The sequence below is a fragment of the Lolium rigidum genome, chromosome 6 (genome assembly GCF_022539505.1).
Source record: "Lolium rigidum isolate FL_2022 chromosome 6, APGP_CSIRO_Lrig_0.1, whole genome shotgun sequence".
Classification (NCBI taxonomy): Eukaryota; Viridiplantae; Streptophyta; class Magnoliopsida; order Poales; family Poaceae; genus Lolium; species Lolium rigidum.
In genome coordinates, this window is record NC_061513.1 from 153274298 (window position 1) to 153400364 (window position 126067).

At 43.6% G+C, this 126067-nt stretch overlaps 1 protein-coding gene and 1 pseudogene across 1 annotated transcript; both read right to left on the bottom strand.

Annotated features, from left to right (window-relative positions):
• Positions 1 to 16108: 16108 nt before the first annotated feature.
• On the bottom strand, positions 16109 to 75550 carry LOC124667386 (annotated as a pseudogene).
• Positions 75551 to 111261: 35711 nt separating this feature from the next.
• On the bottom strand, positions 111262 to 114014 carry LOC124660732 (sinapine esterase-like). The gene is made up of 5 exons (XM_047198548.1): positions 113726 to 114014; positions 113428 to 113652; positions 112561 to 112709; positions 112181 to 112457; positions 111262 to 111698 (listed from the first exon to the last, which is right to left on the bottom strand). Exons 1-5 carry the CDS (start codon positions 113979 to 113981, stop codon positions 111424 to 111426), a joined length of 1182 nt encoding a protein of 393 aa, XP_047054504.1. The 5' UTR covers positions 113982 to 114014; the 3' UTR covers positions 111262 to 111423.
• Positions 114015 to 126067: the final 12053 nt, after the last annotated feature.

Genomic DNA, 126067 nt, shown 5'->3' on the forward strand with positions numbered 1-126067 from the left:
TTGTGATTGTTTACATGTGTTCACTGGTTGTATACGGGTCCCATCGGTCAGCAACTTACTCAACGTTTCCAAGGCGGCAGGGGATCAAAAGAAAATGGAAATAGCTAAAGATCATAGGGTGAAAAAAATCCAAGAAAAGAAACTTTTATAGTACATAGAGGATGACATGCGGGTCCCATGAGCCAGCAGGTTCCGCAACATTTTCAAAGGCGGCATGAGATCGAAAGAAAAAGGCAAGTGACCAAAAATCAGAGGGTGAAAAATAATCGAAGAAAAGAAACTTTTATTGTACATAGAGGATGACATGCTGTCCCATTTTGCAGGAGAGGTCCCAACGTTTCAAATGCGGCTTGAGATCAAAAGAAAAAGAAAGTAGCCAGCAGCTTACTAAACGTTTCAAAGGCGGCGGGGGATCAAAAGAAAAAGGAAATAGCCAAAAATCGGAGGGTGAAAAAAAATCCAAGAAATCAAACTTTTATTGTACATAGAGGATGACATGCGGGTCCCATGAGCCAGCAGATTCCTCAACGTTTCAAACGTGGCATGAGATCGAAAGATAAAGGCAAGTGACCAAATATCAGGAGCCAAAAATAATCCAAGAAAGGAAACTTTATTGTACATAGAGGATGACATGCGGGTCCCATTTGCAGCAGCGGTCTCAACGTTTCCAAGGTGGCTGATACGTCTCCGACGTATCGATAATTTCTTATGTTCTATGCCATATTATTGATGATACCTACATGTTTTATGCACACTTTATGTCATATTCGTGCATTTTCTGGAACTAACCTATTAACAAGATGCCGAAGTGCCGGTTCTCGTTTTCTGCTGTTTTTGGTTTCAGAAATCCTAGTAACGAAATATTCTCGGAATTGGACGAAACAAAGACCCGGGGCCTATTTTTCCACGGAGCTTCCGGAAGACCGAAGAACATACGAAGTGGGGCCACGAGGTGGCCAAACCACATGGCGGCGCGGCCCGGGGGGCCCGCGCCGCCTGTGGTGTGGGCCCCTCGTCTGGCCCCCGACTCTGCCCTTCCGCCTACTTAAAGCCTCCGTCGCGAAACCCCTGATGCGAAAAACCACGATACGGAAAACCTTACTGAGACGCCGCCGCCACCATCCCATCTCGGGGGATTCTAGAGATCTCCTCCGGCACCCTGCCGGAGAGGGGATTCATCTCCCGGAGGACTCTACACCGCCATGGTCGCCTCCGGAGTGATGAGTGAGTAGTTCACCCCTGGACTATGGGTCCATAGCAGTAGCTAGATGGTTGTCTTCTCCTCATTGTGCTTCATTGTTGGATCTTGTGAGCTGCCTAACATGATCAAGATCATCTATCTGTAATTCTATATGTTGTGTTTGTCGGGATCCGATGGATAGAGAATACCATGTCATGTTAATTATCAAGTTATTATACATGTGTTGTTTATGATCTTGCATGCTCTCCGTTTCTAGTAGAGGCTCTGGCCAAGTTTTTACTTTTAACTCCAAGAGGGAGTACTTATGCTCGATAGTGGGTTCATGCCTGCATTGACACCGGGACGAGTGACGGAAAGTTCTAAGGTTGTGTTGTCTTGTTGCCACTAGGGATAAAACATTGGCGCTATGTCCAGAGGATGTAGTTGTTGATTACATTACGCACCATACTTAATGCAATTGTCCGTTGCTTTGCAACTTAATGCTGGAAGGGGTTCGGACGATAACCTGAAGGTGGACTTTTTAGGCATAGATGCGGTTGGATGGCGGTCTATGTACTTTGTCGTAATGCCCAATTAAATCTCACTATACTTATCATGTCATGTATGTGCATTGTTATGCCCTCTCTATTTGTCAATTGCCCGACTGTAATTTGTTCACCCAACATGCTTTTATCTTATGGGAGAGACACCTCTAGTGAACTGTGGACCCCGGTCCATTCTTTTAATACTTGAAATACAAATCTGCTGCAATACTTGTTTTACTTGTTTTCTCTGCAAACAATCATCTTCCACACAATACGGTTAACCCTTTGTTACAGCAAGCCGGTGAGATTGACAACCTCACTTGTTTCGTTGGGGCAAAGTACTTTGGTTGTGTTGTGCGGGTTCCACGTTGGCGCCGGAATCTCCGGTGTTGCGCCGCACTACATCCCGCCGCCATCAACCTTCAACGTGCTTCTTGACTCCTACTGGTTCGATTAAACCTTGGTTTCTTACTGAGGGAAACTTGCCGCTGTGCGCATCACACCTTCCTCTTGGGGTTCCCAACGGACGTGTCAACTACACGCATCAAGCAAATTTATGGCGCCGTTGCCGGGGAGATCAAGACACGCTGCAAGGGGAGTCTCCACTTCTCAATCTTTTTACTTTGTTTTTGTCTTGCCTTATTTTATTTACTACTTTGTTTGCTGCACTTATATCAAAACACAAAAAAATTAGCTGCTAGCTTTACTTTATTTACTGTCTTGTTTGCCATATCAAAAACACAAAAAAAATTAGTTTACTTGCATTTACTTTATCTAGTTTGGTTTATTTACTACTGCTAAAATGAGTAATCCTGAAATTGAAGTTCGTTCATTTAAGCAACAAGGAGGAGAATGTTTAAAAGATGCTTGGTATAGAATTAGTGATGCCCATAATAGGTGCACTAAGAAACACTCCACCACTATCCTACTCAGGAATTTTTATGTTGGTATCTCTAGCTGGAATAGATATGTTCTTGATTGTCTCGCGGGAGGTAACTTCCTAGGTGCTCCCGTTTTAGAAGCTAGTTGCATTATTGAGAGTTTATTTGGAACACCACCTGTAAATGAAATTAAAATTGAAACCTCCCTTGAGGATGTTATGAAAAAATTGGAAACCATAGAGAAAAATTTTAGTGTTGAAACTAAGTTGGAGATGTTACTTGTTAAAACTGATAAACTTGATAAATCCTTAGGAGGAATTAATGAAAGAATTAGTGTCCTAGGAACTTGTGTTGACCATGATAATCAAATTAATAGGATTGGCGAACTTGAAAAAGCTATGGGAACCTTGGGTTCAACCTTTTCATCTATACAGCTTAGAGAGAAAGCTTATGTGGGAAATGAGCAAAAGTTTATGTATGCCTCTAAAGTGCCTAAACCCAAGAAATATTATTATAGGCCTAAAATTGACAAAGGCCCTAGTACCACTGCAAATGGGGGAGCTTATGATATCAATGCTCCATCTCGCGATAATACTTGAGTTACACTTTCTGCGCCTAGCTGAAAGGCGTTAAAGAAAAGCGCTTATGGGAGACAACCCATGTTTTTACTACAGTATTTTTGTTTTATATTTGTGTCTTGGAAGTTGTTTACTACTTTAGCAACCTCTCCTTATCTTAGTTTTATGTTTTGTTGTGCCAAGTAAAGTCTTTGATAGAAAAGTAAGTACTAGATTTGGATTACTGCGCAGTTCCAGATTTCTTTGCTGTCACGAATCTGGGTCTATCTCCCTGTAGGTAGCTCAGAAAATTACGCCAATTTACGAGCATGATCCTCAGATATGTACGCAACTTTCATTCAATTTGAGCATTTTCGTTTGAGCAAGTCTGGTGGCCTAATAAAATCCATCTTTACGGACTGTTCTGTTTTGACAGATTCTGTCTTTTATTTCGCATTGCCTCTTTTGCTATGTTGGATGAATTTATTTGATCCACTAATGTCCAGTAGCTTTATGCAATGTCCAGAAGTGTTAAGAATGATTGTGTCACCTCTGAACATGTGAATTTTTATTATGCACTAACCCTCTAATGAGTTGTTTCGAGTTTGGTGTGGAGGAAGTTTTCAAGGATCAAGAGAGGAGTATGATGCAATATGATCAAGGAGAGTGAAAGCTCTAAGCTTGGGGATGCCCCGGTGGTTCACCCCTGCATATTATAAGAAGACTCAAGCGTCTAAGCTTGGGGATGCCCAAGGCATCCCCTTCTTCATCGACAACATTATCGAGTTCCTCCCCTGAAACTATATTTTTATTCCGTCACATCTTATGTACTTTGCTTGGAGCGTCGGTTTTTTTTTGTTTTTGTTTTGTTTGAATAAAATGGATCCTAGCATTCACTTTATGGGAGAGAGACACGCTCCGCTGTTGCATATGGACAAATATGTCCTTAGGCTCTACTCATAGTATTCATGGCGAAGTTTCATTTTCGTTAAATTGTTATATGGTTGGAATTGGAAAATGATACATGTAGTAACTCTAAAATGTCTTGGATAATTTGATACTTGGCAATTGTTGTGCTCATGTTTAAGCTCTTGCATCATATACTTTGCACCCATTAATGAAGAAACACTTAGAGCTTGCTAATTTGGTTTGCATATTTGGTTTCTCTAGAGTCTAGATAACATCTAGTATTGAGTTTTGAACAACAAGGAAGACGGTATGGAGTCTTATAATGTTTACCATATGTCTTTTATGTGAGTTTTGCTGTACCGTTCATCCTTGTGTTTGTTTCAAATAACCTTGCTAGCCTAAACCTTGTATCGAGAGGGATTACTTCTCATGCATCAAAAATCCTTGAGCCAACCACTATGCCATTTGTGTCCACCATACCTACCTACTACATGGTATTTATCCGCCATTCCAAAGTAAATTGCTTGAGTGCTACCTTTAAAATTCCATCATTCACCTTTGCAATATATAGCTCATGGGACAAATAGCTTAAAAACTATTGTAGTATTGAATATGTACTTATGCACTTTATCTCTTATTAAGTTGCTTGTTGTGCGATAACCATGCTTCGGGGACGCCATCAACTATTCTTTGTTGGATATCATGTGAGTTGCTATGCATGTCCGTCTTGTCTGAAGCAAGAGAGATCTACCACCGTCATGGTTGGAGCATGCATATTGTTAGAGAAGAACTTTGGGCCGCTAACTAAAGCCATGATTCATGGTGGAAGTTTCAGTTTGGACATAAATCCTCAATCTCATATGAGAATAATAATTGTTGCCACATGCTTATGCATTAAAGAGGAGTTCATTATCTGTTGTCCATGTTGTCCCGGTATGGATGTCTAAGTTGAGAATAATCAAAAGCGAGAAATCCATAATGCGAGCTTTCTCCTTAGACCTTTGTACAGGCGGCATGGAGGTACCCCATTGTGACACTTGGTCAAAACATGTGCATTGCAAAGATCCGGTAGTCCAAGCTAATTAGGACAAGGTGCGGGCACTATTAGTATACTATGCATGAGACTTGCAACTTGTAAGATATAACTTTCATAACTCATATGCTTTATTACTACCGTTGACAAAATTGTTTCATGTTTTCAAAATAAAAGCTCTAGCACAAATATAGCAATCGATGCTTTCCTCTTTGAAGGACCATTCTCTTTACTTTTATGTTGAGTCGGTTCACCTATTTCTCTCCACCTCAAGAAGCAAACACTTGTGTGAACTGTGCATTGATTCCTACATACTTGCATATTGTACTTGTTATATTACTCTATGTTGACAATTATCCATGAGATATACATGTTACAAGTTGAAAGCAACCGCTGAAACTTAATCTTCCTTTGTGTTGCTTCAATGCCTTTACTTTGATTTATTGCTTTATGAGTTAACTCTTATGCAAGACTTATTAATACTTGTCTTGAAGTACTATTCATGAAAAGTCTTTGCTTTATGATTCACTTGTTTACTCATGTCATTACCATTGTTTTGATCGCTGCAATCCACTACATATGTTTACAAATAGTATGATCAAGGTTATGATGGCATATCACTTCAGAAATTATCTTTGTTATCGTTTTACCTGCTCGGGACGAGCAGAACTAAGCTTGGGGATGCTTGATACGTCTCCGACGTATCGATAATTTCTTATGTTCTATGCCATATTATTGATGATACCTACATGTTTTATGCACACTTTATGTCATATTCGTGCATTTTACGGAACTAACCTATTAACAAGATGCCGAAGTGCCGGTTCTGTTTTCTAGCTGTTTTTGGTTTCGAAATCCTAGTAACGAAATATTCTCGGAATTGGACGAAACAAAGACCCGAGGGCCTATTTTTCCACGGAGCTTCCGGAAGACCGAAGAACATACGAAGTGGGGCCACGAGGTGGCCAAACCACATGGCGGCGCGGCCCGGGGGGCCCGCGCCGCCCGTGGTGTGGGCCCCTCGTCCGGCCCCCGACTCTGCCCTTCCGCCTACTTAAAGCCTCCGTCGCGAAACCCCTGATGCGAAAAACCACGATACGGAAAACCTTACTGAGACGCCGCCGCCGCCGATCCCATCTCGGGGGATTATGGAGATCTCCTCCGGCACCCTGCCGGAGAGGGGATTCATCTCCCGGAGGACTCTACACCGCCATGGTCGCCTCCGGAGTGATGAGTGAGTAGTTCACCCCTGGACTATGGGTCCATAGCAGTAGCTAGATGGTTGTCTTCTCCTCATTGTGCTTCATTGTTGGATCTTGTGAGCTGCCTAACATGATCAAGATCATCTATCCGTAATTCTATATGTTGTGTTTGTCGGGATCCGATGGATAGAGAATACCATGTCATGTTAATTATCAAGTTATTATACATGTGTTGTTTATGATCTTGCATGCTCTCCGTTTCTAGTAGAGGCTCGGCCAAGTTTTTACTTTTAACTCCAAGAGGGAGTACTTATGCTCGATAGTGGGTTCATGCCTGCATTGACACCGGGACGAGTGACGAGAAAGTTCTAAGGTTGTGTTGTGCTTGTTGCCACTAGGGATAAAACATTGGCGCTATGTCCGAGGATGTAGTTGTTGATTACATTATGCACCATACTTAATGCAATTGTCATGTTGCTTTGCAACTTAATACTGGAAGGGGTTCGGACGATAACTCTGAAGGTGGACTTTTTAGGCATAGATGCGGTTGGATGGCGGTCTATGTACTTTGTCGTAATGCCCAATTAAATCTCACTATACTTATCATGCCATGTATGTGCATTGTTATGCCCTCTCTATTTGTCAATTGCCCGATCGTAATTTGTTCACCCAACATGCTTTTATCTTATGGGAGAGACACCTCTAGTGAGCTGTGGACCCCGGTCCATTCTTTTAATACTGAAATACAAATCTGCTTGCAATACTTGTTTTACTTGTTTTCTCTGCAAACAATCATCTTCCACACAATACGGTTAACCCTTTGTTACAGCAAGCCGGTGAGATTGACAACCTCACTGTTTCGTTGGGGCAAAGTACTTTGGTTGTGTTGTGCGGGCTCCACGTTGGCGCCGGAATCTCGGTGTTGCGCCGCACTACATCCCGCCGCCATCAACCTTCAACGTGCTTCTTGACTCCTACTGGTTCGATTAAACCTTGGTTTCTTACTGAGGGAAACTTGTCGCTGTGCGCATCACACCTTCCTCTTGGGGTTCCCAACGGACGTGTCAACTACACGCATCAGTGGCACAGGACCAAAAGAAAAATGAAGTAGCCAGAAATCAGGGGGTGAAAAAAATCCAAGAAAAGAAAGATTTCAATTGGGCTGCATCTGGACATCTGGGCCTTCGAACTATCCTTCTGGGCCTTTTGATTCGTACAATTTCAGCCCACTCCAGAACATGGAAGTTCGGATTTTTCTCAAAAAAAAAAAACAGGAATGTCCTATGCTTCGCAAAAACAAAAAACAAGGAGATTCAAGATATAAGTTGTAAAAATAAAGATTTAAAGACGAACTTTTATTGTACATAGAGGATGACATGCTGTCCCATTTTGCAGCAGAGGTCCCAACGTTTCAAATGCGGCTTGAGATCAAAAGAAAAAGAAAGTAGCCAGAAATTAGGGGGTAAAAAAAACTCGAAGAAAAGAAAGTTGATTGTACATAGAGGATGACATGCGGGACCCACGAGTTAGCAGCTTACTCAACGTTTCCAAGGCGGCAGGGGATCAAAAGAAAAAGGAAATAGCCAAAAATCAGAGAGTGAAAAAAAACCCTAGAAAATAAACTTTTGTAGTACATAGAGGATGACATGCGGGTCCCATGAGCCAGCGGGTTCCTCAACGTTTCAAACGTGGCATGGGATCGAAAGAAAAAGGCAAGTGACCAAATATCAGGAGCCAAAAATAATCCAAGAAAAGAAACTTGATTGTACATAGAGGATGACATGCGGGTCCCATTTTGCGGCAGCGGTCCCAACGTTTCAAATGCGGCTTGAGATCAAAAGAAAAAGAAAGTAGCCAGAAATTAGGGGGTCAAAAAAAACTCCAAGAAAGGAAAGCTTTATCGTTCATACAAGCTGACATGTGGGACCTATGAGCCAGCAGCTTACTAAACGTTTCAAAGGCGGCAGGGGATCAAAAGAAAAAGGAAATAGCCAAAAATCAGAGGGTGAAAAAAAATCCAAGAAATCAAACTTTTATTGTACATAGAGGATGACATGGGGGTCCCATGAGCCAGCAGATTCCTCAACGTTTCAAACGTGGCATGAGATCGAAAGAAAAAGGCAAGTGACCAAATATCAGGAGCCAAAAATAATCCAAGAAACGAAACTTTATTGTACATAGAGGATGACATGCGGGTCCCATTTGCAGCAGCGGTCTCAACGTTTCCAAGGTGGCACAGGACCAAAAGATAAATGAAGTAGCCAGAAATCAGGGGGTGAAAAAAATCCAAGAAAAGATTGATTTCAATTGGGCTGCATCTGGACATCTGGGCCTTCGAACTATCCTTCTGGGCCTTTTGATTCGTACAATTTCAGCCCACTCCAGAACATGGAAGTTCGGATTTTTCTCAAAAAAAAAAACAGGAATGTCCTATGCTTCGCAAAAACAAAAAACAAGGAGATTCAAGATATAAGTTGTAAAAATAAAGATTTAATTTATCCGTTTGCAATAGCTCAGAGCGAAATACACTGTTTATTGTCTGCAAAATAATCAAGATATCACATGTTTCTTGTACGGGGAGGCTGACATCAGGGACCCATGAGCCAGCAGCGTCGTCAACGTTTCAAAGGCGGGGGGTCGAAAATAAAAAAAACAAAAAATCAGTTGGTAAAAAAATCCAAGAAAAGAAAACATTTATCGTTCTGAGAGGATGACATGCGGGACCGATGAGGCAGCAGCATCCTCAACGTTTCCAAGGCGGCGGGGATCAAAAGAAAAAAAGGAAATAGCCAGAAATTAATTAGGGGTCAAAAATAAATCCACCAACGGAAACTTTTATTGTTCATAGAGGATGACATGTGGGACCGACCTGCCAACAGCGTCCTCATCGTTTCAAAGGGGGCAGGGGATCGAAATAAAAAGGAAAATAGCCAGAAATTAGGGGTCAAAAATAACTCCAAGAAAGGAAACTTTTATTGTTCGTAGAGGATGACATGCGGGACGCATGAGCCAGCAGCTTACTCAACGTTTCAAAGGCGGCATGAGATCGAAAGAAAAAGGCAAGTGACCAAATATCGGGAGCCAAAAATAATCCAAGATTTATTGTACATAGAGGATGACATGTGGGTCCCATTTTGCAGCAGCGGTCTCAATGTTTGAAATGCGGCTTGAGATCAGAAGAAAAAGAAAGTAGCTAGTAATTAGGGGGTCAAAAAAATCCAAGAAAAGAAAGTTGATGGACATAGAGGATGACATGCGGGTCCCATGAGCCAGCAGGTTCCTCAACGTTTCAAACGTGGCATGAGATCGAAAGAAAAAGGCAAGTGACCAAATATCAGGAGCCAAAAATAATTCAAGAAAAGAAACATGATTTACATAGAGGATGACATGCGGGTCCCATTTAGCAGCAGCGGTATCACCGTTTGAGAGGCAGCAGGGGATCGAAAGAAAAAGGCAAGTGGCCAAATATGAGGTGTCAAAAAAATCCAAGAAAAGAAAGTTTTATAGTACATAGAGGATGACATGCGGGTCCCATTTAGCAGCAGCGTTATCACCGTTTGAGAGGCGGCAGGGGATCGAAAGAAAAAGGCAAGTGACCAAATATTAGGTGCCAAAAAAAATCCAAGAAAAGAAAGTTTTATAGTACATAGAGGATGACATGCGGGTCCCATGAGTAAGCAGCTTACTCAACGTTTCCAAGGAGGCGGGGCATCAAAAGAAAAAGGAAATAGACAAAAATCAGAGAGTGAAAAAAATCCCTAGAAAATAAACTTTTATAGCACATAGAGGATGACATGCAGGTCCCATGAGCCAGCAGGTTCCTCAACGTTTCAAACGTGGCATGAGATCGAAAGAAAAAGGTAAGTGACCAAATATGAGGTGCCAAAAATAATTCAAGAAAAGAAAGTTTTATAGTACATAGAGGATGACATGCGGGTCCCGAGTTAGCAGCAGCGGTATCACCGTTTGAGAGGCGGCAGGGGATCGAAAGAAAAAGGCAAGTGACCAAATTTGAGGTGCCAAAAAAAACTCCAAGAAAAGAAAGTTTTATAGTACATAGAGGATGACATGCGGGTCTCATTTAGCAGACAGCGGTATCACCTGTTTGAGAGGCGGCAGGGGATCGAAAGAAAAAGGTAAGTGACCAAATATGAGGTGCCAAAAATAATTCAAGAAAAGAAAGTTTTATAGTACATAGAGGATGACATGCGGGTCCCGAGTTAACAGCAGCGGTATCACCGTTTGAGAGGCGGCAGGGGATCGAAAGAAAAAGGCAAGTGACCAAATTTGAGGTGCCAAAAAAAACTCCAAGAAAAGAAAGTTTTATAGTACATAGAGGATGACATGCGGGTCCCATTTAGCAGCAGCGGTATCACCGTTTGAGAGGCGGCAGGGGATCGAAAGAAAAAGGTAAGTGACCAAATATGAGGTGCCAAAAATAATTCAAGAAAAGAAAGTTTTATAGTACATAGAGGATGACATGCGGGTCCCAGTTAGCAGCAGCGGTATCACCGTTTGAGAGGCGGCAGGGGATCGAAAGAAAAAGGCAAGTGACCAAATTTGAGGTGCCAAAAAAAAACTCCAAGAAAAGAAAGTTGATTGCACATAGAGGATGACATGCGGGTCCCATTTAGCAGCAGCGGTCTCAATGTTTCCAAGGCGGCAAGGGATCAAAAGAAAAAGGAAGTAGCCAGAAATCAGGGGGTCAAAAAAATCCAAGAATAGAAAGAATTTTGGTTCATAGAGGATGACATGTGGGACCCATGATCCTGCATCGTAAACGGCTCGATCGGAGAACGTTGAACGAGATGGCGCGATCGAGAAAAAAAACAATGCCAGAGAGGCTGCCATCTGGGCCCTACATCCCTCGGCGGTGCGGATTTGCGTTGACTCGGCCGGCGAACCCGAGATTTCGAGATGCACCACGTCCCGGGCCACCATACACGACGTTTTGGCCGCTTTCGTCGGGCTAGGTGGCCTCAAAAACGAGAAAAAAAAAGTTTTGACATGCACCACGGAGGGACCAAAAATCGTCGGCCATGGTACACCAGCAACCACGGCGCGACTTCAACTTCGTCGGCCATGGCAACTTTTCTTGTAGTGTGTGTGCACCGTGTGGTTCTTGTCGTAGGCTATGATCATGATCTCTTGTAGATTGTGGAGTTAATTATCATTATGATAGTATTGATGTGATCTATTCCTCCTTCATAGTGTAATGTGGACAGTGTGTGCGCTATGTTAGTTCTTGGTTTATTTTGCAATGATCTATTATGCTCTAAGGTTATTTAAATATGAACATCGAATGTTGTGGAGCTTGTTAACTCCGGCATTGAGGTGCTCTTGTAGCCCTACACAACGACCGGTGTTTGTCATCCAACAAAAGAGTGTATGTAGCACATATGAGAAAGAGTTATTTATTATGCGATCAATGTTGAGAGTGTCCACTAGTGAAAGTGTAATCCCTAGGCCTTGTTCCTAAATACTCGCTATCGCTGCTTGTTTACTTGTTTTACTTGCGTTACTACTGCTGCGTTACTACTGCTTGTTTACTCGTCCCGGGCAAAGCACTTTTCCGGTGCCGTTGCCACTGCTCATACTTATTTATACCACCTGTATTTCACTATCTCTTCGCCGAACTAGTGCACCTATTAGGTGTGTTGGGGACACAAGAGACTTCTTGCTTTGTGGTTGCGGGGTTGCATGAGAGGGATATCTTTGACCTCTTCCTCCCTGAGTTCGATAAACCTTGGGTGATCCACTTAAGGGAAACTTGCTGCTGTTCTACAAACCTCTGCTCTTGGAGGCCCAACACTGTCTACAAGAATAGAAGCTCCCGTAGACATCAGCGTGCGTGGTGAAGACTTGAGCGGGTACCCTTTGGTGAAGCACACTGTCAAGAAGGCCTACAAGCTTAAGCCTGTCTCTTCTGATGTACCTCCACCTGACTCCTACATGGGTGATGCCCGTTCTAGTGGATTTGCTCCTGCTCGCCATTCTGACCTCCCTGCTATGAAGAAACAAGTGAACAGGCTCAGTTGGTTTCAGCGTTACATCCTTTGCATGAACATTGAGATCCATAAGGAGAACTATGCGGCCAGCCGGGAGCGTTCTGAGATTAAGCATACTCGGGCGGTTATTCCGCAAAAGCTCGGTGGTGAGCAAGGACCCCCTCCTCAGCCTCCAGTTCACCCAGGTTACAGTGGGTGGCATTCTGCACAGGTTCCGTGGAGTGATCTTGATAGTTGCATTCAAAGGTCCAGCCTCACTCGCCGCTCTCCAGATGCACCTGACACTGATGAAGAAGAAGAAGAAGAAGAAGAAGAAGAAGAAGAAGAGGCGCAAGATTCCGATGATGATGATGCCTCCGAGTGATCCCCATGGGGCGAGTAGCATCGCGCTTGTCCCCTTTTTGGCGTCTCGATGCCAAAGGGGGAGAAGCGTTCTATTAGGAACTCTCTCGGGGATTTGCATGGTTTGGGCACAAGCATATGCGTTTATCATTCCTTTATTGCTTGTGTTCCCTTATTTGCACTATTTGCTTTGGTTGTGTTCCGTTTAAAACTATGTGCTATGTGGTGTGAGACATTGTTATGGGTTTCGGATTTCTATATGTTGAGATCAAGACTATTATATCATGTGTGATGCTATATCTCCGTATCATATATCTACACATGGGTATGACTTCTAGCTTCCTATCTCAACTTCATATATGTATATGTCTCTTGTTAGAGCTCATGATGGATACCTCTAGTGTTGAGGCACCTCAATCCTATGTGTTGTGTATTTGTATTCAAATGCAAATTACTTATATGCACACATGTAGGGGGAGTGCCTCTATGTTTTTGCCATCATGCTTGCCTCTATAGTTATTCTCTTGCAAATCCGTATATTGTCATCAAACACCAAAAAGGGGAGATTGAAAGAACATCTCTCATATTATGTTTTGTGTGTTTGATGTCAATGTATGTGATACAGTAATGGTTGTTTAAGTGGTACAGGGATTACATAGATACATTTGTATGTGTGTTGGATGTGGTCAGTGCTGTCAAAAAGTATCAGCAGAAATCTCACCAGGCCAGATAATCCGGGCCGGATATTTTCAAAATATCCGGCCCCCAGAATTTCGGCTAAGGACTTGAGGAAATGCAGCTCAGTATAGGGGCCGGACATTTGCCCGGATATTGTCCCGGTTTTGTCCCAGGGCCGGATTATCCGGGCCGGATATTTCAAGAATATCCGGGGCCCTCGAAAATGGCTAAGGACCTGAAGAATTGCTTCTCTGGATAGGGGCCGGACAATTGCCCGGACATTGTCATGGTTTTGTACCAGGAGGCCGGATTATCCGGGGGGGGGGGGCGGATTATCCGGCCCTAACTTAGGCCGGATTATCCGGCCCCCCGAAAAGCTCAACGGCTGGATTTTGGGGAGGGGTATTTATACCCCTCTTCTTCTTCCTTACCCCTTTGCTCAATCATTGCACAAGAAATCTGCCAAGCTTCACCTCCATTAGAGCCACCTCAAGAAACACAAGATTTGCAAGATCTCCTTCCTCCCCCAACCAAATCTCTTGATCTTTGGAGATTCGAAGGAGAAGCCACCGATCTACATCCTCACCGAAGCGTTTTTCATTTCCCCTCATTTGTTTGAGGGATCTCATGCTAGTGTTCCTAGTTGGTTCCCTAGTTGATTTGTGTTGATGTGTTGTTGTTGATTGTTGTGTTGTTACAGATTTGGGAGCCTCCAATTTGGTTGTGGATGTGTGCCCCAAGAACATTGTAAAGGCCCGGTTTCCGCCTCGAGGAAATCCCTTAGTGGAAGTGGGCTAGGCCTTCGTGGCGTTGCTCACAGGAGATCTGAGTGAAGCCTTCGTGGCTGTTGGTTTGGCTTGCATAGAAACCACACTCCTCCAAACGTAGACGTACCTTCTTGCAAAGGAAGGGAACTACGGGAATCATCTCCGTGTCATCGCGTGCTCCACTCTCGGTTACCTCTATCCCATTCTATCTCCTATATATTGCGTAGCTATATCTTGCTTAGTTGATAACCTTGTCATATAGGTAAATTCACTTAGTTGCATATCTAGAGAATTTACCTTTGTGTCAAGCCTAAATTGAAAAAGAACTAAAAATTGGTTAGCACCTATTCACCCCCCCCCCCTTCTAGGTGCGGCATACGATCCTTTCATATGCGCGTGGAGGAAACGAACTGAGGAGTTGTTTATGCGCCATAGTTCATCTTGGATGGCCTACTATGGTTGCCCCAAGGGAGTTGGGCATATGGTGGAATATATTTTTTCAAGGTGGCGACGTGGCTGCCTCGGTTTCTCCTAGAAGGCGAGTCAGAGGCTTCTAGGTTTTTCTACGGTCCCGTCAAATATGAACTTAATTGATAATGTGTTGCTAATATTACCCAATAAACTGAAAGAACCGTGCTACACGATTATTTTCACTTTCTCTCTATCATGCATGCATGTGTGATGACATCATCAAGATTCCATTTAAGTTTAAATTTTTAAAAACTATTAATTTTTTAATCAAAACGTTTATCTTGTTAAGGACTAATTTGACGTTCCATTTTCACCTCTTAGGTGGAATAATACCACCTCTTAGCTAATGAAAACACTAGAAATACCCACTCTCTACTTCTGCATAACATTACAATGCCTAACACATGTATAAAATTATCTAGCAACTACGCATTATTATGTTGGCAACTCTTTGTTATGAATTTAGCAACCATGGTATATCAAAACGGTAACCGGTGCGAGGGAAAATTTTCATCGAAACATGCAAACATGTGATCTTGGTTTTATCCACTCGTTGATATGAACTCAGTGGTGAAACCGAATTTCTAATCAAATCAGAGATAAATCATTTTAAATATTTGAATTTTGCAATTAAAATGATGATGTCAGCAATAAGGTGATATTATTCATGTGTTTTCCATAAATGAGGAGCTCCATTAGGAGGCAGCTGCACGAGATGACTAGCTAGAATAACCAAAACTAAAACTAAGCATGCTTCCCATATAATTCCTTCGACCACGCTGCTCCATGCAAGCACCAGCACCACGGGGTAGCTGAACTGTAATGAACTCCCCCACAACCTTCAGCAGTGAGGTACTCGCTCACAGTAGTTATGCCCTATGCTCATCTTGCTTTGTGCGGCATGGGGGTTAACACCCTGGCCATTGTAATGATTTTTGCCCAGCTTAGGTAAATCCCTTCTCCTTGATTAATTAATTATAGATAATGCAAATATGGTTACAAAAATCTCGAGGGCTCTCATGTCATAACATTTATCCTTTTTCGAATTTTGGGGTTTCGAAGAGTAAAAACACAAATAGGCCCACGTGGGCCAGGTTAGAACCATCAGCGTAATGGGAGAATGTGAAAGAGTGAAATCTCTCCCATCCCTTGGCTTCTTTCTTTTCCTCTAGGTTACCCCTCCCTCGTCCTTTTTCTAGGACAATCTTGTTGGGAGTAGCCCCTCACAGATATTGGAGTTCGTTTTTTCTTTAGAAATCCACTCTTTTTTTAGAAACACCCAGTAACAAGATCAGTAATTTGTCCCAAAGATTCGTAGATCAGCCTGATAGTCACAATATTCACGTTGAAACTTTGTAGAACGAAATCTTATGATTCCAGGTTGTGTGTAGACCACCCAAACTGAAACAGTTTGCCTTTTCAAACTTTCAGGCATGGGACAACTTAATGAAACTGAAGCTGGATGAACTTCATACAATTGGAATTTTCTTTGTATTGCAATGCACATGAACGTCATCCATATCCATCCACTAAATTAGAAAATAAAATCTACACTTGTTCTCTGGAAAATCATATAGTCGACAAATTTATCTCTGTATCCTGTCTTGTGTAAGTGAAGTGAATCCCTATACGTGCTCTAAGAAAGTTGACCTGTACCGTTTAGCATAATTACACAGCTGGTTCCAGTTGAGAATCCAGAAACTGCGGAACATGGCTATAATTAGGCAATTTTTAAGAATGAACAATAGTCTGCCATAGTTACAAAATTACAAGTCATAGAGGACCTTCTCTTCATCAGAAGAGCCGGTTTCAGGAAGTTGTAGACACGAATTGGTGCTATTGGCAATAGGAGGCTGCGTGTATGAACCCCTTAGCAGACCATTGGCAATGATTTTGTATACAGCTTCTGAGGGATGTAAGCCATCCCATGATCCGTACTTTCTTGGGTCATCACAGAGCATGTATTCTCCATTACCGCATCTTACGGTTACGGACACACCATAAATGCCTTCTCCACCACAGCAAGCCACCAAAGGAAAATCAATCCCCGAACAACAATTATTGCAAAGTGGAGCGGGGATCAGCCTGGAAAAAGTGTACCCTTTTATGATCCATAGGTGCGAGTTTTCCTTTTTTTAGCTGCTAAGGCCAACTTGTTAAATCTGAAGGCCAATCCAAGCAACTACTGATTTTGTTTTTGGCGAAAACTGCTGAAAATATTGATACGCATTGCACGGGAAAGAAAGCAACAACGGACTACTACATCACTAATACTATCTGTACTAGCACAATACCCGTGCGTTGCTACGGGTATATCACATGTTGAGCCACATGCGTGAGGTCTTGCCGTCGAGCTTCGCATCCCCTCGCCTAACTCCCCTCCTCTGATCCTCCCAATTATCCACCTGTCCCTTCTTGTGTCTACCCATAGGCCCATGTCTTATTCCGTCCCCAGGCTCCTCCACCCTCTCTCCTCCATTGTCGCTTTGTCCAGCTCCCCTCCTGATGGAAGCGCTTGTCCCGGTCGAGTCGATGCCTAGTGTCGACGTCGCCTTCCCTAACCGCCTTCTCTGCCTCGAGCCCACCGTATGTTGGCATCTTCCCTTTTGTTCCTCTGATATCGATAAAATACATTGCTAGCTCAATCTCATGCATACATGTTCCTAAAATTATTAACAATAGATACATCCATGAAGAGTTAATTTTTTTGGCTGGTTATTATTTCAAGGTACATTTACTCCACGATTTTCATAACACATGGTAGGAGTACCTAGGATCATAGGCTCAGGTCGAACATTTTCACCTTCCACGATGTTCATAACACATGAAGGCGTAAATAGTTCGCCGATATGTAGATACTAAACAACACATCATTCATGAACGTTGTTACTTGCTAAGCAAATATTGATGGATTTAAACAACACAGTATTCATGTTGATCGAAGATGCAACTTTAATGTTCAAAGAACATGGGAATTTTACTTCAAATTCAAAGTGCTACACGAACGTCCACTGTCAGATTAGTGCATGTGTAAACGCCAGTTGCAATAAACCAGGGTCACGGTTACCCTACTTTGTGAATTGGCCAAGGATCTTTATGCAAACCTCAAAGAGATAAGGCAATATCCCGTGCGGTTAGGAATTCTCGATGGGGAATTTTGCTCCCCGTCCGTCCCCAGTCCCGTAACTCTCCTCGGCTCGTCCCATGCCATGGCTGAACCTCGCGAGCCCACCTCCATGGCATCTGCTCCCAAGTCCCAACCTCCTTCGTCTCCACATGAAGCCCTGGTTGCATCCCTCGAATAGATCGACATTGGCCGCGCTCCAGCCTCCAAGCCAGAGTCAGTGTACAGATGTACCACCATCCGTTACGCTAGCTAGAAGGAGTTAGGATACGCCGCAGATGTGAGATGCAGTCGTGTCGATAGACGGGGGCGGCTGGGAACGAGCGCCGCAGCGAGGCGCGACCGGCAAGGCTCTTTCTCCGACGCGCGACGGAGGAGTTAGGATACGCCGCGCCGCAGATGTGAGTCGCGATCGCCTCGACTGACAGGGCGGCGGGCAACCAGCGCAGCGGCGAGTCTCGACCGGCAAGGCTCTTTCTCCATCGACGGCCTAGCGTCCGAGTGCGTCCGCGGGTCCTGTGGTTTTTTGGTAGCGATTTTATATCACGTGCGTGGGCGGGTCACGGGTCGCTGGTTTTTTTCCACGCATCGCTGGTCTTTTTTACGTACCAAACTGGTTTTCTACCGTACGACCACCACCGATCCGAATTTAATAGGTAAGATGTACAATATACAACCACTAGCTAACTAGACAATATTATATCTGAACCGATCTGTAGCATACTCTCTAGTCTGTCAGCAAGAGTAAATACTTGTCTTCTAAAACTTCAACTCAATCGTAGAAGTATGATGATCTTTGATCCCGGCAAGGGAAATTGGCACAGAAACTGGAATCAGATACGCATCAATGTTCGAGAAAGAAGACTAGAAATTCACATGCCAACATCATTTGGAGACTAACAACATTAGGTGGCCATTATTACCCTAAATAGTCAAGCTCATGTTGACACATGTAGCTTGACCGGATGAATATTAACGTAACCCATTATACAACGAATGGACCTCGATGACCACATATTCCAAGTTTCAACACCACACCCATATACGAACTTTATTAAAGGTTAGAATACTCACGGAGTGGCTGATGAATTGGAGAACTCCCAAACCCAAAATATACTTTATGTGAGGTGCTTCCATGCACATCCTTGAGTAAATTGCACAGATAGTAAAGAGCTTTCTACCATTATATGGTGTCTTAAGATTAGTGTATATAGGCTAGGATAACTATGGGGTACCAAATATTCATTTTGTTCTTTTGTCTAAGGTCTATTAGTTTTTTTAAAATTGAAAGTTCTCCATCTTTGCCCAAGTTTATAGAATCAACATTAATATTAAGTAAATAAAATGCAAATATATATTTGATGTTGGATTTAATCGTGGTGATTTGGTATTCATATGTTCATAATTTTTTCTATACATTTATCAAAGATAGACAAGTTTGACTCTCTTATAAAAATGATTGGACAAAGTAGTTTTAAGTACAAGACCAAATACTTGAATGATGATGACTGCTATCTTTTTTGGAAATAGGGATGATGATGACTACTATCGCACTCTCTTACCAAATGAAACCCAGTTGTATTTCAAATTACAATGAAAGTGCCATACCTATGAAACATATAGTTATGTCATGTGTAAATTTATAATGTCTTGTTGCTACAATTACAGTTAACATGATCCTCTAATGCACTCCATCCGTCCAATAATATAAGATGTTATTACAACTAATATAAATAACATTTTATATGTCAAGTGTAAATTGATAATGTCCTGTTGCTGGAATTACAGTTAACATGCTCCTCTAATGTACTCCATCCATCCCATAATATAACATGTTATTACAACTAATATAAATAACATCTTATATCATGGGACAAAGGGAGTAGCTATTTATTCTTTCCCCCATTCATGTTTCTGTATATACATGTATTTTTTCTAGGGCCAACACTGCAATGATTATTTCGTCTAGTTATTATGCTTTGCACTATGAAGTGGAAGTAAGAAAAGAGGAGAGACCTTGAATATTAACTTTACAAAAAAAATGTTATAACTATCAATGAGTTGATATAATACTCAAAGAACCAGTAAAAAGTCAGTTTTAAATTCAAGAGTTCAGAGCAAAAGCAGTATTAACCTTAGCCAAGACAACAAAAATGCATTGGGACTTGATTTGGGAACTCAGCCGGGACTGGCATAGGTTGGTTAATAGAAGGCTTTGAACTAACCGAATTTCTTAGGAGAAAGATAGACCTCCATAGCAGCTCCATAGTAATCGGCATATATTATTGACACGCCAGAATAAAGATTGCGCAACTTCTCCAACTCATCAGCTCTCCAATTCTGAGATGGAACAATAAGATGCGATCATTGCGCAAACATCTCTGTGGTTGGGCTGCCCATACGGCTGGTATTCTTAAAAAAGAGAAGGCTCGCTTATCAAAGGTCATTGATGAGCTTGGGGCTTTTGCGGAGGTTAGACCGCTGTCGACGCAGGAGATTGAACTCAAAAATCAATCAAATGCGCAGATGGCGAGTCTTCTTCGTGAGGAGGAACTCAAATGGTACCAGCGATCCAAAGCCCAGTTCATTTTAGAGGGAGATTCAAATACGCGATATTTCCATGCTTTAGCCAATGGGAGACATCGGAAAAAAGCGTATTCATTCTCTTACTCAAGATGAAGGGGTGATTGAAGGCCATGAGCAGCTCAAATCGTACATTACTAATTATTATAAAGGCTTGTTTGGTCCTTCGGAGGAAAGTACTTTCTCTCTTAATCTTTACTATTAGTTTCCGATTGGTGGTGTCCGTACGTGAAAAGAGCGCTTCGTACGTCAAAAGAACCAGGCAAAAAAACAACGAGCGTAGAATCCGTTGGTGATACGTACATTCGCCGAAGATTTTGGTTCATCCGCTTCGTACACGATCAGGGAAGTCTTGAACCCGCCATCAAAACACGATCTTATATTGCACAAACGTGCGAGGCCTCAAACCTATTGGCAGGTTCACTAATCCCAACCTGAGTCGCTTCGCCGCGGTTCGATCGCCATGGCCAGCGACCAAAAGTGGTAGAACAAAGTAAAACTACGAACAGGAGGGACTGGGATGCTGGACGAGGACATCGGGCTGCTCGAAGACGTCACAGGTCACACTGCCGGCGGCTCGCCATGGCTAGCGGCTACAAACATGCAACTACTACGACGAGGACGAGAGGATGTATCATGTATTGGAAAAAAACTGCCGGCGCGACCAATTCACACACGACTCGCTCCTTCCAAGTTCCAACACAATCGTGTTCATCCGCCACAGCCGCTCCGATCTGCGCGAGGAGCCAGCACTTTACACCGCCGAGGCCGGGTTCAGACAACGAGCCTCAGGGCGACGTGACGGGCAAACTGATCAGCTAGAGCGAAGCTGGCCCCGTCATCGACGACGACGCTGTTATCACTGTACACCGCCTAGGATCAGACTAGGAGGCCAACGCCTGATCGATCCATGCTTGTTTGATCAAACTAGCTCTAAATAGCCGTATGCATCAGAAGAAATTTTGAATACCTCTTGTAAACCCAGTGAGTTTTTCTTGCTTACATCCATATGGGATTCCGGATACCACACACCAGCTAGCTCCGCTGATGTGGGATTATATCAGACTATAGCGACTTCACGAGGTAAATGGGCCCAATAGATTAATTGGTATACATAATTTATTTTAACTTATTAAATTGGATATTCCTAATTGAGTGCTCTAGATAATTCGCAAAAAATAGCGGATAATATGTATCCACCGGGTAATAGCAATACCATATCTGCTACTATATTCGTCGGATAAACAAATATCCTTAAAAACGTATGTGGATTCGGATATGGGATGGAAAATATATGTACCGTTTACACCTGGCAACACCGGCATTGGTTCTTGCGCTCTATTTACATATGATGGTACTCTATAAGCGGTGCCGGTTTGTTGTTTAGTGATGCACATGAAATTTTAAAATAGATTGATTCGTTGCGTCTTGCCTGTAATGGATATATTGAGGCTTAGGTAAAACATCGAATCTCAAGAACAGTATTGCAGTAAGATTTGAACATCACAGAAAATGATATTCGTAGCTGAACATAAGAGGTCAAAGTGTTTCCGATGAAAATGGTCTTGCTACCACCCGTGTATTACTTTTCTTCCAAATATGTATCATATCAGTTTGAGATTTCGGTTAAAAATGAGCGTAACAAGTAATTTTACTTGCTGGAGTGACATAGTTTATTTTTCATGGGTAATGGATGGTGCTCACTAAATTTGGTCCGTAAAATGAATTGTACTGTTTTTGTTTACATTGAGAAGATCCAATGCCACAAGCAATCGAGGGCCCGTAGCAACGCACGGGCATTCAACTAGTGAGGATTTAACGGCCGATATACCCCAAGTTTCCGTTGAGGAAAATGGTCTACTAACCGCACCTTATACTGAGGAAGAGGTTCAGAAGGCAGTTTTCCAAATGGAATGCAACAAAGCACCGGGTCCTGATGGTTTCCCAGCTGAGTTTTATCAAACTTTCTGGGACACGATTAAATCGGACCTTCTAGATTTGTTCAGTGACCTACACTCTGGACAACTAGAATTATTTCGTCTAAATTTTGGTGAAGTAATCTTGTTACCGAAAGTTAATGAGGCAGAAAGGATTCAACAATATAGACCTATCTGCCTATTAAATGTAAGTTTCAAGATTTTCACGAAAGTGGCCACCATTAGACTTAATACGGTTGCGGATCATGTTGTCCAGCCATCACAGACGGCCTTTATGCAAGGAAGAAACATCCTTGATGGAGTGGCGGTTTTGCATGAGACGGTTGAAAGATCGAGATGTCGCCTAGAGGGGGGGGGTGAATAGGCAATTACAAACTCTTGCGGATTTGTCTTGTATGAATGCGGAATTAAACTATCGTTTAGTTTACAAGCACAAACCCTAAATATGCTAAGCTCAACTAAGTGTAACAATAGCAACTAGAGCTAAGCAAGATAGGCACAAGATATATGTAGCACAAGTGATAGCAAGATATATGTACTTCAAGCACGATGGCTATCACAAGGAAAGAGAGCTCGGGTATAGAAATAACCGAGGCACGCGGAGACGAGGATGTATTCCCGTGTTCCCTTGCTTTGCAACAAGGTACGTCACGTTTGGAGGAGTGGAGGTCCCACGAAGGATTCCCCGCGCCACGAAGGCTCACCCTATTCTCCGAACCACACCCACGAAGGATAATGGCCCTTTCCTTATGGTTAGCTTTTCCTCCGCTCCGGAGATGGCAAGCTCCACAACCACTTCACAAGCTCCACGAAGGAGAAGCCCGGGCCTCTTCACAATCTTCTTGAAGAGATCACCGGAGCACCAATCACCAAGCCAACTAGGAGGTCACCCTCCAAGAGTAACAAGCTCACGGTCTCTCACTCGAACAAATCGTGGTGGAGAGCTCAACACTATGCAATGATGCAAAGCAAGAACACCGGAGGTGTTCAAGTCCTTCACACTCAAATCCCACCAAAGCAACGAATGCTAGGATGAGATTGGAGAGGAAGAACAAGGGGGAAAGTCAACCAAAGACTCCAAGATCTAGATCCCGAGAGATTCCCTCACTTAGAGAAGAAACGGTTTGGTGGAAGTGTAGATCTAGATCTCCTCTCTCAAATCCTCAAATATGAGCAAGAATGGTTGGAGGAATCAAGTGGGAGAGCAAGTTCTTCAAATAGCAACAATGGAGGTGAGAGAATGGGAAGAACTACTTGGGCTCAAGGTGGAAGAAAGGTATTTATAGCCCAAGTGGAAAAATAACTGTTGGGGGAAAAAGACAGAAAAACGGGCAGAAAAAAAGCTCCAAAAAGTGGCCCAGCCGGCGGCCCAGCCGGCCGACCGGGCCAGGCGCTGAGGAGGCCGGTGGCCGGTCCGGTCAGGCCGGCCTGCCAGCCGGGCGGGGCGCGTGGGCCGCTCGGAGCAGCCAGGCCCAGGCGGGGCAAGCCGGGCGCCCCAGCCGCGCGTGGGCGGCGCGTAAGGGGGGCGACGCGCGGTCCGGAGGAGGCCCCGGTCGGGCCGGGTGAGCAGCTGGGCGGCCCGGTGCGGAGTCCGGTCAGGCCGGGGAGGTGGCCGGGCCAGGCCGGCGCGTGTGCCGGTGGCAGCCCGGTCGACCGGGTGGGCCGGCATGCGGCCCGGCAGGCCGGGCGGCAACCGGGCAGCCGTCCCTTTTTTTCTTTTCTATTTTTCTTTTTCTCCTTTACCTTTTATTTTATAACTATTGCTCCCGAACTCCGATTAACATGAAACCAATTTTGTTTGGAAGATAACAACGAATGCTATCTAATAGAAAGTGAAAACCCAAGAATCTGTAGGAGGGGATTTTATCATGAATATAAAAGGTAGAACCTTATATCATGAATAACCGGTAAAATCACCCAACATCGAAAACGCAATAGAAGATGCATGTAAACTCCGTTTCGATGAACTTGAGCTTGTTGTAAAGCTAGCAACAAGCTCAAGAACCTCACACCGAGAAATACCAAGAAGCAATAAGAATATGCAACGCATGCAAGGATTGAGCTCCCTAAGACGATGTGATCAAGTTACCTAACCGAAAGCCCCTCTTGATAGTGCGGCTATCTATCCTATAATCCGGTCTCCCAACATCCACCTTGAGACCGGTAAAAGGAAAACCTATCAAGGTTATACTTTTGCCTTGCGCATCCCATCACTTGATCATTGTCGCTTCGTGTATACTCACAAATGCTCCCCCATACACAATGATGGGAAAGCTTCATTGATGCACATCTTCACATGTCCACTAACACCAAATGGACGGCAAGCTTCAAGTATGTGATCCACTCAAGATGCTCAACTTGAACTTGCCCAACTCAACCTTGTATCTTCTCATACTCACTTAAGATAGAGCATGGCTAATATTGAGTTCCACATAAGAACTCCATCTTCATTTCTTCTTCTTGATCATATCACATATATATCTTCATACCGATGATCTTGATGCCAATACACAAGGTATATCTTTATCTTCATGGCATCCATACTTGAATCCAACACATGGAGAGCAAGTAGTACCTATGGAATATTCCTTCATATAAACTCAATGAAAACATTAGTCCATAGGGGTTGTCATTAATTACCAAAACCACACATAGGGGCAATGTACCCTTACAATCTCCCCCATTTTGGTAATTGATGACAACCACAATAAGAGGGTTTATATAATGAATATTAGTGACAAGTACGCAACTTATCCGAGAATAAGTTGTATACAAGAGGTTGTATTTGATATGGTCAAGTAACACAAAGCAACTAGTCCATATCAAAACCGACTCTACTCACACAACTACAACAAATGCAATGGATGTGAGTAGAACCAATATATATAGAGAAAACTCCCCCACAATGTATGCACGTGTGATGAACATGAATTCATTGCATACATTGTCAAGATTAACCTTTGGGATAGTTTCCACTATATATATACAACCATGCAAGACATATAAATATGGAATGCATGAGAGGCAAAACACTTAAGCACAAACCAAGCTTAAGTATAAAACCATTCCCTTAAACCCTCTAAACTTCTCCCCCATTGGCATCGATTGTCAAAATGGGTGAAAAATTTAGAAGGCCAATATAATGTGAGTTCCTCCCCAAAGTGTGCACTTCTCATAATTTGAGTGGAATCAAGTGCACATATCCAATGATGAATACTTGAAGGAAATCAAACTATATTGAGGATCAAAGATTGCATAAAAATAACATGGTGAAGTGAGCTTCAACAAATAAAGCAAGCAATCAAAGATCCAATTGGACAAACAAAGATATCATGATAAGAGAAATATAGTGCTCAAAAAATAAGAAAGCTCCCCAAGGTTCGTGCACAATTTATAATGTTTGCATTTGAATACAATATGCACAAACATGGAATCCTTACTCCCTATATATCATTTAGAACACAACAAAGATAAAGAGAATATGCTTATCAAGAACAACTTGAGTCCAACAATTACGAGATATGAGTGCATGAAGAGACACAAATAAACCAAGCACTCATAAGTCTTCTTTACCAATAACACTAAAATCAAAAGGATAAGAAGATAGTTGGCAAAGAACAAGGATATCAAGGTGATGGATTAACGCTCTTATGTATATGATTTTCTAAAGTGGACAAAGTGATCCATAAAGAAACATGCACACACAAGAGGTTAACAAAATAGATAAGACAAGATATCCAAGATGAAGTCATAAAATATACCAAAGGATGTTTGCTTAAGAAGCATATATAGCATATGGCTCCAATTTTCACTTATGGTATATATGAATGAACTTCAACCAAGTTAAACCTCAAAAACATCACAACTAACAATAAGGGAAGTAGAGCTAGTTGGAGTGTTTTGAGGAAGGCAACAAGTATCATAAATATGGATTTATTTCGTAATTTCATCAATATTGCACATAAGAGCTCTTTGAGGAATTGATATGCAATAAATTGCTAGAGGGCATATTTGGGTAGGTGAATCATAAACATGATGTATATATATATACCCAACATATGCGTCTTCTTAAATTACTCAAATGTACAATAAAAAGTTTTACTTTAAAAGGGTTTTTCAAGAACCGCAATATTTTCGAAATAAATAATTTCATGCCAATATACAACCTACAAGAGGTTGGATGCTATATGAGAGTGCATGAATAAGATACTTGTTACCGAGATAGCAATGACTTGATGTAGTAGATAAGAGTTCATTGATCATCCTAGCTTGACTCCAATTCTCATATGGTGATAACACCTTCCTTATAGATGAGACAAGCCTCCATTGCATCTCCAATGTACCTAAAACATTATTCAAGTACATCTTGGTCCCCAAACTTATTGGGTCCAACATGGTTAGACTAACCACAATATATAGGACACACTCCATATAAACATGTGCATATTTAGATGAAGTTTGAATTTCATGCACATCTTAGCCATTTAGGATTTGACGGAGTATATCCTACATAATGGATCGAAAGAAAGCAAGCATGCTACAAGTATAAAGATATTACATATAAGCATGCACCAAAACTTTTAAAGATCCAAGAAAGATATACTTTGGACAAAACACCAAAGGAATTAAATAAGGCAAAGAGGTGTCACAAAACAAATTTGTTGTCCAAATTATATCTAAGAAGCAAATCACAAAAGATTTGTTCAACAAAGTTCAACAAATGAACTAAGAAGAGACCATTGAGCATAAAGGATGAAATAAAGCAAACACGCTCAAAGATCTTATCTCATTCAACCTATAAAGCATAGAAGAATGAATGAGATAGCAAAACTCCCAAAGGACAAGGTTCGAACAAATAAACCAAACCCACTACACTTTTCACAATGGAACAATGTACCGTAAGGAAAAGGTATGTATTCCAAAACAAACACTTGATATGAATCAAGGGGATTTATCAAAAGATTTTTCAAAGGGACAAGGAAGACATATGGGAGTTATAAAGATTTCTTTGAATAAAATAAGGAAGTAAGAAACAATCCAAGGTGAAGATGATCCAAAAATTCAACCACATACAAGGTTATCAATTGTCAAAGACAATGAGTATATTGGAAATAATTTCCGGTGGAGTATTGACAATGATAGTAAGGATCAACTTCACAATAAAAGGCATAAGATAAGTATATAGAATTATGCACTATGCACGGATGAAGATTCTTGATAACTTCAACTAGTCACACAATCACGCACGGCAATGATTAGAATAACTTGAAGCAAACGGTGTCCCAAATTGTAAGATAACGTTGCATAGAAAACAAAAAATTTCCTACCGCGAACACGCAATCCAAGCCAAGATGCAATCTAGAAGATGGTAGCAACGAGGGGGTATCGAGTCTCACCCTTGAAGAGATTCCAAAGCCTACAAGATGAGGCTCTTGTTGCTGCGGTAGACGTTCACTTGCCGCTTGCAAAAGCGCGTAGAAGATCTTGATCACGATCGCTTTCGGCGCCACGAACAGGCAGCACCTCCGTACTCGGTCACACGTTCGGTTGTTGATGAAGACGACGTCCACCTCCCGTTCCAGCGGGCAGCGGAAGTAGTAGCTCCTCTTGAATCCGATAGCACGACGGCGTGGTGTCGGTGGTGGTGGAGAAATCCGGCGGAGCTTCGCTTAAGCGTGCGGGATATGGTGGAGGAGAGAGACCGCTAGGGTTTGGGGAGAGGAGCGCCGCTAGGGCACCCTTGAGGGGTGCGGCCATGGTGGTGGCTTGAGTGGCCGGCCAGCCCCTCTCTCCCCTCTTTATATAGGTGGAGGCCCCAAGGTTTAGATCAAAGAGTCCGAATAAGACCCCAACAAAACCTTCCAAGTGTCCAAACCTAGGGGGAGTGGGACTCCCCCTTTCCTTGGTGGGGTGGCCGGCCACCATGGTGGGGAGTCCACTTGGGACTCCTCCTCCCTTAGGTTGGCCGGCCAAGGTGGGTGGAGTCCCTCTGGGACTCCACCTTCCATCCTTATTTCTTCCGGACTTTTCTAGAACCTTCTAGAACCTTCCGTAGAACCTTCCAGATCATTTTAATTCACATAAAATGACATTCCGGAACTCCTCGTGATGTCCGGGATCTCATCCGGGACTCCGAACAAATATTCGAACTCCATTGCATATTCAAGTTCTACCATTTCAACATCCAACTTTAAGTGTGTCACCCTACGGTTCGTGAACTATGCGGACATGGTTGAGTATTCACTCCGACCAATAACCAATAGCGGGATCTGGAGATCCATAATGGCTCCCACATATTCAACGATGACTTTAGTGATCGAATGAACCATTCACATACGATACCAATTCCCTTTGTCACGCGATATTTTACTTGTCCGAGGTTTGATCTTTGGTATCACTCTATACCTTGTTCATCCTCGTCTCCTGACAAGTACTCTTTACTCGTACCGTGGTATGTGGTCTCTTATGAACTTATTCATATGCTTGCAAGACATTAGACGACATTCCACCGAGAGGGCCCAGAGTATATCTATCCGTCATCGGGATGGACAAATCCCACTGTTGATCCATATGCCTCAACTCATACTTTCCGGATACTTAATCCCACCTTTATAACCACCCATTTACGCAGTGGCGTTTGATGTAATCAAAGTACCTTTCCGGTATAAGTGATTTACATGATCTCATGGTCATAAGGACTAGGTAACTATGTATCGAAAGCTTATAGCAAATAACTTAATGACGAGATCTTATGCTACGCTTAATTGGGTGTGTCCATTACATCATTCGTACAATGATATAACCTTGTTATTAATAACATCCAATGTTCATGATTATGAAACTAATCATCCATTAATCAACAAGCTAGTTAAGAGGCATACTAGGGACTCTTTGTTTGTCTACATATCACACATGTACTAATGTTTCGGTTAATACAATTATAGCATGATATATAAACATTTATCATAAACATAAAGATATAAATAATAACCACTTTATTATTGCCTCTAGGGCATATCTCCTTCAGTCTCCCACTTGCACTAGAGTCAATAATCTAGTTTACATTTGTAAAGATACAACACCTTGGCCTTCTGGTGCTTTATCATGTATTGCTCACGGGAGAGGTTTTTTTTTTTTTTTTAGTCATCGGATCTGACACGCTCAGAAACGTATGTATTTTGTAATTCATTTGCGTCTCAACGCATCACTCATTTCCAAATGAGTTGGCATTAAATATGTTTGATCTTCTGGTGGAACCTTAATTCCGCTGTCTGAAATATGTCACTAATATTGTCACACACAATATAGCTTCAAAGTTCTGACTCTGTCGGAACTACACCAAGTTCTCAAAGAACCTCTTGACTTAACATCCTTTGTCATTGTCATAATAATGACATACTCTGCCTTCTTTTGTAGAATCCGTCACAATATTTAGAACTCTTCTAAATCTAGCATAGACAACTTCTAGCTCATTGTGCTACCTTTTAAGCAACACTTAGTCTAATTTGAGATTGAAATTATATTTTATATGTGACAAAACCAATATCGGTGTAATACCTTACAGCGATTTGTTTGTCATTTCTTCATACAAAAAAAAATATATATATCCTTAGTTCTTCTAAAGTACTCAAGGATATTCTTACTGTCGTCCAATGATCATCATATGAATCATTCTGGTATATGCTCATAACACTTTATAGCACATGATATCCGATTGTGTACATATTATTCGTGATCTATAATCACTCATGTGTTTTTACTCATTGAGTGTCGGATACACTCAAGTCTTGTTAAACCTTCACATGACAAGAACATTTTCTTAATATTTCTATATTGAACTACTTCAATATCCATCATATGTACTTTGACTTAAACTTATTTATGTGTTTCAATCTATCTTCATAGATCTTGACACTAAATTTGTTTCAGTCCATATCCTTTCATTGAAGTTAATTCTCAATGAAACCTTTTTAATCAAGTATATAATTACATCATTTATAACCAACTATATGTCACCTACATAAAGTATTATAAATGTGTCTTAGCGCTCCCACTTAATTTCTTGCAAATGCAAGCCTCTTCATCGTCTCCGATGAAATCAAAAACTCTTTGACTATTTCATCTCGGTGAAGATTCCAACTCCGCAATACTTACTTCATCCAATTGAAGTTTGTATACCTATCTAGTATTCTACGGACGAGCAAAACTCTTGGTTGTATTTTGTATACACCTTTAATACATACTTCGATAAGTAATGTATTTTGCCATCCTACTAGCATATCTCATAAAAGAAATATGTAGTGATTACTAGAATAATCCACATAGACTATAAGAATTGCTACGGAAGATCTAATCTTATCGTATTCAACTCTTTGAACTTTGTCGTAAACAATTTTTCGATAAGTCAAGCTTTCTTCAAGGATATTTCATCCAAGTCTATCAATTTCATAGATCCATTTACTTTCATAAAGTATTCATCTATCTTGGATTTCATGGCGCATGGCCATTTTAACGGAGTCATGGCCCATCATAACTTCTTTGTTTTGTAGTTGGTTTATCATTGTTCAAAATCAATCCTTTGTCCACAAATCATTTATTTGATCACAAAGTAAACCATACCTACAAGGTTCAATATGTACTTCGATCTCCATGGCTAAAACACTTTGTAGTCATGAGAGCCATGATCGTCGTGGCCGCTTCCGAAACCAATTCCGATGTTGCGCTACTCTGATCATTATGCTCAGGTTCATAAACCTTATCAAATTATATTGTCCTCCCACTCAAATACTTCACTCGAAACAATTTCTCGGAAATAAGAAACATTGACAAACAATTTTGTCTTTGTCTCGTGGGAAGAATTCCCAATTAAATCTCTCGGGATAACCAACAAAGACATTCATCCGATTTTGGTTGACTATTAGGGTTTATACCCATGCCATAACTTGTATGGTGTCATTTCAACGGATCATGATGATGCTCTATTCAGTGTAAAAGCGGTAGTCACTAAAGCATAATCCACAAAAATATAATGGCATCAATATTTTATCTCATCATTGATCCAACAAAGTTTGGATATATCTCTTGGATACTTCATCATCACTATGATACTCCAAGAAACGTAAGTTGTAGAACAATTTCATAACTCTCTTAGATGTTCGCTAAAACTCGTAATTCAAATATTTCCACCATGATCCAATCATAGGTATTTGATTTCTATTACGATGATTTCCACTTCATACTGAAATTTATTTGAATCCATTCAAATGTTTCAAACTTCTTCCTTATTGAATATATCCATATATATATACTCAATTCATTGTTGGAAGTTTTTATGAAGTATAAGAATCTCCCGCACACAACTATGCCCAGTGAACCACATACATCAGCATGTATGTTTCCACTAAGTTAGTTTCCCGTTCAACTCTTGGCCTATGAACGGTATCTTCAGTCATTCCTTTTAGAAGAGATTTGCAAGCGCCAAATGATTCATAAATCAAATGACTCCAATAATCCATTTGCATGGAGTTTCTTCATGCGTTCCTTTCCAACATGACCTAAATGGCGGTTCCACAAATAAGTGGAATTCAAATCATTTGCCTTATAGCATTTTAGCGTCAGTGTTATGTATGTGTATTTCACCATTAAGATTTATAATAACTTATCCATCGTACATGGAGTAATGTCATAATTTAAACAACTCATTGTTTTCATTTGACCAGAGCAAAATAACAATTATTAAGTTCTTTATTATAAATTCTAAGGGTTAGATAGAATGCCAACGATGAACATAATAACACTTTATTTTTGTTCCAGGCGTGCATTCCTATCATATTCCTTGTCGAGTCACTTAGGCCATTGTATTCTTGTATTGCGTTGTTTTGTATGACACTTCATACCAACCAATATAGTACTAATACCCAAGAATTTCTTAGTGTGACTTAACTAGGAATACAACCATAACATGTATATCATTTATATACACCTGAGCTTAGACTTTCTAGTCTTTTCTTTTCTTTTTGCCAAAATATCTTTTGCAGTTTCTCTTTTAGCTTTCCTCATTATTCGAAAAACACTTCAACATCAATAACTTCTAGGTTTGTTGGTCTAATACCAATAACCTTGAGGTTCTTATTTTGAAGTTAATCATCATATGACAAGTGTTCCGGATTTCACTATTAGTAACTTTGTAATACGATGAACAATTTCACTCATAATTTTATCCATTAATTCATGACAACTTTCTGAGACCATGTCTGTACATGCTAGGCTCATAAAGTTTAACCTTAGTATTCGCATGTGCAAATCTGGCTTGTACCCGTTGTATGCACACGTAGAATCTATCACACCCGATCATCACGTGATGCTTCGATACGACGAGTCTTAGCAACGGTGCATACTAAGGATGATAACTTCATGGATATGCGAATATCGTTAGTGCCCCAATAGTTGGAGGATTGTGACGCCTGGCGTCTTCAACCTTCATACATTCCCATAAAACTTATGAGTTTATGTAGTCTCACCATATAATATTCTATCATCTTGCAATAAGGTCTTAGATATCTCATATATCTCATACCTTGATTATTTCTGAAAACTAAATTTTCAGCTCCTTACTTTTCAAACAAATTTGAACTTCAAGTTTGACGGAGACAAGATAACTTTAGGTACTAATTGAAACCATAGCTCTTTGAATCAAAAATGTGAGGTTTACTAAAAGTTTGCAATAGGACTTAATCATTTCTTGATTCATTAACAATACGGTACCAATCCGTAAAGTTTCTTATCAGATTTTAACAGTATTTCTATCTCAATAACAAGACTAGCGCATAGTAGAAAAACGGATGCCAATACTACAAAAAATAATTCAAAATACTACTCAGACTATGTTTATGATAATTAGTTCATGTTCTAATCTTATTACTAATGAACTCCCACTTAATACAACATCCCTCATAGTTGTTAAGTGGTACACGATCCAAATCCACTACACCAAAACCGATCATCACGTGAGATGATGTAGCTTTAATGGTGAACATCAACATGTTGATCATATCATCCATATGACTCGAGTTCAACCTTTCGGTTTCCGTTGTCCCGAGGCCATGTCTGTACATGCTAGGCTCGTCAAGCAAACCCAAGTATTCCGCGTGTGCAACATGGCTTACACCCGTTGTATATGAACGTTGAATCTATCACATCCGATCATCACGAGATGCTTCGAAACGACGAACTTTAGCAACGGTGCATACGAGGGGAGAACACTTTATTATCTTGATATTAATGTGAGGGATCATCTTATAATGCTACCGTCGCGATCTAAGCAAAATAAGATGCATAAAAGGATTAACATCACATGCAGTTCATATGTGATATGATATGGCCCTTTTGTCTTTGCGCCTTCGATCTTCATCTCCAAAGCACGGACATGATCTCCATCATCAACGGGCATGATCTCCATCATCGTCGGCGTAGCGTCAAGGTCCATGGCGCCGTCTTCATGGTTGTTCACCTCATGTAGCAACTATTACAACTACTTTGAAATACTACTCAACATGAAATTTAAAGACAACCATAAGGCTCCTGCCGGTTGCCACAATACAATAATGATCATCTCATACATATTCATCATCACATTATGGCCATATCACATCACCAAACCCTGCAAAAACAAGTTAGACGTCTCTAAATTGGTTTGCATATTTTACGTGGTTTAGGGTTTTCGAGTAAGATCTAATCTACCTACGAACATGAACCACAACGGTGATACTAGTGTTGTCAATAGAAGAGTAAATTGAATCTTCACTATAGTAGGAGAGACAGACACCCGCAAAGCCTCTTATGCAATACAAGTTGCATGTCGAACGAGGAGCAAGTCTCATGAACGCGGTCATGTAAAGTTAGCCCGAGCCGCTTCATCCCACTATGCCACAAAGATGCAAAGTACTCAAACTAAAGACAACAAGAGCATCAACGCCCACAAAACCATCTATGCAAAGACACGGCTCTGATACCACTGTAAGATAACGTTGCATAGAAAACAAAAAATTTCCTACCGCGAACACGCAATCCAAGCCAAGATGCAATCTAGAAGATGGTAGCAACGAGGGGGTATCGAGTCTCACCCTTGAAGAGATTCCAAAGCCTACAAGATGAGGCTCTTGTTGCTGCGGTAGACGTTCACTTGCCGCTTGCAAAAGCGCGTAGAAGATCTTGATCACGATCGCTTCCGGCGCCACGAACGGGCAGCACCTCCGTACTCGGTCACACGTTCGGTTGTTGATGAAGACGACGTCCACCTCCCCGTTCCAGCGGGCAGCGGAAGTAGTAGCTCCTCTTGAATCCGACGGCACGACGGCGTGGTGTCGGTGGTGGTGGAGAAATCCGGCGGAGCTTCGCTTAAGCGTGCGGGATATGGTGGAGGAGAGAGACCGCTAGGGTTTGGGGAGAGGAGCGCCGGCTAGGGCACCCTTGAGGGGTGCGGCCATGGTGGTGGCTTGAGTGGCCGGCCAGCCCCTCTCTCCCCCTCTTTATATAGGTGGAGGCCCCAAGGTTTAGATCAAAGAGTCCGAATAAGACCCCAACAAAACCTTCCATAGTGTCCGAAACCTAGGGGGAGTGGGACTCCCCCTTTCCTTGGTGGGGTGGCCGGCCACCATGGTGGGGAGTCCACTTGGGACTCCTCCTCCCTTAGGTTGGCCGGCCATGGTGGGTGGAGTCCCTCTGGGACTCCACCTTCCATCCTTATTTCTTCCGGACTTTTCTAGAACCTTCTAGAACCTTCCGTAGAACCTTCCAGATCATTTTAATTCACATAAAATGACATTCCGGAACTCCTCGTGATGTCCGGGATCTCATCCGGGACTCCGAACAAATATTCGAACTCCATTCCATATTCAAGTTCTACCATTTCAACATCCAACTTTAAGTGTGTCACCCTACGGTTCGTGAACTATGCGGACATGGTTGAGTATTCACTCCGACCAATAACCAATAGCGGGATCTGGAGATCCATAATGGCTCCCACATATTCAACGATGACTTTAGTGATCGAATGAACCATTCACATACGATACCAATTCCTTTGTCACGCGATATTTTACTTGTCCGAGGTTTGATCTTTGGTATCACTCTATACCTTGTTCATCCTCATCTCCTGACAAGTACTCTTTACTCGTACCGTGGTATGTGGTCTCTTATGAACTTATTCATATGCTTGCAAGACATTAGACGACATTCCACCGAGAGGGCCCAGAGTATATCTATCAGTCATCGGGATGGACAAATCCCACTCGTTGATCCATATGCCTCAACTCATACTTTCCGGATACTTAATCCCACCTTTATAACCACCCATTTACGCAGTGGTCGTTTGATGTAATCAAAGTACCTTTCCGGTATAAGTGATTTACATGATCTCATGGTCATAAGGACTAGGTAACTATGTATCGAAAGCTTATAGCAAATAACTTAATGAAGAGATCTTATGCTACGCTTAATTGGGTGTGTCCATTACATCATTCATACAATGATATAACCTTGTTATTAATAACATCCAATGTTCATGATTATGAAACTAATCATCCATTAATCAACAAGCTAGTTAAGAGGCATACTATGGACTCTTTGTTTGTCTACATATCACACATGTACTAATGTTTCGGTTAATACAATTATAACATGATATATAAACATTTATCATAAACATAAAGATATAAATAATAACCACTTTATTATTGCCTCTAGGGCATATCTCCTTCACAAATAAGATATAGAGATATGTATTTGAGGAAAAACCGCACCAAGAATTTCATATTCAAACAAGAGCCCACAAGATGAGTAATAAAATATTTTTATTAGGAATGAAGCTTGTTTGAGCAAACATGCCACCTAGGAGCAAGATAATTAAGAGCATCAACTCTAAGTGGCATAACCTCATATGTTCACATTTTCTAGGCTTGTGATATGTACAAAACATATTACTCCCCCATAATGTGATAAAACATTTCTTCTAAATAAGAGGCAACTAAAATTCAACTAGAGATGATTAATGGATATTTAGAATTTGAATTTCTCATGAGTATGGCACACCACATAGTGACTAGATAATCTTGCAATATCAATACTAAGTGGTGGTACCCATGTACACACATTTTAAAGGAAGAGAGATGCACAAAGCATATCACTCCCCCAAAATGGGATGTTCCATTAATCACTTCAAAGAGAGCCAAATAAGATATCATCAAGATGCATTAGGCTCAAAACAATACACAAGTATATGTTGAGTCAAACAAACATACTTGAATACACAAGATCGGCAAGTAAGACACAACACATACATACACATATTTGGTACAAAACCAAACATGCAAAGGGGCAAGTAACTTACATTAAACATGAAGAGTTGAAGTATAAGTTACCGCAAAGAGGAACATTGGATATAAGATATAGATGATAATCCATACGACTTGGCTTGGTAAAAATATAATATATGAAGATCCCTTAATTCTTCATGAAGTAACCAAGTCTCCAATGACCTCCACTTGTACCTATTGATCAAGTTTGAGATTGTTGGTCCCCAACCAAGTTGGGTCCTAAGAGATTAGTCACAATAGGCTTGGCAACCCAAATGGTTCTTTTCTTGAAACCACTTTGAGTTCCAACAAACTTGGCAAACACATTGCCATCCTTATCCTTCCCTAGAGAATAATCATCATCAACAATTATAGGGTTAGATAAGGTACCACCTAAGCAAGAAGAAGCAAAGTGCCCCTTCTCACGGCATAAGTAGCAAGTGTTCCCCTTTCTCTTCTTTATTGATTTCCTCTCTTGGGGAACATTATCTTGATTCTTCTTGGGAAGTGGCCTATCTTCAACTTGAGGTCGAGCATGAGCTTGACCTTGACCTTGTGGCCGTTTCCATTGTTGTTTCTCACTCAAGTGCTTCTTGTTCAATGGGCATGATCTAACATGATGCCCTTCAACCTTGCACTTGAAGCAAACCAACTTGGCCGGATCCTTGACTTTGTCTTGGCCCTTCTTCTTGTTGCTCTTGCTCTTGGACTTGTTCTTGTTATTGGAGTTGAATCCAAGTCCACTTTTGTCATTGGGGGATTGTTGCACACTTAGCATCTTGTCAAGTGTGGATTTCCCTTCATGACGCTTTTCCAAGTCTTTCTTCAAAGAAAGGACTTGAGCCTCGAGCTCTTTTATTTCCTCTACATGGTTAGTAGAAATACAAGTACTAGAGGAAGTAGAAGTTTCATTGTTAGAGCAACAAGGCAAAGTGAGTAATCCAACACAAGGTGTATCACTAGTTTGACTAGATGGATTACAAGGACTAGCACATGGCAATGTAACATTTGTAGTATAGATTGTGCTAACATCCATATGAGGCTCACAAGATGTTACCTTAGTGATACTTGCCTCATGAGCTAACTTTAGCCCATCATAGGAAATTAGAAGATCATCATGAGAGCTTGAGAGCTTTTTATGACTTTCTTCAAATTCCCTATAATTGCTAGTTAGCAACTCAAGTTGAGCCCTTAGCTCAACATTCTCCTTTAAGGTCGATGCTTCACAAGAATTAGAGTTAGTAGCACAAGCATCAACAATAGTTTTCTCATTTTCATGCATATAGGATTCAATTTTTTGTGTAAGCATGAAATTAGCATGCTTCTCATCTTTTAGCTCATGCTTGAGGAGAGTGAATCTCATTTCCCCATTTTCAACATGGGACTCCAACTCCACTATGGTTTCCCTATATTTATTCAAGGTATCCATAGAATGTTCGAGATAAGCACGAGCTTCTTTATTACCACGAAGAGAAGCATATACCATTGCCATATCATGCACCAAGATATTATGTTCTTCATCATTATCATCATCATCACTCTCATCATTAGAGGATGTGTTAGGAGTCAAAGTAGGAGATACCTTTGGTCCATTTGCCATAAGGCACATGTGCATACCGGAGGATGAAGATGAAGATATTCTTGAATCCTCATTTGAAATCATGTCTTGATCCATAGAGTGTTCGGTTTCCTCTACAATGTTAGTCAACAAGCAACTAGAGGAAATAGAAACATTTTGATTATGGGAGCAAGACAAGGCAAGCATATCCTCATGAGATCTATGTAAGCAATTTACACATGATATGCAAGGACTATCAACACAAGCATGTAGATTATTTTCAATGCAAGATGTGTTTAAGTCCAAAGAGGAAACATTGCAATGAGATAGAGATGAAGAGTCATCACTATTGAGCACAATATCAACATTGCAATTTCCCTCACCACTCACCATATCATTACCTTGTGTCTTGCAACACGTTGGTGAAGTGGAAGAAGATGATGACTCATCACGGCCGGAGGTGGAAGCAACTTGGAGCTCTTCATGATGTGAAGAAGAAGAGAGCTCCTCGGAGTCACCACCGACCAAATGAGAAGTGGATCCATCAAACATTTCCTTAAGCTTGATCCACATCTCATGAGACGACTTTCGCTTTATATATATCAAGAACCTACGAAAATCGGGTCTCAAGGAGAATAAAAGCTCATTAGATACTTGAGCTTCAAGATGTAAGTTTTTCTCATCCTCTAAAGATAGATTTTGAGGATCCATCGGAGGAGAAAAACCTACATCTAGAAATTGCTCAATGTTTGGACACAAGGTCCGAAGTTTACAAAGCAAGCAATTTCGCCACAAATGATAATTTGTGCCAACAAAGATAATTGTGTCATTGTGCACTAAATTACTAGCCGACATCTTTACTCTCAAGGCGGTGAAGCCTAAAACAAGGAGAGACCTTGCTCTGATACCAATTGAAAGATCGAGATGTCGCCTAGAGGGGGGGTGAATAGGCAATTACAAACTCTTGCGGATTTGTCTTGTATGAATGCGGAATTAAACTATCGTTTAGTTTACAAGCACAAACCCTAAATATGCTAAGCTCAACTAAGTGTAACAATAGCAACTAGAGCTAAGCAAGATAGGCACAAGATATATGTAGCACAAGTGATAGCAAGATATATGTACTTCAAGCACGATGGCTATCACAAGGAAAGAGAGCTCGGGTATAGAAATAACCGAGGCACGCGGAGACGAGGATGTATTCCCGTGTTCCCTTGCTTTGCAACAAGGTACGTCACGTTTGGAGGAGTGGAGGTCCCACGAAGGATTCCCCGCGCCACGAAGGCTCACCCTATTCTCCGAACCACACCCACGAAGGATAATGGCCCTTTCCTTATGGTTAGCTTTTCCTCCGCTCCGGAGATGGCAAGCTCCACAACCACTTCACAAGCTCCACGAAGGAGAAGCCCGGGCCTCTTCACAATCTTCTTGAAGAGATCACCGGAGCACCAATCACCAAGCCAACTAGGAGGTCACCCTCCAAGAGTAACAAGCTCACGGTCTCTCACTCGAACAAATCGTGGTGGAGAGCTCAACACTATGCAATGATGCAAAGCAAGAACACCGGAGGTGTTCAAGTCCTTCACACTCAAATCCCACCAAAGCAACGAATGCTAGGATGAGATTGGAGAGGAAGAACAAGGGGGAAAGTCAACCAAAGACTCCAAGATCTAGATCCCGAGAGATTCCCTCACTTAGAGAAGAAACGGTTTGGTGGAAGTGTAGATCTAGATCTCCTCTCTCAAATCCTCAAATATGAGCAAGAATGGTTGGAGGAATCAAGTGGGAGAGCAAGTTCTTCAAATAGCAACAATGGAGGTGAGAGAATGGGAAGAACTACTTGGGCTCAAGGTGGAAGAAAGGTATTTATAGCCCAAGTGGAAAAATAACCGTTGGGGGAAAAAGACAGAAAAACGGGCAGAAAAAAGCTCCAAAAAGTGGCCCAGCCGGCGGCCCAGCCGGCCGACCGGGCCAGGCGCTGAGGAGGCCGGTGGCCGGTCCGGTCAGGCCGGCCTGCCAGCCGGGCGGGGCGCGTGGGCCGCTCGGAGCAGCCAGGCCCAGGCGGGGCAAGCCGGGCGCCCCATCCGCGCGTGGGCGGCGCGTAAGGGGGGCGACGCGCGGTCCGGAGGAGGCCCCGGTCGGGCCGGGTGAGCAGCTGGGCGGCCCGGTGCGGAGTCCGGTCAGGCTGGGGAGGTGGCCGGGCCAGGCCGGCGCGTGGGCCGGTGGCCGCCCGGTCGACCGGGTGGGCCGGCATGCGGCCCGGCAGGCCGGGCGGCAACCGGGCAGCCTTCCCTTTTTTTCTTTTCTATTTTTCTTTTTCTCCTTTACCTTTTCTTTAATAAATATTGCTCCCGAACTCCGATTAACATGAAACCAATTTTGTTTGGAAGATAACAACGAATGCTATCTAATAGAAAGTGAAAACCCAAGAATCTGTAGGAGGGGATTTTATCATGAATATAAAAGGTAGAACCTTATATCATGAATAACCGGTAAAATCACCCAACATCGAAAACGCAATAGAAGATGCATGTAAACTCCGTTTTCGATGAACTTGAGCTTGTTGTAAAGCTAGCAACAAGCTCAAGAACCTCACACCGAGAAATACCAAGAAGCAATAAGAATAGGGATTTCTATTTTCGTGCCCTCGGGTCCTTAGTTGTACTCAGTTTTCCCCAGCTCCTTAGTTTTTCCTCAGTTTTCCCCAACTTCTTGTCTATAACCCGCAGAAAGAGCTCGGACGGAAGGAATCCCGTTTAGTTGACGTTGGTTGGTGCTGGCAAGTGGGGCCGCTGTTGGTGCCCCGCAGTGGACACGTCTCCACTTATCCAGATCATCGTGGGACCCACAACTTGTCCACGTGAGAGCGCCGGACCCACAGCTTACCCAGGTGACCGTTGCAAAATGGGAGCCCGAGCTAGCCCCGCGCCCATGCCCGTGCCATTGCTTCCCCTTTCTTTCTCCGCGCCCCATTGTTCTTCTTCTCCGCCAGCGGCAGCCCTTCTCCGGCACGCGGGTGATGTCTAGTTTCTCTTCGACCTCCCGTTCTTCATGGCCGCAGTATGGACCCGTGCCTTTGACAAGATGCCCCGACCGCCCACGCCAGGAGCCTCCGAAGCGGTCGATCCGTAAGACGGACGAGAACGGCAACCGTGGACGTGAGTTCGTTGCATGCGAGAGCTTGCCATATAGAGAGGGGGATAAGGTTAGATCTCGCTCCAATTTCTCTGTTTTCTCTCGATTTTCTTGTTATTCCCTCGAATTTGGGATTTAGGGTTCACGTTGTTGTTTTCAGATCTTGAAGAAATGCAGGCATTTCGAGTGGATCGATGTGTACGTTCAGAGGCTTCAGTTGCAGGAATCAATTGGCGCTATTGGGGGCGCAATTTGGGAGGGGGGACTTGCTGTAGAGAATGCGGCGGAGAGAGGAGCCGTTCCGATTAGGGACCTTCCGATTATGCCTAATGCTCCCAATGCAGAACTGGTGGAAGTGAAGGGAGAACTGAAGAAAATGAACAAGCGGTTAAGGCAGCTGATCGAGTTGAAGAAGCAAGCTAATCTGATGGCTGGTTGTTTTTTTTGTTGTATAATTACGATCGGATTCTTATCATTGCTCACCGGGCGCTAGAAGTTGTTACAAGGGATACCTAGTTACAAATCCATTATTCAGTTGGGATGTACTTGTAGTTGTTTTCAAAGTTAGTGTGTGCATTCACCGAAATTACCAAACTATATTCCCTAAAAGAAAAGGACAGCTAAAGATAGTTGATAATTGTTAGAGGGGTGACAAATAATGCAATCGCCGAAATTCGCAAAAATGTATGCCTCATGTTTATAACAAATTTATACCACTTTTAGGCCGTTTCAAAATACCAATACTATATCCCAAACTATATTCCCTAAAAGAAAAGGACAGCTCAAGATAGTTGATAATTGTTAGAGGGGTGACAAATAATGCAATCCCCGAAATCCGCAAATATGTATGCCTCATGTTTATACCAAAATTATACCACTTTTAGGCCTTTCCAAAATACCAATACCATATCCCAAACTATATTCCCTAAAAGAAAAGGACAGCTAAAGATAGTTGATAATTGTTAGAGGGGTGACAAATAATGCAATCACCGAAATCCGCAAATATGTATGCCTCATGTTTATAACAAAATTATACCACTTTTAGGCCGTTTCAAAATGGGATCCCTTTCAAAATAGGGTCCCTTCAAAATACCAATACAATATCCCAAACTATATTCCCTAAAAGAAAAGGACAGCTAAAGATAGTTGATAATTGTTAGAGGGGTGACAAATAATGCAATCGCCGAAATCTGCAAAAATGTATGCCTCATGTTTATAACAAAATTATACCACTTTTAGGCCGTTTCAAAATGCCAATACTATATCCCAAACTATATTCCCTAAAAGAAAAGGACAGCTCAAGATAGTTGATAATTGTTAGAGGGCTGACAAATAATGCAATCACCGAAATCCGCAAATATGTATGCCTCATGTTTATACCAATACTATATATTAAGTGGCAAACTCGTCATTGCATTCTCCACCGACAGAGAGAGAGAGAGAGATGGGTGGCCACGAAGAGAGAGAGAGAGAGACAGAGGTTGCCACGAAGAGACGGATAGGGGTATACTGCCCGTTAGATCAGTGGATCAACGGTTCGTGGAGTCGATCCGTGTGACAACGGCTCAACCAATCAGGATAAGTTTGGGCTTCTCAGAGCATTTGTGACAGTACTTGAGGGCAAAACTGAGTAGTACTAAGAATCCAAGGGCACATAAATAGTAAATAGACTAAGGGATTCAAACAAAAGAATTACAAAATGAAAAATGTGTGTTTTGTACAATATAATTCATATTGGGCTACATCAAATTATTTGCAATTCAAATATACATGAGTGTGACAATTATGGCATCATTTAGACAAACTATGTTTTGGGAAAGATGTTTTGCAAAGGGGTTTGGGTGGAAAACCATGCATCTTCATAGCTACACTAGTGATTTTGAGAAGTGGCAATTTGTGGTAAAACTTGATTTATATATGTTTGTTAAGGTTTTCTAGGTGGCAGGTTGCGTAGGAAGACTCCATGAGTAGTTGCCACTATGTTTTTATTTTTTTGGATTTTTTTGCGCATGAAATGACTCAATTAGCTATGTTAATCTCATTTGTTGACTCTCTGTTGACCAGCTACTTGAGGGTAAAACTGAGTATATTGCACTTGCCGGTCTAAGTCCTCGAGGGGAAAACCGAGTACGGATAAAATTTCCGTATAAGGCCCGAGGTTATAACTGAGTACACCAAACGTCCCGGGGTTAGACTCGGGTAGCGGTGCACGCTGCAGCCGTGCATAGCGGACGCGTGTTGCCGTGCATAGCGGACGCGTGTTGCGGTACACGCCACCTTCGTCTTTATAGAGCCCCTCTTTCTCTCCCTCGACGCACGTTCTCACCGGCTCACCGCAACCGCCTCTCCTGTCCCATCATCTTCTCCACAACCGAAGAAAAACCCCGAAGAAAACCGCCGGCGATGGAGAAGAATGAGATGCCCATTGTCGGCACATCAGCCGCCGCCCCGTCCGGGCCCCTGTCGCTGCTTCCATCGTAGCAGCCGGCGCATCGGCCGCCGCCCCGTCCGGGCCCCCGTCGCTGCTTCCAACGTAGCAGCCGGCGCATCGGCCGCCGCCCCCGTCCGAGGCCCTCGTCGCTGCTTCCAACGTAGCAGCCGGCGCATAGGCCGCCGCCCCCGTCCAAGCCCCTGTCGCTGCTTCCAACGTAGCAGCCGGCGCATCGGCCGCCGCCACCGTCCAGTCCCCCGTCGATTGGGACCCGTACGAACCAGTGCAGTACGACGCGCCGGAGAACCCCTACGACACCACCATCGTCGACAACGAGCCGGAGGTAACCCTTTGTTCCCTAGTTCTTATCTCATTTCAATCATTTTGTGTTAGATCTACCGTTATTACGGTTCGTCCGTTTCTAGTTCAATCCTTTTTGTTAGATCTTGCGTTATTACTTGTTCGTCTGTTCCTAGTTCGATCCTTTTGTGTTAGATCTTGCGTTATTAGTGTTTGTGATTTGCTTTTGTTTAAGATTTGTGCCGATGATGATGAATATTTGGGCATAAATTGATTCAGGGTTTGGTCGATAAACAATTGGTGTGTACAAATTTGTTGTGCATGATCTTTGGTTTGCTGACTCAAATCCTGGATATAAGTGTGTCCAATGTAACCGAGGCTACCTCTTTTTTCGAGCCCATATTATCATGCATGATTTTTTGTTCACTCTCTGTTCCATCATCGTTGCAATTGACTCCGTGTTTTTTGCACGATCTTTGGTGCTACGTGACAGGTGCAGAGCAGCGACGTCGACGGCGACGACGAGTCCTTCCACACCAAGACTCGTCACGTCCTCAGGAGGCTGCAGTCCGGCCATTACGATGGCCCCTTTGCTCGAGGCATTTACAAGTGCCCCTTCGCAACAGGAAGCTCCGCGCCACCGACTTCAACTCCCTGGTGAACCATGCTGAATCCATTGGCGGATGTGGCGCTAGAGTTGGAAGGACCGTGAACGTGCATGCGTACATGGCCAAACACAAAGCACTTGGGATTCACCTGCGCAACCTCCAAGCGAGTCACACGCGCTACCTGGAGGCGTTGAACGTGCCTACTGCACTCTCTGTATGTGACTGCTCTGTCTGTAGAGCAGCTTAATTTCATGTAAATTGTAGCTTATGTTGGATCTATCGGTACTACTTTTGGATCTGTCCTGAATATATCTATGCTATGTTGGTTGCTCGTATGCAGCTTATCCTATATTTTTTCTCCGGATTTGTGCCCTAGATTTCCTACCTGATTGGGTAAAAACGAAGGCATAAAGAAATGAATGGCGTTAAAAAACAGAAGGAGAAGCTGCTCTAGATTTGCTACCAATTTGGGCTATCAAATATGAATGAGATCGAGCGATAGAGAGGAAAAAGGTACATTGAAAACTGCTAATCTGGGCGGAAGAGACGAAACCACTCGTGCCCCCGTCCCGGACCCACACGGCTCCACACGCTACGGCCCCACACGCTACGGCCACACAAACACGGCCTCGTCCTGTCCCACGCGGTCCCACACGACGCGACCCCACAAACGACACGACCCCACTCGTCGGCACGGAACGGTCAACTTAACGGATTCCTTCCGTCCGAGCTCCTTCTGCGGTTCAGACAAGGGCTTGGGGAAAACTGAGGAAAAACTAAGGAGCTGGGGAAAACTGAGTACAACTAAGGACCTGAGGGCACGAAAATAGAAATCCCATAAGAATATGCAACGCATGCAAGGATTGAGCTCCCTAAGACGATGTGATCAAGTTACCTAACCGAAAGCCCCACTTGATAGTGCGGCTATCTATCCTATAATCCGGTCTCCCAACATCCACCTTGAGACCGGTAAAAGGAAAACCTATCAAGGTTATACCTTTGCCTTGCGCATCCCATCACTTGATCATTGTCGCTTCGTGTATACTCACAAATGCTCCCCCATACACAATGATGGGAAAGCTTCATTGATGCACATCTTCACATGTCCACTAACACCAAATGGACGGCAAGCTTCAAGTATGTGATCCACTCAAGATGCTCAACTTGAACTTGCCCAACTCAACCTTGTATCTTCTCATACTCACTTAAGATAGAGCATGGCTAATATTGAGTTCCACATAAGAACTCCATCTTCATTTCTTCTTCTTGATCATATCACATATATATCTTCATACCGATGATCTTGATGCCAATACACAAGGTATATCTTTATCTTCATGGCATCCATACTTGAATCCAACACATGGAGAGCAAGTAGTACCTATGGAATATTCCTTCATATAAACTCAATGAAAACATTAGTCCATAGGGGTTGTCATTAATTACCAAAACCACACATAGGGGCAATGTACCCTTACAACGGTACATGAGATGCATTCTAAGAAATTAAATGGGGTTATTTTAAAACTAGATTTTGAAAAGGCGTATGATAAAGTTAAGTGGTCGTTTCTACAGCAAACACTCAGGATGAAAGGTTTTTCTCCAGAGTGGCGCGCTCTGATAAATGATTTTGTGTATGGAGGTAGTGTCGCAATCCGGGTCAATGATGACACCGGTCACTATTTCCAAACACGAAAAGGGTTACGCCAAGGGGATCCGTTATCACCAATGTTGTTTAACATTGTAGCGGATATTCTGGCTATACTCATAGAGCGGGCTAAGGCTGATGGCCAGATTGAAGGAGTGATTCCACATCTAGTTGATGGTGGCTTATCTATACTTCAATACGCCGATGATACAATTCTATTTATGGATCATGATCTTGAAAAAGCTCAAAACTTGAAATTAATCTTGGCGGCCTTTGAGCAATTGTCAGGATTGAAAATCAATTTCCATAAGAGTGAATTGTTCTGCTTCGGTGATGCCCAAAATGATGTGACTCTGTACACAGAGTTGTTTGGTTGTGGGCAAGGCCAATTTCCGATTCGTTATTTGGGTATTCCGATTCATTATCGGAGACTTACAATCGCGGAATGGAAATTAGTGGAAGAAAGACTACAAAAACGCCTTAGTAGCTGGAAAGGCAAGTTGCTGTCCCTAGGTGGAAGATTGGTACTCATTAATTCGGTACTCACAAACATGGTACTGTATATGTTATCATTTTTCATCCTACCAAAAGGAATTCTGCATAAACTCGATTATTATCGATCCAGATTCTTTTGGCAAGGGGACAGTGAGAAAAGGAAATATCGACTGGTTAAGTGGAGTATAGTTTGTAGTCCCAAAGACCAAGGTGGGCTTGGAGTTCATGATTTGGAAGTCAAGAATTCGGCCCTATTGGGAAAATGGCTGTTTAAGCTCCTCACTGAGGATGGGACTTGGCAGACTATCCTTCGGCGAAAGTATATCGGTTCGAAGACATTATCCCAAATGGTTTGGAAACCAAGGGATTCTCACTTCTGGGCCGGGCTAATGGCGACTAAAAATGAATTTTTTCGCCATGGCACTTTCTCAATCAGAAATGGAGCACAAATACGTTTCTGGGAAAATGCTTGGCTTGACAACGCACCCCTAAGTGAACAGTATCCAGCTCTTTATAGGATTGCTCGTCGTCAAGGTGATACCATTGCTACCGTAATGGCTACCTCACCCCCGAATGTGACGTTTAGACGGGTTTTACTTGGACAAAGACTTGCGGCATGGAATACCTTAATTCAACGGCTCAGGGATATTCAATTATCGGACGAACCGGACGAACTTAGATGGAACCTTCATGCCAACGGTGCTTTCTCTGTGAAATCTTTCTACAATGCGATCCTTCTTTCTGATCTACCAGTTGATAATAATAAAAAGATTTGGAAGATGAAGATACCATTAAAAATTAAATTTTTTGGATGGTATCTTCGTCGAGGGGTAATCCTCACCAAAGACAATCTTGTTAAGCGTAATTGGCATGGGAGTACTCGATGTGTTTTCTGTCAACAGGACGAAACAATCAAGCACTTGTTCTTCCAGTGCCAGTTCGCGAGATCTATATGGTCAGTCATCCAAGTAGCGTCTACCCTGTATCCTCCGACTAGTGTTGCCAATGTCTTTGGTAATTGGCTCCATGGTGTTGATTCAAGGTTTAAGTTGCTTCTTAGGGTGGGGGCGCTAGCAGTTATCTGGGCGCTTTGGCTATGTAGAAATGACAAGATTTTTAATGATATGAATTGCTCTTTGTTGCAGGTCATCTACAGATGTACAGGTATTCTCCGTTCGTGGTTACCTCTTCAGCGAGTGGAGAACCGAGACCTGTTTACGGAGGTCTGTACACGGTTGGAGGCTACGGCGAGGGATACTTTTTCCCAACATGGGTGGCAGCATAGTCTACGGATAGATGCCCCACCTACTTCTTAGGCGTTATTTGTTTCATCTTGATGTGTATCTCGCCTAGTTTTTGTTTTTATCATTTTCGAACCTGAGACAACATAAACGACTGTGTGCATCCTGGTTATGCAGAGGCTGGATGTAATTGCTTATAAAAGTAATGAAAGCATCCTTTATCAAAAAAAAGAAGAAATCTGTTGTGGTACTTTGAGAACTCGTTCATCAACCGTAAGCACCCAGTCTCTGACTCATAATCTTCCTTCTTGTCACTCTTGAATATCATGAGATAGTTTGGGACACATCCAATTGGAAGATTGCCAGGAACTAGCAACGTTTTGGCACCCAGCCCAATCAAGTCCTGCAAATTCAGTTCATTTGCATTACTGACAAGACTCCTGTTCTACTTCTGGAATTGGGACTCAATGGCAACAATGGTGACAGCAGCAGCAACAGTAGCGAATGACTCACAGTAATAGTTGCAGAAATTTTGGCAACAACACTCGGGGTGAGGTTGCGAACCATCTCAATGGGCATCTCGGAGAGAAGAGGTTCGTTGTAATCATTGCCCCCAATTTCACCGACTAAGAAGAGAGATTTTTTCCATCATGTTGGTGCAGTCTGTTTAGTAAACATGATTACGAGTCAATATGTAAAGATGACATCTTAATTTAAAATTACAGTCAAAGAGCCACAGAAAGTATTGTACAGTAGTTAAACAGTAAAAGGATCGTAGCATTTTTTACTAACACATTCATCTCTGATCCCATTAGAGTGCAAATTTAGAACTACTACGATCTCTCTGATAGCAGATTAATCCATTTCAAGTCATACTTTATCACCGTCAGTTCCTGGATTTCGACAAATCATCTCACGGGCGGATTTTCTTTTCATAATTTCCATTGTCAAAATAGTGTAAAGGTCAAAGCCTTCTTCCATTCTAAAAAAAAAAATCCGGAAGGAGAAGGGAGTGAACCTAGCATACCGGTAAAATCATTTGGGCAAACAAACAAACAAACCCGGTGAGGAGCGTCCTGGACCGTGCGTTTGTCTCCCCAGAGTGGGAACTTCGTTTCCCCTTGGCGCGTCTGACAGCGGAAACAAGGATTGGTTTGGATCATACGCCGCTGATCCTGGATTCAGGGGAGAACGCACCTCGCAGGATTGCCAGGTTTACTTTTGAGAACAGCTGGCTCGCAGTTCCTGGGTTTGCGGAGCAGTTGAAGTCGTGGTGGGCGGAGTTGATCGCCACCAATGTGAACCCTAGGGATCCTATCGATGTGTGGCACGGGCAGGCCAGTGGGCTGCGGCAGAGTCTAAAGGGCTGGAGCGCAAACCTGGGAAAGGAACGTAGGGTAATCAAGGCGGAAGTCTTAGCCCAAATTCAGAATTTGGACAGGATTGCGGATGAGCAGGGTCTGGATGCAGAGGGTTGGGGTCTGAGATATCACTTGGAGGACCAACTGATTCAGATTTTCAGCGATGAAGAGGATTATTGGAGGCAAAGGGGGGGATTGAGATGGACCCTCCAAGGGGATGCGAATACTAAGTACTTTCATGTTGTGGCCAATGGTAGAAGGCGCCGTTGCCACATCTCAAGCTTGAAGACCGAGGAAGGGGAAATCACTGACCAGCAGGCGATCACGCAACACGTGTACGATTTTTATCGAGCTCTGATGGGTACAGAGGAACCAAAGTTGCTCTGTTTACAGCAAGACTTCTGGGCTACAGGGGTCAGGGTTACGGATCAGGAGAACGAGGCACTGCTGCGTGCCTTCTCCATGGAGGAACTTGAGGAGGTGCTCAAGGACACCAAGACGGATGCAGCCCCAGGCCCGGATGGCTTCTCTGTGAGCTTCTTCAAGCATTTCTGGCCAGGACTCAGAGGGTTGGTCCTCCAGATTGTGAACGGTTTTGCCCTGGGAACGGTTGATGTTGCGAGGCTGAACTACGGAGTTCTGTCACTCATCCCAAAGGTAGTGGGAGCAGACTCAATTAAGCAGTACCGTCCAATTGTGCTGATCAGTGTGATCTTTAAGCTTGTGGCAAAGGCGTATGCCACCAGACAATCTCCTGTGGCGCACAGGATTGTTTTCCAAACTCAGACGGCTTTCATCAAGGGTAGATTCATCCATGATGGAGCCCTTGCACTGCATGAGATTCTGCATGAGATCACAAGTAAAAACTTGCAGGCTATAGTGCTTAAACTCGACTTTGAGAAGGCCTATGATAGGGTGAATTGGGATTTCCTGAAGGAAGTGCTCCTCAGGAAAGGCTTTAGCGGGGCCTATATGCATAGAATCCTGCAGTTGGTTAGTGGTGTGTAAGAGCAAACTTTAAACCCCAAGTTTTGTGTGTTTGTTGACAACACTTGAGTAATCTCACCGTGTGCCTTGAGTATCATTGTTAGATTTGCAAGAGCACGGTGACCTCGCTGGACTCGTCAAGATCGGAAGACTGAAGCGTAGTTGATAGGTTTTCTGGTTTTGTGTGTGTTTAGCGAGGTGACATGGATGGAGAGAAAAAGGGGAGAAAACCAGTTTTAGCCAGGCCGGTACTACCGGTACCTGTAGCGGTAGTACCGCTACCCCTATAGGTACCGTCCCACGGTACCGCTCTGAGTTCTGCGCTGAAATTGTCCCACAGTACGAGTTGCGGTACCTCTACGGTACCAAGAGCGGTAGTACCGCCCTTGGTACCGGTCAGGTACCGTAAACTAGTTACGGCAGTACCGCTCTGGTACCGCTCAGGTACCGCTTCGAGTCTAGTAAGGTTTGGACCCTGTTGCGGTACCTCGAGCGGTACCACGAGCGGTAGTACCGCTCTGCGTCCACGTGGGCCAGATCTGGGGAATTCGAACTCAGAGCGGTAGTACCGCTTCCCAAAAGCGGTAGTGCCGCTTAGGCAAAAACTAGACATAACGGTTGGATTTGGAGGAGCCTATTTAAGGGCTCCTTCTTCCCCAACACGATTTTATCTCTCCTCCCTCTCTCTCCTCCATTGTTGCTGAGCTTAATCCTTGAGGATCTCCCCAACCATCCAACCAATCTTTCCCAAATTTTGAGGAGTGGTGGAGGAGACCCCGATCTATAGTTCTACCAAGAGAGATTTCACCAATCCTTGATATTCCTTAGTGGAGCTTGGTGCTAGGGTTCCTATTGTGGGATATTGGAGAAAGTGCATCCATGGAGGCTAGCTTGGTGTTGTACTAGCCCCATGGGTTGTTGGGAGCCTCCTTGTGGTGTGGAGCTCGCCCCAACCTTGTGAAGGAATCACCGCCTCGACCGGTGTCTTAGTGGAGAAGGGGGAGCACCTTCGTGGAGCTCTCTCGAGCAAGAAGGTGAGGCCTTCCTTCGTGGTGTGGCCGTCTAGTCTCTTGTGTGAGACTAGCACCTCCTCAACGCAGACGTACTTCCTATTGTGGAAGGAACTACGGGAAACAAACCTCGCCTCGTCTCCGCGCCACCGGTTGTCCCGCTCCTTACTCTTACTATCTTGTTGATTCCTTTGCTTGTTGCACTTGTCCTAGGATCATTGTAGGATCACCGCTATCGCTAAAGTTATCACCTTTACCTTCCGTTGCACTAAAAATTGAAAAAGACTAAAACTTGTCGTAGCGCCATTCACCCCCCCCTCTTGTTCGCTACGATCCATTCAAGTGGTATCAGAGCAAGGTTTTCTTGCTCGGGCTTTACCGCCTAAGAAATGGCCGAACAAGATGCGGGTGTGGCGAATGTGGGTCACCTTCCCTTGTGCCACCCGCTCCATCATCTCCCGTCGATACCACAACGGCTACGTTGGATGACCTCAAGAAATTGGAGTCATCCATCGTTAACCAAATGAAGGCGATGATGATGGAGTTGGTTGCTCAAAAACCGAACCCTATTGTTGATCCTAAAGCAAGTGCCGAGGATCCCCCGCCAAAATCTAACCCCTTTCCTCTTGTTGATTTTGTCACGCAAGCGACAAAAGATTCACAAAAGGAAGGGATTGGGGAGACCGGCACTTCAACAAAGGGGAAGGATGAGACACCGGTTGCGGAACGTCTAGGGGGTTATCATGAGGTGCCACCACCAAGTGATTACACCGTAAATGTTCCAATACCTATGCCACATATCTTGTCGCATGGTTCACCACCGTTACTTGAGTCAAACAACTTTGAAAATTGGCAATTCTTAATGTGTTCCCATGTGCGCAGTGCATCTACCGAGCTTTGGCGTATCATCGAGGATGGATATTCACCAAGAGACCCAAAGAGCTTGACAAGGAGAGGAGTGGTGGATGACCAACTCAACGCCACCGCCATCAAAATGATACACATGGCCATCACGCCCAAGGACCGTGCTCATATCCGCTCGCTCAAGACAACCAAGGAAGAATGGGATAAACTTGAGAAGCTCTTCCTCGGAAATGCAAGCATCCAAAGCTCTTGTTTTGATGAAGTGAACAACATGGCCGACAACTTCGTCATGGTTGAAGGAGAGTCCCCCGAACAAATGTATCGATGCCTTATCGCTCTTGCCGTGCAAATGCAAGATCTTGGAGCAATGTTTGTGGATGACCATTGGATCAAGCGCAAGTTCTACAACGCTCTCCTCCCTTATGAGGAAGTGAAGTTGACGGCCATTCGCCAAAACGCCTCCTTCCGTGCTATGACATCCGATGAAGTTCTTAGCGAAGTCATCGCTTTGGACATCTCCAAGAAGAATGCGGAGGATCTTGTTGCTCGCGCTCGCAACTCCGGCAAGCCCAACCTTGCATTGAACATGAGGGTGCATGAGGCTAGTGAAAGCGATGAGGATCCCATTGAGTGGGGACCGGATGATCTCAAGATCAATTACCATGAGCACATGGCTCTCGCCGCTAAGAGATTTTGGGATGGAAACATGTCCCGAAGCACAAGACCAAGGAGATCACGTGATTCTCCAAGAGGTTTCTCCAAGAGCCCAAGGGAGGGGCAAAGGGGAAGAACATGCTACAATTGTGGCGACAAGAATCATTTTGTCGCGGATTGTATGTTTGAGAGAAGAGAAGATCATGGTGGAAGGCTCATCCGCAAGGATAAGTTCAAGTCACTCTCCAAAGGATTCTCCAAGTTCTCCCCAAAGTCCGATGACGACAAGGTCTCCCCCAACAAGAAGCCTAGAGCCTTCATCATTCGAGAAGAGTACTCCTCCGATGAAGATGCAGAACATGAAGACAAGCGCTCCAACAAGGAAGGAGAGGGAGTGGCCGCCATCGCCATTTCCACTCCCTCTATCTCCCTCTTCGACTCTCCTAATGAGAACCTCGCCATCAACAATGCTCGCTGCCTTATGGCAAAGGTATCCACGGAGGTAAAATCCCCTTCCAAACCATCTTCTTCAACTAATGCCTTATATATTGATGATGCCACTGTCTCACCGTTAAACGTGAGATTATGGGTTTGGATTCTTTGGATTCTTTTCTCACTAACATGAAAGGGGATACCAAGACTCATGTTGGAGCTCTCTTAGCCCAACTTGGTGCGGCACAAGATCTTATTGAGGAGAGGGAGAGGTTGGAAAGGGAAGCGGCGAATGAGATTGCCTCTCTCAAAGAGGAGCTTGATGATGAACGAAATCTGCGCATGTCTCTTGAAGCTAGTGTCATCGTCCTTGAAGACACCAACGAAGCTATTTTCTCTCGACTCACCAAGGATCGAGACCATGCTCTTGAGATGATTGATGAGCTTCAAAAGAAGATGCTCTCTCTTGAGGAAGCCAACAAAGAGAAAGATGATGAAGACCCCAATTTTTGTCATGATGAGCTTGTTGATCAAGTTACTTCCTTGAGGAGGCACAATGCTCTTCTCTTGGAAGTCAATGCTCTTCAAGAAGAAGCTTTGGATGAATATTACCGCTTGTTCAAAGAGAATACCTCATGTTGCAACCATGAAGAAGAAATTGCCGCTCTTGAGATCACCAAGGCCAAGCTTTTGAGTTTGAGTAGCAAGCAAGAAGAGTCTTTGGTGGAATGTCTCCACATGAGCAAGGAGAAGGACACTTGTTGTGATCATGAGGAGGAAATAGCCACCTTGAAGAGAAGGGAAGCCAAGATCATGGAGATCAATTCCATGCAAGAGGAACCATTGAAGGTGCATTTCCCTTTGAGCAAGGACCGTGCGTGTTGCACTCATGAAAGTGGCATTGCCAAAATGGAGAGTGACAAGCGCATGCTCATGAAGATGAACGCTCTCTAAGAAGAAGCTTTGTTGGAACACTTTCGGGTGAACAAGGCAAAGGAAGTACAAGTGTTTGATATTTGCCATCCTCACCCGGAGCATGAAGATGAAGTCAACCGTTTGAAGGCCAAAGTTGATAGACTCCAAGTTCAAGCCAAGTACTTGGAAGGAGTCATTGAAGCTAAAGATGGAGCCAAAGAGGGCTCTTGCAATGAAGGAGGAGTGGCTACCAAGCCAAAGAGGAAGAGGAATAAGAGGACCAAGAAGAAGAAGAATAAGGAGAACATGGGGATCAACCTTGAAGAGAGCAATGCTAGCTCAAGAAGGGATGGAGTACCCAACTCCGCCTCGACAGGTTTCGCCGGCTCTAACAACCCTTCTCATGTTCTTTTTGTTGATTACTATGGACATATTCGTGCTCGCTGATACGTCTCAAACGTATCTATAATTTCTTATGTTCCATGCTACTTTTATGATGATACTCACATGTTTTATACACATTATATGTCATTATTATGCATTTTCCGGCACTAACCTATTGACAAGATGCCGTAGAGCCAGTTGCTATTTTCTGCTGTTTTTGGTTTCAGAAATCCTAGTAAGGAAATATTCTCGGAATTGGACGAAATCCGTAGAGCAGTAAACGAAGTGGGGCCACGAGGTGGCCAGACAATAGGGCGGCGCGGCCTGGCCCTTGGCCGCGCCGGCCTGTTGTGTGGGGCCCCCGTGGCACCTCTTGACCTGCCCTTCCGCCTACTTAAAGCCTTCGTCGCGAAACCCCCAGTACCGAGAGCCACGATACGGAAAACCTTCCAGAGACGCCGCCGCCGCCAATCCCATCTCAGGGGATTCAGGAGATCTCCTCCGGCACCCTGCCGGAGAGGGGAATCATCTCCCGGAGGTCTCTTCATCGCCATGATCGCCTCCGGATCGATGTGTGAGTAGTTCACCCCTGGACTATGGGTCCATAGCAGTAGCTAGATGGTTGTCTTCTCCTCATTGTGCTATCATGTTAGATCTTGTGAGCTGCCTATCATGATCAAGATCATCTATTTGTAATCCTACATGTTGTGTTTGTTGGGATCCGATGAATATTGAATACTATGTCAAGTTGATTATCAATCTATCATATATGTTATTTATGTTCTTGCATGCTCTCCGTTGCTAGTAGAGGCTCTGGCCAAGTTGATACTTGTGACTCCAAGAGGGAGTATTTATGCTCGATAGTGGGTTCATGCCTCCATTAAATGCGGGACGAGTGACGAGAAAGTTCTAAGGTTGTGGATGTGCTTGTTGCCACTAGGGATAAAACATCGATGCTTTGTCTAAGGATATTTGTGTTGATTACATTACGCACCATACTTAATGCAATTGTCTGTTGTTTACAACTTAATACTGGAGGGGTTCGGATGATAACCTCGAAGGTGGACTTTTTAGGCATAGATGCATGCTTGGATAGCGGTCTATGTACTTTGTCGTAATGTCCTGATTAAATCTCATAGTACTCACCATGATATATGTATGTGCATTGTTATGCCTTCTTTATTTGTCAATTGCCCAACTGTAATTTGTTCACCCAACATCTGTTTATCTTATGGGAGAGACACCACTAGTGAACTGTGGACCCCGGTCCAATTCTCTACATCTGAAATACAATCTGTTGGAATTGTTCTTTACTGTTCTTCGCAAACAACCATCATCATCCACACTATACATCTAATCCTTTGTTTACAGCAAGCCGGTGAAATTGACAACCTCACTGTTACGTTGGGGCAAAGTTCTGTGATTGTGTTGTGCAGGTTCCACGTTGGCGCCGGAATCCCTGGTGTTGCGCCACACTACACTCCTCCGCCATCAAACTTCAACGTGCTTCTTGGCTCCTCCTGGTTCGATAAACCTTGGTTTCTTTCTGAGGGAAAACTTGCTGCTGTACACATCACACCTTCCTCTTGGGGTTCCCAACGGACGTGTTGACTGCACGCATCAAGCTCTTTTTCTGGCGCCGTTGCCGGGGAACGAAGAAAAGTTACACCACAAAGATTTTCAACTCCCACGTCAACAGCTCTTTTTCTGGCGCCGTTGCCGGGGAGACCAAGACACGCTGCAAGGGGAGTCTTCCACATCCAATCTCTTTACTTTGTTTTTGTCTTGCTTTACTCTATTTATTGCTTTGTTTTCTGCATTATATCAAAACACAAAAAAATTAGTTGCTAGCTTTACTTTATTTACTATCTTGTTCTCTATATCAAAAACACAAAAAAATTAGTTACTTGCATTTACTTTATTTACCTTTAGTTTATTTCATCATGTTTCCTCCTAAATTCACTCTAAAAGACATACCGGTAGGACGAGGGTCTATCATTGGGAGAGATAATATAGAAGATTTTTTCACTCATGTTAGTACAGCTGAAGATTTTGCGGAAATTCAATTCGGCTCCCGGGTGCATATGCTCCCTCTATCAAAAAATTATATTTCGAAATGTCAAAAAATTTTGACAAAAAATTCTACATGTACATCTCCACAATATACGTACGTTCGTCAAGTTTCGTGAGGAACCAATATGTTTTGTGGTCTGTGTAAAAAAGAGAAAATTTATCTCCTGAAAAGGCTTATTTTCAGCATTGAATTTTGTCTTTTTTACACACGTCACACGATAAGTCGGATTTTTATGAAACAACTTTGTGAGCGTGTAGCACATGAAGATGTACGTTCAAATTTTTCGTTTCAATTTTTTGAAATTTCAAAATATATGTAACATGCATTTCAAAATAAAGGGAGCATATGCTCCCATGTGCCAAAACACCATTCCCAAGATTTTGAAGATAGACACTTGGTAGAACTTGCTCCTACTTATGAAATTATTGTTGCTTCTTTAGTACACATGTTGGAAACTAAATTTGTTAATCTCAATCCTATAATCCAACACATGTTTCTCACACTCTGTGATATGGAGGAAGGGGAAAAGAAAGATTTTGTTTTAGAAACCCTTCTTAAAGAATTTGGTGGTGTAGCAAGAGAGGCTAGAAAGGTTTTTATTAAATATAATATGCTTGGCTCTTTTACCAACTTTGTTAGTACCCTTGAAAAGATGGACATAGAGAGAGTAAGGTACACTAATAATATTAATGATGGTGGGGAGATTAAGACAACAATACCTTGTAAGCTCCTAGGAATGAATGACGCTCTAGAAAATAACTATGGTTGGCTTGTACCTGAAAATTTGTTTGACGAGGATAGCAAACCTAAGAATAATGAAAAGGGAGCCTCTGAAACTCACATAGATAAGATAAAATGCATAGTTGATAAAACTCCCAACACTTATGTGGATGCTTCATCTCTCGATGTTACTTGATACACACTTTCTGCGCCTAGCTGAAAGGCGTTAAAGAAAAGCGCTTATGGGAGACAACCCATTATTTTACTTCTGCACTTTATTTTATATTTGAGTCTTGGAAGTTGTTTACTACTGTAGCAACCTCTCCTTATCTTTATTTTATTGCATTGTTATGCCAAGTAAAGTCTTTGATAGTAAAGCCAATACTAGATTTGGATTACTGCACAGGAACAGATTTCTTTCTGTCACGAATTTGAGCAGTAGTCCCTGTAGAAAAATCAAAAAAATCTGCCAATTTACGTGCTTGATGCTCAGATATGTACGCAACTTTCATTTAATTTGGGCATTTTCATTTGAGCAAGTCTGGTGCCACTTTAAAATTCGTCTTTACGAACTGTTCTGTTTTACAGATTCTGCCTTTTATTTCGCATTGCCTGTTTTGTTATGTTTGATGGATTTCTTTGTTCCATTAACTTTCAATAGCTTTGTGCAATGTCCAGAAGTGTTAAGAATGATTATGTCACCTCTGAATATATGAATTATGCACTGACCCTCTAATGAGTTTGTTTCGAGTTTGGTGTGGAGGAAGTTTTCAAGGGTCAAGAGAGGAGGATGATACAATATGATCAAGAAGAGTGAAAAGGCAAAGCTTGGGGATGCCCCCGTGGTTCATCCCTACATATTTTAAGAAGACTCAAGCGTCTAAGCTTGGGGATGCCCAAGGCATCCCTTCTTCATCGACAACTTATCAGGTTCCTCTAGTGAAACTATATTTTAATTCCGTCACATCTTATGTGCTTTACTTGGAGCGTATGTTTGTTTTTATTTTTGTTTTTGTTTGAATAAATCGGATCCTAGCATTCTTTGTTTGAGAGAGAGACACGCTCCGCTGTTTTGTATGAACACATATATTCTTAGCTTTATTCTTAATGTTCATTGCGAAGGTTGAACTACTTCATTCATTGTTATATGGTTGGAAACGGAAAATGCTGCATGTGGTAAATGGTATAATGTCTTGAATAATTTGATACTTGGCAATTGTTGTGCTCATATAGATCATGTTTAAGCTCTTGCATCATGTACTTTGTACCCATTAATGAAGAACTACATAGAGCTTGTTAAAATTTGGTTTGCATGATTGATCTCTAGAGTCTAGATATTTTCTGGTTGAGGTGTTTGAACAACAAGGAGACAATGTAAAGTCTTATAATAGCTACAATATGTTCATATGTGAGCTTTGCTGCACCTTTTATACTTGAGTTTGCTTCAAACAACCTTGCTAGCCTAGCCTTGTATTGAGAGGAATTCTTCTCGTGCATCCAAATCCTTGAGCCAATAACCATGCCATTTGTGTCCACCATACCTACCTACTACATGGTATTTCTCCTCCACTCCAAAGTAAATTACTTGAGTGCTACCTTTAAAATTTCTATTCTTTGTCTTTGCAATATATAGCTCACGGGACAAATAGCTTAAAAACTATCGTGGTGAAGAATATGTACTTATGTGTTTTATTTCTTAATAAGTTGCTTGTTGAGCGGTAACCATGTTTCTGGGGACGCCATCAACTTTACCTTTGTTGAATATCATGTGAGTTTCTATGCATGTTCGTCTTGTCTGAAGTAAGAGCGATTTTCATGATCAAATGGTTGGAGTATGCATACTGTTAGAGAAGAACATTGGGCCGCTAACTAAAGCCATGATTCATGGTGGAAGTTTCAGTGTGGACAACTAATTAATCCTCAATCTCTTATGAGAATTTTAATTGTTGTTGAATGCTTATGCATTAAAGAGGAGTCCATTATCTGTTGTCTATGTTGTCCCGGTATGGATGTCTAAGTTGAGAATAATCAAAAGCGAGAAATCCAATGCGAGCTTTCTCCTTAGACCTTTGTACAGGCGGCATAGAGGTACCCCTTTGTGACACTTGGTTGAAACATATGCTATGCAATGATACTCCGTGTTAATACAAGCTAATTAGGACAAGGTGCGACCACTATTAGTATACTATGCATGAGGCTTGCAACTTATAGGATATCTTATACATAACACATATGCTTTATTACTACCGTTGACAAAATTGTTTCTTGTTTTCAAAATGAAAAGCTCTAGCACAAATATAGTAATCAATGCTTCCCTCTGCGAAGGGCCAATCTTCTACTTTATTGTTGAGTCAGTTTGCCTATTCTTTCTATCCCAGAAGCAAACACTTGTATCAAATGTGTGCATTGATTCTTACATGTTTACTTATTGCACTTGTTATATTGCTTTGTGTTGACAATTATCCATGAGATATATATGTTGAAGTTGAAAGCAACCGCTGAAACTTAATCTCCTTTGTGTTGCTTCAATGTCTTTACTTTGAATTTATTGCTTTATGAGTAACTCTTATGCAAGTCTTATTGATGCTTGTCTTGAAAGTATTATTCATGAAAAGTCTTTGCTATATGATTCATTAGTTTACTCATTATCTTCATCATTGCTTCGAATCGCTGCATTCATCTCATATGCTTTACAATAGTATGATCAAGATTATGATAGCATGTCACTTCAGAAATTATCTTTGTTATCGTTTACCTACTCGAGGGCGAGTAGGAACTAAGCTTGGGGATGCTTGATACGTCTCAAACGTATCTATAATTTCTTATGTTCCATGCTACTTTTATGATGATACTCACATGTTTTATACACATTATATGTCATTATTATGCATTTTTCGGCACTAACCTATTGACGAGATGCCGAAGAGCCAGTTGTTGTTTTCTGCTGTTTTTGGTTTCAGAAATCCTAGTAAGGAAATATTCTCGAAATTGGACGAAATCAACGCCCAGGGTCCTATTTTTGCACGAAGCTTCTAGAAGTCCGAGGAGTAAACGAAGTGGGGCCACGAGGTGGCCAGACAATAGGGCGGCGCGGCCTGGCCCTTGGCCGCACCGGCCTGTTGTGTGGGGCCCCCGTGGCGCCTCCTGACCTGCCCTTCCGCCTACTTAAAGCCTTCGTCGCGAAACCCCCAGTACCGAGAGCCACGATACGGAAAACCTTCCAGAGACGCCGCCGCCGCCAATCCCATCTCGGGGGATTCAGGAGATCTCCTCCGGCACCATGCCGGAGAGGGAATCATCTCCCGGAGGTCTCTTCATCGCCATGATCGCCTCCGGATCGATGTGTGAGTAGTTCACCCCTGGACTATGGGTCCATAGCAGTAGCTAGATGGTTGTCTTCTCCTCATTGTGCTATCATGTTAGATCTTGTGAGCTGCCTATCATGATCAAGATCATCTATTTGTAATCCTACATGTTGTGTTTGTTGGGATCCGATGAATATTGAATACTATGTCAAGTTGATTATCAATCTATCATATATGTTATTTATGTTCTTGCATGCTCTCCGTTGCTAGTAGAGGCTCTGGCCAAATTGATACTTGTGACTCCAAGAGGGAGTATTTATGCTCGATAGTGGGTTCATGCCTCCATTAAATGCGGGACGATGTGATGAAAGTTCTAAGGTTGTGGATGTGCTTGTTGCCACTAGGGATAAAACATCGATGCTTTGTCTAAGGATATTTGTGTTGATTACATTACGCACCATACTTAATGCAATTGTCTCGTTGTTTACAACTTAATACTGAAGGGGTTCGGATGATAACCTCGAAGGTGGACTTTTTAGGCATAGATGCATGCTCGGATAGCGGTCTATGTACTTTGTCGTAATGCCACGATTAAATCTCATAGTACTCACCATGATATATGTATGTGCATTGTTATGCCTTCTTTATTTGTCAATTGCCCAACTGTAATTTGTTCACCCAACATCTGTTTATCTTATGGGAGAGACACCACTAGTGAACTGTGGACCCCGGTCCAATTCTCTACATCTGAAATACAATCTGCTGCAATTTTTCTTTACTGTTCTTCGCAAACAACCATCATCATCCACACTATACATCTAATCCTTTGTTTACAGCAAGCCGGTGAGATTGACAACCTCACTGTTACATTGGGGCAAAGTTCTGTGATTATGTTGTGCAGGTTCCACGTTGGCGCCGGAATCCCCGGTGTTGCGCCGCACTACACTCCTCCGCCATCAACCTTCAACGTGCTTCTTGGCTCCTCCTGGTTCGATAAACCATGGTTTCTTTCTGAGGGAAAACTTGCTACTATACGCATCACACCTTCCTCTTGGGGTTTCCAACGGACGTGTTGACTGCACGCATCACTCGCTTTATTGGTCCTCAAAAGGACAATGTTGATTGGACTATTTGGGTTCCCAAACCCCTTGTTACTAACATGCTAGGACCCATTGAAAAATGGGTACCTAAATCCAAGACTTGATTCCTTGTAGGACTATGCTTCCGGTGGCGCTAAATGGGTGGTTGATAGTGGAGCCACAAGTCATATGACCGGAAGCAAGAATATTGTTTTCGACCTCGAGCCTTCTCACTCTACCGTATCATATGGCGACAACACGTGCTCTAAGGTATTGGGTCTTGGCAAGGTGGTGGTAACACCCGACATCTCACTTGTGAATGTCCTCCTTGTCGAGACCCTTGGTTACAATTTACTCTCCGTTCATCAAATTGCTCGCATGGGTCTATGTACTTTGTTTGATGAACATATGGTGGTCCTCTTGTGGAGCAAGACACTCAATGTAGCTTTTGTTGGATATGTAGAGAACGGATTGTATGTTGTAGATTTCTCCGGAAAGACAACATCTTCCGCTCTTTGCCTATTCGCCAAAGGTGACAAGGGTTGGTTATGGCATCGCCGACTAGCCCATGTCAACATGAGGACTTTGCAAAGTCTCCACAAGGGTGGCCACATTCTCGGACTAAAATAAGATGTCTCTTTTTGTAAGGATCGTGTTTGTAGGGCTTGCGTACAAGGAAAAATGCATGGAGCTCCTCACAAGGCCAAGACCATCATTTCTACGCTCTTACATGTTGATCTCTTCGGTCCACCGTCTCATGAAATTCTTGGAGGAAAGAAGTATTGCCTCGTCATTGTCGATGACTATTCACGCTATTGTTGGGTATTCTTCTTCAAGTACAAGAGTGAGAGTCAACGGACCATGATGGAGTTTGCCAACCAAGTTCAACGCAAGTACGACAACAAGATCCTCGCAATAAGGAGCGACAATGGAACCTTGGATGACTTCCTCGGCGAAGAAGGAATCCAACACCAATACTCCACGCCATATACTCCCCAACAAAATGGGGTCGCCGAAAGGAAGAATCGAACCTTGATTGAAGCCGCTCGAACCATGATGATGGAGTACAAGTCTAACTACAACTTTTGGGCGGAAGCTATCTCTACCGCATGCCATGCTACTAATCGTCTCTACTTTCGCAAAGGTCTAGAGAAGACACCATATGAGATTCTCACCGGCAACAAGCCCAATGTGTCATACTTCAAGGTCTTCGGATGCAAATGCTATGTGCTTGTCAAGGACACGCGTCTATCCAAGTTTGATTCAAGAGCTCAAGAAGGAATTTTCGTTGGCTATGCTACGGATTCTCACGCCTATAGATTCTTCAACAAGTCAAATGGGCGGGTTGTAGAATCTTGTGACGTGACTTTCGATGAAGATGATAGATCTTTGGAGGAGCGAAGTGCTTCTTGTGAGAAAGGAGATGCAATTCCCCGGAGACCATAGGAAGGATGGGTGTTGGCATTCGCCGACCTCAAGAGCTACCTTCTATGAGTGCCGGGGAAGGACCAAGTTCCACCCAAGTGGAGCCATCTACACCACAAGGCCAAGCTTCTTCCATTGATCTTACAAATGGAAGCCAACCTCTACCACAACCTCAAGTTCAACCTCAACAACAATCAAGTTCAAGCTCACCTCAAAAAGCTCAAGAACAACATCTACCGCAAGCTCAAGAACAACATTCACCACAAGTTCATCTACAACAACAACCGACATCAAGTGACCAAGGCCAAGCTTCAAGTTCTTGTCCGAGTGGCTCCGGGATGATCTTCATGGACAACACCATTCCTAATTCCCCCGAGTCATCCGGATCTCATGATGATGATGATGCCCACTTCAACAACAATGAAGGTCAAGGCGAGGACCTAAACCGTGACGAAAGCCAAGATGACCCACAAGAATCTTCTCTCTTAGCCGTCACTCGCCGTGAAGATCCTATTGCAAGACACTTGCGCCTCAAGTCCCATTCGTTGAGTAATGTCATTGGTGATCTAAAGAGCAAAGTAACCACCCGGAGGCAACTAGCAAACTTTTGTGAGCACCACGCCTTTGTCTCTATGGTGGAACCACTCAAAGTTAATGAAGCTCTCAAAGATCCCGATTGGTTGAATGCAATGCAAGAGGAACTCAACAACTTCAAGAGGAATGATGTGTGGACTCTTATGAAGCGACCCGATCATTGCCGCAATGTTATCGGTACCAAATGGGTCTTCAAGAACAAGCAAGATGAACATGGCATGGTCATCCGCAACAAAGCAAGATTGGTGGCACAAGGCTATTCTCAAGTTGAAGGCGTGGACTTTGGTGAAACCTTTGCACCCGTTGCAAGGCTTGAGTCCATCCGTATCCTTTTGGCCTTTGCCTCTCACCATGGCTTCAAGTTGCAACAAATGGATGTTAAAAGTGCTTTTCTTAATGGTCCTCTACATGAGGAGGTGTATGTGAAGCAATCCCCGGGATTTGAGGATCCCCATTTCCCGGACCATGTCTTCAAGCTCAAAAAGGCCCTATATGGACTCAAACAAGCTCCTAGAGCTTGGTATGAGCATCTAAAGGAGTTGCTTGAAGACCGTGGTTTCGAAGTGGGGAAAATCGATCCCGCTCTTTTTACTAAGAAAGTCAATGGGGAGCTTTTCGTATGCCAACTCTATGTAGATGACATCATATTTGGCTCGACTAACACAAAATTCAATGATGAGTTTCCTATGTTGATGACAAATAGGTTTGAGATGTCAATGATGGGTGAACTCAAGTACTTCCTCGGGAGCTCCGTCGAGTTTTTGCAAATCTAAATATCTCATCATAATGTCATATGTTATTGTCAACTCTTGTGTTGTCATCAAACACCAAAAAGGGGGAGATTGTAAGAGCAAACTTTAAACCCCAAGTTTTGTGTGTTTGTTGACAACACTTGAGTAATATCACCGTGTGCCTTGAGTATCATTGTTAGATTAGCAAGAGCACGGTGACCTCGCTGGACTCGTCAAGATCGGAAGACTGAAGCGTAGTTGATAGGTTTTCTGGTTTTGTGTGTGTTTAGCGAGGTGACATGGATGGAGAGCAAAAGGGGAGAAAACCAGTTTTAGCCAGGCCGGTAATACCGGTACCTGTAGCGGTAGTACCGCTACCCCTATAGGTACCGTCCCACGGTACCGCTCTGAGTTCTGCGCTGAAATTGTCCCACAGTACGAGTTGCGGTACCTCTGTGGTACCAAGAGCGGTAGTACCGCTCACGAGCGGTAGTACCGCCCTTGGTACCGGTCAGGTATCGTAAACTAGTTACGGCAGTACCGCTCTGGTACCGCTCAGTTACCGCTTCGAGTCCAGTAAGGTTTGGACTCTGTTGCGGTACCTCGAGCGGTACCGCGAGCGGTAGTACCGCTCTGCGTCCACGTGGGCCAGATCTGGGGAATTCGAACTCAGAGCGGTAGTACCGCTTCCCAAAAGCGGTAGTACCGCTTAGGCAAAAACTGGACATAACGGTTGGATTTGGAGGAGCCTATTTAAGGGCTCCTTCTTCCCCAACACGATTTTATCTCTCCTCCCTCTCTCTCCTCCATTGTTGCTGAGCTTAATCCTTGAGGATCTCCCCAACCATCCAACCAATCTTGCCCAAATTTTGAGGAGTGGTGGAGGAGACCCCGATCTATAGTTCTACCAAGAGAGATTTCATCAATCCTTGATATTCCTTAGTGGAGCTTGGTGCTAGTGTTCCTATTGTGGGATATTAGAGAAAGTGCATCCATGGAGGCTAGCTTGGTGTTGTACTAGCCCCATGGGTTGTTGGGAGCCTCCTTGTGGTGTGGAGCTCGCCCCAACCTTGTGAAGGAATCACCGCCTCGACCGGTGTCTTAGTGGAGAAGGGGGAGCACCTTCGTGGAGCTCTCTCGAGGAAGAAGGTGAGGCCTTCCTTTGTGGTGTGGCCGTCTAGTCTCTTGTGTGAGACTAGCACCTCCTCAACGCAGACGTACTTCCTATTGTGGAAGGAACTGCGGGAAACAAACCTCGCCTCGTCTCCGCGCCCCCCCCGGTTGTCCCGCTCCTTACTCTTACTATCTTGTTGATTCCTTTGCTTGTTGCACTTGTCCTAGGATCATTGTAGGATCACCGCTATCGCTAAAGTTATCACCTTTACCTTCCGTTGCACTAAAAATTGAAAAGACTAAAACTTGTCGTAGCGCCATTCACCCCCCCCCCCTCTTGTTCGCTACGATCCATTCATGGTGGCCAGACTGCCATTTCGATTAATGGAGAGATTGGTCCATTTTTCGAAATAAACGTGGAGTAAGACAAGGGGATCCGATTTCCCCGCTGCTCTTTGACCTGGTTGCGGATGCCTTAGATGAGATGCTCTCCAGGGCCAGGGACACAGGCCATATTGCAGGGGTTGTCCCTCACCTGATCGAGGGGGGAGTGTCCCACCTCCAATATGCGGACGATACTGTAATCCTCATTCAGAACACACATCTGGGCATTACAAACCTGAAATTCTTACTCATATGCTTTGAATTGTTATCTGGCATGAAGATTAACTTTCATAAGAGTGAAGTTCTGGTGCTGGGGGCGTCAGGTGCTGAGCAGGCCAGAGTGGCCAATCTGTTGAACTGTAGGCAGGGCACCCTCCCTTTCAACTACCTGGGCTTCCCGATGTGCGGTCGCAAAATTACCATGGCTGAGATGGAGCCATTGGTGAACGCGGTGGCTCTCAAGATGGAACCTTGGCAGGGCAGATTCATGTCGTCAGCAGCTCGCCTAACGTTGATCAACGCTTGCCTGTCAAACCTCCCGATTTACTCTATGGGCTTGTTCCTCCTCTCGGATGGTACACATGAAGGCTTTGACAGACACAGATGCAGATTTTTCTGGGAGGGACAAGGAAATAAGAGAAAATATCACATGGTGGCCTGGGAGGACATCTGTAAACCCAAGGCCCAGGGCGGACTTGGCGTTATGAACACAAAGCTCATGAACCTCGCCCTTATGACAAAATGGATTTGGAGAATGTTAACGGAGGATGATAGCAAACTTCTCTGGCTTCAGCTGCTCAAGGCAAAATACCCTGTGGACCAGTTCTTTTCGTCCACACCGGGGGGAGGATCGCCCTTCTGGCATAGTTTACACAAACTTAAGGCTGTCTTCAAACAGGGTGCGAGATTCTTCCCTGGTAGCAATTCAGATATCCTGTTCTGGACGGATCACTGGACAGGTGAGGAGGCCCTCAGCGTGAGGTATCCTAGATTATTTCAAATCTGTGCTGACCCGGAGATCACAATTGAGCGTGCCTACGAAGGTGACGGGTGGCGCATCTTCTTTAGGCGCTCTTTTGGTCAGGAGGAATCCACCCTTTGGCTACAACTGGTTCAGGAATTAGAAGAGGTGGTTCCGGCGGAAGGGGGAGACAAAGTGCTCTGGAAATTGGAAGCTTCAGGCCGTTTCTCGGTCAAATCCCTCTACAACAATTTGATATAGGGCCCAGTCTCTCCTTTGAGTCCCGCGATTTGGAAGGGTAGGATCCCCACGAACATAAAAATCTTCCTGTGGCAAATGTCTAGAGGCCGCCTACCCTCGAATGACCAGATTCTCAAGCGCAGGGGTTCATCCGATGGGCTGTGTGCTCTATGTGGACTCCCTGAAAACGTTGATCATATCTTCTTCCGCTGCGACCTCGCACAATTCGTCTGGGATGGAGTTAGGGACATGCTCGGAGTGACATGGAACCCCTCCTGTTTCTCCACCTGGGAAAGGTGTATCCAAAGATTGAATGTCAAATCTCAGCGAATCCTTCGTGTTCTTTTTGCGGCGATTTGCTGGGCGCTTTGGAAAATTCGAAATAAATTCACCATCGAAGCAAAGTTCCCTAGCCAACCTGCAAACTGTTTTTTCCTAATCAGGCTTAACCTGCAGCTTTGGCGACCTCTTCAAAGGAGCAAGGACGAACCGCTGCTGGCCCAGCTGGAGGCGATGCTTAAAACTCTCTTCGACCTGACCTGCGCTCCACCTCAGCCACGCCGGCCATCTACTTAATCTTCAGCTTTATGCTTGTTCGTTTCTGGGTTGTAATATGATACTGTCCTGGCCAGTGTGGCCTTTAGCTTTCGTTTTGTGTTTGTGGGGTGCGCTCTAAACTCTTGTATCCGTATTCACCTCAGGGCTTTATTAATTTAAAGTCGGGCACTGTGTGCCTTCGGTCTAAAAAAAATCATTTGGGCAGAGCAAATTGGGCTGTGATGTCTACGGGTGCTTCTATTCTTGTAGACAGTGTTGGGCCTCCAAGAGCAGAGGTTTGTAGAACAGCAGCAAGTTTCCCTTAAGTGGATCACCCAAGGTTTATCGAACTCAGGGAGGAAGAGGTCAAAGATATCCCTCTCATGCAACCCTGCAACCACAAAGCAAGAAGTCTCTTGTGTCCCCAACACACCTAATAGGTGCACTAGTTCGGCGAAGAGATAGTGAAATACAGGTGGCATGAATAAATATAAGCAGTAGCAACGGCACCAGAAAAGTGCTTTGCCCAGGACTGGCGTGTGGTTGATGGTGGTAATATTGTGGACAGTAGAGATGCAGTAAAACAGTAAACAAGCAGCGGTAGCAGTATTTAGGAACAAGGCCTAGGGATCATACTTTCACTAGTGGACACTCTCAACATTGATCACATAACAGAATAAATAGATAGATGTTAGACTCTACACCCTCTTGTTGGATGATGAACACCACTAACTGTGTAGGATTACACGAACCCTCAATGCCGGAGTTAACAAGCTCCACAATATTCAATGTTCATATTTAAATAACCTTAGAGTGCATGACAGATCAACATAACCAAACCAAGTACTAACATAGCATGCACACTTGTCACCTTCACGCTACGAAAGGAGGCATAGATCACATCAATACCATCATAGCAATAGTTAACTTCATAATCTACAAGAGATCACAATCATAGCCTACGCCAAGTACTACACGATGCACACACTTGTCACCGTTACACCGTGCGGGAGGAATAAACTACTTTAATAACATCACTAGAGTAGCACACAGATAAATTGTGATACAAAACACATTGCAATCATAAAGAGATATAAATAAGCACTTCACTATGCCATTCATAACAGCGAATAAGTATTCTGTGAAATATAGCCTAAGAGACCCACACGGTGCACACACTTGTCACCTTTACACACGTGGGACAAGGAGTCTCCGGAGATCACATAAGTAAAACCCACTTGACTAGCATAATGACATCTAGATTACAAGCATCATCATATGAATCTCAATCATGTAAGGCAGCTCATGAGATTATTGTATTGAAGTACATAGGAGAGAGATGAACCACATAGCTACCGGTACAGCCCCGAGCCTCGATGGAGAACTACTCCCTCCTCATGGGAGACAGCATCGTTGATGGAGATGGCGGTGGTGTCGATGGAGGAGCCTTCCGGGGGCACTTCCCCGTCCCGGCGGCGTGCCGGAACAGAGACTCCTGTTCCCCAGATCTTGGCTTCGCGATGGCGGCGGCTCTGGAAGGTTTTTCGTACCGTGGCTTTTTTCGTCTCGAGGTTTTAGGTCAGGGACCTTTAAATAGGCGAAGAGGCGGAGTCGGAGGGCTGACGAGGCGACGACACAACAGGGGGGCGCGGCCCCCCCTCTGGCCGCGCCGGCTCTGTCATCCGGGCCCACGGGGCCCTCCTCCGGCGGCTCTCGGGTGTTCTGGAAGCTTCGTGGAAAAATAGGATGCTGGGCGTTGATTTCGTCCGATTCCGAGAATATTTCCTTACTAGGATTTATGGAACCAAAAACAGCAGAAAACAGCAACTGGCCCTTCGGCATCTCGTCAATAGGTTAGTTCCGGAAAACGCATAAATATGACATAAAGTATGTATAAAACATGTAGATATCATCAATAATGTGGCATGGAACATAAGAAATTATCGATACGTCGGAGACGTATCAGCATCCCCAAGCTTAGTTCCTGCTCGTCCCGAGCAGGTAAACGATAACAAAGATAATTTCTGGAGTGACATGCCATCATAACCTTGATCATACTATTGTAAGCATATGTAATGAATGCAGCGATCAAAACAATGGTAATGACATGAGCAAACAAATGAATCATAAAGCAAAGACTTTTCATGAATAGTACTTAAAGACAAGCATCAATAAGTCTTGCATAAGAGTTAACTCATAAAGCAATAAATCAAAGTAAAGGTATTGAAGCAACACAAAGGAAGATTAAGTTTCAGCGGTTGCTTTCAACTTATAACATGTATATCTCATGGATAATTGTCAACATATAGTAATATAACAAGTGCAATATGCAAGTATGTAGGAATCAATGCACAGTTCACACAAGTGTTTGGTTCTTCAGGTGGAGAGAAATAGGTGAACTGACTCAACATAAAAGTAAAAGAAATGTCCTTCAAAGAGGAAAGCATCGATTGCTATATTTGTGCTAGAGCTTTTATTTTGAAAACAAGAAACAATTTTGTTAACGGTAGTAATAAAGCATATGTATCATGTAAATTATATCTTACAAGTTGCAAGCCTCATGCATAGTATACTAATAGTGCCCGCACCTTGTCCTAATTAGCTTGGACTACCGGGATCATCGCAATACACATGTTTTAACCAAGTGTCACAAAGGGGTACTTCCATGCCGCCTGTACAAAGGTCTAAGGACAAAAGCTCGCATTTTGGATTTCTCGCTTTTGATTATTCTCAACTTAGACATCCATACCGGGACAACATGGACAACAGATAATGGACTCCTCTTTAATGCATATGCATGTAGCAACAATTAGTGTTCTCATATGAGATTGAGGATATATGTCCAAAACTGAAACTTCCACCATGATTCATGGCTTTAGTTAGCGGCCAAATGTTCTTCTCTAACAATATGCATGCTCTAACCAATAAAGTGGTAGATCTCCCTTACTTCAGACAAGACGGACATGCATAGCAACTCACATGATATTCAACAAAGAGTAGTTGATGGCGTCCCCAGAAAGCATGGTTATCGCACAATAAGCAACTTAATAAGAGATAAAGTGCATAAGTACATATTCAATACCACAATAGTTTTTAAGCTATTTTGTCCCATGAGCTATATATTGCAAAGGCGAATGATGGAAATTTAAAGGTAGCACTCAAGCAATTTACTTTGGAATGGCGGAGAAATACCATGTAGTAGGTAGGTATGGTGGACACAAATGGCATAGTGGTTGGCTCAAGGATTTTGGATGCATGAGAAGTATTCCCTCTCGATACAAGGTTTAGGCTAGCAAGGTTATTTGAAACAAACACAAGGATGAACCGGTGCAGCAAAACTCACATAAAAGACATATTGTAAACATTATAAGACTCTACACCGTCTTCCTTGTTGTTCAAAACTCAATACTAGAAATTATCTAGACTTTAGAGAGACCAAATATGCAAACCAAATTTAGCAAGCTCTAGGTGTTTCTTCATTAATGGGTGCAAAGTATATGATGCAAGAGCTTAAACATGAGCACAACAATTGCCAAGTATCAAATTATTCAAGACATTTTAGAATTACTACATGTAGCATTTCCCGATTCCAACCATATAACAATTTAACGAAGAAGATTCAACCTTCGCCATGAATACTATGAGTAAAGCCTAAGGACATACTTGTCCATGTGCAACAGCGGAGCGTGTCTCTCTCCCACACAATGAATGCTAGGATCCATTTTATTCAAACAAAACAAAAACAAAAACAAACCGACGCTCCAAGCAAAGTACATAAGATGTGATGGAATAAAAATATAGTTTCAGGGGAGGAACCCGATAATGTTGTCGATGAAGAAGGGGATGCCTTGGGCATCCCCAAGCTTAGACGCTTGAGTCTTCTTAATATATGCAGGGGTGAACCACCGGGGCATCCCCAAGCTTAGAGCTTTCACTCTCCTTGATCATATTGCATCATTTCCCTCTCTTGATCCTTGAAAACTTCCTCCACACCAAACTCGAAACAACTCATTAGAGGGTTAGTGCACAATAAAAATTAACATGTTCAGAGGTGACATAATCATTCTTAACACTTCTAGACATTGCATAAAGCTACTGGACATTAATGGATCAAACAAATTCATCCAACATAGCAAAAGAGGCAATGCGAAATAAAAGGCAGAATCTGTCAAAACAGAACAGTCCGTAAAGATGGATTTTATCGAGGCACCAGACTTGCTCAAATGAAAATGCTCAAATTGAATGAAAGTTGCGTACATATCTGAGGATCACTCACGTAAATTGGCATAATTTTCTGAGTTACCTACGAGAGAATTAGGCCTAGATTCGTGACGGCAAGAAATCTGTTTCTGCGCCAGTAATCCAAATCTAGTATGAACCTTACTATCAAAGACTTTACTTGGCACAACAATGCAATAAAACTAAGATAAGGAGAGGTTGCTACAGTAGTAACAACTTCCAAGACTCAAAATAAAAAACAAAATTACTGTAGTAAAATTAACATATGGGTTATCTCCCAAGAAGTTCTTTCTTTATAGCCATTAAGATGGGCTCAGCAGTTTTAATGATGCACTCGCAAGAAATAAGAGTTGAAGCAAAAGAGAGCATCAAGAAGCAAATTAAAAACAAATTTAAGCCTAACCCACTTCCTATGCATAGGAATCTTGTAAATAAACAAATTCATGAAGCATGATGCAACAAGCATAGAAAGATAAAACGAGTGTAACTTCAAAAATTTCAGCATATAGAGAGGTGTTTTAGTAACATGAAAATTTCTACAACCATATTTCCCTCTCTCATAATAACTTTCAGTGGCATCATGAGAAAACTCAACAATATAACTATTACATAAAGCATTCTTATCATGAGTCTCATGCATAAAATAATTACTACTCCCAACATAAGCATAGTCATTCTTATTAATTGTAGCGGGAGCAAATTCAACAAAGTAGCTATCATTATTATTCTCATCATCAAATATAGGAGGCATATTGTAATCATAATCAAATTTATCCTCCATAACAGGCGGTACTAAAAGACCAATATCATTATAATCATCATAAATAGGAGGCAAAGTATCATCGAAGTAAATTTTCTCCTCAATGCTTGGGGGACTAAAAATATCATGCTCATCAAAGCCAGCTTCCCCAAGCTTAGAATTTTCCATATCATTAGCAACAATGGTGTTCAAAGCGTTCATACTAATATGTTCCATAGGTTTTTTAATTTTCGCATCAAACCATCCATGTCTTAAATCAGGAAATAGAATAAGAAGCTCATTGTTGTCCATTATGCCTAACTAGTGTAAACAAGAAACAAAAAGATGCAATTGCAGGATCTAAAGGAAATAGCTTCGAGCACACACACAATGGCGCCAGAAAAATACTTAACCTGGGACCGGAGTATGAGAGCCTTTTACCTTTCCTCCCCGGCAACGGCGCCAGAAAAGTGCTAGTTGCCGGGGTCCGGTGTGTGTGTGCCGTTTACCTTTCCTCCCCGGCAACGGCGCCAGAAAATAGCTTGATGTCTACGGGTTCTTCTATTCTTGTAGACAGTGTTGGGCCTCCAAGAGCAGAGGTTTGTAGAACAGCAGCAAGTTTCCCTTAAGTGGATCACCCAAGGTTTATCGAACTCAGGGAGGAAGAGGTCAAAGATATCCCTCTCATGCAACCCTGCAACCACAAAGCAAGAATTCTCTTGTGTCCCCAACACACCTAATAGGTGCACTAGTTCGGCGAAGAGATAGTGAAATACAGGTGGTATGAATAAATATAAGCAGTAGCAACGGCACCGAGAAAAGTGCTTTGCCCGGGACTGGCGTGTGGTTGATGGTGGTAATATTGCGGACGGTAGAGATGCGATAAAACGAGTAAACAAGCAGCGGTAGCGATATTTAGGAACAAGGCCTAGGGATCATACTTTCACTAGTGGACACTCTCAACATTGATCACATAACGAGAATAAATAGATAGATGCTAGACTCTACACCCTCTTGTTGGATGATGAACACCACTAAGCTGTGTAGGATTACACGAACCCTCAATGTCGGAGTTAACAAGCTCCACAATATTCAATGTTCATATTTAAATAACCTTAGAGTGCATGACAGATCAACATAACCAAACCAAGTACTAACATAGCATGCACACCTGTCACCTTCACGCTACGAAAGGAGGCATAGATCACATCAATACCATCATAGCAATAGTTAACTTCATAATCTACAAGAGATCACAATCATAGCCTACGCCAAGTACTACACGATGCACACACTTGTCACCGTTACACCGTGCGGGAGGAATAAACTACTTTAATAACATCACTAGAGTAGCACACGAGATAAATTGTGATACAAAACACATTGCAATCATAAAGAGATATAAATAAGCACTTCACTATGCCATTCATAACAGCGAATAAGTATTCTGTGAAATATAGCCTAAGAGACCCACACGGTGCACACACTTGTCACCTTTACACACGTGGGACAAGGAGTCTCCGGAGATCACATAAGTAAAACCCACTTGACTAGCATAATGACATCTAGATTACAAGCATCATCATATGAATCTCAATCATGTAAGGCAGCTCATGAGATTATTGTATTGAAGTACATAGGAGAGAGATGAACCACATAGCTACCGGTACAGCCCCGAGCCTCGATGGAGAACTACTCCCTCCTCATGGGAGACAGCAGCGTTGATGGAGATGGCGGTGGTGTCGATGGAGGAGCCTTCGGGGGCACTTCCCCGTCCGGCGGCGTGCCGGAACAGAGACTCCTGTCCCCCAGATCTTGGCTTCGCGATGGCGGCGGCTCTGGAAGGTTTCTCGTACCGTGGCTTTTTTCGTCTCGAGGTTTTAGGTCAGGGACCTTTAAATAGGCGAAGAGGCGGAGTCGGAGGGCTGACGAGGCGACGACACAACAGGGGGGCGCGGCCCCCCCTCTGGCCGCGCCGGCCTGTCATCTGGGGCCCACAGGGCCCTCCTCTGGCGGCTCTCGGGTGTTCTGGAAGCTTCGTGGAAAAATTGGATGCTAAGCGTTGATTTCGTCCGATTCCGAGAATATTTCCTTACTAGGATTTCTGGAACCAAAAACAGCAGAAAACGAGCAAGCGGCCCTTCGGCATCTCGTCAATAGGTTAGTTCCGGAAAACGCATAAATATGACATAAAGTATGTATAAAACATGTAGATATCATCAATAATGTGGCATGGAACATAAGAAATTATCGATACGTCGGAGACGTATCAGGCTGCTTGAGCAGGTCGCAGAACCAATCCATCTCCATGTCGAGGTGCACCGTGTCAGTTGCCAGGGGCACCCCATTCTCCCGCAAGAATTCTGGGCTCAGCGCTGTAGCCCCGCCGACGGCGAAGTTGGCCCCGCCTGCGAAGTACTCCGCACTATGGTATCCCCAGTACGGCGGCACGAACGGCAGCCCTAGCGCGTCCGCTGTGGCCCACACACGGCCACATAGATAACAAAATCAGTACTCTTGCTAGTAGTCCATTTATCGGTCGCAATGAAGGTGGTTGTGCCGTACCGATGAAGTCCACGATGAGGCGGCCGTCGGAGGAGCGACCAGTGGCCTTGTGGAAGTAGGTCTCGCCGTAGGGCCACGGCACGTGCGCGCCGTTGTCGTTGGTGAAGACGAAGCGGTAATTGCACGTGTCCGTTATTGAGTCGCCAAAGCTGAACACCCGTGTATAGCACGCCCGATCCGCACGAGCTGGTTGCGCCGCCGCTAGTACCAGTAGCACCGCCGCCACCACTGACATGGAGGCACAAGAAGCCATGTCTAGCTTCTCTCCAGTGGACGTGGGGGCCCCTCCTCGGCTGTTCGGGCTCCGGGGGGACGGAGAACATATCCACGGGGCCGATCGATGTATAAGGGCATCTCCAGTGGCGCGACGCAAATGGACGCTGAGCGGCCGTTTTCGTCCGGCGTGACCAGAAATATGTCTGGGTCCTGCTCCAGCGGGACGACGCAAAGTGACCGGGCCGTCCGCGGAGACGCAAACCTGGCCCAAATATGCGCCAGGTTTGCGTCTCCGTGGACGCTGCGCGGACGCGCCGAGCGTCCTCCATTTCTTACCCGGTCACGCAAGTCAGGGACAGCGAAATCGACCGCTTCGATTTGCTTCTTTTTCCCTTTCTTTGCTGCCCTAGTGCGACGCCAAAACCACAACCTCACCCGCCACCGTCCCGCCGCAGGGCCGCAGTACTCGCCGTCGGCTCCGTTGTCGCCGGGCGGGAGAGCAGGATCGTACTCGGGGTTGGCTCCGGCGCGTACCTGCCGGCTGTTTTGGGACCAAACGTTGCCGACGACCTGTTCGGTCAATTGCGCCGGTAGATTTCTTCCCCTTTTTTCGGCGCTATTTGTGTGCGGCCATTGATCAACAGTTCGTACCCACGCAGATGGACATGTGGCATATGGTGGAGATATTCCGCGCGGAGGTCGTTGACTCCTGTAAGAGCAAAATTCACACCCCAAGTTTTGTGTGTTTGATGACAACACTTGAGTAATCTCACCGTGTGCCTTGAGTATCATTGTTAGATTTGCAAGAGCACGGTGACCTCGCCGGACGCGTCAAGATCGACAGACTGAAGCGTAGTTGATAGGTTTTCTGGTTTTGTGTGTGTTTAGCGAGGTAACATGGTTGGAGAGAAAAAGGGAAGAAAACCAGATTTAGCCAAGCCGGTACTACCGGTACCTGTAGCGGTAGTACCGCTACCCCTATAGGTACCGCCCTCGGTACCGCTCTGAGTCTGCGCTGATTTCGTCTCCCAGAACACGCTGCGGTACCCCTGCAGTACACAGGGCGGTAGTACCGCTCACGAGCGGTAGTACCGCTCACGGTACCGCTTAGGTACCGTAACCGAGTTACGGTCGTACCGCCCTGGTACCGCTCTGGTACCGCTTTGGATCCAGTAAGGTTTGGACCCTATTGCGGTACCTCGTGCGGTAGTACCGCTCTGCGTTCTTTGACCAGATGTGGGAGGATTTCGAACTCAGAGCGGTAGTACCGCTTCCCAGAAGCGGTAGTACCGCTTAGGCCAAATCTGGACATAACGGTTGGATTTGGAGGAGCCTATTTAAGGGCCCCTTCTTCCCCAACACGATTTTATCTCTTCCCCCTCTCTCTCCTCCATTGTTGCTGAGCTTAATTCTTGAGGATCTCCTTCCCCATCCAACCAATCTTGCCCAAACTTTGAGGATAGGTGGAGGAGACCCCGATCTATAGTTCTACCAAGAGAGATTTCACCAATACTAGTTATTCCTTAGTGGATCTTGGTGGTAGGGTTCCTTAGTGGGGCATTGGAGAAGAGTTCCTTTGGTGGAGCATTGGAAGAGTTCCTTGGTGGGGCATTGGAGAAGAGTTCCTTTGGTGGAGCATTGGAAGAGTTCCTTTGGTGGAGCATTGGTGATGGGTTCCTATGGTGGAGCATTGGAGATGTGCAGCTATGGAGTCTAGCTTGGTGATGTACTAGATCCATAGGGTGTTGGGAGCATCCTTGTGTGTGGAGCTCACCCCAACCTTGTGAAGGAATCACCGCCTCGACCGGTGCCTTAGTGGAAGAGGGCGAGCACCTTCGTGGAGCTCTCTCGAGGAAGAGGGTGAGGCCTTCCTTCGTGGTGTGGCCGCCTAGTCTCTTGTGTGAGACTAGCACCTCCTCAACGCAGACGTACTTCCTTTAGTGGAAGGAACTGCGGGAAACAAACCTCGACTCGCCTCGCGCCCCCCGGTTGTCTCGCTCCTTACTCTCGTTATCTTGTTGATTCCTTTACTTGTTGCACTTGTCCGATATTCATTGTAGGATCACCCATATTGCTAAAGTTCACACCTTTACCTTCCGTTGCCTAAAAATTGAAAAAAGACTAAAACTTGCCGTAGCGCCATTCACCCCCCCCCCCCTCTTGTTCGCTACGATCCATTCAAGTGGTATCAGAGCAAGGTTTTCTTGCTCGGGCTTTACCGCTTAAGAAATGGCCGAACAAGAGGCGGATAAGAATGGGTCACCTTCCCTTGTGCCACCCTCTCCATCATCGCCCATCGATTCCACGACGGCTACGTTGGATGACCTCAAGAAATTGGAGTCATCCATCGTTGCCCAAATGAAGGCGATGATGATGGACTTGGTTGTACAAAAACCAAACCCTCCACCAAAAGCAAGTGCCGAGGATCCGCCACCAAAAGCTAACACCCTTCATCTTGTTGATTTTGTCGCGGAAGCGACAAAAGATCCACAAAAGGAAGGGCTTGGGGATACCGGCACTTCAACAAAAGGGAAGGATGATGACACACCGGTTGAGGAACGTCAAGGGAGTTATCATGCGGTGCCACCACCAAATGATTACACCATCAACGTTCCGATACCGATGCCGCATATCTTGTCGCATGGTTCACCACCGTCTCTTGAGTCAAACAACTTTGAGAATTGGCAATTCTTAATGCGTTCACATGTGCGCAGCGCTTCTACCGAGCTTTGGCGTATCATCGAGGAGGGCTATTCACCACGAGATCCCAAGAAATTGACAAGGAGAGATGTGGTGGATGACCAACTCAACGCCACCGCCATCAACATGATTCATATGGCCATCACCCCCAAGGACCGCGCTCATATCCGCTCGCTCAAGACCGCCAAGGAAGCATGGGACAAACTTGAGAAGCTCTTCCTCGGCAATGCAAGCATCCAAAGCTACCGCTTTGATGAAGTGAACAACATGGCCGACAATTTCGTCATGGTTGAAGGAGAGACCCCCGAAGAAATGTATCGGCGCCTCATCGCTCTTGCCGTGCAAATGCAAGATCTTGGAGCAACGTATGTGGATGACCATTGGATCAAGCGCAAGTTCTACAACGCTCTCCTCCCTTATGAGGAAGTGAAGTTGACGGCCATCCGCCAAAACGCCTCCTTCCGTGCTATGACATCCGATGAAGTCCTTAGCGAAGTCATCGCTTTGGACATCTCCAACAAGAATGCGGAGGATCTTGTTGCTCGCGCCCACAACTCCCGCAAGCCCAACCTTGCATTGAAGATGAAGGTGCATGAAGCTAGTGAAAGCGATGAGGATCCCGTTGAGTGGGGATCGGCTGATCTCAAGGTCAACTACCATGAGCACATGGCTCTCGCCGCCAAGAAGTTTTGGGATGGAAACATGTCCCGAAACACAAGACCAAGAAGATCACGTGATTCTCCAAGAAGACTCTCCAAGAGCCCAAGAGAAGGGACAAAGGGAAGAACATGCTACAATTGCGGTGACAAGAATCATTTTTTCGCGGATTGTATGTTTGAGAGAAGAGAAGATCATGGTGGAAAGCTTATCCCAAAGGATAGGTACAAGCCACTCTCCAAAGGATTCTCCAAGTTCTCCCCAAGGTCCGATGACGACAAGGTCTCCTCCAACAAGAAGCCTAGAGCCTTTATCATTCATGAAGAGTACACCTCCGATGAAGATGGGGAGCATGAGGACAAGCGCTCCAACAAGGAAGGAGAGGGAGTGGCCGCCATCGCCATTTCCACTCCCTCCAACTCTCTCTTCGACTCTCCTAATGAGAACCTCGTCACCAAAAATGCTCGGTGCCTTATGGCAAAGGTATCCACGGAGGTAAAATCTCCTTCCAAACCATCATCTTCTACTAATGCCTTATATATTGATGATGCAACTAGTCTCACCGTTAAACGTGAGATTATGGGTTTGGATTCCTTGGATTCTTTTCTCACTAACATGAAGGGGGATACCAAGATTCATGTTGGGGCTCTCTTAGCCCAACTTGGTGCGGCACAAGATCTTATTGAGAAGAGGGAGAAGTTGGAAAGGGAAGCGGCCTTTGAGCTTGCCTATCTCAAGGAGGAACTTGATGATGAACGGAATCTTCGCATGTCTCTTGAAGCTAGTGTCATCGTCCTTGAGGACAAGAATGAAGCTATTGTTTCACGACTCACCAAGGATCGAGACCATGCTCTTGAGTTGGTTGATGACCTCAAGAAGAAGATGCTCTCGCTCGAGGAACCCAACAAAGGGAAAGATGATGAAGACCCCAATTCTTGCCATGATGAGCTTGTGGATCAAGTTACTTCCTTGAGGAGACACAATGCTCTCCTCTTGGAAGTCAATGCTCTTCAAGAAGAAGCCTTGGATGAGTACTACCGCTTGTTCAAAGAGAAGACCTCATGTTGCAACCATGAAGAAGAAATTGCCGCTCTTGAGATCACCAAGGCCAAGCTATTGAGTTTGAGTAGCAAGCAAGAAGAGTTTTTGGTGGAATGTCTCCGCATGAGCAAGGAAAAGGACACGTGTTGTGATCATGAGGAGGAAATTGCCACCTTGAAGAGAAGAGAAGCCAAGCTCATGGAGGTCAACTCCATGCAAGAAGAAACCTTGAAGGAGTACTTTCCTTTGAGAAAGGACCGTGCATGTTGCACTCATGAAAGTGACATTGCCAAGATGGAGAATGACAAGCGCATGCTCATGAAGATGAACGCTCTCCAAGAAGAAGCTTTGATGGAACACTTCCGGGTGAACAAGGCAAAGGAGGTCCAAGTGTTTGATATTTGCCATCCACACCCGGAGCATGAAGATGAAGTCAATCGCTTGAAGGCCAAGGTTGATAGACTCCAAGTTCAAGCCAAGTACTTGGAAGGAATCATTGAAGCTAAAGATGGAGCCAAAGAGGGCTCTTGCAATGAAGGAGGAGTGGCTACCAAGCCAAAGAGAAAGAGGAAGAGGATGACCAAGAAGAAGAAGAACAAGGAGAACATGGAGACCAACCTTGAAGGGAGCAATGCTAGCTCAAGAAGGGATGGAGTACCCAACTCCACCTCGACGGGTTTCGCCGGCTCTAACAACCCTTCTCATGTTCTTTTTGTTGATTACTATGGACATATTCGTGCTCGCTTTATTGGTCCTCAAAAGGACAATGTTGATTGGACTATTTGGGTTCCCAAACCCCTTGTTACTAACATGCTAGGACCCATTGAAAAATGGGTACCTAAATCCAAGACTTGATTCCTTGTAGGACTATGCTTCCGGTGGTGCTAAATGGTTGGTTGATAGTGGAGCCACAAGTCATATGACCGGAAGAAAGGATATTGTTGTCGACCTCGTGCCTTCTCTCTCTATCGTATCATATGGCGACAACACGTGCTCAAAGGTATTGGGTCTTGGCAAGGTGGTGGTAACACCCGACATCTCACTTGTGAATGTCCTCCTTGTCGAGACCCTTGGTTACAATTTACTCTCCGTTCATCAAATTGCTCGTATGGGTTCATGCACATTCTATGATGAACATATGGTGGTCCTCTTGTGGAGCAAGACACTCAATGTAGCTTTTGTTGGATATGTAGAGAACGGTTTGTATGTTGTTGATTTCTCCGGAAAGACAACGTCTTCCGCTCTTTGCCTATTCGCCAAAGGTGACAAGGGTTGGTTATGGCATCGCCGACTAGCCCATGTCAACATGAGGACTTTGCAAAGTCTCCACAAGGGTGGCCACATTCTCGGACTAAAAGAAGATGTCTCTTTTTGCAAGGATCGTGTTTGTAGGGCTTGCGTACAACGAAAAATGCATGGAGCTCCTCACAAGGCCAAGACTATCATCTCTACCACAAGATGCTTGGAGCTCCTACATGTTGATCTCTTCAGTCCACCATCTCATGAAAGTCTTGGAGGAAAGAAGTATTGCCTCGTCATCGTTGATGACTATTCACGCTATTGTTGGGTATTCTTCTTCAAGTACAAGAGTGAGACTCAACGGACCATGATGGAGTTTGCCAACCAAGTTCAACGCAAGTATGACAACAAGATCCTCGCAATAAGGAGCGACAATGGAACGGAGTTCAAGAACTACACATTGGATGACTTCCTCGGCGAAGAAGGAATCCAACACCAATACTCCACGCCATATACTCCCCAACAAAATGGGGTCGCCGAAAGGAAGAATCGAACCTTGATCGAAGCCGCTCGAACCATGATGATGGAATACAAGTCCAACTACAATTTTTGGGCGGAAGCTATCTCTACCACTTGCCATGCTACTAATCGCCTCTACTTTCGCAAAGGTCTCGAGAAGACACCATATGAGATCCTCACCGGCAACAAGCCTAATGTGTCATACTTCAAGGTCTTCGGATGCAAATGCTACATACTTGTCAAGGACACGCGCCTATCCAAGTTTGATTCAAGGGATCAAGAAGGAATTTTCGTTGGCTATGCTACGGATTCTCACGCCTATAGAGTCTTCAACAAGTCAAGTGGACGTGTTGTAGAATCTTGTGATGTGACGTTCGATGAAGATGATAGATCCTTGGAGGAGCGAAGTGCTTCTTGTGAGAAAGGAGATGCAATTCCCCCGGATACCATAGGAAGGATGGGTGTTGGCATTCGCCTACCTCAAGAGCTACCTTCTATGAGTACCGGGAAGGACCAAGTTCCACCCAAGTGGAGCCATCTACACCACAAGGCCAAGCTTCTTCCGTTGATCTAACAAATGCAAGTCAACCTCTACAACAACCTCAAGTTCAACCTCAACCTCAAGATCAACCTCGACATCTACAACAACAATCAAGTCCAAGTTCACCACAACAAGCTCAAGAACAACATACACCGCAAGCTCGTCTACCTCAACACTCAACATCAAGTGACCAAGGTCAAGCTTCAAGTTCTTCTCCAAGTGGTTCGGGGACAATCTTCATGGACAATAATATTCCCTATACCCCCGAGCCGTCCGGATCTCATGACAAAGTTGCCTCTTTCAACGACAATGGAGGTCAAGGCGAGGACCTAAACCGTGATGAAGGCGAAGAGGACTCACAAGAACCATCTCCTTTAGCCGACACTCGCCATGAAGACCCCACTACAAGACACTTGCGTCTCAAGTCTCATTCCTTGCAAAACATCATTGGTGATCTAAAGAGAAATGTCACCACTCGGAGGCAACTTGCAAACTTTTGTGCGCACCATGCCTTTGTCTCTAGGGTGGAACCACTCAAAGTTGATGATGCTCTCAACGATCCCGATTGGTTGAATGCAATGCAAGAGGAACTCAACAACTTCAAGAGGAATGATGTATGGACTCTCATGAAGCGACCCAATCATTGCCGCAATGTTATCGACACCAAGTGGATCTTAAAGAACAAGCAAGATGAAAGTGGCACGGTCATCCGCAACAAAGCAAGATTGGTGGCACAAGGCTATTCTCAAGTCGAAGGCGTGGACTTTGGTGAAACCTTTGCACCCGTTGCAAGGCTTGAGTCCATTCGTATCCTTTTGGCCTTTGCCTCACATCATGGCTTTAAGTTGCAACAAATGGATGTTAAGAGTGCTTTTCTTAATGGTCCTCTACATGAGGAAGTGTATGTGAAGCAACCCCCGGGGTTCGAGGACCCCCATTTCCCGGACCATGTCTTCAAGCTCAAAAAGGCCCTATATGGTCTCAAACAAGCTCCTAGAGCTTGGTATGAGCATCTCAAGGAGTTGCTTGAAGACCGTGGTTTCCAAGTGGGGAAAATCGATCCCACTCTTTTTACTAAGAAGGTCAATGGGGAGCTTTTCGTATGCCAACTCTATGTAGATGACATCATATTTGGCTCTACTAACACAAAATTCAACGATGAGTTTGCTATATGTTGATGACAAATAGGTTTGAGATGTCAATGATGGGTGAACTCAAGTACTTTCTTGGGTTCGAGATCAAGCAAATGCGACAAGGCACCTTCATCAATCAAGCGAAGTATCTCCAAGACATGCTCAAGCGCTTTGATATGAAGGATGCCAAGGGGATTGGAACTCCGATGCAACTCAAGTGTCAACTCACTCTTGATGAGGCCGGCAAGGCGGTGGATACCAAGCTCTACCGTTCGATGATAGGTTCGCTTCTTTACCTTTGTGCCTCTCGCCCGGATATAATGTTAAGCATTGGTATGTGTGCACGGTTTCAAGTAAGTCCGAAGGAAAGCCACCTTGTGGCGGTCAAAAGGATCTTTCGATATTTAGTTGATACCCCACACTTCGGACTATGGTATCCAAGGGACACGGACTTTGCTTTGGTTGGTTTCACCGACTCGGATTGGGCGGGCGACAAGATTGATAGGAAGTCTACCTCCGGAGCATGTCACTTTCTTGGAAGATCTTTGGTGTGTTGGTCCTCGAAGAAGCAAAATTGTGTCTCCGTCTCCACCGCGGAAGCCGAGTATATTGCCGCGGCAAGTAGTTGTGCTCAAATCTTATGGATGAGGCAAACCTTGCGGGATTATGGACTCGAGTATAGCAAGGTGCCTCTTTTGTGTGACAATGAGAGTGCAATCAAGATTGCCTACAATCCGGTTCTTCATGGCAAGACGGAGCACATTGAGATACGGAACCACTTCATCCGGGACCACATTGCTCGCGGAGATATTGTACTATCCTATATTGGCACCAAGGAGAAATTGGCGGACATCTTCACGAAGCCCTTGGATGAGAAGCGCTTTATTGAGTTGAGGCATGAGCTAAATATCATTGATCCATCGAACTTTGCTTGACCGTCGTGCGCACATACCAATCTTACCATCTTATCTAGATGAAAGGCACGCATGGACATAGGGGGGGGGGGGGTGCGGTTTAAATCCATTGAGCTATCCCTCCCCCCATAATGCATAAAGAAATCCAAAACTTTTGCTATTTGTCAATTAAGTGACTTATGAGCTTCATGTCGAGTTGTAGTCCGTGAGTCCTAGATACATCTACGCGACCTCACAACTACTATACTCTTACACGGTGGCTTCGGCCACCAACACCCCCTCTTTGAGGGTTTTTCGGTTCTTCGTGGCCTTGTTTTGTCTTTCTTCTTTACTTTCTTCTTCTTGTTTTTGAGAACCTCCTTCAAGCTTGTTTTCTCGTGATTTTTGCAAGCTTGGTTGTATGTTCCTTTCCTCCATCCTTCTAGTTTTGTTACCCTCCTTTTTGGTGTTCCGATGACAAAGGGGGAGAAGTTCCTAGGTGGATGGGGACCTTTTGTTGCTTGTAGCCGTTTGGTTCTAGTTGCTTATCTTGTCCTATGGCTACATCAACAACCCTATGGAGGCATCTTATTGTGAGTTTGGGTATTCTCAAGGCTATGGTATGATAACTTCACCCATATCTCCGTGCATGATCTTATGTTGCCTCCATATTGTGCATATGCTTCTTGAACAAGTCATTTATCTAAGTTGCATATGTGTTTGGTTTGTAAAAACTAGGGGGAGAGATGTCTCTATAACATGTGTATTTGTATTCAAATACATATTCATGATATGTGATACGTCCAATTTGCATCACTATTTTATCTCATAATTTGCTGTTATTCATTGATATATTTCATATTTGGAGATAATACTTATGTTATTTCATCTATTTTGCATGTTTCATGATTATTGGAGGATCGCGCACCGGAGTCAGGATTCTGCTGGAAAAAGCGCCGTCGAATGCAATATTTCGGAAGATCAACAGTTGACGAAAATTATATGAAAAATCCTATTTTTCCGGAAGACGAAGGGAGCCGAAGGGGGAGCCGAGGAGGGCCGCCATGGGCCCCCTCATAGGCCGGCGCGGGCCCCGCCCCGGCCGCGCCGCCTGTGAGGAGGGGGCCCACAGCCCCCTCTCGCCTCCTTTTCTTCGCGTACGCCTTCGTCCCGAAAACCTAAGCTCCAGGGGTACGTCGCGAAGAGCCACAGCCGCCTCTGCGGGGCGGAGAACACCAGAGAGAAAAGAGCTCTCCGGCAGGCTGAGATCCGCCGGGAAATTCCCTCCCGGAGGGGGAAATCGACGCCATCGTCACCGTCATCGAGCTGGACATCATCTCCATCACCATCACCATCATCATCATCTTCATCATCATCACCGCCGTCTCCACCGCTGCACCTCGTCACCGCTGTAACAATTTGGGTTTGATCTTGTTTGTTTGATAGGGGAAACTCTCCCGGTGTTGATTTCTACTTGTTATTGATGCTATTGAGTGAAACCGTTGAACCAAGGTTTATGTTCAGATTGTTATTCATTATCATATCACCTCTGATCATGTTCCATATGATGTCTCGTGAGTAGTTCGTTTAGTTCTTGAGGACATGGGTGAAGTCTAAATGTTAGTAGTGAAGTATGGTTGAGTAATATTCAATGTTATGATATTTAAGTTGTGGTGTTATTCTTCTAGTGGTGTCGTGTGAACGTCGACTACACGACACTTCACCTTTATGGGCCTAGGGGAATGCATCTTGTACTCGTTTGCCAATTGCGGGGTTGCCGGAGTGACGAAACCCGAGCCCCCGTTGGTATATCGATGCAGGAGGGATAGCAGGATCTCGCAGTTTAAGGTCTGTGGTTAGATTTATCTTAATTACTTTCTTGTAGTTGCGGATGCTTGCAAGGGGTATAATCCCAAGTATGTATTAGTCCTAGGAAGGGCGGTACATTAGCATAGGTTCACCCACACAACACTTATCAAAACAATGAAGATTAATTAGCCGTATGTAGCGAAAGCACTAGACTAAAATCCCGTGTGTCCTCGAGAACGTTTGGTCATTATAAGTAAACAAACCGGCTTGTCCTTTGTGCTAAAAAGGATTGGGCCACTCGCTGCAATTATTACTCTCGCACTTTATTTACTCGTACTTTATTCATCCGTTACATCAAAACCCCCCGAATACTTGTCCGTGAGCATTTACAGTGAATCCTTCATCGAAACCGCTTGTCAACACCTTCTCGCTCCTCGTTGGGATCGACATTCTTACTTATCGAAGATACTACGATACACCCCCTATACTTGTGGGTCATCAAGACTATTTTCCGGCGCCGTTGCCGGGGAGTGAAGCGCTATTGGTAAGTGGAATTGGTAAGGGAAATTTCTACTGTTTGTGCTGATTTTATTTCTGCTCGTTGCTATAATTTATTATGGAGAGATCTTCTCTTGAGTGTTTATTTGGGAAATCTACTACTACCGCAAAGGTAGTGGATGAGGCGCCAGTAAGGAAGAAATACCATACAAAATACCTATGAAAATTATTGAACGTGTAGTGGGTAACCGTTATACGTGGGATGGAACTGTCCACCCTGGAGATCATTTACTGTTCTTACATGAATTATGCGGTTTATTCAAGTGTGCAGGTATTGTTATGGATGAAGTGAGGAAGAAACTATTCTCTGTATCGCTGTCTGGTAAAGCGGCGCATTGGTTTAAATTACTGGATAATGGGGATTCTCTTGAATGGAATGATATTGTGCCCCGGTTCTATTCTAAGTTCTATCCTCCAAGTGAGATTCACAAAGATCGGAATCGCATATATAATTTTTGGCCTCATGAAGGAGAGAGTATTGCCCAAGCATGGGGGAGATTGAAGTCTTTAATGCTCAAATGCCCCATTCATGAACTTCCTGGTAATATTATTATTGATAATTTCTATGCAAGACTTCCTTTTCAAGACAAGACCTTGCTGGATACTTCTTGTTCTGGATCATTTACACGCAACGAGGAAGAGTTTAAAAGGGACCTTCTTAATCGGATCCAAGAAAATACTGAAGGATGGGAGAACGACAAGGATAGAGAATCAGGTATAAATTATGATTATAAATGCATTGAAGCTTTTATGGATACTGATAAATTTCGTAATATGAGTGCTACTTATGGTCTTGATTCTCAAGTTGCTGCAAATCTTTATAAAGTTTTTGCTTCTCATTATGAATTGCCTAAGAAGAACTTTGATAAGTATCATGAACCGTATAAAGATAAAATTGATTCATCTATAAATAAATGTGTTGTAGTTGAAACTATTGATCATGTTATTCCTGAAGCTTATATTGAAAAAACTCCTTTCCCCGCTAAAATGAAGGAGTACTCGTTATAAATAGTGCGGTTCATAAAAGTGAAAAGAAACCTATAGAACCTGAAGAACAAATAAAAGTTGAACCTGATGTTGCAATTGTTAAAGATCTTGTGACTGAAAATGTAGAAGATGGTCATATTATTTTCTGTGAAGATGCCTCTAATATTGTTTCGCATCCTAATAAGTCTAGGAAAGCTAGTGTTCCTATGCTATCTGTTAGAATTGGTGATCATTGTTATTATGGTTTATGTGATATTGGTGCAAGTATTAGTGCTATTCCTTATGACCTTTACACGGAGATCATGCATGAAATTGGTTCTTGTGAACTTGAAGATATTGATGTGGTTATTCGGCTAGCTAATAGAGAAACTATCTCTCCTATTGGTATTATTCGAGATGTGGAAGTTCTATGTGGTAAGATTAAATATCCTCGCTGACTTTTTGGTACTTGGTTCTCGCTGCTAGTAAATATTGTCCTATCATTTTTGGTAGACCTTTTCTAAATACTTGTGGAGCTATTATAGATTGCAAGAAAGAGAAAATTTTGACTAAATTTGCTGGTGAATCTTATGAGTTTAACTTCTCTAAATTTACCAAAACTCCTTATAAAATTGATTCGCCTAATAGTGATTTTAAAGTTGAACAAGTGTGCATCTATTGCTCTTGCTCCTAGTAATCCTTTGCAGCAACATTTGGAGAATAGTGAGAGTGAAGTTTTTAGGGAAGAAAGAGATGAGCTTGATGAAATTTTCCTTCGTCAACCTATTCTTAAGCATGATTTACCGGTGGAAGATTTGGGTACAACACCACCACCAAAGGAAGATCCTGTCTTTGATTTAAAACCATTGCCTTATAATCTTAAATATGCTCATATTGATGATAAGAAAATATATCCTGTTATTATTAGTTCTAAGCTTTCAGAGTTTGAAGAAGAAAGGTTATTGGAAATACTGAAGAAACACCGAGGTGCTATTGGCTACACTCTTGATGACTTGAAGGGGATTTCTCCCTCTATTTGCCAACATACCATTAATATGGAAGACGATGCGAAGCCTGTTGTTGAACCTCAGCGTCGTCTAATTCCTAAGATGAAGGATGTGGTAAGAAATGAGGTATTAAGACTCCTTGAAGCTGGTATTATATATCCTATTGCTGATAGTAGATGGGTTAGTCTTGTGCATTGTGTTCCTAAGAAAGGAGGAATGACTGTTGTGCCTAATGATAATGATGAGCTCATACCACAAAGAGTAGTTGTAGGGTATAGAATGTGCATTGATTATCGAAAAGTTAATAAGGTTACTAAGAAAGATCATTACCCTTTTCCTTTTATTGATCAAATGTTAGAAAGGTTATCTAAAAATACTCATTTTTGCTTTCTTGATGGTTATTCGGGTTTTCACAAATTGTCGTTAAAACTAAAGATCAAGAGAAAACCACTTTCACTTGTCCCTATGGAACTTATGCTTGTAGACGTATGCCTTTTGGTTTATGTAATGCTCCTGCTACTTTTCAAAGATGCATGTCTGCTATTTTTCATGGCTTTTGTGAGAGTATTGTAGAGGTATTCATGGACGATTTTTCCGTCTATGGAAATTCTTTTGATAATTGCTTGCGAAACCTTGATAAAGTTTTGCGAGATGTGAAGAAACTAACCTTGTTCTTAATTGGGAGAAATGCCACTTTATGGTAAATGAAGGAATTGTATTGGGACATAAAATTTCCGAGAGAGGTATTGAAGTTGATAGAGCTAAAGTTGAAGCAATTGAGAAGATGCCCTATCCTAGGGATGTTAAAGGTATTCGTAGTGTTCTTGGTCATGCTGGGTTTTATAGGAGATTTATTAAAGATTTTTCTAAGATTTCAAAGCCTCTTACTAATCTTCTTCAAAAAGATGTACCTATCGTTTTTGATGATAATTGTAAGGAAGCTTTTGAAACTCTAAAGAAAGCCTTAACAACTGCCCCTATAGTTGAACCTCCTGATTGGAACTTACCATTTGAAATTATGTGTGATGCTAGTGATTTTGCTGTAGGCGCTGTTCTTGGACAGCGAGTAGATAAAAAACTGAATGTTATTCATTATGCTAGTAAAACTCTTGATGCTGCTCAAAGAAATTATGGTACTACTGAAAAAGAATTGTTAGCTGTAGTCTTTGCTTGTGATAAATTTAGATCTTATATTGTTGATTCAAAAGTTACGATTCATACTGATCATGCTGCAATTAGATACCTTATGACAAAGAAAGATGCTAAGCCGAGGCTTATTAGATGGGTACTTCTTTTGCAAGAATTTGATTTAGATATTATAGATAGGAAAGGTGCTGATAATCCTGTTGCTGATAATTTGTCTAGATTGGAAAATATTGCTTATGATCCTGTTCTCGTTAATGATAGTTTTCCAAATGAACAATTGGCTGTAATAAAGGTGAGCTCGTGAGACAGTCCTTGGTATGCCGATTATGCTAACTTTATTGTTTCCAAGTACTTGCCTCCAACCTTTTCAGCTCAGCAAAGGAGGAAATTCTTTTATGACTTGAGGCATTATTTTTGGGATGACCAACACTTATATAAAGAAGGAGTGGATGGTATTCTGCGAAGGTGTGTTCCCGAATATGAACAACAAGAGATATTGAGTAAATGTCATGGTAGTGCTTATGGAGGACATCACGTCGGAGATAGAACCGCGCAAAAGGTTCTACAATCAGGTTTTTATTGGCCAACTCTCTTCAAAGATGCAAGGAAGTTTATTTTATCTTGTGATGAATGTCAAAGGGTTGGTAATATCTCCGGACGCAATGAAATGCCTATGAATTATACTCTTGTTATTGAACCGTTTGATTGTTGGGGATTTGACTTCATGGGACCTTTTCCCTCTTCGAAGGTAACACTCATATACTTGTTGCTCGTTGATTATGTTACTAAATGGGTGGAAGCCATACCTACAAAAAGTGCTCGATGGTGAGACCTCTTTAAGAATGCTTTTAGACATTATTTTTCCTAGATTTGGAGTTCCTAGATATATTATGACAGATGGAGGTTCTCATTTTATTCATGGTGGTTTTAGAAAAACTCTTGCTAAATATGGTATTAATCATAGAATTGCTTCCGCTTATCATCCTCAAACTAGTGGGCAAGTAGAACTATCAAATAGAGAAATTAAATCTATCTTGCAAAAGACTGTTAATAAAACTAGAAAGAATTGGGCTAGTAAATTGAAGGAAGCACTATGGGCTTATAGAACTGCTTATAAAAAAACCCATGGGAATGTCACCTTATAAAATGGTTTATTTAAAAGCTTGTCATTTACCTTTAGAACTAGAGCACAAAGCTTATTGGGCTGTTAGAGAACTAAATAAAGATCCTAAACTAGCCGGTAATAAGAGGTTGCTGCAATTAAGTTCTCTAGATGAATGGAGAAGTGAAGCTTATGAAAATGCTAAACTCTTTAAAGAGAAAGTTAAGAAATGGCATGATAGAAGGATTATCAAAAGAGAGTTTAATATTGGGGATAAAGTCCTATTGTATCGGTCTCGTCTCGCATTCTTTGCGGGAAATTACTCTCGAAATGGGAAGGACCATATGTTGTTGAGGAGGTGTATCGTTCAGGAGCAATTAAAATTAGTTCTCTCCAAGGCAATGCCACGCAAGTGGTGAATGGACAAAGACTCAAGCATTATATCTCGGGTGATTCTTATAATGTAGATGTTGATGTTATTCGAGTGGAAACACCGGAGGCTTTCATCAAAGGTCAAATTGACAGTCCGCCAGAACTCGACTTTGAATAGGTAAAAGTACAGGTAATAAAAAGTTCACGATTTACTTTCCGAACAATGTTTTTGCAACTTTTGGAAAATATGAGAAATTACGAGATCGAAACGGAGTGGAGGAGACGCACGAGGGCGTGCCCCCACAGGCCGGCGCGGGCCCCAGCCTGGCCGCGCCGCCCTGTGAGGAGGGCCCCTCGTCGCCCCTCTCCGACTCTGGTTCGACCTGGTACTTTCCGTTTGTTGTAAAAACTTCTGCTATATAATCCCCCGGACCCCTGGAGGTCCGTATATCGTTTTCTCGACGCGTTTTGTTTCGAGTTGTTTCTGCCAGGATTTGCTTCGGATCTAGAGGTATCATGTCTTCGTCAGAAACTCCGAAGGACAGCTCCTGCAAGGACGTTGACAACTACATGAACGAGCTGAGGATGCATCCCAAGGAGTTGCTGCTCATTGATGGGGAGCTGCAGATCAAAGATGTCCAGGGTCCTAAAGGAGAAGGAAGTTTGGAAGACAGGATGGAGAAGCTAGAACAAGAGGTCTTCAACTACAAGAAGATGGCTGAGCGTGAGGTGGATATCTTCCACAAGATTGTGTCTGAACTCATTGCTGAACACGAGAAGGAAACTGTGAAGCTATGGGGCGACATCCTCTCACTTCACGACACCACCAACAAACTCCAAGCTCAACTCTATGACGTTCAGAATCAGAATTGTGAGTATGAAAACAGGTTTAAACACATAAGCCATGCTGCTAGTTTCAGGATTCCCGAGACCAAGATGTCGTTTGTTGATGGAGAACCTCTTCCTTGGAAGTCTGAAGACGGGAGTTCATCACCACCATCGCCAAAGGAGTAATTCATCATCGGCATTGGCATCCCCTTGGTTTGTTCCAAGCTTGGGGGAGTGCCGCGGTATCACATCATCACTACCTTTTTACTTTTTACTATCAAGTAGTGTCATATCATGAGTAGGGAAGTTATCATATAAGATGGGTTGCAGTATGGAAGTATCTCTCCTTTAGTTGGTTGTCTATGTATCCCTTGGTGTGAGTTATCGTTATGAAATATTAATGAGAAGTCTTATCATTTACATATTGCACACCTTATTTTAGTTTGCAATTTTTGTTACATGATTGATCTTGATTCTAGTATTGGTACCACTTTGGGAGCATTGAGTAAATCTATTTGGTTTTCTCAAACTTAGCATTGGTCAATAGCAACAACACCTTGAGGTTTAAGTAGAAAAGAGAAATATATATAGTTGTTTCATTGTCTTCCTTTCTTGTTAGCTCATAGCTTATTATTCTGAAGTTAAAATTGTTTGTGCTTACAAGAAAGATGCATGATCGTTTCTATCACATTTATATTCGTTTGTTTCCCTCAACTCTTATGCTTGCTAATTAACCTTGCTAGCCAAAGACCTGTACTGAGAGGGAATGCTTCTCGTGCATCCAAACCTCAACCCAAACCTATGCCATTTGTGTCCACCATATCTACCTACTACATGGTATTTCCCTACCATTCCAAGTAAATACTTCATGTGCTACCTTTAAACAATTCAAAATTTATTACTTCTTATTTGTGTCAATGTTTTATAGCTCATGAGGAAGTATGTGGTGTTTTATCTTTCAGTCTTGTTAGGCAGCTTCCACTAATGGACTAGTGGCTTCATCCACTTATCCTTTAATTTTGCAAAAAGAGCTGGCAACGGGGTTCCCAGCCCCAACTAATCAACTTTCATTAATAATTCTCTTCACATGTTTTGCTCTGATTCATCAGTAAGCAACTTAGTTTTGCAATAGACACTCCTCCATGGTATGAGATTGTTGGAAGGCACCCGAGGATTCAGTTAGCCATGGCTTGTGTAAGCAAAGGTTGGGGGGAGTGTCATCCTTAAATAAACTAAAGTACATGTGTAAACAAAAGAGATGAGGGATGATCTACCTTGCTGATACGTCTCCGACGTATCGATAATTTCTTATGTCCCATGCCACATTATTGATGATATCTACATGTTTTATACACATTATATGTCCTTATTATGCGTTTTCCGGAACTAACCTATTGACGAGATGCCGAAGTGCCAGTTCCTGTTTTCTGCTGTTTTTGGTTTCAGAAATCCTAGTAAGGAAATATTCTCGGAATTGGACGAAATCAACGCCCAGAGTCTTATAATTGGACGAAGCTTCCAGAACACCCGAGAGCCGCCAGAGGGAAGCCCTGGGGGCCCCACACAACACCCTGGCGTGGCCAGAGGGGGGGTCGCGCCGCCCTAGTGTGTGGGCCCACCAGGCCCCCTCCGAGGCTGCCCTTCCGCCTATTTAAAGCCTCTGTCGCGAAAACCCTGACATGTTCGACGAAACCAGAAGAAAACCTTCCAGAGCCGCCGCCATTGCGAAGCCAAGATCTGGGGGATAGGAGTCTCTGTTCCGGCACGCCGCCGGGACGGGGAAGTGCCCCCGGAAGGCTCCTCCATCGACACCACCGCCATCTTCATCAACGCTGTTGTCTCCCATGAGGAGGGAGTAGTTCTCCATCGAGGCTCGGGGCTGTACCGGTAGCTATGTGGTTAATCTCTCTCCTATGTGCTTCAATACAATAATCTCATGAGCTGCCCTACATGATTGAGATTCATATGATGATGCTTGTAATCTAGATGTCATTATGCTAGTCAAGTGGGTTTTACTTATGTGATCTCCGGAGACTCCTTGTCCCACGTGTGTAAAGGTGACGAGTGTGTGCACCGTGTGGGTCTCTTAGGCTATATTTCACGGAATACTTATTCACCGTTATGAATGGCATAGTGAAGTGCTTATTTATATCTCTTTATGATTGCAATGTGTTTTGTATCACAATTTATCTGTGTGCTACTCTAGTGATGTTATTAAAGTAGTTTATTCCTCCCGCACGGTGTAATGGTGACAGTGTGTGCATCGTGTAGTACTTGGCGTAGGCTATGATTGTGATCTCTTGTAGATTATGAAGTTAACTATTGCTATGATAGTATTGATGTGATCTATTCCTCCTTTCGTAGTGTGAAGGTGACAAGTGTGCATGCTATGTTAGTACTTGGTTTGGTTATGTTGATCTGTCATGCACTCTAAGGTTATTTAAACATGAACATTGAATATTGTGGAGCTTGTTAACTCCAGCATTGAGGGTTCGTGTAATCCTACACAGTTAGTGGTGTTCATCATCCAACAAGAAAGTATAGAGTCTAGCATCTATCTATTTATTCTGTTATGTGATCAATGTTGAGAGTGTCCACTAGTGAAAGTATGATCCCTAGGCCTTGTTCCTAAATACTGCTATCGCTGCTTGTTTACTGTTTTACTGCATCTGTACTTCCTGCAATATTAGCACCATCAACCACACGCCAGCAAGCACTTTTCTGGCACCGTTACTACTGCTCGCATTTATTCATACCACCTGTATTTCACTATCTCTTCGCCGAACTAGTGCACCTATTAGGTGTGTTGGGGACACAAGAGACTTCTTGCTTTGTGGTTGGAGGGTTGCATGAGAGGGATATCTTTGACCTCTTCCTCCCTGAGTTCGATAAACCTTGGGTGATCCACTTAAGGGAAACTTGCTGCTGTTCTACAAACCTCTGCTCTTGGAGGCCCAACACTGTCTACAAGAATAGAAGCACCCATAGACATCACTTGCTGGTAGAGATAACGTCCTTCATGGGAGCCGCTCTTTGGAGGTCTGTTTGGAAAGGGGGTTAGAGTACCCGCTACCAGTCATTGACAACAACAAACACCTCCCAAAATATTACTTTTATTCTCTTTATGTGATTTCAAAATTGAAAAAGCTCTAGCACATGATTTAATCCCTGCTTCCCTCTGCGAAGGGCCTGTCTTTTACTTTATGTTGAGTCAGTAAACCTATTTCCCTCCATCTCAAGCAAGCATTTGAGTTGTTGTGATCAAACCATTATATTGTGATTTATTTCGTCATGTCTTTTATTCTTCCTTGTTTAGTACAAGTTTTATCTAAATGAATATAGCTTTGAAAGTTATCAATGATCATTATGATTGAGTATGCAAGATGAGCCATATAAACTTTAACATGAGAGCGCTGCTTGATAGATAAGAATAACTCGTTAATTGTTCTCTCGACCAAGAACGAAGTTTGCCATCACCAACTATGATTTCTTATGCACCTTTATTTGTGATTACCTTATACTTGTTTCAAGTTGAGTTATATGAGGAAGTTGTTCACTAGAATGTCTTGTGTGAATGAATATGATGCTTCTTGACCGTATTGTGGATGGGGACCTTTTGTTGCTTGTAGCCGTTTGGTTCTAGTTGCTTATCTTGTCCTATGGCTACATCAACAACCCTATGGAGGCATCTTATTGTGAGTTTGGGTATTCTCAAGGCTATGGTATGATAACTTCACCCATATCTCCGTGCATGATCTTATGTTGCCTCCATATTGTGCATATGCTTCTTGAACAAGTCATTTATCTAAGTTGCATATGTGTTTGGTTTGTAAAAACTAGGGGGAGAGATGTCTCTATAACATGTGTATTTGTATTCAAATACATATTCATGATATGTGATACGTCCAATTTGCATCACTATTTTATATTATAATTTGCTGTTATTCATTGATATATTTCATATTTGGAGATAATACTTATGTTATTTCATCTATTTTGCATGTTTCATGATTATTGGAGGATCGCGCACCGGAGTCAGGATTCTGCTGGAAAAAGCGCCGTCAGAATGCAATATTTCGGAAGATCAACAGTTGACGGAAATTATATGAAAAATCCTATTTTTCCAGAAGACGAAGGGAGCCAGAAGGGGGAGCCGAGGAGGGCCGCCATGGGCCCCCCTCATAGGCCGGCGCGGGCCCTGCCCTGGCCGCGCCGCCTCGTGAGGAGGGGGCCCACAGCCCCCTCTCGCCTCCTTTTCTTCGCGTACGCCTTCGTCCCGAAAACCTAAGATCCAGGGGTACGTCGCGAAGAGCCACAGCCGCCTCTGCGGGGCGGAGAACACCGAGAGAGAAAGAGCTCTCCGGCAGGCTGAGATCCGCCGGGGAAATTCCCTCCCGGAGGGGGAAATCGACGCCATCGTCACCGTCATCGAGCTGGACATCATCTCCATCACCATCACCATCATCATCATCTTCATCATCATCACCGCCGTCTCCACCGCTGCACCTCGTCACCGCTGTAACAATTTGGGTTTGATCTTGTTTGTTTGATAGGGGAAACTCTCCCGGTGTTGATTTCTACTTGTTATTGATGCTATTGAGTGAAACCGTTGAACCAAGGTTTATGTTCAGATTGTTATTCATTATCATATCACCTCTGATCATGTTCCATATGATGTCTCGTGAGTAGTTCGTTTAGTTCTTGAGGACATGGGTGAAGTCTAAATGTTAGTAGTGAAGTATGGTTGAGTAATATTCAATGTTATGATATTTAAGTTGTGGTGTTATTCTTCTAGTGGTGTCGTGTGAACGTCAACTACATGACACTTCACCTTTATGGGCCTAGGGGAATGCATCTTGTACTCGTTTGCCAATTGCGGGGTTGCCGGAGTGACAGAAACCTGAGCCCTCGTTGGTATATCGATGCGGGAGGGATAGCAGGATCTCGGAGTTTAAGGCTGTGGTTAGATTTATCTTAATTACTTTCTTGTAGTTGCGGATGCTTGCAAGGGGTATAATCACAAGTATGTATTAGTCCTAGGAAGGGCGGTACATTAGCATAGGTTCACCCACACAACACTTATCAAAACAATGAAGATTAATTAGCCGTATGTAGCGAAAGCACTAGACTAAAATCCCGTGTGTCCTCGAGAACGTTTGGTCATTATAAGTAAACAAACCGGCTTGTCCTTTGTGCTAAAAAGGATTGGGCCACTCGCTGCAATTATTACTCTCGCACTTTATTTACTCGTACTTTATTCATCTGTTACATCAAAACCCCCTGAATACTTGTCCGTGAGCATTTACAGTGAATCCTTCATCGAAACTGCTTGTCAACACCTTCTGCTCCTCGTTGGGATCGACATTCTTACTTATCGAAGATACTACGATACACCCCCTATACTTGTGGGTCATCAATATGCACATGTGTAGGGGGAGCTCCGTCTAGTTTTTGCAAATCTAATGATCTCATCATAATATCATTTGTTATCATCAACTCTTGTGTTGTCATCAAACACCAAAAAGGGGGAGATTGTAAGAGCAAAATTCACACCCCAAGTTTTGTGTGTTTGATGACAACACTTGAGTAATCTCACTGTGTGCCTTGAGTATCATTGTTAGATTTGCAAGAGCACGGTGACCTCGCCGGACGCGTCAAGATCGGAAGACTGAAGCGTAGTTGATAGGTTTTCTGGTTTTGTGTGTGTTTAGCGAGGTAACATGGTTGGAGAGAAAAAGGGAAGAAACCCAGATTTAGCCAGGCCGGTACTACCGGTACCTGTAGCGGTAGTACCGCTACCCCTATAGGTACCGCCCTCGGTACCGCTCTGAGTCTGCGCTGATTTCGTCTCCCAGAACACGCTGCGGTACCCCTGCAGTACCTGGGGCGGTAGTACCACTCACGAGCGGTAGTACCGCTCACGGTACCGCTTAGGTACCGTAACCGAGTTACTTTCGTACCGCTCTGGTACCGCTTTGGATCCAGTAAGGTTTGGACCCTATTGCGGTACCTCAAGCGGTACCTCGTGCGGTAGTACCGCTCTGCGTCCTTTGACCAGATCTGGGAGGATTTCAAACTCAGAGCGGTAGTACCGCTTCCCAGAAGCGGTAGTACCGCTCAGGCCAAATCTGGACATAACGGTTGGATTTGGAGGAGCCTATTTAAGGGCCCCTTCTTCCCCAACACGATTTTATCTCTTCCCCCTCTCTCTCCTCCATTGTTGCTGAGCTTAATTCTTGAGGATCTCCTTCCCCATCCAACCAATCTTGCCCAAACTTTGAGGATATGTGGAGGAGACCCCGATCTATAGTTCTACCAAGAGAAATTTCACCAATACTAGCTATTCCTTAGTGGATCTTGGTGGTAGGGTTCCTTATTGGGGCATTGGAGAAGAGTTCCTTTGGTGGAGCATTGGAAGAGTTCCTTGGTGGGGCATTGGAGAAGAGTTCCTTTGGTGGAGCATTGGAAAAGTTCCTTTGGTGGAGCATTGGTGATGGGTTCCTATGGTGGAGCATTGGAGATGTGCAGCTATGGAGTCTAGCTTGGTGATGTACTAGATCCATAGGGTGTTGGGAGCATCCTTGTGTGTGGAGCTCGCCCCAACCTTGTGAAGAAATCACCGCCTCGACCGGTGCCTTAGTGGAAGAGGGAGAGCACCTTCGTGGAGCTCTCTCGAGGAAGAGGGTGAGGCCTTCCTTCGTGGTGTGGCCTCCTAGTCTCTTGTGTGAGACTAGCACCTCCTCAACGCAGACGTACTTCCTTTAGTGGAAGGAACTATGGGAAACAAACCTCGACTCGCCTCGCGCCCCCCCGGTTGTCTCGCTCCTTACTCTCGTTATCTTGTTGATTCCTTTACTTGTTGCACTTGTCCGATATTCATTGTAGGATCACCCCTATTGCTAAAGTTCACACCTTTACCTTCCGTTGCCTAAAAATTGAAAAAGACTAAAACTTGCTGTACCGCCATTCACCCCCCCCCACTCTTGTTCGCTACGATCCATTCAACTCCTCTTCCAACGAGGAGTCCGATCAGTCGACGCAGACATTGGCAACTACTGCGGCCTCCATGATCCACGAGTTCACCTCAAACCCGGGGCCGGAGCACCGGGGCTCTGTGAAGGGGCGCTCCAAAAACCTGTCGCGCAATAGAGTGGCAGGGCAGGCCCGCCTCCACAAGGACTACTTCCACCTCACCAATCCGGTGTTCCCGGAAAAAGTGTTCCGGCGCTGGTACAGGATGTCAAGGAACCTGTTCTTGGTCATTCTACGGGGCGTCAGAAACTACGACCCCTACTTCCATTGCAGGCCCGATGCAACAGGTGCGCTAGGCTTCACCTCCTACCAAAAATGCTCTGCGGCTATTCGCATGCTCTCATATGGAATGGATGCGGATATATTCGATGAGTATCTTCGAATGGGTGAGAGCACCTGCCTTGAGGCCATGTACAGGTTTTGCCGAGCCGTGATTGCCATGTTCGGACAACATTACTGTAGGGAGCCAACTGTTGAGGATACAAGATGGCTCCTGTCTATCAACGTGTCTAGAGGGTTCCCAGGAATGATTGGCAGCATAGATTGCATGCAGTGAGAGTGGAAAAACTGTTCATTTGGACGGCAGGGTCAGTACAGCGGGCATGAGGAGGGACGGACTGTCATTCTTAAAGCTTTCATATCTCAAGATTTATGGATTTGGCATTCATTCTTGGCATGGCCGGTTCCAACAATGATATCAATGTGTTGCACCGATCACCAGTTTTCAACATGCTCATGCAAGGCAAAGCTCCCCGGGTGAGCTACGAGATCAATGAAAATGAATACGATAAGCCATCTTATCTTGCTGATGGCATCTACCCTGACTGGGCCACACTGGTGAAGACTGTCCGTAATCCAAACTCCGAGAAGACGATGAGGTTTACCAAGATGCAAGAGGCTTGCAGGAAAGATGTGGAGCGCGGATTTGGTGTGCTCCAAGCTTGGTGGGCAATTTTCCGTCACCCGGCAAGAATATGGTCGCTGAAGACCATGCATGAGGTGATGACATGCTGCGTGATCATGCACAACATGATGATTGAGAACGAGCGTCATGATGGCCGCAATAAGAACCACTGGGAATTTCAAGGTGAGCTGGTTGCGTCACTTCCTGGAGCTTTATCTTGGGAGGACTATCTACATATGAATGTAGAAGTCACTAACGAGAACGTCTGCAAACAGCTGCAGACGGATCTGATTGAGCATCAGTGGACATTGGCTGGCCATGAAGATCATGCCTAGAGGAATACTATCTTATTTTCATGTAAACTTTTCAAAATTTGAATGTAATAACTATGACTTCATTGAATTCTTTATTTTGTTGTTTGGAAACTTCATAATTGATGCAAACGCGAAAATGCATCTGCCGTTGGAACCACCCCTAGACGCAAACGGACGCGCGGATAAAAGGTTTATCTCGCGTCCGACGTGTGACACAAAGAACGCTAGCGGATACTGAAATGCATCGCGCCACTGAAGATGCCCTTCGCCGCTGACTTTCACCAACCGTATTGTGGCGATCGCGTTCATGTCCACGATCTGGAGCTGGAAATGACTGCAGCTGTAACGTAAATTAGCAAAGTACATATTGTAGCGTCGGTTATGATTAGAATATAAGTGAATGATTTCTGGTAGGACGGTAAGTCCATCATCCATCAAGTCACAGGGAAGGGTCAGCACGACGATAAAAAAAATCCCCAGTCTATCTCGCTTTCCCAACTTTTTAATAATCAGAATCAAAGTCAAATACACAGAGAAGGGCGAGATGGGAAGGACTGCGCCACAAATGCAGAGTAAAAGTAAAGCAAAGTGCTCATCAGCACAAGTGCATAAAAAATATTCGTTGGTTTTTTTCTTTTCTTTTTTTAAATGTCGTTGTTTTTTTTCTTGACATCTGCAGAACAAAAAATTATTATCGTTCAATCGGATCATGTGAACTATATAATATTTTATTCTCACAACGGTGCCCATACTCTACAGTATACAAGTTCACACCCCTTCTGATCCATGATACCAACGACACCAAAGCCTGCACACAGACGCTCCAATCGACCTAACTAACGCGAAAGGCTACAGAAACCTAACGTGCAACACTAAGATGTCTGCCATCGTCGCGTATATATACTATTGGGAGTGATGTTTTGGCACATGGGAGCGTATGCTCCCTTTATTTTGAAATACATGTTAGACACATTTTAAAATGTCAAAAAAATTGAAACAAAAATTTCGCACGTACATCTTCATGTGCTACGCGCTCACAAAGTCGTTTCATGAAAAATCGACATGTCATGTGACGTGTGTAAAAAAGACAAAATTCGGTGCTGAAACAAAGACTTGTCACAAGATAAATTTTCTCTTTTTCGCTTAGACTACAAAAAATATCATTTTTTCGTGAAACTTGACGAATACACATATATTATGGAGATGTACATGTAAAAAATTTTATCAAAATTTTTTAACACTTAGAAATATGTTTTTATTGTAGAGGGATCATACGGACCCGGGAGCCGAATTGAGTTTCTGCTATTATTCGTCATACAAAGGAGGTTGACTACACCAAGTTCTTGTTGTAGACTCCATAGCCATGCTTAGAAGTAAGTACATCGGTAACAAAGCGCTATCCCAAATTCTTTGGAAACCGGAAGATTCCTTTTTGACTGGTCTAATTGCAACGAAGAAATTTTTCTTCAGATATGAACTTTCAATATTAAGGATGGATCGGATACATGGCTAGGGAATAGGCCTCTCTCTGAACAATATACAGCGCTATACAGCATTGGGCGTCGCAAAAGTGATACCATTGCATTAGTAATGGCAACCTCACCTTCGATTGTGATGTTTAGACGAGATTTAACCGGTCCGAGACTTCATGCATGGAACGCCTTACTGTTGCGTTTGGAATTCATCCAGTTGTCTCAAGGGCAGGATGAATTTCGTTGCAACTTACAATCCAATGGAAAATTCTCTGTAAGCATTGTACAATGCCATTATCCAACCGGTAATTCCAGTTGATAAAAACAACAAAATTTGGAAGATGAAGATACCGCTCAAAATTAAAAAAAATTGCTGGTATTTACGTCGAGGAGTAATCCTAACCAAAGATAATCTTGTGAAATGCAATTGGCATGGGAGTACGCGGTGTGTGTTTTGTCAACACGATGAGACGATTAAACACTTATTCTTCCAATGTCACTTTGCCAGATCTATATGGTCATGCATCCAAGTAGCTTCTGATCTGTATCCCCCGACTAGTGTGGCCAATATCTTCGGTAATTGGCTTCATGGGATCGATCACAGATTTAGAACGTTTATTAGGGTGGGTGGTGGTTGCCATTATATGGTCGCTATGGCTATGTAGAAATGATAAAGTTTTTAATGATAAAAATTGTTCTCTCTTGCAGGTTATCTACAGGTGTACCGCTACTCTTCGTTCATGGTCACTGCAGAAGATGGAGAATCGCGACCTGTTTACGGAGGTCTGTACACGATTGGAGGATGCGGCGAGGGATACTTTTTCCCTACATGGGTGACAGCATAATCTACGGATTGGGCCTCCGCCTTCACCTTAGGCGTGTTACATTTTCTCATGTTGATATGTAATTATCTTTTTGAGCTCTCCGGATATTTGAGACTCTTTGAACGGTTGTGTGCATCTTAGCTATGCAGAGGTCGGGTGCAATTGCTTTTCATGAGTAATAAAATATCCATTATTAAAAAAACCATAAACCCTAGATCCAATCTGTCAAATCTCGTCGAGTATATATATAAGCGGGTCGAGTTCATGATCTAAATCTTGTATGATATTGTAATCACACCAATGATATAGTCTAGGGAAAGTTATTCGTCGTCTTTCATCCAAACCTGGTTACTTGAGCCTCTTGCCGAACAAATAAACCCATCTCCAACCTTTGAAGTGAGATTGATCTGAGATCAAGAAAACAATCCTTCGGTCAAGTATATATGCGAAATTTATATCCCTTATCACTTTTTTATTGTAAACTCTTTCCTATGTAGTAATATGTAGCTCCTTCCCTGTCTATTTTCTAACTTTTAAGCATGTAAAAAAAGATTTGTACATCCTATCCATACCCCCCCCCCCCCCTCTTTTGCAATACATGTCTTATTATACTTTTGAGAAGAAAAAATGTTGGTGTACATGTTTCTGTTTCTTCACATGTATTGATTTTTATGATTTTGTACATCTGAAACAATTAAATTTCGGTTATCCTAAAAATAACATAAAGAGGGCATGTGGTGACGTTGTTAAAGTAGAGGGCGTGCATGATGGTTATGTTTCAAGACGCCGGACACTAACACGGGTGACACGATATTTTTTGTTGGTCGGGTTCAACCTTGACTCGTCGGCGAGAGAGGCCTAAGCCCCGTTGAGAAAATCACGAGTGTTCGAAAGGGAGAAACTGGTGATACGACTTGGCATATCACATTTCTATTTTTATTACAATTATAGTATTCCATTGTGATTACTCTCGAGGAGCAGCATGTGTTGCTAGCATCCATCGTGTACAAACGGGAGGAAGACAGATAATGCCTGGTGATTGCTGGATGTCACCGCTGCAAATGATGATGAGGTCACTGTCTCGGGTGTATCGGCAAGATCATCCACCGACAATGAGGACATCATCAACATCTCCAATGACGAGAAGAAGTAGGAACTATAGCAATACAATATTTTGTGCGTTCGTTTGTTGTCTTTAATTCATAAATTTATACATATGGATAAACAAGATTATTCATGCAGAAAGATTGTTTGTTTTCATATCGCCTGCAGCTTAGAAAAATGTATTGGATCTAAAATATCTCACAGGTTTACTGATATACATCCCAAACAGTTATTACTAGAGAAATTGTTTGGGATGCGGAATATAGCACACATTTAGAGAGACACATCACAAATTATATCCTTGCAAATAATTGGGTCGTTAAAGATATTTGGACTTCACCGTTTTATTTGAAATTTGAATTCCTCGAAATCTTCGCGCCGTTTACATCCTCACTTGCGGAGGAGGAGAACGCCTCGCAACAAAGTGTTGGGAGAGGTGTCATCGACCTCGCGGGGTCTGATTCAAAAGAGGAGCATGCTCCAGAGGAGGAGGAGGAGGAGGAGGAGGAGGAGGAGGAGGAGGAGGAGGAGCACACTCTAGTGGAGGGGGATCTGGACGGGATGCAGGAGGACTTCAAGGAGCATATGGTGGTGGAGGAGTCAATATCGTCGGCGCGGCGTGAGGAAGCAGCGATGCATCGCATGGTGGAGGACTCTTTCGAGACTCTATATATGCAAAGAATGGTTGCGTCCATGGTTGCACGCCAAGAAGAAACGTAAGAAGACAGGTCGCGTGGAGGGTGTTTCACACTTTCTTGACGACGGTCTTGCTTTTATCTGGATGGCCGTGATGTCAAAGCAGAGTGCCGCCTTGGAAGTTCGGGAAATTTATCGGTCAACGGGGTGTAGCGTCCATTTCGCCGACAATGCCGAAGCATCAGGCTCCATAGAGGGCGTAGCCAGCGACGATGCTGAGGCATCAAACACCGGCAAGTGTGTCGACTACGACAATGACATCACCGACATGTCGAGGACATTTAATATAGTTGTTACAGTTTTATAAGGCCCTATATATGTATCTAATATGAAGTTAGCCGTCACATACATTCAAGTTGGAACTTTGTATAATGAAGGCTTGTGATTCCAGGTCAAGTGTAAACTAGTCAAACCGAAACAGTTCCCTTTCACGCATGGGATAATTCGATGACTGTCAGAAACAGGTCCTGGCAGACTCTGTCTCGGGTACCATGCCACGCAAACACAGCTTCACACTCCGGGGAAGGTGGATCCAAGCACGATGCCTTGGTTCCGGCCCAAGCGCCCAATCGCGAGAACCACCTTCCCCTTTGGTGCCCATCTAACACTCCAGCTGCTAAGAGCATCTCCAGCCGCGTCCCCCAAAGCGTCCCTTAAAGGGATTTGGAGCGCGTCGAACAAAAAAACCGTTCCAGCCGCGTCCCCCAAAGCCCATTTTTGTCCGGCGCGCCCCCATACGGTGTCCGGCGCCCCGAGCCCGTCCCCGTCCCACATGGGACGCACCGGGGACGCCGAACACAACGAAAAGCGAGATGGGGAGTGGCGGGGCCGACTCGTCAGCGGCACAATAAATTTTTAACCTAACCGTCGCCTACCTCGCGACGGAAGTTATTGGCGGTGCAGTTCCCGCAGCGACGGTGCAGTTCCTGCAGCGACGCAGCGACGCGTCCCGTCGCGCCTAGCTCTGCGTGCCGGCGTTAATGCGCGCCACCGCTCCCCGCCTCCCTCCGGCCTATAAAAGGGCCGCCTCTCATCGTCCCTCTCACACACAAACCCTAGCGCCTCTCTCCCAAACCCTAGCCGCCACCATCTCAACAAGACTCGACGCTATGTCCGGTAGAGGCGGAGGCCGACCTCGCGGCCGTGGTCGTGGTCGTGGTCGTGGCCGCGGCGGAGCTGAACGCTCGCCGTCGCCTTCCACGCCGCCGGCTTCATCATCGTCGGAGATGGACGTGGAGCCGGACGTGCGGTTCGAGTTCGTCCTCGTCCTCAAGGGCGACCCGCGCGGCATCCAGAGGTTGCCGGACTCCTTCACCGACTACGTCGCCGGCGACGATCGCCCGCGCACGATGCATCTGCGGGAGGCTGCGTGCAGCTACTACCGGTGGATCGTCGACGTGATCTACGACGTGCGCGGCAAGATGTACCTCAACATCGGCTGGGAGAAGTTCGCGCGGCACCACAGCCTCCAAGCCGGCTTCATCCTCCTGTTCTCCTACTTCGGCGACAGGGACATGAGCGTCAAGGTCTTCGATGAGACGCGGTGCCGCCGGGACTACCACGGCGACAGCACCGAGGAGGAGGACGACTGAGTGTTCTTTCTTCGCAGCGAACACGTGCACGGAGGTTTCTGCCTGTTCGCCTCATCGGTAGAACCAACAAGGGAACCATCCTCCCGCTGGATTTTCCAGTTTAGGTGACTGGGTGTGCCCTCGAGTGTTCTTTCTTAGCAGCGAACACAGGAAACCTTCGATGCACGGCCTAGTTAGGTTTAGTTTCTTTGCAAAATTTTATATTTGTGTCCACGACGGTTCAAACTATGTATTAGTTTGTGGAAAACCACGTTCCAAATTGTGTTTTCGTGTAAACCACGTTCCAAATTATGTATTAGTTTGTGGAAATTGAAATAAAAAAGCCAAAAAAAAGTATCTTAAATGTTTGGGGGAGGCGTTTGGGGGACGCGGCTGGGGAGCGACGTCCCCCAAAGACGGCACGAACAAAACACGTCCCCCAAACGCTCAATCCGGCGCGGTTTGGGGGACGCTTTGGGGAACGCGACTGGAGATGCTCTAAATCTCCCCATACCAGAACTTTGTGCCCTTCAAGCCCTTTTCAAGCCGAAATACTTTATGGTGAGAAAGATTAGACAAAGCACTTATCTCTCTCAATCAGTGTGGAGTAACATTCTCGGATCCTGTTAGCGCTCCAAAGGCATGCTCTGGGATCCGTCTCAACTTTCGTCCTCCAGCATTCTCGGACAAAAAACATTTAGTTGCCGTTAATCTTAACTAGATCGAACACCCGAGTTTTCGCTCTTGGCCCCTTTGCTCCCCTGACCCTCGTACCCCTCCGACATGGAGGTGTCCCTTTCTTTCTCGTGAAAGCATTCATGTCCCTTTGTTTTCCCGCCTCTGGAGTGATCCAGGGCACACCCTGGGGCTTTTCTCACTTTGCCAACGCAGCCGACACTTCCTGATCTTGCACGATCGAGACAAAGGACAACTCCGCGCCTTCGACAAAGGAAAATGCTTCGGATCTAGCGACCGATCGCGTCGCGCGGATCGGTCGTCCGGTCTCGCTCCGCGTTGCTTCATGGGCCTGCTTTTTTCGGTCTAACAATTGTTTCGCTGCAAAACACATGGAATGAGATGATGAACTATTTGTTGTAAACAACCCGTAATTTTTGTAGGATTTGTTGTTAACAATTGTTGTAAAGAGACAACATTCTTTTTATTTTTTTGTTGATGCTAATAACAAAGTGATTTTTTATTTTGTTGTAACTATTTGTGACTTTGAATAAAATAGTAGGTGATTATTATTGTAATTCAATCTGTAGCAAATTAAATGTCGCTTGACCACTTTGCATCATTTTACAAACATATTGATTTTTTATTGTAATCGTTTGTGACTTTTTGTAAAAAAAGTTGGTGACTTTTCTTGTAATTTGATATGTAACAAATTAATATTTTCTTCTATTTTTATGCAAACATATGGATTTTTGTTGTAATAGTCTCCGGTCTTTTGTTAATAATAATGGCTACTTCTGTTGTAAATTGATCTCCAATAAAACAATTTGTTGGTTTAACCACTTTTATTGTGACATTACTTTTAAAAAATGTTGCGACTTTTTGTTGTAATACTCCCTCCGTCCATAAATAGATGCCAAAGATTTATCTAAATTCGGATGTATCTATACACTAAATTGTGGCTAGATACATTTAAATTTAGATAAATTTTTGGCATCTATTTATGGACAGAGGTAGTAGTATTTTTTTTGTACGCGGAGAGGTGATTTTTGTTGTAATACTCTTCACATTAGGAGGTACTGCGGGTTGGTTTCCAGAAAAAGGAGGGTGGCAAATGTAAAACTGCATTTAAACTATAATATGAGAAATATAGTACTGCGGGTTGATTCTTCAGAAACTAGGGGCTATAATGTAAACTTCCTAATGCGACTGATTCTGCCCGTCGGATCGCTATTGGACGGTGCGGAGGACGACCGATTTTTGGCCCCATATCCGCCACCCGACGCGTAGTGTTCGCCTTCGACAAAACTCAGGCTGAGGGAACGAGTTGGCCGCAACCGAGGTTGCCCTGTCCAACGAGGCACACTGGGCTTTTTTTTCCCTTTTGATCCAACGTCCTTCTCACAGGCTGTCCCAGCCAGGCCAACATGCTTGTTCCTCGACCGGCCCAAGGCCGGTGCACATGTATCTCGACAGCAAAAAAGCCTTTCTCAAGGAACGAAGGTGTTTCACATGCGAGTTGCTATAAGCCGATTTAGTCGGCTCGTTCCGGGTGCCGCACACCCTAGCGATCAGGTCGGGTAGGCTAGGCCGCGGGCCATTAGCTTAGGTACGATTTTTTTTATTCTGTTTCTTTTCTGTTACTAATTTTTTTTTCAAAATCTAACATTATTTATGAAACTATTTTTCCAAATATTTTAAAAATATGAATATTTTTAAATTTTGAACAGTTTTATGTTTTGAACATTTTTTGATTTTTTTCAAAATTTGAACAATTTTTATGTTTGAACATTTTTTAAGATTGAACATGTTTGAAATTTGAACATTTTTTGAGATTGAATTTTTTTAAATTTGAATATTTTTTAACTGTGATCACTTTTGAACTGTGAACATTTTTTAACTCTGAACATTTTTTGGGATTGAACATTTTTTGAGATTTGAACATTTTTATAAATCTATTTTTAAAAAATATGAAGAATTTTCTGAATATGAATACTTTTCAAAATCTCAACAATTTTTTTAAAATCTTAATATTTTCGAATCTTAAAAAATAAAAATAAACAAAAGAGAAAAAAAACAGAAAAGAAAAAAAGAAAAGAAAAGAAAAAACGAAAAAAGAAACAGAAAACGAAGTACACTGCGAACTGGGCCGACCAGGCCGGCCCATACCGCGTGCGGGAGGGGGGGGTGCGTCGCGCGGTAACCGCCGACCTGGTCGGTGTATAGGAATTCCGGTTTCACATACCTAGCGTCCACTACTTTCCTGGCCTTGCGGCCTAGCAGGTGCGTTATTTCCCGCTTCATCTTGTGGCGCGCCTTCACCGGCGATGCCTCTCGTAGATCGTGTTGGGCAGCTAGCGGTCTAACACCTGGTGTTGGCGGCACTTCGACAATAAAATTTCATAGATCGTGTTATGGAGGCCCGACTCATGGCCAGTGGGCGGTCTACCATAGTGTGTGGTTTGAATATTTTCTAGGCGAAAGCTCAGTGCTTCGGCGCCAAGGACAGCGATATCTGTAGCTATCGTAACCCTCTTGGCGGCGATGTTGTGGGTACCTTCGCCATGTTAGGGCTCCAAGTGAGAATCCTTGACCATCGATCTTGACGACGGTGATGCCCTATGCCGTTACCCTCTTGGAGAAGTCGTGCTGGAGCTTTGGTATCCATCGGTCATGTTCCGATGCCTTAGGTGGCAAGTTCAGTTCTCCTTTTATCTTTGATCTGCTTTGTAAGAGGATCCTCTTGTATTAGAATCCTCTTACCACTGTATCGGTTTAGCTGTTTATCTTTATTTATAAAGCGGGAATAATTTCATGAAATTGAAGCTGGATGAACTTCATACAAATGAAAATTTGTTTTGTATTGCAATGCACATGAACGTACATTCATATCCATCCAGTAATTTCGAAAAATAAATCTACACTACTTTTGATAGGAACTTTATTGAGCAGGTTTGGTTACAAGTCGATCATGATCTAGATCCTAGAGAATAGCTTTCCAGAACCTAACCACAAGTAGCACTATGATGTTCTAATATAGCAAAGTTTACAAAATCATGGTTAACCCTAACCTGCGATCGTTCCACTTTTACAAAAACACACTCACGCCCTTGACTAATTAATAGCTTAATCTCAAATACCTAGTAAAGATCGGGTGATCAATCCTACCCCACCAACTTCACAGCATCCACCACTTTCGAGCAATCGATCTCAATAGTAATTGGCAATTCGGTTCTTGGTAGAGATAGCTCTAAGCCCTCCACACATGAGTGGATTTCAGCTTCCAAAGGTGAACCACAATCATCCAAGAACCTGCAAGAGGTGAAGATGGGAAACCTTGGTCATCACGTAGACAATACCAGCAGATCCATCTTCCGTACAAAAGATCCATCGATAGTAAGTTTGACCCATCCCAACGGTGGCCTAGACCAAGGTATGTCTCGGCCCTTTTTTGCATCACATGGAGCAGGCGGAGGACCAACAACAAGCAGGAGTTGCTTGCCCTTAATCAACGACTCAGTAGAGGTGTCTTTGGAATTCCGAATCAGCTTCATATAATTAGAGAATAATCTCTTAGAGCTTTCAATCGGAGGGAGAGGTTTATCATGCGTCACCTCATTCCGAGCGAACCATGCACGCCATGCCACCAGAAGTGTCACATCAACCAACTGATTTGGTACTTGTGGAAGCAAGGAACGGAACCAGTGGTACGAAGGTTGTTGAATATCAAAATTTGCCGGCAGGTTCCACATTTTTCTCATATCATCCCACAGTGGGTCATGGGGGCAACTGTATAGGGCATGAGCAACATCCTCAAACGTTGCGCTGAAAATATTACAACCCGCATATTGCGATGCAGTTTGTTTTTCACTGTAGCTAGAGCATTTGTTGCAGCCTTCCACGCAAAAACCTTCAACTTCGGTGGTACAGAGGCCCGTCATATTCTTGCCCAGCATGGATCCGTTTGGGCACTTGAATCCGCAATGGCACACTGGTCAGGGTGGAATGCAAGACCTAATTTGTATGCACTGCATAACGAAAAAACACCTGATGACTCCGACTGCCATGCGTGCTCGTCCTCACCAAGGCGGCGAGACGGTTTAATCTTTAGGATTGAATCAGCATCAAATGGCACAAATAAACTACGGACCAAATGCACTTTTCAGCTGCCATCATCATAAATCAATTGAGATACCTTGTGGTAGCGTCGATTACCCTTTGGGGTCAGGGCTTTGAAGTATTGCGTCCTAGGGATCGAGCTATCCCTGCATGTCTATGCCCATTACCAACTTGCCATATTAGTTCTTTTTTTTAGTAGCTCCAAACCATATGATATAGCTGTCCAAATTGACGAAGGATTCCCGGTAAAGACCGTGTCAACTAAATCACCATTAGGATAATACCACGCTTTAGTCTTTAAGCACCCGCGCACACAAGGTCTCCAGAAAAGCTAATAATCACCCAGCTTGACGGGCAAGGAAAGCTTGATTAAATATCCCTAGGTCTTTGAAGCCCAAACCGGCATAGGTTTTTGCTCTATTCATTTTCGCCCAACTAACCCAATGAGTTCTTCTCTTCCCACGTTCAGCGCCCCACCAATAATTCCGAATGAGCCTCGTCAAATCATCACAAAACGAGAACGGTAGCCGAAAAATGTAGGTATCTCTTTATCCTTTATTGCGTAAGTGAAGCTGTACCGTTTAGCATACGTACACATTTGTTACAATTGAGAATCCAGAAACTGCAACCATGACAATCATGGTTGCAATTAAGAAAATTATGAGATTGTATAAAAGTCTGAACGTAGTTACAAATCAGAGAGGACCTTGTTTTCCGAGACAATCTCAGTAAGCTGTGGACATGAATTGGTGGTGGTGGCAATCGGAGGCTGGGTGTATGATCCTCTCAACAGGCCATTCGCAATTGCTTTGTATACAGCTTCTGATGGATGGAAGCCATCCCATGATCCGTACTTTTCTGGATCATCACGAACCTTGTATTCTCCGTATCCACATCCTCCAGTTTCGGACACACCATAAAATCCTTCTCCACCACAGCAAGCCACCAAAGGATACTTGATCCCTGAACAACAATTATAACAAGGAGAACGTGGACAGGGGATCATCAACTACTGAAAACATTGATATCGTATTACACAGGAAAGAAAGTGGCTATGTACAAGCAATGACTTATTCGAGAAGATTGGACTGAATTTATCCGCAGAAAACCCTCTAGTTTCCTCAGCAAGAGTGAATAATTTTCTTTGAGATCCATGGTGTTCAAAGTCCTTGTATTCTTCCTTTTCTTCAAAAACGAAAATAACAACCTTTTTGCCACAATTACAGAAATTTTTGGTTTGGGGAGTCAATTTGGTATAATCAAAATAAAACTTTGGTAAAAAATTGAGAATCCACTTTTGTTCTTCTTTATCCTAGGGATATACTTTAGTAGTTTGAAACTTGTCATAAAAAAGGTGGGACTGACATATGTTGGCTAGCAAAAAGTATTTTTCTTGTATCCTACGACGTGATTTCATAGTAGATAATAGAAAGCTTTGAACTCACCAAATTGCTCAGGAGAACGGAAAACCTTCATAGCAGCTCCATAGTAATCAGCATAGATGATCACCACGCCAGGATGAAGCTTCCGCAATTTTTCCAACTCATCCACAAGAAGTTTGTTATGATATTGCGAGAACTCGTTCATCCAACGTATGCAACCAGTGTCTGGCTCATAATATTCTGCCTTGTCACTCTCGAATCTCATGAGGTAGGCTGGGACGCAGCCAATTGGAAGGTTGCCAGGAACTAGCAACGTTTTGGCACCCAGCTCTATCAATTTCTGCAAACTCAGTTCATTTGCATTACTGACTATGTAATCCTGCACTATTTCTGGAACTGGGACTGAGCAGAAACAATAGTGACAACGGCAGCGAAGGACTCACGGTAACAGCAGAAGAAATTTTCGCAATAACGCTCGGGGTGAAGGTGCGAATCTTCTCAAAGGACACCTCAGTGAAAATAGGTAGGTTGTAATCATTGCCCCCAATTTCACCAACCAAGAAGAGAGATTTGTCCATCATGTTGGTGCAATCTGTTCAGTAAACATGATTATGGATCATTATGTAAAGATGACATCCAGAATAGTGTTCATGAAGCACCAAAAAACAGCATTCGATTCTACGGACTGTCTATGGTAGTGAAACAGCAAGAGGCTCGAACCAAGTTTACCACTATTAATTTACAATCTCATTAGTGCGCAAATTTAGAACTGTAATCTGGCGGATAGCAGATTAATACTGTTAGAGTACGTCATGGGCCTGGGTCCGTTAGTCTTATGGTTTGCTTAGGGGTCAAGTAAGCCTTGCTTGGAAGTCAAGTAAACCTCTCTATATATGGAGAGGAGATGTATCAATCTAATCAAGCAAGAATTAAGAAAGAAATCCCTTCCCTCTTGCCACCGGCCGTGGGCAAGGCCCCCAGCCGGCCCTCTCGCGCCATCCCTCTAGCAGCACCATAACAAATACATTTGTTGCATCACTGTCAGTTTTTTCTGCTGAAACTTCTACCATCTAGCTACGACTTCAGTTGAGATATTCTGTGATGACTGAAATGGACGTAGGTAGGGAACGCGTGCCAAATTGCAGTTTGTTGTTGTTACCGACGTACTAGGACACTGCACACAGTATTCACCTTGGTTGCTATTTGCTAACCAATTAACTCGCAGTTGTAAGTAGTATAGCAGATACAGAACACTTTCGCCTTGGTAGAAAAGGTACAGGTCAAAAGGGTGAAGGATAAGGGAGTGATACCGGCCAAATCGTTGGGGCAGAGCAACTCGAGCAGGTCGCGGAACCAATCCAACTCCTTGTCGAGGCACACCGTGTCAGGGTTAGGCAGGGGCGCGTCATTCTCCTCGAAGAATTCCGGGCTCAGCGCCGTGGCGCCGCCAACGGCGAAGTTGGCCCCGCGCGCGAAGTCCTCTGCGCTCCCCCCGCTCCAGTACGGCCGCAAGAACGGCAGCTCCAGTGCTTCCGCTGGCGCACCCCCACGGATTTCAGAATTACTAATGTTGCTACGGAGTAGTAAATTGATTGGTCGCGCGCGTACCGATGAAGTCGACGATGAGGCGGCCGTTGGAGAAGCGGCCGGTGGAGCGGTTGAAGAAGGTCTCGCCGTAGGGCAGCCTCATCGCGGGCTCGCGGTTGTCGTCCGGGAAGACGAAGTGGTAGTTGCCCGTGTCCGACAGGGAGTCCCCGAAGTTGAACAACCGCCAGTAGCACGCCGGATCCGCCCGCGCTGGCTGTGCCGCCGCCAGTACCAGTAGAACCACCGCCACCACTGACATGGAGGTAGAGGAAGACATGCCCTTTTCTCTGCCAATTCGCTCGATCGATGTGGAGTGTGTGGACGGAGAATGTGTCCACAGGGCCGAGATGGAATAAAGCGATCATTGATTATCACCACTCACCAACCAAATTGTTGTGATCTGTTTTCATGTCCGCGATCTTTCAACGGGCACTGTCATTTAATCACTCCTGCCCAAAATATAGTACATATAAACTTTAGTTAAAGTTAAAATTTTGTAAAGTTTAATCATCTATATTACAGTAATAAAATAATAATTTTTTTAGGATTTTTATTAAACATATTTTTATATTATATGCATTTGACATGGTAGATCTTTGTATAATTATCTATATTTTAGATCAAAATGTTTGCACCGTTTGACTTGCACGGAAACTTACGCACAACATAAAATGGGCAGGAGGGAGTACTACCTCCAACCTACACCTAGGCATTCCTCGGGTTGGGCCGGGTTTTGGGTCGGGCCTAAAAAAGCCCGACCTAGAATTTCATGGCTGAGCTCGGGTCGGCCCGACCTTCGGGCTTACAAATTAGGCCTGAATCAGGCCCGATCTGTTAAAGCTTGGCCTGAACTAGGTTTAAATTGTATTTTCTGCAAGCCCGAGCCTAGCCTAGCTCGACGCTCTGGCTCCAAAATCAGGTCCGAACCCGGCCTGGCCGTCCGGGCCAGGTTATCCATGCCTAATTGTACTCTATCCTAAATATTAAGCCTTATATATATTTTGAAAAGTAAAATCAAGTAAAATTTGACTAAACTTTAGAACAATCTATCAACAAATATAATATTTTTTAGATACCATGCGAGAATATATTTCATTATTTATTTAATGATATTAATTTTGTATTTTGCATGTCAATGATTTTTGGTAAAATCTTAGTCAAACTTGGTAGAGTTTGACTTTCTAAAAATAATATAAGCCTTAAGCATTGGGATGGAGCTAGTATGTTATGGTCCTGAATCTACTAGTTTACGTGGCGATATTCGATTAAAAACTTGCAATACAAGAAGAAGTCTGGGAGTTGTGGGCGTTGGAGATGGCTGGGCGGTCGACGTGCAGCGACCACGGGCAGAGGACTGTGAGGGTGGTGGCGGAGGCCCTCACCCAGCGGCACCATGGCCGCCGGCAGAGAAGAAGGGATGGGCTGGATGGTGTTGGACAAAACCCTAAATCATCTTATCTAGGTGTCTCCCGTGGCGTCTCTTCCTCTTCGTTGCGTGGTTGGGCCGGATCCGGTGGAGGGTTGACCCTGATCTACCGTCGCCTTTCTCGATGTTGGTCTAGTCCTCGGGCTTCTAGTATGGTTTGGTGTGGCGGATCTTGCAGGTTGCCAGTGGGTGGCGTGGGGGCTGCTAGCTACGATTCAATAAAGGAGGCGGTCCTAAAATTTCTCTCACACAAGAAAAAAATCTACTTGATGCGGGTCTTCATTGATCTGGCCGGGGTGTCGAGTTCCGGAAGGCTCCGCTGGCGAACTCCCTTGGGCGCTTTATACCTGGAAATTGCTGGATCAGATGAGATTTGGTCGTGTGTAACCATGTTTTTTCCTGGCCGTTTGATTCAGGAGGGACCCGCGAAGCTCTGCAGTTTGTTGCTTTCGTGGGACATGTTCTTGGTTCCATGGTGAAGTCAATCGTGGAGAATGGCATGGACGCGGAGTTCTAAGGTCTAGTAATGGTAGGTCAAGTATTGGTGGCTGATGACCCACAAGTATAGGGGTGTATTGTAGTACTTTCGATAAATAAGAGTGTCGAACCCAATGATACGCGTACAGCACGCGTCCGTTGGGAACCCCAAGTGGAAGGTGTGATGCGTACAACAGCAAGTTTCCCTCAGTAAGAAACCAAGGTTTATCGAATCAGTAGGAGTCAAGAAGCACGTTGAAGGTTGATGGCGGCGAGATGTAGTGCGGCGCAACACCAGGGATTCCGGCGCCAACGTGGAACCTGCACAACACAACCAAAGTACTTTGCCCCAACGAAACGAGTGAGGTTGTCAATCTCACCGGCTTGCTGTAACAAAGGATTAGATGTATAGTGTGGATGATGATTGTTTGCGGAAAACGAGTAGAACAAGTATTACGATAGATTGTATTTCAGATGTAAAGAATGGACCGGGGTCCACGGTTCACTAGAGGTGTCTCTCCCATAAGATAAATAGCATGTTGGGTGAACAAATTACGGTCGGGCAATTGACAAATAAAGAGAGCATGACAATGCACATACATGATATGATGAATATTGTGAGATTTAATTGGGCATTACGACAAAGTACATAGACCGCTATCCGAGCATGCATCTATGCCTAAAAAGTCCACCTTCGGGTTATCATCCGAACCCCTTCCAGTATTAAGTTGCAAAACAACGAGACAATTGCATTAAGTATGGTGCGTAATGTAATCAATAACTACATCCTCGGACATAGCATCAATGTTTTATCCCTAGTGGCAACAAGCACATCCACAACCTTAGAACTTTACATCACTTGTCCCAGATTTAATGGAGACATGAACCCACTATCGAGCATAAATACTCCCTCTTGGAGTTAAGAGCAAAAACTTGGCCGAGCCTCTACTAATAACGGAGAGCATGCAAGATCATAAACAACACATAGGTAATAGATTGATAATCAACATAACATAGTATTCTCTATCCATCGGATCCCGACAAACACAACATATAGAATTACGAGATAGATGATCTTGATCATGTTAGGCAGCTCACAAGATCCGACAATGAAGCACATGAGGAGAAGACAACCATCTAGCTACTGCTATGGACCCATAGTCCAGGGGTGAACTACTCACTCATCACTCCGGAGGCGACCATGGCGGTGAAGAGTCCTCCGGGAGATGATTCCCCTCTCCGGCAGGGTGCCGGAGGTGATCTCCAGAATCCCCCGAGATGGGATTGGCGGCGGCGGCGTCTCAGTAAGGTTTTCCGTATCGTGGCTCTCGGTACTGGGGGTTTCGCGACGAAGGCTTTAAGCAGGCAGAAGGGCAATGCGGGGGGGCACACGAGGGCCCCACACGCCAGGGCCGCGCGGCCTAGGGCTGGGCCGCGCCGCCCTGCTGTGGTGGCGCCTCGTGGCCCCACTTCCTTTCCCCCTCGGTCTTCTGGAAGCTTCGTGCAAAAATAGGACCCTGGGCGTTGATTTTGTCCAATTCCGAGAATATTTCCTTTGTAGGATTTCTGAAACCAAAAACAGCAGAAAACAACAACTGGCTCTTTGGCATCTCGTTAATAGGTTAGTGCCGGAAAATGCATAAATACGACATATAATGTGTATAAAACATGTAGATATCATCAATAATGTGGCATGGAACATAAGAAATTATCGATACGTCGGAGACGTATCAGCATCCCCAAGCTTAGTTCTCGCTCGTCCCGAGCGAGTAAACGATAACAAAGATAATTTACGGAGTGACATGCCATCATAACCTTGATCATACTATTGTAAGCATATGTAATGAATGCAGCGATCAAAACAATGGTAATGACATGAGTAAACAAATGAATCATAAAGCAAAGACTTTTCATGAATAGTACTTAAAGACAAGCATCAATAAGTCTTGCATAAGAGTTAACTCATAAAGCAATAAATCAAAGTAAAGGTATTGAAGCAACACAAAGGAAGATTAAGTTTCAGCGGTTGCTTTCAACTTGTAACATGTATATCTCATGGATAATTGTCAACATAGAGTAATATAACAAATGCAATATGCAAGTATGTAGGAATCAATGCACAGTTCACACAAGTGTTTGTTTCTTGAGGTGGAGAGAAATAGGTAAACTGACTCAACATAAAAGTAAAAGAAAGGTCCTTCGCAGAGGAAAGCATCGATTGCTATATTTGTGCTAGAGCTTTTATTTTGAAAACAAGAAACAATTTTGTCAACGGTAGTAATAAAGCATATGTATCATGTAAATTATATCTTACAAGTTGCAAGCCTCATGCATAGTATACTAATAGTGCCCGCACATTGTCCTAATTAGCTTGGACTACCGGGATCATCGCAATACACATGTTTTAACCAAGTGTCACAAAGGGGTACCTCCATGCCGCCTGTACAAAGGTCTAAGGAGAAAGCTCGCATTTTGGATTTCTCGCTTTTGATTATTCTCAACTTAGACATCCATACCGGGACAACATGGACAACAGATAATGGACTGCTCTTTGATGCATAAGCATGTAGCAATAATTAATGTTCTCATATGAGATTGAGGATATATGTCCAAAACTGAAACTTCCACCATGATTCATGACTTTAGTTAGCGGCCCAATGTTCTTCTCTAACAATATGCATGCTCTAACCATTAAAGTGGTAGATCTCCCTTACTTCAGACAAGACGGACATGCATAGCAACTCACATGATATTCGACAAAGAGTAGTTGATGGCGTCCCCAGAAAACATGGTTATCGCACAACAAGCAACTTAATAAGAGATAAAGTGCATAAGTACATACTCAATACCACAATAGTTTTTAAGCTATTTGTCCCATGAGCTATATATTGCAAAGGTAAAGAATGGAAATTTTAAACGTAGCACTCAAGCAATTTACTTTGGAATGGCGGAGAAATACCATGTAGTAGGTAGGTATGGTGGACACAAATGGCATAGTGGTTGGCTCAAGGATTTTGGATGCATGAGAAGTATTCCCTCTCGATACAAGGTTTAGGCTAGCAAGCTTATTTGAAACGAACACAAGGATGAACCGGTGCAGCAAAACTCACATAAAAGACATATTGTAAACATTATAAGACTCTACACCGTCTTCCTTGTTATTCAAACTCAATACTAGAAATTATCTAGAGTTTAGAGAGACCAAATATGCAAACCAAATTTAGCAAGCTCTAGGTGTTTCTTCATTAATGGGTGCAAAGTATATGATGCAAGAGCTTAAACATGAGCACAACAATTGCCAAGTATCAAATTATTCAAGACATTTAGAATTACTAGATGTAGCATTTCCCGATTCCAACCATATAACAATTTAACGAAGAAGATTCAACCTTCGCCATGAATACTATGAGTAAAGCCTAAGGACATATTTGTCCATATGCAACAGCGGAGCGTGTCTCTCTCCCACACAATGAATGCTAGGATCCATTTTATTCAAACAAAACAAAAACAAAAACAAACCGACGCTCCAAGTAAAGCACATAAGATGTGATGGAATAAAAATATAGTTTCAGGGGAGGAACCTTATAATGTTGTCGATGAAGAAGGGGATGCCTTGGGCATCCCCAAGCTTAGACGCTCGAGTCTTCTTAGAATATGCAGGGGTGAACCACCGGGGCATCCCCAAGCTTAGAGCTTTCACTCTCCTTGATCATATTGTATCATCCTCCTCTCTTGATCCTTGAAAACTTCCTACACACCAAACTCGAAACAACTCATTAGAGGGTTAGTGTACAATAAAAATTAACATGTTCAGAGGTGACACAATCATTCTTAACACTTCGGACATTGCATAAAGCTACTTGGACATTAATGGAACAAAGAAATTCATCCATCATAGCAAAAGAGGCAATGCGAAATAAAAGGCAGAATCTGTCAAAACAGAACAGTCCGTAAAGATGGATTTTATTGAGGCACCAAACTTGCTCAAATGAAAATGCCCAAATTGAATGAAAGTTGCGTACATATCTGAGGATCACGCACGTAAATTGGCATATTTTTATGAGCTACCTACAGGGAGGCAGGTCGAAATTCGTGACAGCAAAGAAATCTGTTACTGCGCAGCAATCCAAATCTAGTATGAACCTTACTATCAACGACTTTACTTGGCACAACAATGCACAAAACTAAGATAAGGAGAGGTTGCTACAGTAGTAAACAACTTCCAAGACTCAAATATAAAACAAAAATACTGTAGTAAAAACATGGGTTGTCTCCTATAAGCGCTTTTCTTTAACGCCTTTCAGCTAGGCGCAGAAAGTGTGTATCAAGTGTTATCAAGAGATGAAGCATCGACATTACCTTGGGTGTTGGGAGTTTTCTCAACCATGCATAGTATGCTGGATACATAAGTTTCAGCGGCTCCCTTTTCATTAGTCTTGGGCTTGCTACTCTCATCAAACAAATTTTCAGGACCACAGCCAAGCATAATTATTATCTAGAGCTTCATGCATTGCTAGGAGCTTACATGGTATTGGTGCTTTAATCTCCCCACCATCATTAACATTATTAGTGTACTTTATTCTATCCATATCCATTTTTTCAAGTGTTCTTTTAAAATCGGTGATCATACCAAGCCTTTCATGCTTACTAAAAACTTTTCTAGCTTCTTTAGCTATATCACGCAAATTCCCGCACTAAGACTTTTAGAACAAAATCTCTCTTCTCTCCCCGCTCCATATCAGAAAGTGTAAGAAACATGTGTTGTATCATGGAGTTGAGACTAATAAATCTAGCTTCCATCATGCGTACCAAACAAACAGAGACATCTTCATAAGTAGGGACAGCTTTTGCAAGGGGTGTATCTTTAAGATCTTCATGCATACTAACATGGGTGAAAAATTCTTCTATATTGTCTCTTCCAATTATAGACCCTTGTCCCACAGGTATATCTTTTACAGTAAAATTAAAAGGAAACATGATGAATCAAGTAAAGTAAATGCAAGTAACTAATTTTTTTTGTGTTTTTGATATAGAGTGCAAGACAGTAAATAAAGTAAAGCTAGCAACTATTTTTTTTGTGTTTTGATATAGTGCAGCAAACAAAGTAGTAAATAAAGCAAGACAAAAACAAAGTAAAGAGATTGGATTGTGGAGACTCTCCTTGCAGCGTGTCTTGATCTCCCCGGCAACGGCGCCAGAAATTTAGCTTGATACGCGTACAGCACGCGTCCGTTGGGAACCCCAAGTGGAAGGTGTGATGCGTACAGCAGCAAGTTTCTCTCAGTAAGAAACCAAGGTTTATCGATCCAGTAGGAGTCAAGAAGCATGTTGAAGGTTGATGGCGGCGAGATGTAGTGCGGCGCAACACCAGGGATTCCGGCGCCAACGTGGAACCTGCACAACACAACCAAAGTACTTTGCCCCAATGAAACGGTGAGGTTGTCAATCTCACCGGCTTGCTGTAACAAAGGATTAGATGTATAGTGTGGATGATGATTGTTTGCGAAGAACGAGTAGAACAAGTATTGCGATAGATTGTATTTCGGATGTAAAGAATGGACCGGGGTCCACAGTTCACTAGAGGTGTCTCTCCCATAAGATAAATAGCATGTTGGGTGAACAAATTACAGTCGGGCAATTGACAAATAAAGAGAGCATGACAATGCACATACATGATATGATGAATATTGTGAGATTTAATTGGGCATTACGACAAAGTACATAGACCACTATCCAGCATGCATCTATGCCTAAAAAGTCCACCTTCAGGTTATCATCCGAACCCCTTCCAGTATTAAGTTGCAAAACAACGGACAATTGCATTAAGTATGGTGCGTAATGTAATCAATAACTACATCCTCGGACATAGCATCAATGTTTTATCCCTAGTGGCAACGACACATCCACAACCTTAGAACTTTCATCGTCATCGTCCCAGATTTAATGGAGACATGAACCCACTATCGAGCATAAATACTCCCTCTTGGAGTTAAGAGCAAAAACTTGGCCAGAGCCTCTACTAATAACGGAGAGCATGCAAGATCATAAACAACACATAGGTAATAGATTGATAATCAACATAACATAGTATTCTCTATCCATCGGATCCCGACAAACACAACATATAGAATTACAGATAGATGATCTTGATCATGTTAGGCAGCTCACAAGATCCGACAATGAAGCACATGAGGAGAAGACAACCATCTAGCTACTGCTATGGACCCATAGTCCAGGGGTGAACTACTCACTCATCACTCCGGAGGCGACCATGGCGGTGAAGAGTCCTCCGGGAGATGATTCCCCTCTCCGGCAGGGTGCCGGAGGTGATCTCCAGAATCCCCCGAGATGGGATTGGCGGCGGCGGCGTCTCAGTAAGGTTTTCCGTATCGTGGCTCTCGGTACTGGGGGTTTCACGACGAAGGCTTTAAGTAGGCGGAAGGGCAACGCGGGGGGCCACACGAGGGCCCCACACGCCAGGGCCGTGCGGCCTAGGGCTGGGCCGCGCCGCCCTGCTGTGGCGGCGCCTCGTGGCCCCACTTCCTTTCCCCCTCGGTCTTCTGGAAGCTTCGTGCAAAAATAGGACCCTGGGCGTTGATTTCGTCCAATTCCGAGAATATTTTCTTTGTAGGATTTCTGAAACCAAAAACAGCAGAAAACAGCAACTGGCTCTTCGGCATCTCGTTAATAGGATAGTGCCGGAAAATGCATAAATACGACATATAATGTGTATAAAACATGTAGATATCATCAATAATGTGGCATGGAACATAAGAAATTATCGATACGTCGGAGACGTATCACCCAACAAGGAGCAGAAGGTGTTGATGAGCAGTTTCGATCAAGGATTCACTGTAAACACTAGCAAACAGGTTTGCGGGGGTATTTGGTGTTGCGGATAAATAAAGTACGAGTAATAAAATGCAGTAATAATAGTTGCGGCGAGTGGCCCAATCCTTCTTATAGCAAAGGACAAGCCAGTTTTTTTACTTATGATGACCAAACGTTCCTGAGGACACAAGGGAATTTCGTCAAGTGCTTTCGCTTCACATAGCTAAATAATCTTCAATGATTTGGTAAGTGTTGTCTGGGTGAACCTGTGCTAATGCACTACCCCATACTTGGACTAATACATACTTGTGATTATATCTCTTGCAAGCATCTGCAACTACAATAAAGTAATTAAGATAAATCTAACCACAACCTTAAACTTTGAGATCCTACACTCCCTTGTGCACCGGTTTCCTAACGGGGGTTTGAGTTTCTGTCGCTCCCGCAACCCCGCAATTAGTAGCCAAATACACGATGCATTCCCCTAGACTTATAAAGGTGAAGTATCATGTAGTCGACGTTCACATGACACCACTTGAAGAATAGCACCACAACTTAAATATAAAATCATTGCATATTACTCAACATAGTTCCACTACTAACATCATGACTTCTCTCGTATCCTCAAGAACTAAACGAACTACTCACGAGACATCATATGGATCATAATCAGAGGTGATATAATGATGAAAAACAATCTGGACATGAACCTTAATTCAATATCAATAGCTTCAACTACAAGGAGTAATCAACACCGGGAAAGTTTCCCCTATGAACTAGATAAGTATCAAACCCACGATGTTACAACGGGACGGCGTGGAGACGGCGCTGATGATGGTACTGGTGGTGGAGATGATGTTGATGATGATCCCGATGAAGTCCAGCTTGATGGTGGTAATAATGGCGACGATTTCCCCTCTCCGAGAAGGAATTTCCCCGGCAGATTTCTGCATGCCAAAGAGCTTTTCTTTCTCTCTGGTTCTCCGCCCCGTAGCGGCGGCGGAATATTTCTATGTTCGCTCCGCTGTCTTAAGTTTCTCGGGGGGTGAAATATGTGAGGGGGCGACGTCAGAGGTGGGCCAAGGCGCCCAGACCATGCCTAGGCGCGGCCAAGGCCTAGCCCGCGCCTAGAGGCGGTCTGGCCCCCTCATGGCCCATCTCTGCCTCCCCTTCTAGCTTTCTCCGTCATCTCGCAAAATAAGAGTTTCTGTATATTTGCTGGGAATTGTTGTTCTTCAGAAATATGGTATCTTGACGGTCCTTTTTCCTGCAGAATCCTGGCTCCGGCGGTTAATTCTCCAATAATCATCAAACATGCAAAAATAGATGGAATGACATAAGTATCACCTCTAAATATGAAATATATCAATGAATAACAGTAAATTATGATATAAAATAGTGATGCAAATTGGACCTCGCTTGTCCCCAAGAGAAATTGAACTTAGTAAACCGGACCACGGGTTTATGGAGTGAAGAGTCGATAAACAAAATACAGACAAGAACCATCATACTTACCAATACACAAGTCATTATAGACAGTAACTTCTTATATAAATCAAATTGCAACGAGTGAGGAGTCACTAAAGAGAGGTGCATAGAGGAAATCATAATTGACGATGGCCAACTTTCGTTCTTGGTTAGAGAACAATTAACATATTGTACTTACCTTTCGAGCAGAGTCTTTATATTAGAGCTTATTGCAGAAATCACATGCTCAATCATTACAATCTCTTTTCAATCATAGATAGCTTCAACGTTATATTCATTCAGGTAAAAAAAATATTGTGCTACACAAGGAAGAATAAAAGATAGGATTGAATACATCAACACTCATAAATGGTTGGATCACAACAACTCAAATGCTTGCTTGAGATAGAGGCAAATAGGTTTACTGACTCAACATAAAAGTAAATAAAGGCCCTGCGCAGAGGGAAGCAAGATTACTCATGTGCTAGAGCTTTTTTGTTTTGAATGCAATAGGAGTATTGAAAATATATATTTTTTGAGAGGTATGCATGTCTATGTCAACGAATGGCATCAAATGATCTACCATCTTTTCATATAGTGACCTCAAGAGTGGCTCCCATCTAGTTCTCCATTGCACACCATTATTTAGGATCTCTCCAGTACATAATGTGCGGAGCATTATTTGTTTATTTGTTTATTTTATATTTTGTTTGGGATGGGCACCTGGTGGCCTTGCTCTTTTTGCAATATTTAAAGACTTAGCACATTATTCATGCTAGTCAAGTTGTGAAGTCATGAAAAGACAATAAACCATTCAATACTTTCTCATGAGCTAAGAACAAAACACAAAATAGGTAGTAATGTTTGAAGGTTTAAAGGTAGCACACAAGCAATTCACTTTGGAGTTGCGGTGAAATACCACATATAGTTAGGTATGGTGGAGACAAATGGCATGAGTTTTTGGTTCAAGGTTTGGATGCACGAGAAGCATTCCCTCTTAGTACATGTCTTTGGCTAGCAAGGTTGGGTAGCAAGCAAAAGAGCTGAGTGATGCGTACAGCAGCAAGTTTCCCTCGTCGAAAACCAAGGTTTAATCGAACCAAGAGGAGTCAAGAAGCACGTCGAAGGTTGATGGCGGCGGTATGTAGTGCGGCGCAACACCAGGGATTCCGGCGCCAACGTGGAACCCGCACAACACAACCAAAGTACTTTGCCCCAACGAAACAGATGAGGTTGTCAATCTCACCGGCTTGATGTAACAAAGGATTAGATGTATAGTGTGGATCATGATTGTTTGCGAAAAACAAGTAGAACAAGTATTGTAGTAGATTGTATTCGATGTAAAAGAATGGACCGGGGTCCACAGCTCACTAGAGGTGTCTCTCCCATAAGATAAATAGCATGTTGGGTGAACAAATTACAGTCGGGCAATTGACAAATAGAGAGGGCATAACAATGCACATACATGATATGATGAATATTGTGAGATTTAATTGGGCATTACGACAAAGTACATAGACCTCTATCCAAGCATGCATCTATGCCTAAAAAGTCCACCTTCAGAGTTATCATCCGAACCCCTTCCAGCATTAAGTTGCAAAACAACAGACAATTGCATTAAGTATGGTGCGTAATGTAATCAATAACTACATCCTCTGGACATAGCATCAATGTTTTATCCCTAGTGGCAACAAGACATCCACAACCTTAGAACTTTCTCGTCACTATCCCGCATTTAATGGAGGCATGAACCCACTATCGAGCATAAATACTCCCTCTTGGAGTTAAGAGTAAAAACTTGGCCGGAGCCTCTACTAATAACTGGAGAGCATGCAAGATCATAAACAACACATAGGTAATAGATTGATAATCAACATAACATAGTATTCTCTATCCATCGGATCCCGACAAACACAACATATAGAATTACAGATAGATGATCTTGATCATGTTAGGCAGCTCACAAGATCCGACAATGAAGCATATGAGGAGAAGACAACCATCTAGCTACTGCTATGGACCCATAGTCCAGGGGTGAACTACTCACTCATCACTCCGGGAGGCGACCATGGCGGTGAAGAGTCCTCCGGGAGATGATTCCCCTCTCCGGCAGGTGCCGGAGGTGTTCTCCGTAATCCCCGAGATGGGATTGGCAGGCGGCG

Coding starts and splice junctions, on each gene's coding strand:
- LOC124660732 (XM_047198548.1), bottom strand. CDS start 113,981: ATGTCTTCCTCTACCTCCATGTCAGTGGTGGCGGTGGTTCTACTGGTA. Junction 113,653..113,725: donor CCTCATCGTCGACTTCATCG/GTACGCGCGCGA, acceptor GGGGTGCGCCAG/CGGAAGCACTGGAGCTGCCG. Junction 112,458..112,560: donor AAATTTCTTCTGCTGTTACC/GTGAGTCCTTCG, acceptor CTGAGTTTGCAG/AAATTGATAGAGCTGGGTGC.